Here is a 125,703-nt window from a genome sequence, read left to right on the forward strand (position 1 = left end):
ATTTAAGTCAAATTTTATGTGTGTAGCGTTGTTGGGAATGTTCCCTTATTTCTTTCTGACGTCTGCAAGGTCTATAGTGAGATCCCTGGTTTTGTTCCTGACGTTGATAATTGATGTCTTCTCTCTTAATTTTTTTTGTCAGTCATGCTACCAGTTGTTCATTATATTGATCTTTTCAAAGAACCAGCCCTTAGTTTTTACCTTATTATAGCCTGCTAAAGGTGGAAGTCTAGGACCCAGCTAGCCTTTGCTGAGGTGGATGTGGGGGAAGCCACACTTTTGTCTGGGGTGTTTGGCTAGAGCATACCCATTATTGTCTAAACTCATCTTGTCTTTCTAGGTTCCTCCTTCCTGGTTCTTTGGCTAAAAACAAAAGACAGCAGTCTTTTGCTGGGGTCCAAGTCTGGATCAAGGAACTCATGATCATGACATTCCTTTGGTCCCTAGATTCTAAGCCTCTCTGCCTTCTTCTTTCAACCCTTCAAAGTTGTTTTATATTTGTTTATACGTAAAGTCAGGGTTTGTGGTTGTACTAGCAGGAGAAACAGGGAAAATTGTATCTACTCCATCTTACTCCCTGGAAGTCTTTTTTTTTTTTTAGTAGATTTTTGAGGAAGCCGTGTCAGTGGTTAACGATGTCAGGTACCTGTTGATTGTAATGAGTGTAGAAGGTTGATCATGTACCTTGACTGTCAGGCCATTGTTGAATAACTTTTGAATTAAAGGTGTACCATTATCAGATTACAAATGTTCCAGAAAGCTGAACTCATGATGAATTTCAAGGGCCAAGCTTCCTTCGTGAGTTTTCTTGACTGCTAGAGTGATTGAGTATTGTGAATCTACTCATGTATTTTTTTTTCCTTGGTGAATGGGACCCTGAATTTTGGAGGGCTTGCAGAGGAGAGATAACATGGAAATCAGGGCTATAAAGACTTCCGGTGTCTGACTAGTCCATTGTGGCAGACAGACCCTAAGGAGGACCCGAGGCTGTCCACCTCCTGGCATCCAGGAACTTCAGGAGATCGAGACTAGTCTCTAGGAGGCAAGGGCAGCTGCTAGCTGACATCTAGAAAGAAGCAGGGGATGCAGAGCTAAAGCCACAAAGAAATGAAGCCTGCAACAACCCAAGAGAGCCTGGAAGCAGATTCTTCCCTCCTTGAGCCTCCAGATGAGGATGTATCCTGACAGACACTGTGAGGGCAGCCTTGTGAGATGCTGAGCAGAGAATCCCAGTTAAGCCATGCCTCAACTTCTGACCTTTAAAAACTGCAAGAGTAAATGTGTGGTGTTTCAAGCTACCAAATTTGTGGTAATCTGTTAAATAGCAATAGGTAACAAATAGACCAACCAAGAATACATCATCTACAGAGTGAAAGCTTTGGACATCAGAAGGCAGAGGCACTCATAATAATAAACTCTGACCCAACTACTCCTGGCAAATGGCATGAAAATTTATGTACGCATGATGTGAACACATATTGGAAAACTTGGTGGTGTGCTATGATAGACTGCCTGGTCTCTGTCTTGGTAGCCTCATCTGAAAGTGGAGATAATTTTAATGTCTACTTCATAGGGTGGCTGTAAGAATTAAACATGATAATGCAGGTAAAGCAAATTAGTGAAGACCTGGCACAGTTCATGGCGTGTGGCCCAATGAATGTAGCTTTTGCCATCTTAATGTTTCAATGAGGTCACATTGCTGTCAACATCCTCAAATTGTAAAGGTGACTGGTTTGCAGACACTCCCCCCAACTAATCAATCTTTCAACAGTTTCCCCAGGATCAAAGCATCGTTTTGCTGTCCTGTTTACATTCTCACAAAACAACGTTTTTCATTTTCCTACAACTACCATCACCCAGCTGAAACTAACCAGGTCTTCCAAATCTCTCCCATAATCAACCCTGGGCTTTTCTGCAGAAAGAACAACTTCTCTAGTTAATGAGGACTTCAGTGAAGGGTTCATTAAGTTTTTATCCTCCAACAAAAGAATACTGTCCCCATGAAAAAGGCTCTTGAATTTCATTTTTTGCTCCCTGGATCAAGAGGGGAGAGTGAAGTTCTGAGACGTGGTTTGAGGCCCTTTGGGGGCGTGGGCATTTCGGAGCCCCAGTCCCTTCCACTCGGAAATGTTGGGGATTTAAGTCAGAGCGGGGCGTGCCTATAAATTTCATCCCAAGAACGGGTTGAAATCACACTGTTTAAAGAAACCAGCCTAACCACCTGAAAGGGTGGGAGTAAAAGGAAGCAGGGCCGGGACTAGCCCTGGTGCGGAAGACCCCTCTCGGCCCCGGCCCCTCCCGGGCCCGCAGTGGCCGCCGAGTGCCACATCAGCACCCGCGCTCCACTTCCAGGTTCTTCCCAAGGATGCAGCGAGCGAGCCCGGGGGGCGGGGGGCGGGGCTTGAGGCCCGCGGGAGTGGCGGGCTGACCCGCCAATAGGCGGCAAGCGAGGAGCCCCGGAGACCAATCAGCTGGAGCTTCTGCTAGCGGCGGCCGCCTAGACTCATGCCCCGCGGGGGAATCAGATGAGACACATCTGGACAGCTGCGCTGGGGAACTGTGCTGCCCCTTCTCGGGCCGACGTCAGCTGAGCACGTCTCCCACGTTCTCTCCTTGCAGGCACTTATTATTATTCATTTTCCCAATGAAGCAACCTAGAATCCAAGTTTAAAACTTTTCTCCTCTAATGCGAGAGGGGGCCAGATCCCATCCTACTTGTTAAACGTTCTTGGGGCTCTGGGATCCAAAGGACAGAAACAGCAACAACGAAAGCCCAGCCGCTGTCTCATTTAAAACTGGCAAAGTGGAAAAGTAGTATTGAGTAAGACCGATTTGGGTAAGTTTTGGATACGTATTGGATATCCTGTTTATCGCTCTATGATCTCTATCTTGCCTCTTTTTCCTATTCTCACTAGCCCTCTCTTTATCAGGGAGAGAATACCGCTTGCTGCCACAAACTGAACAGACTTCGTTTCCTTTACTTCTTTGGTAACACTTTAGTTTTGGGGTCATCTGTATGCTATTTTTAAAAATTTCCTGGGAACCGAAATTTAACTGCTTTCCTATTAAAAGCCTCTTTTAACTTCAAAGTTGAACTATGGATAACTTTATTTTTCTGTTTTCTTTCAGTGAGAACAGTGTATACATTTGTAGAGCCGGTATTTTTATCCATCCCCAACACTCTATTTTGGTAGAGGATTGAAAAGTTATCTGGGTTATTCACAACTAACGAAACTTTTACTTTCTATAATAAGATGTTTAATATTAAATTATTTAAATCCTGAATTGTTATAGGTAGTTACTGTTTCAGTTACATGTGAATGAAGCTCAGTGTCTTTTCTGTATTCTCCTGCTCATAGTGGTAGGCACAAATTCTTCCTTGATCATTAAAAAACACATTAAACATGTTTGTTTAGAGATGCTGTACATCCACTATGTACACCAATAATGTTATATATTAATCACACTATGTACCACTATGTACATCAATAATGTATATCCACTATGTACATCAATAATGTTATATTATGACCACTATGTACAGACCACTATGTACATCCCTATGTACATCAGTAAATAACATCACTGTTCTGTATTAATCCCATAATTACATCAAAATAATATTCACAGTGGTTGTTAGATCGTTGTGCTTCCACATAATTCTGATATTTATTTCAGGATTTATAAATGGAAATGTTGGCAAATATTGAGCTAGGTGAATGGCCTGAGGCTCATTCCATCTTAGACATCTATAATTGTCTCTGTTTAAACAATGTTTTAGATTTGAGGCTTTATCAGATATTATTTACTATTGTGGCCAGAATTAATCTTTAATTTCTGACTTAGAAAGCAGTAGGTGCCTTAATTGAAAGTGTGTTTTTGATTCAGAAAAGCATTGCACACTGTGAGTGGAAGAGTTGAAGTGGTTTTCAGGGCTGGAGGTTTAGAAGAAACAGTGTTGCAGGGATCAGTATAAAGAGCCAGCTGGTCTGGTTCAATTCAAAACCCTCCTGTTTAATCTTGAGCAAGTTACTCAGCCCATCTTACCTCAGTTCAATCCTCTGTATATGGAGATAATACTACCTATCACCGGCTCCCTTTTCAGCTTCCCCTGCTGCACTTGTTTTCCCAGCCACCATTCTGACCTCTACACTACCACCTAGGGTTTACTGAGTGCAGACCAGTTGTTAATGGGGCCTTGTGTATAGCTGTAAGGGAGAGAGAGTCTGGAGAGGAAAGTGAGGTAGAATTTATCAAGCACCTTAGAAAGATCTAGAAAGTTCTGGGAAAGAGAACTTACAGGATGGTTTTATAGAAGGGTTGGCATTTCTGGGAAAGATTTTGACAAACAGCTTTGGTTGAGGGGAAAGGGATCCTAAAACAGAAGGTGGCAGGCATTCTAGGAGGAAGGGAAAGCATGGACAAAAGCATTGAGGCTAGAAAGTGTGACTCTATCATCAGGACCCTGGGTTGTGATAGGGATAATTCATGAGAAGTCAGTAGATGGAAAGATGAAAAGTGGGGGAAGGGGGAGGTAGGAGAGAGTGGTGGGGAGATCCTGTGGGGAAGGAGAGGCTTGGGAGGTAAGATTGGTAGGAAGTGGCAAGCTGAACTGGCAGCAGTTGCATAGTTGGAGGTGTCTCTGGAATGATCCATCTCTGGAGTCCAGTTTCTACCCCTTGCCCAGCATACCCTCCCCATCTGTTCCACTGCTTCAGTGACCTCCAACCCACCCCCTTCAGGGCCTTGAAGGACTGCCCAGTGAGTCTGGGTCCCACTCTTGGAATCACTCTTGTGGTGGCTGTCTTGAAGCTCTGCTGAAGTGGTTTGGCATCCTGGACTATTAGGCTGCATTTCAGATGCAGGCTACACTCTAAAGTCTTTGACATGGTTGTGATTGTTGCACTCGTCCCCAACTCCCTACACACACAGTGTGTGCTGGAAAGCCCTTTTTCATGTTGCTAAGAGAGTCGAACATTCACATGGTAATATTTATAACCTTAATATTTATAACCTTATGATGTACAATTGTTGAAGAAGATAAGACCTGTAGTATTCACCTCAGTGGAGAGTCAGTTTGGAGATCTCTGCTGTCTCTTCCTTGAGAAGTACTGAGCTGTGTCAGAGGGAACCCAGGTCTGGTCCTGATGCTGCTGTGGACCACCTGTGTGACCTTGGGCAAGACTGAGCCATTATGGCCGTCTCTGTGCCATCAACTGTTAAAAGATCTCTAAGGCCCCTCTTCCCTTGGATGATTCTTTTATTCTTCTTGCACCCCCTAGAGCCCAAGCCTTAACCACTAGTCTGTGCTGCCTTGGATATAATACATCAAAGCAGCTTTTTTTGTTTATAACAACAGTAGTCAGGAAGTCCATGGAAGGAGGATCACTGGAGGTGGGGGGACCATTTGGAGGAGTGGAGTTGGTACAGTTTCCCAGGAGTGGCCAGAATATCAACATGAGTCTTGTGTACGGATGTGTTGCATGTGCAGACCGGTCATGTTTTGTTGTTGTTCAGTTGCTAAGTTGTGTCCAACTCTGCTACCCCATGAACTACAGCAGATGCCATTCAGCCATCTCATCTGGAGATGTTTTACTTGTTTTTTAGATGGAGCTCATTACAAATAATCATCTGTATTTTCTTTTTTTTTATTTAAAAATTTATTTTATTTTATTTTATTTTTAACTTTACAGTATTGTATTGGTTTTGCCATATATCAATATGAATCCGCCACAGGTATACACATGTTCCCCATCCTGAACCCTCCTCCCTCCTCCCTCCCCGTACCATCCCTCTGGGTCGTCCCAGTGCACCAGCCCCAAGCATCCAGTATCATGCATCAAACCTGGACTGGCGACTCAGTTGAAACATGTATAATATCATATATGTCTTTTCATCTTGATTGAACAGAACTACTATAGACCTTGGGCTTACGGTAGACTTTCAGTAATACCAGGTGACTCATTGTTGCCTTTAAAAAGCTGAAACAGAGTATACAAGCATCAAAAGTAATGATTTCCCCTTTATTTACTGCCTTCTTCCCTTTCTACTAGTTTTTCCAGATGTAATTTTGTTAGTAGTTTGGTCTGTATCCTTCCAGTCCTTCTCCAAGAGTCTACTCATGGGTGTAGATCTAAACATGAATATAATTTAAAAATATAAATAGAACCACAGTAGTTTTATTTGAAAATACAGAGAAACAATGAAATGTCCGAAGGCTTGTGGAAGAATGGGGCAGATGCCAGGTACACTTTCTATTCCTGTTACTTGTGAATCCTTGTTTGTTTGTTTGTTTTTCTTATTTCTAGAGACACTGTGGTTTTGGGATAAGAACTTCACGTGGTGAAGGTCAACGTAGGACTATTTGAGGGGTCCTGTTATTAGTCATACCCAGTCTGGATTTGAATTTTGGGAATTCGATCTTAAATTTTTTAATATAGTGAATCAACTTTAAAATATTTCTTGAAAAACAGTTTAGTTTTCTTTTTATCTTATTAACTTAATGTAGTCACTCTTTTCAGTCTAGCACACTGACAGAGTACACAGACTTTGGAGTCAGACTGAAGGTTTCAACTTGATACCTACTTCTTACTAGTGTAAGTCACTTTGTCATGGAGGTTTTATTACCTATAAAATGGGGATATCAAAGCCACTAAATGAGGAAATCAGTAGAAAACATTTAGCATGATGTCTGCGTCATACTAAAGCCTATACATGTAAGCAGTTCATTTTTTACTGTGGTAAAAAGCATAACATAAAATTTGGCTTTGTAACCATTTCTAAGTGTATAGTTCAGTGACGTCAAGTACATTCACATTTTTGTGCAGTCATCACCACTGTGAATCTCCAGAACTTTTTCATCAAAATGAAACTCTGTCCTCATTAAACCTTAACTCTCTATTACCTTCCCCTGTCCTCTCAGCCTCTGGCAGCAACCATTCTACATTCTTTCTCATGCATCTGACTACTCTAGGTATCTCATATAAGTGAAACTATAGAATATTTGTCTTTTTATGACTGGATTATTTCACTTAGCATATGTCTTCAAAGTTCACCCAGATTATAGTGTTATAATTTGATTTCTTTTTAAAGCTTAATAATTTTTCTTTGTACATATATATCACATTTTGTTTATCCAAAACAAATGTTGATGGACATTTGGGTTATTTCCATCTGCAAAGTTAATTTTTTGTGTCAATTTGTCCAGGCTACAGTATCCAGACACTTAGTCAAACATTATTCTAGATATTTAGTGAAGGTATTTTTAGGTTTGAGGCTTTAACCCCATGAGGGCTTCCCTTGTGGCTCAGTGGTAAAGAATCCGCCTGCCAATGCAGAAGCCACAGGAGATGTGGGTTCAATCCCTGAGTGGGGAAGATCCCCCAGAGAAGGAAATGGCAACCCATTCCAGTATTGCTTCAAAATCTCATGGACAGAGAAGCCTGATGGGCTATAATTCATGGGGTCCCAAAAGAGTAGGACATGACATAGCAACTAAATAGCAACTACTTGCATAAAATTCAAATGACATCCCTCATTTCCAGGTAGCCCTGTATTAAATTACTATCCTCACACTTTAAATGAACAAAGTATAAAGTTCTGAATTTCACTTTGATATGTCTAGGTATAGACTTAAAAAAAAATTAACAGCTTGTTTTCTTTTGATGTGTCCTTTATATTTGAAGACTCAAATATAAAGTCTTCCTTTAGATCAGAGAGTTGTTCTCCAGTTATTTGAATCTCGCTTCCTCTCTCTATAAGCCAGAAATAATTCAGACTAATGATTGTCAACAGCTGTTACAGGAAGAGGGGAAAAACCAGCATAGAGAGAGGCATGTAGTAAGAAGCACATTTAGGACAGATTTAGGGACATTGTGTATTAAATAAATAATGAAAATTTAATAACATTAAAAAATAATGCAGAGGGAAAAATTGTGAAAAATGGTCGTACCAAAATCATGTGGTAGCTGAACCTTGAGGACAAAGGCCTGAGGAAGAGGGAGTAATAAGGAGGAGAGAGAAGGTTTTGTTGAGAAAGAATGGGGGGTACTGGGGTCAGGGACCTAGAAGCTCTTACCTTTAAGCCAGCAGGAAGGAGAACTGACAGCCCAGCGTCTCCGTCTCTGGTGTCGCTTCTCCTCCTCCTGCTCTGCCCTCAGTTTGTGTACACCGAGGGCATGAAGACAGACTGTGGGAGAGCAGGGTAATCTGGTTTTTTCCTTGTTGCTTGTGTGACTTTTCCTCTGTTGTTTCCACTGCGGGGAGCAGAAGAATGAATCAATGAGGATGAATGAGATCATCCTCCTGGGGCAAGTGGGAAAACCCCATACAGACACTAAGCCTCCTTTTCCTCATCAGAAAAGCAGGCCTTTCTCCCTCTACTTCTAAGAGAGGATTCATGAAGTCCTGTATGTAATGGGGCTTCGTGAACTGTATTGTGTTTTATGGAGGAGAGAGGTTATGTGACCGTGATCATACTTTAAAGCTCTTTCTTCACAGAAAGATGCACAAACAACTAATGGCTAAGTGAGTGACAGTTTATTAGGTGTCAGCTCTTCTCAGGGTTCTTCTCGTTGTACCGTCATGGATGCCTTATGGTGTAGAGGCTATTATTATTTTAGAGATGAGATAACTGAGGCCCAGAGAGGTTAAGTAACTCTTCCAAGGTCACACAGTGATGAAATCAGGATTTAAGCACAGGATAACCTCCTTGCAGTGTCTGAATGCTTTATGCCATGTGTAATATTATCCTCAGGAGTGAAGCACCTGTTGTGGTTGCCACTTTTTGATATTCACCATGGCCTGAAAGGTAATCTGGCTCTGCCTTTATCCACCCATCTCCACCTTGTCCCCTCCTTTCCCAATGCTAATGAAATGTAGTCAGACTTTGGATAAAAAAGTAGGTTCAGGTAGAGGCCACATGATGATTTGAGGTGTGAGATACTTGTTTGTTCTTTCATCTACAAGCTCAGGCTTGGACTGGTGCTTCTCTCATGTTCTCCAGTAGCAATAACTTTGCCATTAGTTTTGAAATGAGTGAGATGGCCAATACCAAGTCCCAGAGAAGATCTGTGAGCAACTCTGCTCAAATAGGGCTTCCCTGGTAGCTCAGATGGTAAAGAATCTGCCTGCAATTTAGGAGACGAAGGTTCGATCCTTGAATTGGGAAGATCCCTTGGAGAAGGGAATGGCAACCCACTCCAGTATTTTTGCCTGGAGAATTCCATGGACAGAGGAGTCTGGCAGGCTACAGTCTGTGGGGTCTCAAAGAGTTGGACATGACTGAGTGACTAACACACACACTGCTCGAATAATGCAACCTACTTCTCCTCTGATAAACTTGGCCTCATGATGTCCAGATTGTATTTACACCTTATACAAGCCTTTTAGGCTGTTTGTTTCCTTCCCTGGAAATGGGGCTGGTGTGAGTCAGGATGGTACAGGGGATATTCCAATTGCTCTTGAGATTAGAAAATAAAAGATTGATAGTGTGATTGTTGATATTTTTGATGAGAATTCATTGGTGGAGAGCATGACAGTTACTCAGTGAGTTGAGAAGAAACACATCTTCTGGGAAAAAGCTTTGGCTTTGGCCTGGGTGCTTACCATCCAGAGGCTGCCTGTGTGGAGAGAGTCATGAGTCTTTCCCCATCTCACTGTTGTTTTCCAATTTCCAAATGGAGCACTACTGTTGCAGTGAATGAGAAGGCAGCGGCTCCAAAATTTCTCATGTGGCCATGGAGAGACATGGGTTATACAAAGTATGCTTATATAGCTGGAAGAGGTATTGGAGGGTCAACATCATTTCAGACTGGACTTCCAGTATTCTCCTTGCCTTTTAAACCCATTACCTATTTTAATGATTTCCAACTTTTAGAAGAGGATTTTATTGTCTTTTGTTAATGAACTGGCATGGTAATGAAAACAATTCTCAATTTTTTTGGTGTGTGTGTGCCTGCTGATGCTCAGTCATGTCCAACTCTTTGTGACCCCATGGACTATAGCCCACCAGGCTCCTCTGTCTATGGAATTTTCCAGGCAAGGATGTTGGAATGGGTTGCCATTTCCTACTCCAGGGGATCTCCCCAACCCAAGGATCGAACCTATGTCTCTTGCATTGCATCTTCTGCATTTGCAGGCAGATTCTTTATCACTGAGCTACTTGGGAATCCCTTTAGTGGCCAAAAAAAAATATATATATATATAGTATATTCAGTAGTCTGAGGATGTGAAGTAGGAATGTGTCTTTTATCAATCTTTCTAGGAGATTCTTGGGTCAGTGGCTCAAGATCCTCATTTTGAAAAACTCAGGTTAAAGTGGTATCTTTTCTGTGTAATAATATTGGTGTTGAGTGCTAAGTTGACTGAATTTGAAAGAATTTCTGGTTTTGCCCAAGATAGAGTAACAGGGCCAGATTTATTCTTATCCTGAAATAATAAAAAATATCAGATAAAATATATGAAGTAATATATGGGTTTTGAAACACTGGTCATCAGGCAATGGGAGGGCAGTGATATCCAGGAAATTACAAAGACATGAACACTCCAACTGCTCCAGCTGATCCCTGGGAGACAGTCCAGGCTGAGCCCCAGGTGGAACTCATACTCCTTGAGTTGAGGAGGTGGTGCTGAGAGCCCAGGAAACCAAGGTGTCCAGAGTTCACAGGACTGAGTTCCAGAACCAAGAGACCTGCACAGAGAGGGGTCACTGGAAACATGCGGGAAGGCCCCTCACGTGTTCGTAAGAGTAAGTGAGTCAACTACAGGAGTCTGGAGGGTGGCGGGAGGGGTGCAAAGATGAGGGAGAGGGTGGAGAGCAGTTCCCTGCAGTCACAGAAGTCTGGGAATATTGCTTGTTCCCTCCAACCAGATTAGAAGACTTATAATTCACGAGTATTGGACAGAACAGTCAGGAAGGTCTGGCCTCAGTAATGGGGAATACTTAGCCTTAAACTGATCACTGCTCCCGACATGCCTAACAGATCATCAAAAAGTGATACCTGAGAGGATCAGACTGCTCCCAGGTCACCTACTCATCCCAGAACAGACCTCAAGAATATTTAGAAATATGAAAAAATATCCAGTGCCCCAAAAGACAAAATTCACAATGTCTGGCACCCCAAAATAGTAAAGCAGTTGTGTTTAAAATGAAACACACTGTCCTTGACTGACCTAGAAGTGTATTTCCACACACATTTTTGTACCATTATGCAGTCAAACAGTTAAGTCCATCAGTGTAACATTTTGTACATAACATGCCCTACTCTGCTAAACCATGGTCTGCGTTAATATTTATCTTGGCTTCTGAGATAACAGTTCCTCTTTCATGTCCATTATTGTTTTTTTAAATATGTTTCCTGTGTTTGGTAACTCCAACTCCTGGCTTATGGGAAGGTAAGCTCAGTCAGTACATCATGTATCTGCCCCAAGCATTGGAGCTGGGAGCAATGGATGGTGAAATGGGGCTAATTCTCTAAGGCTGATGGGTGACTTGGAATCAAATGCCATAGAGAGCAGTAAGGGCCAAACCAGGGAGTCCAAGATCTGCTGACAGGTATAAGGGGTGAGTTCAGCCAGGGTGAATTTCAGCCTCTGAAATTCAACAGCAGTGTACCAGTGTTGTGTTAGGACTGAAGCTGAAGAGTCAGACCTTGACTTTGCTACTTGCAGTTTGAGGTTGGGTTAGTGAGATTACTCTGGGGTCATGCATGAGCTTAATGCTCTACAGGTCCATAACTGACCTCCAGACTTTGAGCCTGGGCTGTCTCTTCTCCTCTGAGATTAGGTAATTTTTAATTTGGTCACCAAGCACCAAGTGTGTTTTGCTGATTCATTGCTGCCTAGAAGTTCGGTCTGACACCCTGTCTTCTGGGTATCTCTTCTTTAATGCTTTGCTACTTGAAGAAACAAGTGTTCTTTAGTTTGGCTGGTGCCAAGCACCTTGCCATCCTTTCCCATTCTGCCTGAGCAGATAGGTGACTTTTCTACTTATAAGTCTCTTGGATGGTGGAAAAGTGTATGTTTCTTAAAACGTTGTGTCCCAGATCAATTTGTAAAAAAGTAAGAAAGCTCTTACTTGAAGATAATGACAAGACATTACTACTATCATCTGATGAAAATGTTCCTTTCTTTGAAGGATTGGGGCTAAAGGGTCAGTCTTAGAAAAAATTGGAAGTCAGTTTGTCTTTTAAAGCAGAGGTCTTAAGATCACGTTTTCACCTGAAAAGGAGGCCGATCAGAAGTCTTCCAAAACCTTACTTTTATTCCCAGTGTTGGCTGGACTCTGGGTTGGGTTACTGCAGCAGGAATACAGGGATGCATACTAGTCAGTATTCTCATGATCTCTATGATGGTTCTTGTGGAAGAAACAGTTTACTTGCAGTATTTAATGATAATAATAACAGCAGCTGCAGCGTTAGATGGTGGATGGAAAAAGTCTATCACTTTCATTTCCTTTCAATCAGCATTGATCGGAGGAGGATCCGTTTCTCTCTGGTGTTTTCCAGTGAGAGAGACGAGGAGAGCGTGGGTGAGGCTTTCTGTCTTCACTTGATGAGCTTAGGACCATTTCCTGTCTTCCTGCACATGTCTGGGACCTTCAGCCTGTTTGCAAGATGTACTCAAGGACAAAGATTGTGGTTTCTGGAGAGAAATGCACAGAAGAACTTGATACAGTCTCACAGTTGTTAATTGTGGTAGGTGTAACTGGTTTTGTTTTTTGGCATATTGTTATTGTTGTTGTTCAGACTCTTTGTGACTCCACCGACTGCAACACACCAGGCTCCTCTGTCCTCCACTATGTCCTGGAGTTTGCTGTCCACTGAGTTTTGGTTCATGTCCATTGAGTTGGTGATGCTATCTTACCATCTCATCCTCTGTGGTCCCCCTTCTCCTGCCTTAAGTCTTGCCCAGCATCATAGTCTTTTCCAACGAGTCAATTCTTCACATCAGGTGGGCCACATATTGGAGCTTCAGCTTCAGCATCAGACCTTCCAATGAATATTCAGGGTTGATTTTCTTTAGATTTTACTGGTTTGATCTCCTTGCAGTCAATGGGACTCCCAAGAGTCTTCTCCAGCACTGCAATTTGAAAGCATCAATTCTTCGGTGCTCAGCCTTCTTTATGGACCAACATCCATTCATGACTAAAGAAAAATCATTAATTTGACTGTAAGGACCTTTGTCAGCAAAGTGATGTCTCTGCTTTTTAATATGATGTCTAGGTTTGTTATAACTTTCCTTCCAAGGGGCAAGTGCCTTTTAATTGCATGGCTGCAGTCACCATCAGTGATGATTTTGGAGACCAAGAAAAGAAAATCTGCCAGTGCTTTCACTTTCCCCCCTTCTATTTGCCATGAAGTGATGGGACCAGATGCCATGATCTTAGTTTTTTTCTTTCAGATCACACAACTGTATTTTCTATTTGTCTTGTGTATAGATAGGGCCATCTGATTGGTTTAAACCAGTTAAGCCTTCTCTACCACCTCTCTTTTGCCTCTATGGTGAACATAGAGTCCATGCGTTGAAGATGGCCTCCAACAGGAATGTGATCTGAATTTCTAAAGCCTTGCTTGAAGGAAAGATGCCCAGGAAAGCCACACAATTGGAAGTGCTCTGTTGTTCTTAATTTGCATAATATGTAACCTTTCACATTAGAAGCTACTTAGTTTTTCTAATGTTGAGTTTGAAGCCAGCTTTTTCACTCTCCTCTTTCACTCTCATCAAGGGGCTCTTTAATTCCTCTTCACTTTCTGCCATTAGGCTGATATCATCTGCATCTTTGAGATTGTTGATATTTCTCCCAGCAATCCTGATTCCAGCTTGTGATTTATCCAGCTCAGCATTTCACATGATGTACTCTGGGTTTAAGTTAAACATGCAGGGTGACAATATACAGCCTCAACATACTCCTTTCCCAGTTTTGAACCTGTCTGTTGTTCCATGTCTAGATCCAACTGTTGCTTCTTGACCTGCATATAGTATTCTCCAGGAGACAGGAAAGGAGGTCTTTTACTCCTATCTCTTGAAGAATTTTCTTCAGTTTGTTGTTGTCCACACAGTCAAAGGCTTTGGTGTAGTCAGTGAAGCAGAAGTAGATGTTTTTCTGGAATTCCCTTGCTTTTTGCATGATCCAGTGAATGTTGGCAGTTTGATATCTAATTCCTCTGCCTCTTTGAAACCCTGCTTGTATATCTGGAAGCTCTCAGTTCAGATACTGCTGAAGCTTGGCTTGAAGGATTTTGAGCATAACCTTGATAGCATGTGAAATGAGCACAATTGTATGGTATTTGAGCTTTCTTTGGCATTGCCCTTCTTTGGGGTTGGAATAAAACTGACATTTTACAGTCCTGTGGCCATTTCTGAGTTTTCCAAATTTGTTGACATATTGAGTGCAGCACTTTAACAGCATCCTTTTAGGATTTGAAATAACTCAGCTGGAATTCAGTCACCTCTACTAGCTTTCTTAGTAACAGTTCTTCCTAAGGCCCTCTTGACTTCACAGTCCAGGATATCCGGCCCTAGGTGAGTGACTACACCATCATGGTTATCCAGGTCATAAAGACATTTTTTTGTACAATTCTTCTGTGTATTCTTGCCACCTCTTCTTAATCTCTTCAGCTTCTGTTAGATCCTTACTCTTTCTGCTTTTGGCTTATTTTTATTTATTTCTGCTTGAATGATAATGAGTAAGAAAGGGTAGAGTGAGTGGGTCAAAGTACTGTGCCCTGATAAGCAGTTACATTCTGATTGCCTCTCAGATGGGAGTTTATTTTTCCCTGAGATGAGAATCTGCTTGATAATGGGAAACCCTTGAAGCAGGCAGGAGCCTTTGAGTTGCTTCAGTCTCAGTCCTGCTTCCATCTCCCACTTTTGTCTCTGCCCTCTACTCTCATGCTCTTCTGCCAAAACCCATAATTGTCCTTCTGTTGGCAGCTTTCTCCAGGACCTCATTTACCCAGAAACTGCACAGGATTCAGTAGAGGCTAAGTTGGGATTCTTCCCCTCCTGTTTTCTGTGTATATTATTTTGGGGATTGGAAATCAAATTTTCATGCCACTTTAGAAGTCCTTCTTCAAGATTTAAAAAAAATAAATTTATTTATTTTTAATTGAAGGATAGTTGCTTCACAACATTGTGTTGGCCTCTGCTGTATATCAAGATGAATCAGCCATAGGTATACATATGTCTGCTTCCTCTTGAACCTCCCTCGCACCTCCGACCCCTTTCCACCCCTCTAGGTTATTACAAAGCCCCAGTTTGAGTTCCCTGAGTCATACAGCAAATTCCCATCAGATAGCTATTTCACATATGGTAGTGTACATGCTTCCATGTTACTCTGTCCATTCCTCTCACCTTCCCCTTCCTCTCTACCCTCCACCTGTGTTCATAAGTCTCTTCTCTATGTCTGCATCTCCATTGCTGCCCTGCAAATAGGTTCTTTGCTACCATCTTTCTAGATTCCATATATATGCTTTAATATATAATATTTGTTTTTCTCTTTATGACTTACTTCCCTCTGTATAATAGGCTTTAGGTTCATCCACCTCATTAGAACTGACTCAGATATGTCCCATGTCCTAACTATTGTATATAGATCTGCATTGAACACTGGAGTACATGTGCCTTTTTCAATTTTGGTTTTCTCAGGGTATATGCCTAGGGCTTATATGCCTAGGGCTTCCCAGGTGGCTCAGTGGTAAAGAATCTGCCTGCAATGCAGGATCTGCTGGAGACACAGGTTGGATCCCTTGGTTGGAAAGATCCCCTGGAGGAGGAAATGGCAACCCACTCCAGTATTCTAATAATGGAATTATTGGATCATATGGTAGTTCTACTCCCAGTTTTTTGAGGAATCTCCATACTGTCTTCCATAGTAGCTGTAATCAATTTACATTCCCACCAATAGTGCAAGAGGGTTTCCTTTTCTCTGCACTCCCTCCAGCATTTATTGTCTGTGGATTTTTTGATGATAGTCATTCTGACCAGTAGGAGGTGATATCTCATTGTAGTTTTGATTTGCATTTCTCTAATAATAAGTGATGTTGAGCATCTTTTCATATGTTTTTTAGCCATCTGTATGTCTTCTTTGGGGAAATGTCTGTTTAGGTTTTTTTGCCCACTTTCTGATTGGGTTATTTGTTTTTCTGGTATTGAGTTTTATGAGATGCTTGCATATTTTAGAAACTAACCCTTTGTCAGTTGTTTCATTTACTATTATTTTCTCCCATTATGAGGGTTGTCTTTCCACCTGATTATAGTTTCCTTTGCTGTGCAAAAGTGTTTAAGTTTAATTAGATCCCACTTGTTTATCTTTGTTTTTATTTCCATTACTCTGGGAGGTGGGTCATAGAGAATCTTGCTGTGATTTATGTCATACAATGTTCTGTCTGTTTTCCTCTAAGAGTTTTATAGTTTCTGGTCCTGCATTTAGGTCTTTAATCCATTTTGAGTTTATTGGTGTTAGGAAGTATTCTAGTTTCATTCTTTTATACATAGCTTTCCAATTCTCCCAGCACCATTTATTGAAATGACTCTTTTCCCCATTCAAATTCTTGCCTCCTTTGTCAAAGATAAGGTGCCTTTAGGTGTGTGGGTTCATCTCTGGGCTTTTTATATTGTTTCATTGGTCTATATTTCTGATTTTGTGCCAGTACCATACTGTCTTGATGACTGTAGCTTTGTAGTATAGTCTGAAGTCAGGGAGGTTGCATTCCTCCAGCTGCATTCTTTTTTCTCAAGATTGCTTTGCTATTTGGGGTCTTTTGTGTTTCTATACCAATTGTGAAAATTTTTGTTCTAGTTCTTTGAAAAATGCCATTGGTAACTTGATAGGGATTACATTGAATCTGTAGATTACAGTTGGTAGTAGAGTTATTTTTACAGTATTGACTCTTCCAATCTAGGAGCATAGAATATCTCCCCATCTGTTTATGTCATCCTTGATTTCTTTCATCAGTGTCTTACAGTTTTCTGTATACAGTTCTTTTGTCTCCTTAGATAGGTTTATTCCTTGGTATTTTATTCTTTTTGTTGCAATGGTAAATGGGATTGATTACTTAATTTCTCTTTCTAGTGTATAGTAATGCAAATGATTTTTAGGTATGGATTTTATATCCTGCAACTTTACTAAATTCACTGATTAGCTCTAGTACTTTATAATTTCTTGGTAATGTCTTTAGGGTTTTCTATGTATAGTATCATGTCATCTGCAAACAGTGAGGATTTTACTTCTTCTTTTCTAATCTGGATTCCTTTTTTATTTCTTTTTCTTCTCTGATTCCCATAGCTAGGACTTCCTAGCTATGTGTGTTCCTAGCTATAAACAGTGTTGAATAATAGTGGTGAGAGTGGGCACTCTTGTCTAGTTTTGATCTCAGAAGGAATGCTTTCAGTTTTTCACTGTTGAGAATAATGTTTGCTGTGGGTTTGTTGTCTGTCACCTTTATTATGTACAGGTTCCTTCTATGCCCATTTTTTGAAGAGCTTTTATCACAAATGGGTGCTGAATTATGGCAAAAGCTTTTTCTGCATCTCTTGAGATTATCACATAGTTTTCATCTTTTAATTTGTTAATATAGAGTATCACATTGATTGATTTGTGTATATTGAAAAATCCTTGCATCCCTGGGGATAAACCTGACTTGATCATGGTGCATTATCTTTTTAATGTATTGTTGAATTTTCTTTGCTAGAATTTTGTTGAGAATTTTTACATCTGTGTTCATCAGTGATGCTGCTGCTGCTGCTGCTAAGTCGCTTCAGTCGTATCCGACTCTGTGCGACCCCAGAGACAGCAGCCCACCAGGCTCCCCCATCCCTGGGATTCTCCAGGCAAGAACACTGGAGTGGGTTGCCATTTCCTTCTCCAATGCATGGAAGTGAAAAGTGAAAGGGAAGTCACACAGTCGTGTCTGACTCTTTGCGACCCCATGGACTGCAGCCTTCCAGGCTCCTCCATCCATGGGATTTTCCAGGTATGAGTACTGGAGTGGGGTGCCATTGCCTTCTCCGTCATCGGTGATATTGGCCTGCAATTTTCTTTTTTTGTGATGTCATTGTTTGGTTTTGGTATCAGGGTGATGGTGGCTTTGTAGAATGAATTTGGAAGTGTTACTTCCTCTGGAATTTTTGGAAACAATTTCAGAAGGATAGGGATTAGTTCTCTAAATGTTTGATAGAATTCACCTATGAAGCCGTCTGGCCCTGGGCTTTGTGTTTTGGGGAGATTCTTGATAGCAGTTTTGATTTCAGTGCTTGCAATTGGTTTGTTCATAGTTTCTATTTTTTTCTGGTTCAGTCTCAGAAGGTTAAACTTTTCTAAGAATCTGTCCATTTCTTCCAGGTTGTGCATTTTATTGGCATATAGTTGCTCATAATAGTCTCTTATGATCCTTTGTATTTCTGTGTTGTCTGTTGTAACCTTTCTTTTTTCATGCCTAATTTTGTTGATTTAATTCTTCTCCCTTTTGTTCTTGATAAGTCTGGCTAATGGTTTGTCAATTTTGTTTATATTCTCAAAGAACCAGCTTTTAGTTTTATTAATCTTTACTATTGATTCCTTTATTTCTTTTTCATTTCTTTCTGCTCTGATCTTTGAGCTATCTTTCCTTATACCAGTTTGGGGTTATTTTTGTTCTTCTTTTTCCAGTTATTTTAAGTGTAAAGTTAGGTTATCTATTTGTTGTTTTTATTGTTTCTTGAGGTAGGAATGTATTGCTCTAAACTTCCCTCTTAGAACTGCTTTTGTTGCATCCTATAGGTTTTGGGTCATCACATTTTTGTTGTCAGTTCTAGGAATTTGTTGACTTCCCTTTTTATTTCTTCAGTAATCTGTTTGTTATTTAGAAATGTATTGTTTAATCACTTGTAATTCATATCTAGTCTCATAGTGTTATGGTTAGAAAAGATACTTGATATGATTTCAATTTTTCTTAAATTTACTGAGGCTTGATTTGTGACCCAAGATGTGGTCTATCCTGAAAAATGTCCCGTGTACACTTGAGAAGAAAGTGTATTCTTCTGCATCTGGTTGGAATGTCCTGAAGATATCAATTAGGTCCATATGATCTAATGAGTTATTTAAGGCTTGTGTTTCCTTATTAATTTTCTGTTTTGATGATCTGTCTTTTGGTGTAAGTAAGTTCCCTACTATAATTGTGTTACTATCAATTTCCCTTTTTATGCCTGTTACTGTTTGCCTTATGTATTGATGTGCTCCTATGTTGGTTGCATAAATATTGACAACTGTTATGTAATCTTCTTGGATTGATCCCTTGATCATTATGTAGTGTCTTTCTTTATCTCTTATAATATTCTTTATTTTAAGGTCTATTTTGTCTGATATGAAAATTGTCACTCTGATTTTCTTTTGATTTCCATTTGTATGGAATATATTTCTATCCTCTCACTTTCTGTCTGTATGTGTCTCTAGGTCTGAATTCAATATTTTTTTTTAATATAAATTAAGAGGACCGAATTGTTTACCTGTCTTGAAAGATATTTTTGAAAAGTTAAAAACAGAGAAAGGTCAACTGGGTGGATGTTTGGATTTTGAGGTATCCTGACACTGGGATGAAATTAGTTCTTCTGAAAAGAAAAGATTGGGGTTGTTGTGTTAAACACCTGCTCCTGTACTTAGAGCACAGTGGTTCTATGTTTCATGGAAAACAGTGTTGACTCTCACACTGAGCACAGTGAAACCTCTGAATTTTCCTTTTGGTACACATCCTTCACTGATACTGCTGAATCATAAAACACATGGCCAGACTTGGGGATGGAGTATTGTTAATGAGGGAACTTAGGCCTGAAAAGTACAATTTCAGGAAAATCTGCAATAATATAATTTCTACTTCATTTTTTGTCACATAATCCCTTTATTTTTCCAAGTTCTAGTTAACAAATAATATTGAGAAGTATCTTCTTCTTTATCATACTCAAACTGAAACACATCCTTTTCTCTTTTTCCTGTGGGTATGATTTGAGAAGCAATTTATCACTGGCAATTCTGAGTCTATGTCCAATAAGAAAGCAAGAATAAAGGTGAATGAATATTTTTTGGTGTTTTAAGTCATTGGAGAAATGATTAGCAAGTTAGTTTACATCACTGAGCATCTTACTCTTACAGAAAGAGCCATTAGACTAGTATTGGAGAAAGCAGTGGTATCCTTTGCAGAAAGACTCTGGTTTAATTGAGGTTTCTCCACTGGCCTTCTGTTAGGCTCACCTCCACCTCTAGTCCATCTCATCATTAACCACGTTTCTGAAATTAATGTATTAGAGGGGCTGTTTGGTCACAGGATGAGTGAATATTGATTGAGGGTGGTGATGGTGGATGGAAAAGGGAGGGCCTTCTGGTTATTCCAAGTGAGAGCCTGAACAACATGAAGAGGGAGAGTTAGCAAAAACACAGAAAGAGAAAAAAGAAACAACTGACCCAACCTAAAACATTTGTCAGAAATCTTCTTGAAGACTAATTTACTTTCCTTAGCCATATGGTTGGGCTTCCCAGGTGGCTCAGTAGTAAAGAATTCACCTGCAACGTAGTTCAATCCCTGGGTCAGGAAGATCTCCCTGGAGAAGGAAATGGCAACCCACTCCAGAATTCTTGCCTGGGAAATCCCATGGACAGAGGAGCCCATCAGGCTACAGTTCTTGGGGTCACAAAAGAGTCGGACGTGACTTAGCAACTAAACAACAACAACAGCCATATGGTTGAGTCATATTTTTTGTAACTAATTCTTATAAAATCTAACCATTTCCAATGGCTGATGGACAAAGAAGTCTCTTCCAACTTGTTAGGGTAAAGAGATCTCTTCTTTAACCAAAATTATAGGAAATCTTCTGCCTCCAGGCACTCAAATCTCTTACTGGGCCCACCCTGAAAAATTGCTCTTTTCAGATCAGTCCAGTTGATTAGGTTAATTGTGGCCCAATCTTAAATAAATAAATACCAATTACTGGCGGAGAAAGCTTTTTTAAAAATTGAAGTATAGTTGATTTACAATGTTGTGTTAGTTTCTAGTGTACAGCAAAATGATTCAGTTATGTGTATATATGTATATATATATATACATACACATTTTTGTCTGTGTGTGTATATATATATATACATATGTATGTATATGTATACATATATATGTGTATATATATATACACACACACCTATACAGTAGGCCCTTGTTTGTTTTATATTAATATATAATACTTTGTATCTGCTAATCCCAAATTCCTAATTTATCTCTCCCTTCCCTTTCCCTTGTGGTAACCATAAGTTTGTTTTCTATGTCTGTGAGTCTATTTCTGTTTTGTAAAGAAGTTCGTTTGTGTCATATTTTAGATTCTACAATAAGTAATAGCGTATGGTACTTGTCTTCCTCTTTCTGACATATCATTTAGTATGATAGTCTTATGGCTGAGTAGTAGTATTCCCCCTGGGGCTTCCCTGGTGGTTCAGGTGGTCAAGAATCTTCTTGCAACGCAGGAGACCCAGGTTTGATCCCTGGGTTGGGAATATCCCTGGGTTGCAAAGAGTTGGATATGACTGAATGACTAATGCTACACTAGTATTCCATGGTGTGTATATATAATACATCTTTATCCTTTCATTTGTTGATGGACATTTAGGTTGTTTCCATATCTTAGCTATTATAAGTGATGCTTCTATGAACACTGGGCTGCATGTGTCCTTTTGAATTATAGTTTTCTCTGGATATTGCCCATGAGTGGGATTGCAGGATCATATGGTAACTTGTTTTTAGATTTTTAAGTAACCTCCATACTATTATCCATAGTGGCTGCACCAATTTACATTCTCATCAACAATGTAGGAGAGTTCCCTTTTCTCCACATCCTCTCTAGCATTTGTTATTTTATAGACTTTTAAATGATGGATAGTCTGACCAGTGTGAGGTGGTACTTCATTGTAGTTTTGATTGGTATTTCTCTGATAATTGAGTATCTAATAGTTGAGTATGGTTTCCTGTGCCTATTGGCCATTGTATGTCTTCTTTGGAGAAATGTCTATTTAGTCTCCGGATAAGAAAACTTTTGCATCTCTAGGGAAACAGCCATGTTTGTGAGTACAATTCATACCAGCATGGAGTGACGCTTCATAGGGACATGGAGCGTTCCAGACACTGCCTAGGTTGAATGATGCCCAGAGCATCTCTTTCCACTGTAGTTTCCATGGAGGTTGCTGAACAACCAGAAGAGGAATGCTTTATCTTCAGAGCCAGCTTCATGGTTATGCAATGTGTACAGTTGTACAGGGTCCAGTTTTAGATGAGAGAGCTTCATTCTTGGTTTAATGCTCTACTGTCACTGTTGTGAACATCCCAACAATTTATGAACAAGGGACCCCACATTTTCATTTTGTTTTTGGCCGTACAAATCTATTAGCTGTTTCTGCCTCATTCTTCTAGGGTCACTCAGGTGTCACAAGAGGGAGAAAATAAAATCAAGAACCTGTTTGATCACCTTCCTCCAAGTTTATGTATCCAGATAAACACCTAATGAAACTGCTACCCATTCTTTGATCTTAATTGATGGCATATTTAACCTCCTTTAAGAGGAGATTCTCAGAGATCTCTTTTCCCTTTCTAAAAGCATTTCCATACTGACTTCCTGCTGCTGCTGCTAAGTCGCTTCAGTCGTGTCCGACTCTGTGCGACCCCATAGACGGCGGCCCACCAGGCTCCCCCATCCCTGGGATTCTCCAGGCAAGAACACTGGAGTGGGTTGCCATTTCCTTCTCCAATGCATGAAAGGGAAGAGTGAAAGTGAAGTCGCTCAGTCGTGTCCGACTCTTAGCGACCCCATGGTCTGCAGCCTACCAGGCTCCTCCGTCTATGGGATTTTCCAGGCAAGAGTACTGGAGTGGGGTGCCATTGACTTCTCCATCCCTACTGACTTAGAACCTCTAATTAAAAGAATGATTCAGGTCTGGGCAACATGTGGTACTTCCATACTTGGAAAAGAAGGATTTTCTACATCTCCTTGGTTTACTTTGTTTTACGGTAGATAGCACAACCTCAATTTCATGGGTGCATTTTACACATAAATGTGTAAAATTTATTTTTTAAGCAAGATTTAAGAAATATTCTTATTGGCAGCTGGGTCCAAATACCGAAACCAGCAGCAATGATTGTGAATGTTCTTCCTGAGTTTTCTTAATCTTCATAGGCTGTACACAGGTGAGGGGTGTACCCTGCAGCTTTTTATCTATTTCCCTTGGGTGGGAATGGGTGTGAGTAGCCTGGCTTGGTGGACTGGCCCAGGAGAGAAAAGCAGGGTCATGGGAGGGCCTTATCCCTGTGGAAGCCTCCACTTTTTCTGTGCTTACACACTGGCCACCTAAGTTGGACGATGAGAAGTTTCATAGAAATGATTAGTCAGGAGGCAGACTTGGTGAGAGTGGGCATAAAGGCTGTAAGTCCTTCTCAGGACCTGGAGAAGCACCTGCTGACGGTGGCTGGGGAGTGCTTCCCTGATTGCCAAGGACAGGGTCTTCTGCTAAGCAGAGAGTGTGCATAGTGGAGTGATACTCAGTCTTGCTTATCTGATGACATTAATTAAGGGGTGTTATGGGCCAGGGTTCTGTAGGTTGAGTGGAGATGGAGGCCACTGGCAATGCGTGCCATGCCCAGGGAGAAATATGTGAGTGGGAGGAAGAAAAAAGGATTTCTCTGGAGCTGTTCCAAGGTTGATGCTAGTGAAAGATGCTTGTCTCTCTCAAGCATTAAAGCAGCATCTGCCAGGATTGTCAGCTACTGAACAACACACCTTCAACACTCATGAGCCGTGGGGAGTGTGGGTACAGGTAAAAGAGTCGTAAGTTTTAATGTGTTTCCTTACTAGTTGCTTTTGGTGTGCAACTGGACGTGTGTATGTGTGTAAAACTGACAGAAACTTGTCGGGTTATGGTCTATTGATTTTTTTATTCAATTTGGCAAATTTTCAGCATTAACTAAGACATGAAGGCTTTGTTTTAAGGCTTTAAAACAAGGCTTTGTTTTGTTTCTTAATCCTTAACCCTTCTGCCTCAAGTCCAAGGTGCTACTCAGACCAAGAATGATGAATGACTATGAAGGGAGAATTGGTTTGACACAGTCAAAAATTAGTTCACCATTTCTATAGTAATCTTTAGTGTAAAAGAGCAAGAACTTTTCATTCACATTGACATCTAACACTTATGTACCAAATTATTATATGCCAAGCACAGTTCTAGAGCCAGAGATTAAGAAGAAAAGAAAAATAGAAAAAATAATCCTACATCCATGAAGCTTTTGTTCGAGTAAGGGGCAACACAATCAATGAAATAGCCAGGGAAGTCCGTAGTAGTTTAGATGGGAATTATTATGGGAAAGTAAAGCAAGAAAAGGGGATGGGGTTTGAGGCACTTAGTAGTTTTCAATAGGATGATCACGAAAGACTCCTTGAGAAAGTTTTTGAGCAAAGACTTAGAGGAGATAAGGGGAAGAGCATTTCAAGAAGGAGAAGCAGCAAGTGCAAAGGCTGTAAGGTGGAGGCAAGCCTGGTGTGCAAGGAGAGACAGGGAGGCCAGTGTGGCTCGTGGAGGGGAGGATGAGAAGAGGCTGGAGGAGTGACATCACTTGGGGCTATGAAGAGAAGGGGACGACAGAGGATGAGATGGCTGGATGGCATCACCGACTCGATGGACATGGGTTTGGGTGGACTCAGGGAGTTGGTGATGGACACGGAGGCCACAGGTGCTGTGGTTCATGGGGTCGCAAAGAGTCGGACACGACTGAGCAACTGAACTGAACTGAATTGATGAAGTTTCTTGTGAAAACTTGGGCCCAACTTATACTTCAATAGAGTAACACTGGCTCCTATGTTGAGAAAAATGTGAAGGGCAGAGGTGGGAGCAGAGTCCAGTTAGCCCATTGTAATAACCCAGACCTATATGAAAGTGCTTACAGGGGTGCAGTAAAGAGTGGACAGCCCCGGGGAATATTTTGGAGATAGAGCCAGCAGAATTTTCTAGTGGGTTAGATGTAAGAAGTGAAAGAAAGGAGTTAAGGATGACTCTACATCATCCTTAACTGTGGTGGGGGCGAGTAACCAGAAAGATGAAGTTGTCATTGAGTGGGGAAAACTAGAGCAGGTCTGGTCCGAGAGGGATGTTAGGAGATCTGTTTTGGATGGTTTGGGATTTGAGGTGTATGTCAGACATCTGAGCTTCCCTGGTGGCTCAGATGGTAAAAGGATCTGCTTGCAATGTGGGAGACCTGGGTTCAATCCTTGGGTCATGAAGATCCCCTGCATAAGGAAATGGCAACCCACTCCAGTACTCTTGCCTGGAAAATTCCATGGATGGAGGAACCTCTTAGGGCTACAGTCCATGGGTTTGCAAAGAGTTGGACAAGTGACTCACTTTTTTTTTTTTTTGAAGTGAGCAACTTCACTTTTTCACTTCAGATATTTAAGTGGAGATGCTGAGTGGGAAGCTGGATATGGGAGTCTAGAGTTAAGCAGTGAAGGCTGAGCTAAAGATAGAAATCTAGGAGTGGTGATATAGTATTCATGCTGTGAAGCAGAATGAGATCCCCCAGTACTGAGGGCAGGTAGAAAAGAGTTCTAAAAACTGAGCCTGAGGACTTGCTAATTTTAAGGACCTGTGAGATACGAGAAAGCAGAAAAGAAGGAGGAACCAGTGAGGAGGAAAAACAGGGGAAGAGTATTTTGCAGCAAAAGGCCCTGATCTACTCTTTGAATTTCTGCTAGTGGCTCAAGTAAGCTGAGGACAGAATTGGCTATTGAATGCAGCAATTTGGGATCTTTGGTGACTTTGACAAGAGAGCTAGAATCAGGTAAGATCAGTAAAGAAGAGACAGGTTGAAGTAGGGAGAAATGAAGTTAGAGACAATTAAATTGCTACCAGTCTTCCTCACTCCCAATCCAGAAGAAACAAGCCCCTCAACTTCCCATTTTTATGATTTTCTTTATTTTATTTTGCCAACTCTGTTAATCTTTGTAAGCAACCTTCAGTTCTTTTGGAATGGGCTGACAAGCCAGCAAGATGGGATGCTCCCACAGGAGGGAGCCTCTACTCGGGTACAGAGCTTCTTGTTACTTCCCTTCATGTCTGGTGGTAGAAATGTGGCCACTTGTCTGGTCCTGAGGGTGGTGGTGGGGGTGGAGCGGTGGGGGCAGGCACAGCTATGCACACTGCATGATACAGGCCCTTTGAGGAGGATGCATTCAGGTCATGATTTTTGAGGGGGGGCAGGTTGCTTTCATTGCTTCTTGGTGAGGCCACAGGAATAACTGTTTTAGCATCTGTCTTGTTATAGTTGCAGAGAAGGGCAAGATTTGGGATAAACTAGAGGGATTTCGTAGCAGCAGCGGAGGGATTTCAGAGGAGAGCACAAGAGTGAAGGACATGATGTTGAAAGGAGAAAAAAAAATCTACATATTGGTGGCTTGTCAGCTGTGGCTCTTGTCCTTTAGGGATATGAAGATTCGTCTCATCCTGCAGAGGCTGACCTACATTTCAAAAGTGACTGTGAAATTTGGCATGTTTGAGAGAAACTCCTTTCCTGGCTAGGGCCACAGGATGACTCATCTGGCTTGGATATAGTTGGCTTTTGTTGAGGTACCAGGAGAGCTCCCGTGCAGGGTACTAGACTCAATTCCCAGTAAACAAGAGTATCTCCTGATTCCTCCACTTCCTTCCTGTTGCTTCAGTGAGGCTTCATGACTTTTGGCTCAGGAAATCATGAGTGATTTGGGAGCACAGAATATGATTTTTGGTTTTCCTTTAGGACCATGTTAGGATGCTAGTAGATGCCACACACAGGACAAACTGGTGGAGCCCCCTCTTAGCTGCCCCTGCTGGGTTCTGGAAAGTTATGCTGTCTGCTCTGTTGTTTATGTGCTGTTGTACCTTGGGCTTCCCTGGTGGCTCAGACGGTAAAGAATCCACCTGCAATGTGGGTGACCTTGGTTTGGTTGGGAAGATTGCCTGGAGGGGGGCATGGCAACCCACTCCAGTATTCCTGCCTGAAGAATCCCCACAGACAGAGGAGCCTGGAGGGCTACAGTGCATAGGGTCATGAAGCGTTGCACATGACTGAATGACTAAGCAAATACCTTGGGAATCTGGCTTCCCTGGTGGCTCAGATGGTAAAGAATCTACCTACAATGCAGGAGACCCGGTTTCAACCCCTGGGTCAGGAAGATCCCCTGGGTCAGGAGAAGGGCACAATAGCATACTCCACTATTCTTGCCTGGAGAATCCTGTGTACAGAAGAGCCTGGTGGGCTACAGTCCATGTGATTGCAAAGAGTTGGACATGACTGAGTAACTAAGCATGGCTACTTATCTTGGGCATCTACCTGCAGTGCCTTTTTGAAAAATAGATTTTATTTTTTAGAGAAGTTTTAGGTTTACAGCAAAATTGAACAGAAAGTACAGTGGGTTCCCATACATCTTCTCCCTCAAAACATGCACAGCCCTCTCCACTATTGACGTCTCACTCTAGAGAGGTACATTCTGACAAACCTACATTAACACATTATTATTACTCAAAGTCCCTGTTCTGGCACTTGTGGGGAGTGACCAGAGCCTCCTTGCCACATTTGGCTCCTGCACCCTGGCTCCAGGATACCTCCAAGCCAGTTTATATAAAGAGTATTTCTGATCAGCCTAGTAATGAGGGAGGAGGTGTTTGTTGTCGATTATTTATTGTTTCTGGTTCAGTTGGAGTTCATTAGAAGCCATGCTTTCCTAACACCTCTAGTCCTCTCTCAGGCAGTGCTGTGTTTCTCTGGTTAGATACCTGCCCAGCAATGTCAAATCCTGGGTTCAGATCTGCCTGCAAGAAGACCAAGGCAGGGAGTTCCCTAGTGGTAGGACTGGTGGTTAGGTTGCCTAGTGGTTAGGACTCTGTGCTTTCACTGCGGTGGCCTGGGTTCATCCCTAATCTGGAAATTGAGATTCCGCAAGCAGAGCAAGAAAAAAAGAGGAAAAGGCAAACAGTGCCTGGTGAGTAAGTATGGGGCATAGGGTAATGATCTGTGTGTGCGCTCAGTTGCTCAGTCATGTCCAACTCTTTGTGTCCCCATGGACTGTAGTCCACCAGGCTTCTCTGTCCCTGGAATTTTCCAGGCAAGAATACTGGAGTGGGTAGCGATTCCCTTCTCTAGGGATCTTCCTGACCCAGGGATTGAACACATGTCTCCTGCATTGGCAGGCGGATTTGTTACCACTGAGCCACCAGCTTCCTGATAATCAAGCCCTCTTCTCCCTCACTTCCTGGTTGGTCCATGATGTTATAATGATAGTTTTCATGAGAAATTCCATGAAAGTTTCTGATTCCTAAAACTAATTTCTCTATGCTGGAGGCGAGGGGATGAGTGCCAGGCAGTGGTTGTAGGCTGCCCTGGACCCTGACCTGCTTCTCAGGATGAGGAAAATTGGGCTATTTGGGGATGACATGTCATTCATCTTGATTTGTTTGCTTTTCAGGAGTGTGCCTTTGCTGAGAACATGGGGCTTACTCTTGTGTGGTATTGTTGTTTGGTTCTTTTTAATAGTGTAATACCCTAGTGTGCCATCTTCCAAAGTTTCCAAATTTTCTGGCATATTGAGTGCAACACTTTCATAGCATCATCTTTTTGGATTTGAAATAGCTCAGCTGGAATTCCATCATAACCACTAGCTTTGTTCCTAGTGATGCTTCCTAAGGCCCGCTTGACTTCACATTCCAGGATGTCTGGTTCTAGGTGAGTGATTACACCATCGTGGTTATCTGGGTCATGAAGATCTTTTTTATATAGTTGTTCTGTGTATTGTTGCCACCTCTTCTTAATATCTTCTGCTTCTGTTAGATCCATACCATTTCTGTCTTTCAGTTTGCTCATCTTTACATGAAATGTTTCCTTGGTATCTCTAATTTTCTTGAAGTGATCTGTAGTCTTTCCCATTTTATTCTTTTCTTCTATTTCTTTGCATTGAGCACTGAGGAAGGCTTTCTTATCTCTCCTTGCTGTTCTTTGGAACTTTGCATTCAGATAGGTATAGCTTTCCTTTTCTCCTTTGCCTTTAGCTTCTTCTCTTTTCTCAGCTATTTGTAAGGCCTCCTCAAACAACCATTTTGCCTTTTTGGATTTCTTTTCCTGGGTATGGTCTTGATCACTGCTTCCTGTACAATGTCACAGACCTCCCTCTCTAGTTCTTTAGGCACTCTGTCAACCAGATCTAATCCCATCAAAGTCCACCCATCTTGTTGAAAACAGGTGTGGTAAGGATTAGCTTTAGCTTCCTAAACCAAGATAATCACCATGCTGTGATCACTCACCTAGAGCCAGACATCCTAGAATGTGAAGTCAAGTGGGCCTTAGAAAGCATCACTACGAACAAAGCTAGTGGAGGTGATGGAATTCCAGTGGAGCTATTTCAAATCCTAAAAGATGATGCTGTGAAAGTGCTGCACTCAATATGCCAGCAAATTTGGAAAACTCAGCAGTGGCCACAGGACTGGAAAAGGTCAGTTTTCATTCCAATCCCAAAGAAAGGCAATGCCAAAGAATGCTCAAACTACCGCACAATTACACTCATCTCACATGCTAGTAAAGTAATGCTCAAAATTCTCCAGGCCAGGCTTCAGCAATACATGAACCATGAACTTCCAGATGTACAAGCTGGATTTAGAAAAGGCAGAAGAACCAGAGATCAAATTGCCAACATCTCCTGGATCATCAAAAAAGCAAGAGAGTTCCAGAAGAACATCTATTTCTGTTTTATTGACTATGCCAAAGCCCTTGACTGTGTGGATCACAATAAACTGTGGAAAATTCTGAAAGAGGTGGGCATGCCAGACCACCTGATCTGCCTCTTGAGAAACCTATATGCAGGTCAAGAAGCAACAATTAGAACTGGACATGGAACAACAGACTGGTTCCCAATAGGAAAAGGAGTACATCAAGGCTGTATATTGTCACCCTGCTTATTTAACTTCTATGCAGAGTACATCATGAGAAACGTTGGGCTGGAAGAAGCACAAGCTGGAATCAAGATTGCTGGGAGAAATATCAATAACCTCAGATATGCAGATGACACCACTCGTATGGCAGAAAGTGAAGAGGAACTAAAAAGACTCATGATGAAAGTGAAAGAGGAGAGTGAAAAAGTTGGCTTAAAGCTCAACATTCAGAAAACTAAGATCATGGAATCTGGTGCCATCACTTCATGGGAAATAGATGGGGAAACAGTGGCTGATTTTATTTTTGGGGGCTCCAAAATCACTGCAGATGGTTACTGCAGCCATGAAATTAAAAGATGCTTACTCCTTGGAAGGAAAGTTATGACCAACCTAGACAGCATATTAAAAAGCAGAGACATTACTTTGCCAACAAAGGCCCATCTTGTCAAGGCTATGGTTTTTCCAGTAGTCATGTATGGATGTGAGAGTTGAACTATAAAGAAAGCTGAGCGCCGAAGAATTGATGCTTCTGAACTGTGGTATTGGAGAAGACTCTTGAGAGTCCCTTGGACTGCATGGAGATCATACCAGTCCATCCTAAAGGAGATCAGTCCTGGGTGTTCATTGGAAAGTCTGATGTTGAAGCTGAAACTCCAATACTTTGGCCACCTGATGCAAAAAGCTGACTCATTGGAGAACACCCTGATGCTGGGAAGGATTGAAGGCAGGAGGAGAAGGGGACAACAGAGGATGAGATGGTTGGTTGGTCTGACAGACTCCATGGAGATGAGTTTGCATAAACTCCAGGAGTTGGTAAGGTACAGGGCGGCCTAATGTGCTGTGGTCCATGGGATAGCAAAGAGTCGGACACAACTGAGCAACTGAAGTGAACTGAACCTGAGGCTAACATAAGGGCTAGTCCCAGCTTTGCTAAATCTTCTGCACAGCTTAGAACAGGAGTTCCTGGTCCATGGCCCTGGTAGGAAACAGGCGGCATAGCAGGAGGTGAGTGGTGGGTGAGTGAGTGAAGCTTCATCGGTATGCACAGTCATTCGCCATTGCTTGCATTACTGCCTGAGCTCTGCTTCCTGCCAGATTGTTGGCAGATTCGATTCTCATGTGTGTTAGTTGCTCAGTTTTGTCTGACTCTTTGTGACCCAATGGACTGTAGCCCCCCACCCCACCCACCCCACCCAGGCTCCTATGTCCCTGGAATTCTCCAGACAAGAGTACTGGAGTGTGTTGCTCCCTTCTCCGGGGGATCTTCCTCACCCAGGGATTGAACCCAGGTCTCCTGCATTGCAGGCATATTCTTTACCATCTGAGCCATGTAAGATAGAATTTCCTAGATTCTCAGAGGAGAACAATATATGTAATGTGTTTGAATCAGCCCCAAACCATTCCCAGCCCACTGTGGTTCGTGGGAAAATTGTCTTCCATCAAACCAGTCCCTGGTGCCAAAAAGGTTAGGGACTGCTGGCTTAGAATATTACCTCTTATGAAATGTGTGAGGGCATCACCATGTCCTCTGTAGAGGTTGTCTGCTCCTATCACTGTAACCATACCCTGACAGCTGGTCTGTTGGGATGCTGATGTTGCAAGAGCACTCTAGTCCTCTTTTAAGACTATGTGGTACCAGGTATTGCTTCTTATATTCAAACAGGGCTCTAAGCATGCTCAACAGTCCATCCATCATTTATTTACTTAACAACCCATTCAATAAATGCTGGGCAATGAGGATGTAAAGATAAGAGACACAGTTCTTGCTTTTCAGAAGCTCACAGTGTAGTGAGGGAGATCCTAGATATGTAATGATGGCATTCAGAAAAAACTCTGTGAGAGTGTCTTGAACACAGAATAGGGTTCCACACACTTGCAGAGTGAATTAGGGAGATTCCTTGGTTGAGATGAGATTACTGATGAGTTTTTTTTTTTGTTCTCTTTCTTCCTCCTCTTTTTCTTGAACTGAGTCATGCAGGATGTGTATTATTGGTTGAAGGAAGGAAGGGTTCCAGGCAGCAGAAAAACTCTATAGAGCTAAGGAGGCATGTTAGGGAGTTTGGAATATTTGGAGAACTTTAAATGCCATCATGTTGTTTGGTTATAGCAGAGTCCTAATGAACAGCTGCAATGGGATAAGAATTCCTCTGAAACATGTCTGTAGGAAATATTTCCAGAGATCAAATTGCCAACATCCATTGGATCATAGAAAAAGCAAGAGAATTCCAGAAAAACATCTGCTTCATTGACTATGCTAAAACCTTTGACTATGTGGATCAAAACAAACTGGAAAATTCTTCAAGAGATGGGAATACAAAACCACCTTACCTGCCTCCTGAGAAACTGGTATGCAGGTCAAGAAGCAACAGTTAGAACCGGACATGGAACAACGAACTAGTTCCAAATTGGGAAAGCAGTAGGTCAAGGCTGGATATTGGATGTGAGTTTGAGCAAGCTCTGGGAGATGGTGAAGGACAGGGAAGCCTGACATGCTGCAGTCCATGGTGTCACAAAGAGTCGAACACAACTGAGAGACTGAACAACAACAACAATTAACGGCTGCAATGGGATAAGAATTCCTCTGAAATATGTCTGGAGGATGAAGGAGACACTCCCACGTTAGCCTGCAATGGTTAGACTATACTTTTGAAATGAGAGAGTATGTGAGATTCAAAATAATACCTTACAGGAGCCCTGGGCTGTCTTACCTGCGGGGAGAAAGTGTAGATAGCAGTGGGGCCTGTTTAGACTTGTTAGGTATGGCTTGTGTGAGTAACGCAGCACAGCTGGGTAAGGGAGACTGGTTCTGAATCTTGCTTCTTTTGCTCAAAAGAGAATGTGATGTGGGCAGAGATAGTGTCCTCATTTATAGACTGTTCTCAACCTACCTCTCCAGGGTTGATATGAGAATTAAATCACACAATTTATTGATAGGTGAAAGTAAATACCCAGCAAAGGTTAGTTTCTCTTCCCTGTCTTTTTCTCTCTTGCTTTTCTCCATCTTTCTACCCTTCCCAACCTCCTTTTTTCATGAATTAACTTTGTACTAAGAAAGTAGTACATGTAAGCATCCTGCAAGTATCTATATTAATAGTCCATTATAGCAGCCACTAGTCACATGTGTTTAGAGAATGCTTGGCTAATTCCAACTGAGATATGTGGTGAGTTGAAAACTTAATGCAAAAAAGGGAATGTTAACTAATCTCATTAATAATTTTTTCTATAGATCATATGTTTAAATGATAACATTTTATATATGTTTGGTTAAATAAAAATGTTATCAAAATTAATTTCACCAGTTTCTTCTTACTTTTAAAAAATGCAGCTACTGGCAATTTAAAATTACATTTTATTCTTAGGGGATAGCATTTTGTGGGCTTTTGGGACTCCCTGGTGAAAAGACAAACTGACTTCGCAGTGCTTATGCCTAGTGGGGAGTAGAAAACTGCCACTGACAGCTAAAGCAACAACAGAAAGTGAAAAATAAAAAAGTAACAAATGTAAAAGTACATATTGTAAGAAGTATGTAAAGAGAAGTTTCTCTGGGAGGAAAACAGCAGGATCTAATTTAAATTGACCGGAGGCCTCTCTGAGGGAGAGGTGTTTGAGCTGGGCCTCCAGGAAAGCATTTGCCCGTGGCATTTCCAGGCAAAGGTGGGAACACAGCATTCCAGCTGGAAGAAACAGACTGCCAGTCAATATTTACTGAGTCTACCAAACCCGCAGCATGTGGTTGGCAATGGGGAAAAGCTGTGGGGCTGCCAGACACAGGGAGGCTCCATGACTCCTTTGCGCTTGTGGTCTAGAGAGGAGACAGAAGAGACAGGTACGTCAGGGTTCAGGGCTGGGACATGTACTGGCTCTGGAAGTGTCTTTCCTCCTCTGTCTGTCCCAGCCTCAGACCATCACTGACCCGCAGCCACAGCTTTGCAGGTCCCCAGAGCCTGTCAGTTCTTCCTTTGGCAGGGAACACTCACTTCTGCTCTTTTACCCCCGTTCCACTGCCCTGTTCTGAGTCAGACTCATCTTGGAAATTAGCGTCTGCAATAGCCTCTTAACCAGTTTCCTCGCCTCCAGCCTCTTGCTCCCTTTAATATCTTCTGTGCATTCCTACCAAATTAATCACCCTGAAATAACATTTAGACTGCAATTTCCCTGCTTCAAAGCTTTTACTAGCTTCCAGATACTGGCAGAGGAGCAGCATGCCTGGAGCTGTGGGCACCTCTGTCTCTCTTTTCACACTTTATCTTTCCTTGTCTGCATAATGACAGCGCTCAGAGAAGCAGGGCCTGCAGCAGGATGCGCAGCTGGCCTCAAGTAAGCTTTGAAGCCTCACTTCTAGCCAGTTTACATAATTCCTGCTCCTGCCCCACCTCGCCCTCTGGGCCAGGCATGCTGGAGTCCTCTTTGTCCTTCACACACTGAGTTTCATTGTCTCCATGTAAGGGCAGGTGCATATCAGTAAGAGCATGGATTTCAGAGTCAGTGAGATGAGGTTCAAATCCCAGCTCTGCCATTTAACTTGCTGTGAGGACACCTCCAATAAGCTTTGTCTTTTCTAAGCCTTAGTTTCCTCTTACTAATACCAGGAACCTAACTGTAATTTGTACCCCTAAGGGATGGGAGGGTAAGATTTTGCAGGTGCCTAGTCCGTGAGAAGTGAGTGAAGTCTCTCAGTCGTGTCCGACTCTTTGCGACCCCATGGACTGTAGCCTACCAGGCTCCTCTGTCCATGAGATTTCCCAGGCAAGAGTCCTGGAGAGGTTTGCCATTTCCTTCTCCAGAGGATCTTCCCAACCCAGGGATCGAACCCAGGTCTCCCGCATTGTAGGCAGACACTTTACTGTCTGAGCCACCAGGGAAGATCTGGGAAGTCCTTAATCCATGCATATTGTTTAAATGAGTGGTAAGCCATGGATGTGCTGATTAACAGTGGTATCTCCTTTTCTTTCTGTATCCCTAGTGCCAGTTAGCAGCCTCTTTTTAAATGGTGATGGGCTGTAGTCTGACTTCTATGCAGCTGTGATGTGGGCTGGAAACACTGGATGGGGACATTGAACAGTGGTGTCAAGAAGCTGGATAGACTTCAAGAGACCATCCAGTGTGGAACCCCTGAGGCCCTCTCGTGTGTCCAAGTAGATCCAAAGGAGTTGGTTGAAAAGCATACACACACACACACACACACACACACTTTGGGAGTATTATCTAGATGAGGAATCACTGAACAAGAGACTTCATTTTCCTTTTCATTTATCTTTTTGAAAGATGTAGTATGTAGCAGATTGTCAGCAAGAGAGGAATACAGGATCTTTTCCAGAATTAGTGCAACATAAAAATTTATAAAGTGAGAGTACATGAAAGCTAATAAAAAAAGTTAAGTTTTCAACAACTCCTTTATGGAGCTACTGTATAAATGAGGCACAGGGGCACTTTTGATTAAGAAATAGCCACGGTGTAATTCAGAAAAGCATAGGATGTTTAAATAGACATTTGGATATACTCAGAAGTCACAGCCAAGTCAACTGAGATCTCTTACTCAGAGAAACATGCTAATGGATTTCATTCTTAGGGAGAGAGAAATATTCTTTCTTTTTTTCCTTCTTATTTTCATGTGGCACTTCACTGACAGTTTCTTTACTAGCTTCATGAGTATTACTTGAGAAATCTCCACACTGAGCTGTTGCAATGTTCTTTACTCCATGGAAATACCTTCATAAGTTACTGGGTAAAACACAGGATACCCAGCAAAATTTGAATTTCATGTAATACATGCAATACATGGGATATATTTATGCCAAAAATTGCTCATCTGGAATTCTAATTTCACTGGTATCCTATATTTTGTTGTTGTTGATAAATATGGCAAGTAGGCCTACCCAAGGGCTGAAGGGTAGGTACTGAAAACCTGGCTGACAAACTTGTAAAGCTGTCAACACTGGTGACTGATACTTTCATGGGACCTTTCAGATTTCTGTCTAAGGAAGGCTCGTGTATGGTTTTCTCAGGGACCTTACTGTTCACAGACACATGAGCCAGCTCACACCCAGGCAGCCCAAGCAGCAGCTCCTCATTCCTCTATATTTCCTTTGTTAATTCTCATTTACCTTGAGGTTTTTTTCATGCACTTGCATACCTGACCTTCTATGAGATGGGGGCAGAAGCATGGAGGATTTTTTCCCCTGAAATAATAGCTTTAAGTGTAAAGTTGGGGGACAGGGAGGAGGCAGGAAGGCAGGAGACTTCAACTCACTCTGACCCCTTATTTTCCTGTACAGGAGTCAGAGCATTTCCCATGGAACATAGCGAGCTGCAAAACTCAGCTTCTTCTTGTCTGAACTTGAATTTGAAGTATAAATTCAATTTCTGTCTTTTTTCCCTCACAGCATTTTTCTTTCCCTCTATAAAGTAGACAGAGAGGGTGCAGTCTAAATTAGACTGGAAGTTCAAGATCAAGGGAAGAGTCACTACCAAGGCCAGGCCCTTCCGGGGAAGACTCTCTTCTGAGTCTTGTCAGGACCTCAGATGCCTCAGGCAGCCTTGATTTCCCGTATGCTGTGCTGCCTTCAAGACCTTGTGACAAAAAAATAACAAAAGCAAAACAAGTCTTGCATTTTTTTTGGCTTGGCTTTTTTGTTTCTTTTTAGCTTTCCCAATTTTTTAAGTAGAATGTGTGAAGACACAAAAATAGAGACAGTAGTATAATATGTCAACTAGCAACAATTTAGTAATTGTTGAATTACAGCCAATTTTGTTTTATCTGTTTCCTTATTCATTTCTCATTTCTTCCAGATAATTTTGGTATTAGAATTCTTCAGAGAAAAAGAACCAAAAGGATGTGTGTGCGTGTTTGACTACATGGAGAAAGGGAAAGAGATTGATTGATTTTAAGGAATTGATTCTTGAGATTGTGGAACTGGCAAATCTGAAATCTGTAGCATACGCCAACAGGCTAAAGAACCAGGGAAGAGTTGATGTTGCAGTTTCTGTTGCGAAGGAAATCTGGAAGCGGAATTGCTTCTTCCTTGGAGAACCTCAGTCTTTTCTCTTGAGGCTCTTAACTGACTGAGTACATCCCCTCCCTGCCCCCTGCTCCCCTGCCTTACCCCCCTGTCCTGTGGAGGATAATCTGCTTTTCTCCATGTCTTCTGATTTAAATGTTGATCATATCTGAAAAATACATTGACAGCAATGTAGACTGGTGTTTGACAAAAAACCGAGTAGCATGGGCTTAGCCAATTTGACATACAAAATTAACCATCACAGTTTGGAAACTATAATCATCTAAACTAACAAGTCATCACATTATTTGGTCCATAATATTTTCATATATATCTTTTAAAAATAAAAATTAAGAAAAACCCCTAAATATAATCACTATTATCACCCCTATAAAATTAAAAGTTGAACTATACCTTTGTGTGAATTAACATCTATATAAAGTTTATACATTGCTATTATAGATAGGACTCAGAAGTCTCTGTTAGTATACAAGTTCTCTCTTTGATTCTGTTGGTTTTTCTTGCAGTTTATTTGTTGAAGAAGCTAGTTTGTCCTGTAGAACTTTGCATCATTTGGTTTTACTGGTTGCATATGATGTCACTTAATAAGCTCCTCTGCCCCTGTATTTGCTGTAAGTTAAGAATTTCATAGCAAGGCTGGATCACACCTAGGTTCACTTTTTTTTGCAAGAATACTTCAGGCACATTTTGTTGGACTGTCTTTCTTGGATGTCGATCATCTTTGTTTATCACTGCCTGAATTTATTAGTTCATCCTGGCTTGTAAAATTCTAAAGTCTATAATTTCCTCTGCATTTATTAGCTAAAATATTTATATAAAGAGAAATTTCCTCTCATGAACTATTTGGGTAGAGTTCAGTTCAGTCGCTCAGTTGTGTCTGACTATTTGTGACCCCATGGACTGCAGTACTCCAGGCTTCCCTGTCCATCACCAACTCCTGGAGCTTACTCAAACTCATGTCTATTGAGTTGGTGATGCCATCCAACCATCTCATCCTTTGTCATCCCCTTCTGCTCCCACCTTCAATCTTTCCCAGCATCAGGGTCTTTACAAATGAGTCAGTTCTTCGCATCAGGTGGCCAAAGTATTGGAGTTTCAGCTTCAGCATCAGTCCTTCCAATGAATATTCAGGACTGATTTCCTTTAGGATGGACTGGTTGGATCTCTTTGCTGTACAAGGGACTCTCAAGAGTCTTCTCCAACACCACAGTTCAAAAGCATCAATTCTTCGGCGTTCAGCTTTCTTTATATTTCTTTATATGCAGATGACACCACACTTATAGCAGAAAGCGAAGAAGAACTAAAGAACCTCTTGATGAAAGTGAAAGAGGAGAGTGAAAAAGTTGGCTTAAAACTCAGCATTCAGAAAACTAAGGTCATGGCATCTGGTCCCATCACTTCATGGCAAATAGATAGGGAAACAATGGAAAAAGTGACAGACTTATTTTTTGGGCTTCAAAATCACTGCAGATGGTGACTGCAGCCATGAAATTAAAAGACACTTGCTCCTTGGTAGAAAAGTTATGACCAACCTAGACAGCATATTAAAAAGCAGAGACATTACTTTGCCAGCAAAGTTCTGTCTAGTCAAAGCTACAGTTTTTCCAGTAGTCATGTATGGATGTGAGAGTTGAATTTGGGTACAATTCTTCCTAATTCTTTATCCTAGTGTTTCTCAAGTTGCTGTCAATAGACTGCTATGAGTCTGCTGATATGTTCTTGGAGGGTGAGGAAGGGGGTCTGCAAACTTTTTATTATGATAATCTGACTGCGCAATTACTGAGAAATATGTAAGCATATTCTACATTACCTGGATGAGTGTCTTATTAGAGTTCGGCCAGTGACCTCAGTGCTGAAGCTGACATTTTTGTATTTTGGATCATGATGCAGGGCATGTAGTGCTGATTAAATTATTAAGGGTTGATGAATAAAGAAGATGGTCTTAAAATGCCAGGCAACCTTACAGTGGATTTTAGTTTGAATAGAGATATGAGTCAGTTTGGGGGAACACAATAATATACATCGTCTGGACCAAAAATAATATATGCTGTAGCTGCGAAAGGCCACTTATTTTGAAAGAATTAATTGTCTATTTGATTTGCATTAGTTTGATTTGTGTTGGTTTTGTAGTGTTTGCTTATATTTAATTTATAAATCGGTTTTATTTTCACAGTTGTCCAAATATATATATTTTACTATTAACATTTAAGAAACAATTTGTCAACATGCTGGCTTGAAAGGAATTTATTTCCTTTTAAAATGTCTGTACATTACAGACAGTTTGAGAAACAGTGCTTTATCCCATTCTGGCTTTCCTAGGGCTATTAGGTAATCCCACCTCCAGTATAATCTGTTTTATTAAGGAGTGACCTCTTGCTGTGGATATTGGGAGATAACAATGTGTATCTAGACAACAATACCCTGAAATGCTCAAAGAAAAATGGCCATACTGGGAAGAAGGTATTTTAACATTGTATTTTTTTTTTTTTTCTAACATCATCTTCAACCACAGAATGGAAGCAGCTGCCTCCTTATGTATCTTTCACTGGGGCCTGTGGAATCTGGTAAATGGAGAACCTTAGACCAGACTATGTATTACCAGAACAACTGTTTGAAAAGATAAGAAGCAAAACCAAAGCCCATCTGAAGCAGTCTTATCCAACTTCATTGTGCTGATGAGTTATCTGAGAATATTGTTGCAAGAGATGCTGCTGGCCCATACCTCATATACTGAAAACTATTTTTTCTGTTGTAATCATTTTACTTGATTTTTTCTTGGATAACACATATAAAGCTATGAGTACCATTTTTAATACAAAGTCAGCACTTAATAAATGTTAATGACTCTTGTTACGGTGGTTAGAATTAGCTTTTGAGGCTCAGAGAAGGATGGGATAGAGGAGGGGGTTTTAGAAGTGAACAGACTTCAATCAAGATCCAGGTTTTGTTGTTTACAAGCTATTTGTCCTGGACAAGTTAGTTAGCCTTTCAAGTCACTGACTTGTCAAATGTCTTTAAAATGGAGGAAAATAATGCCTCATGGAATTGGGAGGATTCTATAGAGCTCCTAGATTGGTGGGTGCTCAAAAAATATTATTTCTCCTTTGTCCCCTTTGGATATAGGCTTGGCATTGAATCTTGGTTCTGTTGCAACATTATTGTGACTGAAGTTGTAATCCTTATGAAATTTATCTCTTTTATCATTGTCTTTAAAATGAGAATGATAATTAAGAAGATTCAATTAACTGGTATATGTAAAATGTATTATGTGTTGGCACATGACAGGACCCGTGGTCAGCCCCTCTTTCCCTTCCCTTCCTTCATTTAGTGTAGCAGTCAGCAAGGCTGATGGAGCTCAGATACCAGGCATAAGAGACGGGCTTAGTGGGTTCACCTCTAGATAATGAGAATCATCTGGAGAGTTAACAAAAACCATCTGGAGAGTTTAAAACTGTACAACAGGAGAGTTGTGAGTCTGAGTTTTATTCAGGGTCTTGCTGAGGCTGTATCCTGGAAAACAACCTCTTAGTAGCGCTGAGAAAGTACTCCAAAAAAATAGGGGCTGAGCCAGGAGATGTATATATATAAGCAGACTTGAAGTAGAAACTCTTGGAATTGAGGTCCAGGCATTAGTTATTTTTTATGAGCTCTTCAGATAATTCTGTGGTGCAGCCAGGATTGAGAAGTACATAACACTAGGCCCTTGAGTTTTCTTCAGTGATGGAAACTGAGAGTCTAAGGAGGCTCCTTCTGCTGCCAAAATCTTGGCTGTCTGTGCACGGATGCCGAGCAGAAATACAGAGTCATGAAGGAGAAAGAAAGTGTGGTTTTATTCCTTTGCCTGGCAAAGAGGAAACACAGGCTAGCGCCTCAACTGTGTCCCCCGTCCCCCGGGAAATAGGCAGAGGTGTTATAGCTGGGTGTCTTCTTCATAAGTATGTGGTAAGGATCAAGGCAGTGACTGTCTTTCATTCTTCTGGAAAGTTCCGTAACAGCTACAACACTGGGTTTGGTCATCCTCAAGGTTATCTGCCTGTGACTTTCTTTCTGAAGACTGTTACAAGGGTGTGTGAGGGAAAGAATGCAGATGCAGGATGCCTCGGGTCAGAGAGTGATTAAGGAATTAACTTTGTGAAGGACAAGTCTAGTTACATGGACCAAAGATCAGAAACAGTCAAACTAAAAACTGGGATTGCTTAACTCTTACAGGCTTTTTCTGGAGATTTCTACAGCCATTTATTCATTCCTTCATTTCCCTTGCTTGGTAGCAGAAAAACCCAGTTTCCATTTCTGTTGTCTCCCCACTGTCTGTTGGAGATTTTTTAAGTTTTTATTTTTATGACTGTCAGAGGCGCTCCATCTGACTGATATACCTAAAAGGGTATGCGAAAGTCGCTCAGCTGTGTCTGACTCTGCGACCCCATGGACTACACAGTCCATGGAATTCTCCAAGTCAGAATACTGGAGTGGGTAGCCTTTCCCTTCTCCAGGGGATCTTCCCAACCCAGGGATCAAACCCAGGTCTCCTGCATTATGGGCAGATTCTTTACCAGCTGAGCCACTAGGGAAGCCCAAGAATACTGGCGTGGGTAGCCTATCCCTTCTCCAGCAGATCTTCCTGACCCAGGAATTGAACCAGGGTGCCCTGCATTGCAGGTGGTTTCTTTACCAACTGAGTTATCAGGGAAGCCCTAAAATGGCCAAGTTCTAATCTCTGGAAACAGAGCGAGTTGCTCTACATGAATCAGGAAGGGAAAAACTGGACCTCTATCCATTTTAGGTTTTCAGGTGGTATTTTTAACAAAAAGATTAACAGGAGGGAAAAATAACAGTCTTTAAAAACAAAAACAAAAAACAATGCATGTAGCAGATATCACGTGAAAGAAAATTCATTGAAAAATAACTCGAAGTGGCAGTTTAGAATTCTGGATATAGAGCATCTTCAACAAAAAACAATAAATTTGTAGAGAAATGGTAAGACAGAGGAAAGCAGTTTAGGTTTTCAAGGGGTGCAATGTGGGAAGATAAACATATGGGAGGAAACTAATGGCAACTTGTTTGCAGTTTCATCTTCCCACCTTCAGGCTGATAAGAATCTGTCTCCAGTTAAAGAAAAACTTACATCCTGCCTCTAGACAGAAAGGAGGCAGGTAGAGAGAGCTTTTCCTCCACTTGCTACTGCCTTCAGCTCAAAATTGTTTTTATGTCCAAGAGGCATATTTTGGGATGACTTATTCTGATTTCCTTTAGTTCCCAATTTGAAACTTTATTTTTAGAAAGTGTCACATATTAAAAGTCGAGTTGGGTTAGAAGTTGTGAAGTAAGAGATCAGCAAATGGGGAGAAGAATATAGACAGGAACAAGCAGAAAAGAATGGATTTAAGAACATTGTTTCATATTTTATTGAATCAGTCTCTTAGTTTGATAATAGGTCCCTTCAGTTCAACAGTTGTGTCCCATTTCAGAAGGTGGTGTTGTAGGTAGTTTCCATCTAAATTAAGTTTGCTGCTGCTGCTGAATCACTCCAGTTGTGTCCGACTCTGTGCGACCCCATAGACGGCAGCCTACCAGGCTCCCCCATCCCTGGGGTACTCCAGGCAAGAACACTGGAGTGGGTTGCCATTTCCTTCTCCAATGCATGAAAGTGAAAAGTGAAAGTGAAGTTGCTCAGTCGTGTTTGACTCCCATTAGTTTCCATCTAAATTAAGCGACTGTGTGATGCGAGCAATCAGGGATTTAGTAAGAGGCATTTCTATAGAAACTAAAGGAAAAGGATGTTTAATGGTTGGAGTTGACTATAAAACCGGTTTCTGAATCCAGATGACCATCAGCTGAACAGATTTCAAGATACTGAGCTCAAAGTATGTTTTGCAGTTTGAATGTCTCTGAGGATGTCATCGGTGTGTTCCAGTGAACCTTCTGAGTGACCTATACAGCAGCAGGCAGGAAGGACAAGGTTGTCCATACCTGAACTGTGGTGGGTGATATTTCTGTTTATATCAAGTTGTTCAGCTTCAGTGGTTTTGGGGAAAGGGCAGTTTTATTTCTTAGTGATTACAAGTCAGAAGGGTGGGAAAAACACTCGAAATGCTAGTTTGGAGAGTTGTGACCAGATAGTGTTGGAAATGAAAGAATTTGGGATTCACTCTAGTTCACATGCAAATAACAAAACCTCAGTGACAGTGAACAGGGCTAGGATCTAATGTTCCACAAAGGTGTGTTATAGTTTTCCATTGAAACAACATTTTTCTCTCTCTAGTCACCTCCATTTTTACCAAAGAGAGTCAAAATGAAACTAATTTGTTTGCCAAATAAGTCTAATTTCATTAAACTTGATCTGATTATTTATATAAATGCAGCAAGAATAGAGGTCGATCATGTAAGCTCTTTTAAGTCTGCTTTGCTAGAACTTTTGATAGAGTTTGGAAGCCAAGCCAAGGACTCACTTCTAAGTCCTATAGATTTAGGTGAATTCTTCTCTTCTTGAGATCTAAAATGCCATGAGGTTCTGTATCTGCTAGGAAATGATTTTCCATTCTCATTGGTTAGGCTGGGAACCCTATAAATAAGATACCTGGTAATTTTTTGAAGGGAGGCTTTGTTGGATCCATAAAGCCAACCTTAGTTTCTTAATATTGTCTGGTTATGTCTGAGTCTATGTACGTCATTCTCAAATACTACATTCCAATCAAAGTCTTGGTAATATAATCAATATTGCCCACAGTGTTCTTTTATAAAGAAAGCAGATTCTCACAGAACTTATGCAAATAACTATAGTGCCATGATAATCACTATGGTGTGATCACTCACCTAGAGCCAGACATCCTGGAATGTGAAGTCAAGTGGGCCTTAGGAAGCATCACTATGAACAAAGCTAGTGGAGGTGATAGAATTCCAGTTGAGCTATTTCAAATCCTGAAAGGTGATGCTGTGAAAGTGCTGCACTCAATAGGCCAGCAAATTTGGAAAACTCAGCAGTGGCCACAGGACTGGAAAAGGTCAGTTTTCATTTCAATGCCAAAGAAAGGCAATGCCAAAGAATGCTCAAATTACTGCACAATTGCTCTCATCTCACACGCTAGTAAAATAATGCTTAAATTCTCTAAGCTAGGCTTCATCAGTACGTGAACCATGAACTTCCAGATGTTCAAGCTGGATTTAGAAAAGGCAGAGGAACCAGAGATCAAATTGCCAACATCTGTTGGATCATGGAAAAAGCAGGAGAATTCCAGAAAAACATCTATTTCTGCTTTATTGACTATGCCAAAGCCTTTGACTGTGTGGATCACAATAAACTGTGGAAAATTCTGAAAGAGATGGGAATACCAGACCACCTGACCTGCCTCTTGAGTAACCTGTATGCAGGTCAGGAAGCAACAGTTAGAACTGGACATGGAACAACAGACTGGTTCCCAATAGGAAAAGGTGTACGTCAAGGCTATATATTGTCACCCTGCTTATTTAACTTCTATGCAGAGTACATCAGGAGAAACTTTGGGCTGTAAGAAGCACAAGCTGGAATCAAGATTGCTGGGAGAAATATCAATAACCTCAGTTATTCCGATGTAACCACCCTTATGGCAGAATGTGAAGAAGAACCAAAGAGCCTCCTGATGAAAGTGAAAGTGGAGAGTGAAAAAGTTGGCTTAAAGCTCAACATTCAGAAAACTAAGACCATAGCATCCGGTCCCATCACTTCATGGCAAATAGATGGGGAAACAGTGGCTGACTTTGTTTTTCTGGGCTCCAAAATCACTGCAGATGGTGATTGCAGCCATGAAATTAAAAGATGCTTACTCCTTGGAAGGAAAGTTATGACCAACCTGGAAAGCATATTGAAAAGCAGAGACATTACTTTGTCAGCAAAGGTCCATCTAGTCAAGGCTATGGTTCTTCCAGTAGTCATGTATGGATGTGAGAATTGGACTAAAGGAAGCTGAGCACCGAAGAATTGATGTTTGGAACTGTGGTGTTGGAGGAGACTCTTGAGAGTCCCTTGGACTGCCAGGAGATCCAACCAGTCCATCCTAAAGGAGATCAGTCCTGGGTGTTCATTCATAGAACTGATGCTGAAACTGAAACTCCAATACTTTGGCCACCTGATACGAAGAGCTGACTCATTGGAGAAGACCCTGATGCTGGGAAAGATTGAGGGCAGGAGGAGAAGGGGACGACAGAGGATGAGATGGTTGGATGGCATCACCGACTCAATGGACATGGGTTTGGGTGGACTCCAGGAGTTGGTGATGGACAGGGAGGCCTGGCGTGCTGCAGTTCATGGGGTCGCAAAGAGTCGGACACGACTGAGCGATTGAACAGAACTGATAGTGCCATGAAAATAAGAATACTCAATAATAAGTTTCTGAATTCTTGAGGGATCAGATAGAGAGAAAATTCTGTTTACAAAGATATAATTTACCAAATTGCCATAAATTATGAGTAGCTTGATAGAAAAGAGAAAAAGTTTTCCTTAAATTTGGAAAAGCAAAACATTAATGAGCTGGTAATGTTTCAAAGGAAAAACTCATAAAAAATTATAATTATCCTTATCAGTTCATTTAGTCCTATGTAATTAATTCTTGTTCTTCTTGATCATGGGTTAACAGTTTTATAAATCAATCAGTTTTTCTATTACAGTTCTAGAAATTAAGCTTTCAGCGCAGCATCAGAATAAAACAATAACTTTCTGTGAATTCCAAAAGACGTATGCATGGCCATGGTTAAAAGTCTGATGAGAATACATTATAATTTAACTGACAAGGAAAATTGGCTATCTGTGACATACAACATTTTAAGATGATAGCTGGAATTATGACTATTAACATCATACTAGGACATGTCAGTTTTTTATGATTTCTGGACGACTTAAAATACTAACACACCCATACAAATAGAACCTAGAGATGATTTAGCATCATTTCTTAGAAGTAGAAGTGAAGATGCTCAGTTGTGTCCAACTCTTTGCGACCCCACAGACTGTAGCCTTCCAGGCTCCTTCATTCATGGGATTTTTCAGACAAGAATACTGGAGTGGGTTACTATTTCCTTTTCCATGGTATCTTTCTGACCCAGGGATTGAACCCGGGTCTCTTGCATTACAGGCTGACTCTACCCTGTCTGAGTCACCAGGGAATCCTTCTTATTCCCATGTAATTTAACATATCAAATAAGCCTAATTAATTTAACTTTTCTCTTTTTAGAGAACAAATCCTTTGAGATTTTCCAGAATACCCCTGGAAAATCTCAAAGTTAGTTCCAAATCAAAAAGATTTCATTTAGAATTTGGTTTTGAAAAGTTTGTAAAAAATGTTGAAAGCTTGAAACACTTGATTTACAAGGATCACAGATCACTGTGAAATAATATATTATCCATTTATCCACAGTGACAATAAAAAGATTTAAAGGTGAATACAGAAAGTTACATGTCCTGAGGGAAAAAAAAGCAAAACTTAGCTCTCTTAATATTAAGACCCTTTTTCTTAATTAATTGAACACCTGGTAAAGACAACGTGAAGCACAGGTAATATTTTGATGACATAAAATCTTGGTTTTACAGACATAGAGAATAGACTTATGTACATGGGGAGAGGGTAAGAGAGGGTGAGATGTTTAGAAAGAGTAATGTGGAAACTTATATTACCATATGTAAAATAGATAGGCAACGGGAGTATCGCTCAGGAAACTCAAACAGGGACTAGTTTGACTGTGTCAACCTAGAGGGGTGGAATGGGGAGGGAGATGGGAGGGAAGTCCAAAAGGGAGAGGATATATGTGTACCTATGGGTGATTCATGTTGAGGTTTGACAGAAAACAACAAAATTCTGTACAGCAATTATCCTTCAATAAAAAATAAATTTAAAAAAATCTTGGTTTTATAGGAAGATTTCTTAAAAGGTTAAAAAAAATCCAGAATCCAGAATCTTTTATAATCTCTTACCAAGAGCAGATCAGTAGTCTGAAAAGACTTAGTTCTTTTAACAGAGAAAGGAAAATAAATTTTATTTTCTTTTTTTTAAATTATAAATTTATTTATTTTAATTGAAGGCTGATCACTTTACAGTATTGTGTTGGTTTTGCCATACATCAACATGAATCCGCCACGGGTGTACACGTGTACCCCATCCTGAATCCCCCTCCCACCTCCCTCCCCATACCATCCCTCTGGTTCATCCCAGTGCACCAGCCCCAAACATCCTGTATCATGCACTGAACCTGGACTGGCGATTTGTTTCATATATGATATATACATGTTTCAATGCCATTCTCCCAAATCATCCCACCCTCACCCTCTCCAACAGAGGGTTGGAGTCCAACAGACTATTCTATACATCTGTGTCTCTTTTGCTGTCTCGCTTACAGGGTTATCATTACCATCTTTCTAAATTCCATATATATATGCGTTAGTATACTGTATTGGTGTTTTTCTTTCTGGCTTATTTCACTCTGTATAATAGGCTCCAGTTTCATCCACCTCATTAGAACTGATTCAAATGTATTCTTTTTAATGGCTGAGTAATACTCCATTGTGTAAATGTACCACAGCTTTCTTATCCATTCATCCGCTGATGGACATCTAGGTTGCTTCCATGTCCTGGCTATTATAAACAGTGTTGCGATGAACATTGGGGTACACGTGTCTCTTTCAATTCTAGTTTCCTTGGTGTAAAATAAATTTTAGTTTTACATATGCTCACTTTTGATATTAAAGCTTATTTTAAAATCCCTTGTTTAAAAAAAAAAAGTTTTGTGGTAAATTTATTCAATTTGAGCCATCTTGACTATACAAGATTTTGTCTATATTCCAAACTTTCTAAATCTGTTTAGTTTTGTCCTTTTTTTTCCTCCTTTATTATTCTGAAACAACCTTTCATTTCAATTCAATTCAGTCACTCAGTCATGTCTGACTCTTTGCGACCCCATGACTTGCAGCACACCAACAACCCTAACCCTAACCCTAACCTCTAAACCAGGAGAAAATTACTCCGCATTTCCCATAACAGAAAAGCATCTTCATACCTCATATCTTTTCTTACCAAAATTGTATCTTACTTTCCTTATATACTTTACATACAGAGTTTTTTTCTTACTATATTAGTAATTTTAATTACATATATTGTTAAAAATTTTAATCCCTAGTAACCCTAGTTTTCAGTGAGAATTAAGAAGCAGACAACTGTGAAGTGTCACATACCAACATTTTTTTATGGATTGGCAAATTATGAATTAAACATTTCATAATTTCTAGATACATACGACTTTTATTCATGGTACAAATTTTAACACGGCAAGAAAAACATGTTATTAATAGACCCAAATGTCTTTTGTCCCTCTGTCATAAGAAGCCAAAAGTGAACTTCTGTTTAGCAATAATGTTTCAGTATTGTATCTTCTGGAAATAATCTAGATAGTTAATGACTACCTATCACTTAACATAGAATAAGGCTTATTTCACCAAGAAGATTTTGGAAGCCGTTTTTAAGTAAAATATAATCATTGTTGAGAAGTTAATTTATAAACTCTTATCCCACCTATTTTTAGTTAATTAACTTATTCTTAATAATCATAGAAGCAAAGCACTTAAAAAATTAAATACATAGCTTCTTTTTCTTGTTTTGCTGTTGTGCTTGATGTACATAAAGCAATTTGTTGTATATTTCTCTTAGATTTGATTTGTAATTTTATAATCTTAAATGTCTAGTAGAGGTAACATATGCTTGTTTGACTATTAAGTCCAGGTAGAAAAAATTGTATATATGTGTTAAATTTAAAGTTGAAATTCCTGACGAAATGCTTGTTTTATTAAATTTTAAAACTTAAACTAGCTTTTATTTACTAAAGATTAACCCAATCGAACTTGAAAAACATTTTGGTTCATTTCTATATTTCTGAGCATTTTAGGAACATTTTAATTTATACACATCCTTATTAAGCTCTTTCAGATGTTATTTTTGGCAATACTATCCAAAGGTACAAAAATACCACATATACATAACACATGCCCAGACATATATAAATATACACACAGATGCAAACAAACATCTTATTCCTTTCATTTAAAAATTTTAGCCCTTTATGGAATAAAAGTTATGGAATATAAAACTGACCACTTTATAAAAGAAAGTTCAATTCAAATTGCATTTCTGGCAGATGGAACAAGGTAAGGTTATTTGCTTAGATGGCTAAAGATTTTTACCAATATTTGTGGAGAAAATTTTTAAGGTTTTAAAATTTGCTCTTGACAGATAGCCTCATAGAGGCTGTGGACTAGATTTTGAACAAGGGACCTTTCATAGCTGTTTGTTTAAAAAAAAGTCTCTCTTCTTTTTTCCATCCAGTCTCAGGTAGTGGTAGGTAGTGTTCTAGTTAACTCTTCTGATGTTTATATTTTAGAGATGTGGTAAAATTTACATCACCAGAAACTAAGTCACTAGAAATTTTTTTTAAAGAAGAAAAATCAGGAGCATATTTATTTATTATGAGAAATTTAAAGCAATTATTATTTAAGACATTTCTTAAGTGTAGTATAGGCTGTGAATTTTATTTATTTATGTTTTGTGGTGGGCCCCCATATACAGAAAGACTAGGAGCTGAGGAGGTCTGGTTACAGAGTAAAGAACAATAAAACAACCTTGTTATGTGTTCTTGGGGCCTAGTTTCTAATGAGAAATCTCTCAAATATCTTTTTAAAGATAAAAGCTCAAATCTTTAAAGGTATACCTATTTTAATGTGACTGTAACTAAATGAATAAGCCTTTTCATGACTTGAAACCAATGTGCCTTTTATGGCTTAACCACGGACACAAGTTCAGTTCAGTTCAGTCGCTCAGTCATGTCCGACTCTTTGCGACCCCATGAACCACAGCACGCCAGGCCTCCCTGTCCATCACCAACTCCCGGAGTTCACTCAGACTCATGTCCATCGAGTCAGTGATGCCACCCAGCCATCTCATCCTCTTTCATCCCCTTCTTCCCCTGCCCCCAATCCCTCCCAGCATCAGAGTCTTTTCCAATGAGTCAACTCTTCACATGAGGTGGCTAAAATATTGGAGTTTCAGCTTTAGCATCATTCTTTCTAAAGAAATCCCAGGGCTGATCTCCTTCAGAATGGACTGGTTGGATCTCCTGGCAGTCCAAGGGACTCTCAAGAGTCTTCTCCAACACATTCTTCGGTGCTCAGCCTTCTTCACAGTCCAATTCTCACATCCATACATGACCACAGGAAAAACCATAGTCTGACTAGATGGACCTTTGTTGGCAAAGTAATGCCTCTGCTTTTGAATAAGCTCTCTAGGTTGGTCATAACTTTCCTTCCAAGGAGTAAACGTCTTTTAATTTCATGGCTGCAGTCACCATCTGCAGTGATTTTGGAGCCCGCAAAAATAAAGTCTGACAGTGTTTCCACTGTTTCCCCATCTATTTCCCATGAAGTAGTGGGACCGGATGCCATGATCTTTGTTTTCTGAATGTTGAGCTTTAAGCCAACTTTTCCATCTCCACTTTCACTTTAATCAAGAGGCTTTTTAGTTCCTGTTCACTTTCTTCCATAAGGGTGGTGTCATCTGCATATCTGAGGTTATTGATATTTCTTCTGGCAATCTTGATTCCAGCTTGTGTTTCTTCTAGTCCAGTTTTAGAGTCATCCCCAAAGATTCTACATAAGATGCAGTTCCCCTTGAAATGCAAAGTTTCCCTCAAAGATTGTCTAAGAAAGTAAAGACCTTTGTTGTTACATGGCGTGAAGAAGCTCTGGTTTCTTACAGAGTGAGATACCTTAAATCACAGACCCACTAATCTGTGTAGTACCTAAGGGATTATGCTGAAAAATTTCCCAGTGCAAATAATACAAATAAGGGAGAGATGACAAAGGTCCTTTATGGCTTCCTTATGAAACACCACAAAAGACAGAGACAATTCTGGAAACTAAAGACTGTTTCTGAGAGGCTGTGTGTGTGTGTGTGTGTGTGTGTGTGTATGTGTGCGTGCACGTGTGCGCTCAGTTGCTCAGTCATGTCTGACTCGTTGCAACCTCATGGACTGTAGCCCACTGGACTCCTCTGTCCATGGCATTCTCCAGGCAAGAATACTGGAGTTGGTAGCCTATTTCTCTCCAGGAGTGCCGGAGTCCAGCTCCACCAGCCAGGGAATCAGCCTGAAGGGGTGAGTGGTGTCGGCGGATGTAGCCTCTGACTCATAGTATGGAACTACATGTTTATTTTAAGCTTCAGGTTTTCTTTTATACTTTGACAAAAGCATTAGGTCATAGGTTTGACATTTTTAGTTTTCCCCACCCAGATTTATTGTCTCCAGAAATCATTGTTGTCCTACAGAGTTCCTGCTTCAGCGATTCTCTCAGAATTGGCTTTACTATTTATTATCTACTTTCTCTTATGTGTCCTATACTTAACTTGTGATTACATTGTAATTCATGCCACATTCCTCAGTTTATTTCTTATCTTTCTAAATCCTATTTGCCCCTAGCATCTTAAGATCATTATTTCCTAAAAAGGCTTCTAGCTATTCTTAATTATTCCTAAACACTAAACTCAGCAAACTTCTTTTGCCATAAACATTCCCCACACAAACAGGTCTCAGATAACAATCCTTCCCATGGCCTCAAGCTGTGGCCTATGTGCTCATCCTGGGACATTCTTTGTAAAGATCCTTGAACAAATGTCAATGGTTATTTTATAGATTATTTCCTGGGCACAACTGTAGAAGGCTTTGTGCTTTCTCATGCTTCTCTCAAGCACCTTAACATTCTTTCCAGCCAACTCAACCAAAGAAAGGAAAGAACAAGTCAGAATCACAAGGTCTAACTCCTTCATCCCGGGACTGTGCCTGTGAGATGAGGAGAAGGGGTTGGGGCCATGCCTCCATTTTGTCAGTAATGCCTAACATGGCTCCTGACACAGGAGATCTTCCTGACTGAGGGGTTGAACCCTCATCTCCTGTGTCTCCTCCACTGGCAGGCAGACTCTTTACCACCATGTCACCTGGGAAGCCCCAGAGGCTGTTGGTACCTGGAAAACCAAATCCACAGAGTCACAGTTTAAATAACTAAAATTTACAAATAATTCTTTGGAAAAACATTTGGAGAGGAAGGGATAAGGGAAAATTTTACCTTCCTTTCTTGCTCAGGAATTGCAGAGAGACCTGAGAGAGCTGACTTGGGTAGGAATTCTTACCTTTCCCTGGCTTTTTGTTCCAGGATCCCATCTGCAGGATCTGGAGAGAGTGGGACATCCCAACCTGTTTCATGTGAGTCGTCAGGAAGTAGGGTAGACAAAATTTTACTCATCTTAGGTTTTCAGCTCGGACTCTGTAACAAAAAGATCAACAAGAGGAAAACAGTTTATTAACTCCTGCAGTGCATAGCACATGGGAGAAACCTCAGTGAAAAGTCACTTTTCACTTTTCTAAGTGGCTTAGAACTACAGTTTCTACAGCATCTTCAACAAAGAGCAATAACTGTGGAGAGAAATGACAGGACAAAGAAAGCAAGCTTAGGCTTCTGAGGGCAGCAAACTGGGAAGAAAAATATATGGCAGGGAACTAGTGGCTAATATTCATTTGCAGATTCCTCTGGGGCCATCTCTGGGCTGGTAAGACTATCTCCAGTGAAAGAAGAATGTGTATTCTGCCTTTAGGTAAAAAAAGAGACGTAGAGCTTTCCCTGCATTCTTTTTTTTAATTTATTTATTATTTATTTTTTGGAGGCTAATTACTTTACAGTATTGTATTGGTTTTGCCATACATTGACATAGATCTGCCACAGGTGTACATGTGTTCCCCATACTGAACTCCCCTCCCACCTCCCTCCCCATCTGGGTATCCCAGTGCACCAGCCCCGAGCACCCCCTTTTTTTTTTTAATATAAGTTTATTTATTTTAATTGGAGGTTAATTACTTTACAATATTGTATTGGTTTTGCCATACATCAACATGAATTTGCTACAGGTGTACACGTGTTTCCCATCCTGAACTCCCCTTCCCACCTCCCTCCCCATACCATCCCTCTGGGTCATCCCAGTGGTGCACCAGCCCCAAGCATCCTGTATCCTGCATTGAACCTGGACTGGCAACTTTTTTCATATATGATATTATACATGTTTCAATGCCATCCTCCCAAATCATCCCACCCTCTCCCTCTCCCACAGAGTCCAACAGACTGTTCTATACATCTGTGTCTCTTTTGCTGTCTCGCATACAGGGTTATTGTTACCATCTTTCTAAATTCCATATATATGTGTTAGTATACTGTATTGGTGTTTTTCCTTCTGGCTTACTTCACTCTGTATAATAGGCTCCAGGTTCATCCACCTCATTAGAACTGATTCAGATGTATTCTTTTTAATGGCTGAGTAATACTCCATTGTGTATATGTACCACAGCTTTCTTATCCATTCGTCTGCTGATGGACATCTAGGTTGCTTCCATGTCCTGGCTATTATAAACAGTGTTGCGATGAACATTGAGGTACACGTGTCTCTTTCAGTTCTGGTTTCCTCAGTGTGTATGCCCAGCAGTGGGATTGCTGGGTCATAAGGCAGTTCTATTTCCAGTGTTTTAAGGAATCTCCACACTGTTCTCCATAGAGGCTGTACTAGTTTGCATTCCCACCAACAGTGTAAGAGGGTTCCCTTTTCTCCACACCCTTTCCAGTACTTATTGGTTGTAGACTTTTGGATCGCAGCCATTCTAACTGGCGTGAAATGGTACCTCTTAGTGGTTTTGATTTGCATTTTTCTGATAATTAGTGATGTTGAGCATCTTTTCGTGTGTTTGTTAGCCATCTGTGTGTCTTCTTTGGAGAAAGGTCTATTTAGTTCTTTGGCCCATTTTTTTATTGGGTCATTTATTTTTCTCGAATTGAGCTGTAGGAGTTGCTTGTATATTTTTTAGACTAGTTGTTTGTCTGTTGCTTCTTTTGCTATTATTTTCTCCCATTCTGAAGGCTGTTTTTTCACCTTGCTTATAGTTTCCTTTGTTGTGCAGAAGCTTTTAAGTTTAATTAGGCCCCACTTGTTTATTTTTGCTTTTATTTCCAATATTCTGGGACGTGGGTCATAGAGGATCCTGCTGTGATGTATGTCCGAGAGTGTTTTGCGTATGTCTTCCTCTAGGAGTTTTATATTTTCTGGTCTTATGTTTAGATCTTTAATCCATTTTTAGTTTATTTTTGTGCATGGTGTTAGAAAGTGTTCTAGTTTCATTTTTTTACAGGTCGTTGACCAGTTTTCCCAGCACCACTTGTTAAAGAGATTGTCTTTAATCCATTGTATATTCTTGCCTCCTTTGTCAAAGATAAGGTGTCCATATGTGTGTGGATTTATCTCTGGGCTTTCTATTTTGTTCCATTGATCTATATTTCTGTCTTTGTGCCAGTACCATACTGTCTTGATGACTGTGGCTTTGTAGTAGAGCCTGAAGTCAGGCAGGTTGATTCCTCCAGTTCCATTCTTCTTTCTCAAGATTGCTTTGGCTATTCGAGGTTTTTTGTCTGTGAAGAATACCATTGGTAGCTTGATAGGGATTGCATTGAATCTATAAATTGCTTTGGGTAGTATACTCATTTTCACTATATTGATTCTTCGAATCCATGAACATGGTATATTTCTCCATCTATTAGTGTCCTCTGATTTCTTTCACCAGTGTTTTATAGTTTTCTATATATAGGTCTTTAGTTTCTTTAGGTGGATATATTCTTAAGTATTTTATTCTTTCCGTTGCAATGGTGAATGGAATTGTTTCCTTAATTTCTCTTTCTATTTTCTCATTCTTAGTGTATAGGAATGCAAGGGATTTCTGTGTGTTGATTTTATATCCTGCAACTTTACTATATTCATTGATTAGTTCTAGTAATTTTCTAGTGGAGTCTAGGGTTTTCTTTGTAGAGGATCATGTCATCTGCAAACAGTGAGAGTTTTACTTCTTCTTTTCCAATTTGGATTCCTTTTATTTCTTTTTCTGCTCTGATTGCTGTGGCCAAAACTTCCAAAACTATGCTGAATAGTAGTGGTGAGAGTGGGCACCCTTGTCTTGTTCCTGACTTTAGGGGAAATGCTTTCAATTTTTCACCATTGAGGATAATGTTTGCTGTGGGTTTGTCATATATAGCTTTTATTATGTTGAGGTATGTTCCTTCTATTCCTGCTTTCTGGAGAGTTTTTATCATAAATGGATGTTGAATTTTGTCAAAGGCTTTCTCTGCATCTATTGAGATAATCATATGGTTTTTGTTTTTCAATTTGTTAATGTGGTGTATTACATTGATTGATTTGTGGATATTGAAGAATCCTTGCATCCCTGGGATAAAGCCCACTTGGTCATGGTGTATGATCTTTTTAATGTGTTGTTGGATTCTGTTTGCTAGAATTTTGTTAAGGATTTTTGCATCTATGTTCATCAGTGATATTGGCCTGTATTTTTCTTTTTTGCGTGGCATATTTTTTAGATTTTGGTATTAGGGTGATCAGTTTGGAAGGTTACCTTCCTCTGTGGTGTTCTGGAAGAGTTTGAGTAGGATAGGTGTTAGCTCTTCTCTAAATTTTTGGTAGAGTTCAGCTGTGAAGCCATCTGATCCTGGGCTTTTGTTTGCTGGAGGATTTCTGATTACAGTTTCATTTTCCGTGCTTGTGATGGGTCTGTTAAGATTTTCCATTTCTTCCTGGTTTAGTATTGGAAAGTTGTACTTTTCTAAGAATTTGTCCATTTCTTTCAAGTTGTCCATTTTATTGGCATATAATTGCTGATAGTAGTCTCTTATAATCCTTTGTATTTATGTGTTGTCTTTTGTGATTGCTCCATTTTCATTTCTAATTTTGTTGATTTGATTTTTCTCCCTTTGTTTCTTGATGAGTCTGGCTAATGGTTTGTCAATTTTATTTAACTTCTCAAAGAACCAGCTTTTGGCTTTGTTGATTTTTGCTATGGTCTCATTTCTTTTGAATTTATTTCTGCCCTAATTTTTAAGATTTCTTTCCTTCTACTGACCTTGGGATTCTTCATTTCTTCCTTTTCTAGTTGCTGTAGGCGTAGAGTTAGGTTAGTTATTTGACCTTTTTCTTGTTTCTTGAGATAAGCCTGTATTGCTATAAACCTTCCCCTTAGCATTGCTCTTACAATGTCCCATAGATTTTGGGTTGTTGTGTTTCATTTTCATCTGTTTCTACGCATATTTTGATTTCTTTTTTGATTTCTTCTATGATTTGTTGGTTATTCAGCAGCATGTTGTTCAGCCTCCATATGTTGGAATTTTTAATAGTTTTTCTCCTGTAATTGACATCTAATCTTACTGCATTGTGGTCAGAAAAGATACTTGGTATGATTTAAAAATTTTTTTTTTTAATTTACCAGTGCTAGATTTATGGCCCAGGATGTGATCTATCCTGGAAAAGGTTCCATGTGCACTTGAGAAAAAGGTGAAATTCATTGTTTGGATGTGAAATTACCTATAGATATCAATTAGGTCTAACTGGTCTATTGTATCATTTAAAGTTTGTGTTTCCTTGTTAATTTTCTGTTTAGTTGATCTATCCATAGGTATTAGTGGGGTATTAAAAAGTCTCCCACTATTATTGTGTTATTATTAATTTCCCCCTTTATGCTTGTTAGCATTAGTCTTACATATTGCAGTGCTCCCATGTTGGAGCATATATATTTATAATTGTTATATCTTCTTCTTGGATTGATCCTTTGATCATTATGTAGTGTCCTTCTTTGTCTCTTTTCACAGCCTTTGTTTTAAAGTCTACTTTATCTTTTTTGTTGTTGTTGTTGTTTTTTTGTGCAACTTAAATTTTTTTATTAAAATTTTTTTATTGAAGTATATATTTGATTTTGTGTTTCATATGTATAGCAAAGTGATTCATTATACATACACATATATCTATTTTTTCAGATTATTTTCCTTTATAGGTTTTACAAAGCATTGAGTGTAAGTTTCTTGTGCTATACAGTAAGTTCTTGTTGGTTATCTATTTTATACATAGTGAAAATGTTAGTCCCTCAGTCAGACTCTTTGCATATCTGACTCTTTGTGGCCCCATGCACTGAAGCCTGCCAGGCTCCTCTGTCCATGAAATTCTCTAGGCAAGAATACTGGAGTGGACAGCCGTTCCCTTCTCCAGAGGATCTTACCCAGGGATCGAATCTGGGTTTCCCACATTGCAGGCAGATTCTTTACCAGCTAAGCCACCAGGGAAGCCCTCTACATAGTAGTATGAGTATATTTTGATTACTATAGCTTTATAGTAGAGTCTGAAGTCTGGGAGGGTTATTCCTCCAGCTTTGTGCTTTTTTTCCTCAAGATTGCTTTGGTAATTCTGGGTCTTTTGTGGTTCCATGTAAATTTTAGGATTATTTGTTCTAGTTCTGTGAAAAATGTCATGGGTATTTTGATAGGGATTGCATTAAATTTGAAGATTGCTGGATATCTTTCCATTTCTTTTGTGTGTGTGTATGTGTGTGTTTATTTTTTTTATTTTTTTAAATTTAATTTTATTTTTAAACTTTACATAATTGTATTAGTTTTCTACTTAGTAGACCAGTCTACTAAGTCTACTTTATGAGTATTGCTACTCATGCTTTCTTTTGGTCTCTATTTTCGTGGAATATCTTTTTCCAGCCCTTCACTTTCAGTCTGTATGTGTCCCTTGTTTTGAGGTGGGTCTCTTGTAGACAACATATATAGGGGTCTTGTTTTTTTTATCCATTCAGCCAGTCTTTGTCTTTTGGTTGGGGCATTCAACCCATTTACATTTAAGGTAATTATTGATAAGTATGATCCCATTGCCATTTACTTTATTGCTTTGGGTTTGAGTTTATACACCCTTTCTGTGTTTCCTGTCTAGAGAAGATCCTTTGGCATTTGTTGGAGAGCTGGTTTGGTGGTGCTGAATTCTCTCAGCTTTTGCTTGTCTGTAAAGCTTTTGCTTTCTCCTTCATATTTGAATGAGATCCTTGCTGGGTACAGTAATCTGGGCTGTAGGTTATTTTCTTTAATCACTTTAAGTTATGTCTTGCCATTCCCTTCTGGCCTGAAGAGTTTCTATTGAAAGATCAGCTGTTATCCTTATGGGAATCCCCTTGTGTGTTATTTGTTGTTTTTCCCTTGCTGCTATTAATATTTGTTTTTTGTGTTTGATCTTTGTTAATTTGATTAATATGTGTCTTGGGGTGTTTCGCCTTGGGTTTATCCTGTTTGGGACTCTCTGGGTTTCTTGGACTAGGGTGATTATTTCCTTCCCCATTTTAGGGAAGTTTTCAACTATTATCTCCTCAAGTATTTTCTCATGGCCTTTCTTTTTGTCTTCTTCTGGGACTCCTATGATTCAAATGTCGGGGCATTTAACATTGTCCCAGAGGTCTATGCAGTTGTCCTCATTTCTTCTAATTCTTTTTTTCTTTTTTCCTCTCTGTTTCATTTATTTCTACCATTCTATCTTCTACCTCACTAATCCTGTCTTCTGCCTCTGTTATTCTACTGTTGGTTCCCTCCAGAGTTTTTGATCTCATTTATTGCATTATTCATTATATATTGACTCTTTTTTTTTTTTTCCTTCTAGGTCCTTGTTAAACATTTCTTGCATCTTCTCGATCTTTGTCTCCAGGCTATTTATCTGTAACTCCATTTTGTTTTCAAGATTTTGGATCATTTTCAGTATCATTATTTGGAATTCTTTATCAGGTAGATTCCCTATCTCTTCCTCTTTGGTTTGGTGGGCATTTATCCTGTTCCTTTACCTGCTGGGTATTTCTCTGCCTTTTCACCTTGTTTATATTACTGTGGTTGGGGCGGCCTTTCCGTATTCTGGCAGTTTGTGGAATTCTCTTTATTGTTGAGTTTCCTCGCTGTGGGTGTGGTTGGATGGGTGGCTTGTCAAGGTTTCCTGGTTAGGGAAGCTTGTGTCAGTGTTCTGGTGGGTGGAGCTGGATTTCTTCTCTCTGGAGTGCACTGAAGTGTCCAGTAATGAGTTTTGAGATGTCAATGGGTTTGGTGTGACTTTGGGCAGCCTGTATATTGAAGTTCAGGCCTATGTTCCTGTGTCTTTCTCTGGAACTTGTTGGTCCTTGTGTGGTGCTTGGCTCAGTGTAGGTATGGAGGCGTTTGATGAGCTGATTAATGTTCCCTGGAGTCAGGAGTTCTCTGGTGTTCTCAGGATTTGAACTTAAGCCTCCTGGCTCTGGTTTTCAGTCGTATTCTTACAGTAGCCTCAAGACTTCTCCATCTATACAGCACCAATGATAAAACATCTAAGTCAATGATGTAAAGTTTATTCACAGTGAGGGACACCCAGAGGGGTACACAGAGTTACATGGAGAAGAGAAGAGGGAGGAGGGAGATAGAGGTGACCAGGAGGAGAAGAGGGGGAATCGAAAGAGGAGAGAGCAAGCTAACCAGTAATCACTTCCCTATGTGCTTTCCACAGTCTGTAGCCCTCAGATATGTTTATGGAGTTACACAGAAAAGAGAATAGGGAGGAAGGAGAGAGAGGTGGCCAGGAGGATAAAAGGGAGAATCAAAAGGAGAGAGACTGATCTAGTCAGTAATCAGTTCCCTAAGTGTTCTCCACAGCCTGGAACACACAAAGAGATTGACAGGGTTGGGTAGAGAAGAGAAGAGGGAGGGAGGAGATAGCAGCGACCTGATGAAGAAAAAGGAAAGTCCAAAGGGGGAGAGAGCAATCCAACCAGTAATCTTGCTCCCAAGTAAAAATGGGTACTGAAGATTGGGTTCTTAAAGGTACAAAATTGATAATAAATACCAAAAAACAAAGATTAAAAATCTAAAGTAGAGGTTAGATTCTGAAAAATACAATATTAAAGAAAAAAACAAAGTCACAAAAATTATAAAATATATATATATATGAAGTTTGCTTTAAAAAATAGGGTCTTTTTTTTTGCAAAGTAATAGGTTATAAAAATGAAAATTAAAGGTTAATATAGGACTTAAATTTTTTTTAATTTAAAAAATGATAATAGTAAAAATATATCTAGGACTTTCTCTGGTGTTGTTGTGGACAGTGTGAGGTCAGTTCATTTTCAAATAGTTCTTTGATCTGGCTTACACTTCACAAGATCTATAGTCCCATTCCTATGTAGTCGGTGCTAACTGTAGAGTTTTAATGTGTTGCACCTGTCACTTCCAAAGTGGTTCCCTCTGTTTATTTTAGCTTCTGTTTGCTGGCCTCTTCAGTGTCTAATTTCTACCCTGACACAAGGGGGTGGTGGTGGTCAGTTTTTTTATGCTCACTTGTTCAGTCGTGCTGTGGGGAGGGAGGAACACTGTAAACAAATATCACTGGCGTGTGTGGGGCGTGCTCACACTGTCTTGGCCACACTGGGTTTGCCCCCACTTATGGAGTGTGTGCTTTCCCTGTTTACACTGCTCAGGCTCTAGGTTTCTCTGACGGGACTGTCTGAGGCCGGCCCTGGGTTGTATGCACTTCTCATGTCCAAGCCGCTCAGGTTCAGGTACTCAAATACTCCACAAAGGCGCAGACTCAGTTGGGCCTGCATTTTGTGTCCTTCCCAGGTCTGAGCAGCTCAGGTGACCAGGTGCTTGGCGAGTATAGTCGCTGCGACTTATCGTCTCCCCCGTCCCTGCTGCTCGGTTTTCTGGGTGTACAACCAGCGCACCTTCTCAGGTGTGCCGTGTGTCTCTTCTGGGGAGCTTCTCTCTGGCTGTGACCCTCCTGGCAGATGTCGACCATCCAGAATCCCAAGAAGACTTGGTTAGCAATGAAGCCTGCTTGCAGTTTGGTAGATGATGCCTCTCTGGGGCTGCAATTGCCCCCTCCTCCTGGCTCTGGCTGCCCTCGCCTGCCTGTCTCCAGCGGGGGATGGGCCGGTCCGCAGTCAGCTAGCTCTGCTCAGTCCTTTGTTCTGTGAGTGGGCCTGGCAGTGTTTTAGGTTAGGGCTTTTCGCAGGATAGCTATCCCACAGTATGGTTTGCTATCTCAAGTTAGTTTCCTCCGATTGCCCTCAGGGCATTCAGGCCCGGTCCTTACCCTAAGCAATGCAGCCCACATCTCCCTGTCCAGTCCCCACTTGCTAGTGGCAGATGCAGATGTCTGCACTGCTTCTCCGCTGGGAGTTGCCTTAGGCATGTAATCTGTGGGTTTTAATTATTTATATATTTTTCCTCCCGGTTATGTTGCCCTCTGAGGTTCCAAGGCTTGCTACAGATTCGCCGGTGACAGTGTTTCCTGGTGTTTGGAAACTTCTCTCTTTTTTAAGACTCCCTTCCCGGGATGGATCTCCATCCCTCCCTCTTTGGTCTCTCTTTTTGTCTTTTATATTTTTTTCCCTACCTCCTTTCAAAGACAATGGGCTGCCTTTCTGGGTGCCTGATGTTCTCTGCCAGCATTCAGAAGTTGTTTCGTGAAATTTGCTCAGTGTTCAAATGTTCTTTTGATGTATTTGTTGGGGAGAAAGTGATCTCCCTCTCCTTTTCCTCCACCATCTTAGGACCACCTCCTCCCTGCATTCTTAATAGCCTTCAGCTCAAAAATAATTTTTATGTCAAAGAGCCATTCTTTGGGGTGATGTATTCTGTTTTTCTTCACATGGTAAAAGGGATTTTGAAGGTTTGATTAAGTAAAGGATCTGGGATAAGGAGATTATACTCTGGATTATCCCGGTCAGCCCAATGTAACCATAAGGGTCCTTACAAGAGGGAGGCAGGATAATCAGAGAAATAAAAAGGACACGTAGCAACAGAAGAATGTGGAGCAGCTTCAGAGAGAGAGACTGAGATTTGAGTGCGACTCATTTCTGATTTCTGAGTTCCAGAGCTGAAAGATATTGAATATTTTGCTGAAATTTATGGTGATTTGTTAGAGCAGCAACAAGAAACTAAAACAAGGGTATTTGGTGTTGTATTAACAGAAAGAACACTGTCCACTAGTACTTGGGAGATTTGGCTTCCTTTTCTGCCCTCTACCACTTACTAACTACAGACATTCAGGCAAGTGGCAAATGTCTCTAAGCTTAGCTGTCTCTTCTGTGTAATGGAATCAATAAGACCATACGTATTTGAGGGTAGTACTGGGCCGATGGTCTCGTCCACTGCATAGATGTTTCCCCTGCCTTGGCCTCGCCCCTTCGACTCAGCTCAGCCCAGCTCAAAACTTCCAAGCACAACCAATGTCCCCATCCTCCCCTCAGGATCAGTTCAGTTCAGTTCAGTTGCTCAGTCCTGTCCAACTCTTTGTGACCCTATGGACTGCAGCACACCAGGCCTCTCTGTCCATCACCAACTCCCAGAGTTTACTCAAACTCATGTCCAGTGAGTCGGTGATGCCATCCAACCATCTCATCCTCTGTCGTCCACTTCTTTTCCTGCCTTCAATCTTTCCCAGCATCAGGGTCTTTTCAAATGAGTCAGTTCTTTGCATCAGGTGGCCAAAGTATTGGAGATTCAGCTTCAGCATAAGTCCTTCCAATGAATATTCAGGACTGATTTCCTTTAGGATTGACTGGTTGGGTCACCTTGCAGTCCAAGGGACTTCCAAGAGTCTTCTTCAATACCACAGTTCAAAAGCATCAATTCTTCAGTGCTCAGCTTTCTTTATAGTCCAACTCTCACATCCATACATGACTACTGGAAAAACCATAGCTTTGACTAGATGGACCTTTGTTGGCAAAGTAATGTCCCTGCTTTTTAATATGCTGTCTAGGTTGGTTATAGCTTTTCTTCCAAGGAGCAAGCGTTTTTTAATTTCATGGCTACAGTCACCATCTGCAATGATTTTGGAGCCCCCCAAAATAAAATATGTCACTGTTCCCACTGTTTCCCCATCTATTTGCCATGAAGTGATGGGACAAGACGCCATGATCTTAGTTTTCTGAATGTTGAGTTTTTAAGCCAACTTTTTCCCTCTCCTCTTCAACTTGCATCAAGAGGCTCTTTAGTTCTTCTTTGTTTTCTGCTAGGATACCCTGAGCTAGTTTATCAATAGCTGAAATTGTCTTGTTTCTTTCTATATTTTCCAGAGACACTCATCCAAATCAGGAACCATTATTTCCTAGATGGCTTCTGTGAAAAAATTAATCAGAATAAATATGAGACCTAAATTTCCTGAATCCAGGAGACTAAGAGACCAAAGAATTATTATGCAAACTTTTCCTTCTCTATGCCAGCAAAATCGTACAGTGTTCAGATATCACCATGCTAGCTTCAGCTTCTGCAATTTATTTGTTTTCTCATAAACTGAATTTGAACATGACTTCCCCTACTTTGTCACCACACACACTATTTAAGGGTGGACACAGAGCATTAGCCTTGTAGATGATCTTTTTCAAAATGGGGAGATGTTCTAGATAGACTTTTATATGATGGCATCTAGACCAAATATTGGAGAAGGCGATGGCACCCCACTCCAGTACTCTTGCCTGGAAAATCCCATGGATGGAGGAGCCTGGTAGGCTGCAGTCCATGAGGTCATGAAGAGTTGGACACGACTGAGCGACTTCACTTTCACTTTTCACTTTCATGCATTGGAGAAGGAAATGGCAACCCACTCCAGTGTTCTTGCCTGGAGAATCCCAGGGACGGGGGAGCCTGGTGGGCTGCCGTCTATGGGGTCGCACAGAGTCGGACACGACTGAAGCGACTTAGCAGCAGAGCAAATATGTTTGCAGTGATGACATGAAAGGATAGGTCCTTGGACCTCGTGTATGTCATATTTAATGCCAAATCCTTTGTCTTCAATAGTAATATTAAACAGTACACTTCAAAAATGTTTATATGAAAGGTCATGGGAATTTTGCAAGTCTTATCTTTCAAAATGAAGTTTTGTTCTGTTAGTTGCAATAACATGTACTTTATCTTTCTGAAAAAGGTGCACATAATCTTGTTTGAACATATTTTGATACAGTAGTTAACAGCTAAACTTGTTATATTTGTCTTTTTCTGAAGAGAAAGAAAAAAAAAACCCCACCTATTTTTATGTTAAGGGGTTTGAACCAAGGGTCTTCTAAACCAGTGTTTTTTTACTTGGGAAGGGGATATGAGTTAGCCCCTCAGGGGACATTTATCAATATCTGTAGGTATCTTTGATTTTCACAGTTAGGGGGAAACTGCTGTCAGAATCTAGTAGGTAGAGGCCAGGGAAGTTGCTGAACATTCTGGAAAGCACAAGAGAACCAATAAACAAATAATTTGGCGTGGACTGTTAATACTGCCACTGTTGGGAAATTCTGCCCTAGACCAGACCAGTGTTTCTAGTTTTTATTGTGTATGTAAGTCACATGGAGATCTGGCTAAAATGAGGATTCTGATTTAACCTTATGTCCCCAGTGGATAGAACTGGGTTACAGGATGTTCTCTGTAGACAGGCATCTAGATATCCTTATGAATAGAGCTCTTGACAATAGCAACTCCTTCTTTAGAAGGTATGATGAAAATGACTGTGTCGACACTGTTGATTCAGGTGTAGTCACTGTATTTTGACTGTACATTGCTTAATAAGTGAGTTTGGGCCATGGGTTGCCTGTGTCTCTGCTCTGAACAAGAGTAACATAACTTTCTTTTATGGGCAGGGAGTAGGTAGTAAAATACTGAGTTTGCAAGTAAGGTTTGTGTGAAAGCAGTTTATCAAGACTGATGTATATTCTGCATCTTCCTTGAGACCTCTAAGGGATTCAAGTTGACTATGAGGCAGGGCTAACAGAGCATGAGATTTGAATGTCAGCAGAATGAGGTATTGAAGGAAGTTGGAGGAGTTGTCTGGACATCTTTAAATAGAAATTAGATTCTTGTATTGTGGAAGATTTTAAGGGGTCTGATGCGTATCTCTGTCACATCCTTTTTTCTTTCCCCCCCCCTACTCGAAACATTTGGTTACTTCTTATTGTCCATGGAATAAAATTCAAACTTCTTAACTTGGCATTTAAGGTTCTCTATTTTCTAGTTCTAAAGACCATCTTACTTTGCCATTTCTTTGCTGATAAAGGTCCATATAGTCAAAGCTATGGTTTTGCCAATAGTCATGTATGGATGTGAGAGTTGGACCATAGAGAAGGCTGAGCGCCGAAGAATTGGTGCTTTTGAACTGTGGTGTTGGAAAAGACTTTTGAGAGTCCCTTGGACTGAAAGATCAAAGGAGTCAATCCTGAAGGAAATCAGTCCTGAATATTCATTGGAAGGACTGATGCTGAAGCTGAAGCTCCAATACTTTGACCACAAGAGCTGACTCATTAGATGCGAAGAGCTGACTCGTTAGAAAAGACCCTGATGCTGGGAAAGGTTGAAGGCGGGAGGAGAAGGGGATGACTGAGGATGAGGATGAGATGGTTGGATGGCATCTCCGACTCAATGGATATGAGTTTGAGCAAGCTCCGGGAGATGGTGAAGGACAGGGAAGCCTGGCATGCTGCAGTTCACAGGGTAGCAAAGAGTTGGACATGACTGAGTGACTGAACAACAACAACAAAGACTGTCTTAGGTTTGTTTTTTTTTTAATCTGAAAAGTAGCAACATAGGTATAGAAGGGGAAACTTATTTAATTTGATACAGAATATTTACACAAAACCTACAGTTCACATCATACTTAATGGTGAAAGATTGGATGCTTTCTCCCTAAGACTGGTATCAAGGGAAGTTTTTCCCCTTTTACCAGCAATATTAAACATTATACTAGAAGTTCTAGCTAATTCAATAATATAAAAAAAGGAAATACAAAATGCACAGGTTGGGAAATACAAAGTGTACATGTTGGGAAGAAATAAATAAAACTGTTAAGCAGATGATATGATTGTCTATGTAGAAAATCCAAGAGAATCAACAATAACCAAAAATTCCTGAAACTAGCAAGTGATTATGATTGCAAGATATAAGGTTAATATATGGAAGTCAACTGCTCTCCTATATATCAGCAATGAACAATTGGACTTTGAAACATTCTCTGACATAAATCACAGCAAGATCCTCTATGACTCACATCTCAGAGTAATGGAAATTAATAAATAAATTGTACCTAATTAAACTTAAAAACTTTTGTATGACAAAGGAAACTGTAAGCAAGGTGAAAAGACAGCCCTCAGAATGGGAGAAAATAATAGCAAATGAAACAACAGATATAGAATTAATCTCCAAAATAAAGCAAGCAGCTTATGCAGCTCAATACCAGAAAATTGAACAATCCAATCAAATTGGGTTGATTGAACAACCTAGTCGAAAAGTGGGCAAAAGATCTAAACAGACATTCCTACAAAGAAGACATTCAGTTCAGTTCAGTTCAGTCACTCAGTCGTGTCTGACTCTTTGCGACCCCATGGACTGCAGCACGCCAGGCCTCCCTGTCCTTCACCAACTCCCGGAGTTCACTCAAACTCACATCCATGGAGTTGGTGATGCCATCCAGCCATGTCATCCTCTGTCATCCCCTTCTCCTGCTGCCAATCCCTCCCAGCATCAGAGTCTTTTCCAATGAGTCAACTCTTCACATGAGGTGGCCAAAGTACTGGAGTTACAGCTTTAGCATCATTCCTTCCAAAGAACAGCCAGGACTGACCTTAGGATGGACTGGTTGGAACTCCTTGCAGTCCAAGGGACTCTCAAGAGTCTTCTCCAACACCACAGTTCAAAAGCATCAATTATTTGGCACTCAGCCTTCTTCACAGTCCAACTCTCACATCCATACATGACCACAGGAAAAACCATAGCCTTGACTAGACGGACCTTTGTTGGCAAAGTAATGTCTCTGCTTTTGAAAATGCTATCGAGGTTGGTCATAACTTTCCTTCCAAGGAGTAAGTGTCTTTTAATTTCATGGCTGCAGTCACCATCTGCAGTGATTTTGGAGGCCCCCCAAAATAAAGTCTGACAGTTTCCACTGTTTCCCCATCTATTTCCCATGAAGTGATAGGACCAGATACCATGAAATTCATTTTCTGAATGTTGAGCTTCAAGCCAACTTTTTCACTCTCCACTTTCACCTTCATCAAGAGGCTTTTGAGTTCCTCTTCACTTTCTGCCATAAGAGTGGTCTCATCTGCATATCTGAGGTTATTGATATTTCTCCCGGCAATCTTGATACCAGCTTGTGTTTTTTCCAGTCCAGTGTTTCTCATGATGTACTCTGGATATAAGTTAAATAAACAGGGTGACAATATACAGCCTTGACGAACTCCTTTTCCTATTTGGAACCAGTCTGTTCCATGTCCAGTTCTAACTGTTGCTTCCTGACCTGCATACAAATTTCCCAAGAGGCAGGTCAGGTGGTCTGGTATTCCCATCTCTTTCAGAATTTTCCACAGTTTATTGTGATCCACACAGTCAAAGGCTTTGGCATAGTCAATAAAGCAGAAATAGATGTTTTTCTGGCACTCTCTTGCTTTTTCGATGATCCAGCAGATGTTGGCAATTTGATCTGTGGTTCCTCTGCCTTTTCTAAAACCAGCTTGAACATCAGGAAGTTCACAGTTCACATATTGCTGAAGCCTGGCCTGGAGAATTTTGAGCATTACTTTACTAGCGTGTGAGATGACTGCAATTGTGTGGTAGTTTGAGCATTCTTTGGTATTGCCTTTCTTTGGGATTGGAATGAAAACTGACCTTTTCCAGTCCTGTGGCCACTGTTGAGTTTTCCAATTTTGCTGGCATATTGAGTACAGCACTTTCACAGCATCATCTTTCAGGATTTGAAATAGCTCAACTGGAATTCCATCACCTCCACTAGCTTTGTTCATAGTGATGCTTTCTAAGGCCCACTTGACTTCACATTCCAGGATGTCTGGCTCTAGGTCAGTGATCACACCATCGTGATTATCTGGGTCGTGAAGATCTTTTTTGTACAGTTCTTCTGTGTATTCTTGCCATCTCTTCTTAATATCTTCTGCTTCTGTTAGGTCCATACCATTTCTGTCCTTTATCGAGCCCCAACCAGTAACGCTGAAGAAGCTGAAGTTGAACGGTTCTATGAAGACCTACAAGACCTTTTAGAACTAACACCCAAAAAAGATGTCCTTTTCATTATAGGTGACTGGAATGCAAAAGTAGGAAGTCAAGAAACACCTGGAGTAACAGGCAAATTTGGCCTTGGAATATGGAATGAAGCAGGGCAAAGACTAATAAAGTTTTGCCAAGAAAATGCACTGGTCATAACAAACACCCTCTTCCAACAACACAACAGAAGACTCTATACATGGTCATCACCAGATGGTCAACACCGAAATCAAACTGATTATATTCTTTGCAGTCAAAGTTGGAGAAGCTCTATACAGTCAGCAAAAACAAGACCAGGAGCTGACTGTGGCTCAGACCATGAACTCCTTATTGCCAAATTCAGACTTAAATTGAAGAAAGTAGGGAAAACCACTGGACCATTCAGGTATGACCTAAATCAAATCCCTTATGATTATACAGTGGAAGTGAGAAATAGATTTAAGGGCCTGAATCTGATAGATAGAGTGCCTGATGAACTATGGAATGAGATTCATGACATTGTACAGGAGACAGGAATCAAGACCATCCCCATGGAAAAGAAATGCAAAAAAGCAAAATGGCTGTCTGGGGAGGCCTTGCAAATAGCTGTGAAAAGAAGAGAGGTGAAAAGCAAAGGAGAAAAGGAAAGATATAAACATCTGAATGCAGAGTTCCAAAGAATAGCAAGAAGAGATAATAAAGCCTTCTTCAGCGATCAATGCAAAGAAATAGAGGAAAACAACAGAATGGGAAAGACTAGAGATCTCTTCAAGAAAATCAGAGATACCAAAGGAACATTTCATGCAAAGATGGGCTCGATAAAGGACTGGTCAGAATGGCCACCATCAAAGTCTACAAACAATAAATGCTGGAAGGCATGAGAAAAGGGAACCCTCTTACACTGTTGGTTGAACTGCAAACTGGTACAGCGACTATGGAGAACAGTGTGGAGATTCCTTAAAAAACTGGGAATATAGTAGACCCAGCAATCCCAATGCTGGGCATACACCCCAAGGAAACCAAAATTGAAAGAGACATATGTACCCCAATGCTCATTTCACACTATTTACAATACCTAGGACGTGGAATCAACCTAGATGTCCATCGACAGGTGAATCGTTAGGGATGTTGTGGTACATATACACAACGGAATATTACTCAGCTATAAAAAGGAATGCATTTGAGTAATTTCTAATGAGGTGGATGAACCTGGAGCCTATTATACAGAGTGAAGTAAGTCAGAAAGAGAATGACACATACTATATATTAAAACATATATATGGAATTTAGAAAGACAGTACCAATGATCTTATATGCAGGGCAGCAAAAGAGACACAGATGTAAAGAACAGACTTTTGGACTCGGTGGATGAAGGTGAGGGTGGGATGATTTGAGAGAATACCACTGAAACATGTATATTATCATATGTAAAATAGATGATCAGTGCAAGTTTGATGCATGAACCAGGGCACCCAAAGCCAGTGTTCTGGGACAACCCAGAGGGATAGGGTAAGGAGGGAGGTGAGAGGGGTGTTCAGGATCGGGGGGACACATATATACGTGTGGCCAATTCATGTTGATGTATGGCAAAAACCATCACAATATTGTAAAGTAACTATTCTTCAATTACAATGATTAATTAAAAGAAATGCTTGACACTATTTACCTTAGCACCAAAAAAAGAAAAGAAATACAAGTTTAAGAAAATATGTACAAGATTTATATGAGGAAAACTATAAACCTCTAGTGAAAGAAATTAAAAATCTACATAAATGGAAAGATATTCCATGTTTATGGGTGAAATGAACCAATGTTGTCAGTTCTTAGATTCAGTGTTGTATTGATCTATGTATGCAATACCACTTAAAATCCCAGCAAATTTTTGTGGATATTGACAAACTAAATTTAAACATTGTATAGAAAGGCAAAAGACCCAAAATAACCAACACAATCTTGAAGAACAAAATCAGAGGACTGACTCTACCTGATTTCAAGAAATAGTTTAAAGCTACACTTATCAAGACAGTGTAGTACTGGTGAAAGAAAAGACACATAGATGAGACACAATAGACTGCCCATAAATAGACTCACATACATATAGTCAAGTGATCTTTGAGATTCTGTGCATAGAAAGAATAATCTTTGTGGTGCTGGAACAACTGTATACCCACCCACATTCAAAAAAAACCAAAGATCTATAAATAATCCTTATATTTTTTCACAAAAATTAATTCAAAATGGATCATAGACCTAAATGTAAAAAAAAACTGTAAAACTTCTAGAATATAACATAGAAAATCAAGGTGACCTTGGGTATGATGAGTTTTTAGCTACAACATCAAGTGCACAATCCATGAAAGAAAAACATGTGTGTTACACTATAACTTAAAACTTCCAATTTGTGAATGATACTTTTAAAAGAATGAAAAAAAAAAAAGCCACAAACTGGGAGGAAATACTTGCAATTCAAGTGTCTGATAAAGGAGAGAAATCCAGATATACAAAGAACTCTTAAAAGTCAGCAGTAAGAAAACAAATAAAAAGTAAGTAAAAGATCTGAGCAGACACTTCATTAAAGAAAATATACAGATGACAAATTATGTCTTTATTGATATGGAAATGAAAACAACAATAAGGTACTATTGCACACCTATTAGAATGGCTGAAATCCAGAACACTGACAACATCAAATGCTAGAATGGATAGATATGGAGCAATTCTTTGTTATTTGTTCCTGGGGATGTAAAATGATACAGGTATTTTAAAAGACAATTTGGAAGCTTCTTGCAAAACAAATCATACTCATACCACATGATTCAGGATTGTGCTTCTGGATATTTACTCAAATGAGTTGGAAGCTGATGTCCATACAAAAACCTGCACATAAATGTTTAAATGTGTATAGCAACTGTATAATATAAACATCCTAAACTGGAAGCATCAAGATGTCCTTCAATAGGGGAATGGGTTAAAAAACAAAAACAAGAAACAGTGAAACAGTCATACAATGGAATATTGTTGTTTTTGTTCAGTCAATAAACCATGTCCGACTCTTTGCAACCCCATGAGCTGCAGCACGCCAGGCTTCCCTGTCTTTCACCATCTCCCGGAGTTCACTCAAACTCATGTCCATTGAATTGATGCCATCCGACCATCTCATCTTCTGTCATCCCCTTCTCCTCCCTCCTTCAATCTTCCCCAGCATCAGGGTCTTTTCCAGTGAGTCAGCTCTTCACATCAAATGGCCGAAGTATTGGAGTTTCAGCTTCAGCATCAGTCCTTCTAATGAATATTCAGGGTTGATGTCCTTTGGAATTGACTGGTTTGATCTCTTTGCTGTCCAAGGGACTCTCAAGAGTCTTCTCCAGCACCACAGTTTGAAAGCATCATTTCTTTGGTGCTCAGCTTCCTTTATGGACCAACTCTCACATCCATACATGACTACTGAAAAAAACCATAGCTTTGACTATATAGACCTTTGTTGGCAAAGTGACGTCTCTGCTTTTTAATATGCTGTCTAGGTTTGTCATAGCTTTTCTTCCATGGAGCAGATGTTTTTTAACCTCATGACTGCAGTCACCATCTACAGTGATTTTGGAACCCAAGAAAATAAAGTCTGTCACTGTTTCCATTGTTTTCCTATCTATTTGCCATGAGGTGGTGGGACTAGATGCCATGATCTTAGTTTGTTGCAAGTTGAGTTTTAAGCCAGCTTTTTCACTCTCCTCTTTTACTTTCATTAAGAGGCTCTTTAGTTCCTCTTTGCTTTCTGCCGTTAGGGTGGTGTATCATCTGCATGTCTCAGGTTGTTGATATTTCTCCCTGACATCTTGATTCCAGCTTGTGATTCATTCAGTTTGGCATTTTGCATGATGTACGCTACATAGAAGTTAAATATAGACAGGGTGACAGTATACAGCCTTGACATACTCCTTTCCCAATTTTGAACCAGTCCATTTTCCATGTCTGGTTCTAAATGTTGCTTCTTGACCTACAGGAATATTATTCAGCACTAAAAAGAAATGAACTATCAAGACACAAAAAGACATAGAGGAAATTTAAATGCCTGTTGCTAAGAGAAAGGGTTCAGTCTGAAAAGGCTACATGTTGTATGATTCCAGTTATATAATATTATAGAAAAGACAAAAACTATTGAAATAGTAAAAAGACTAGTTGTTGCCAGGGGCTCAGGGGCAGGAGGGAAGGGATGAATAGGTGGAGCAAAGGAAGTTTTGAGGGATATTCTGTATGTTACTGTACTGGTGGATATATGACATGATGCATTTGTCAAACTCAAGACCTGTAAACACAAAGAGTGAACCCTAATGTAAATTATGCACTTCAGTTAATAAAAATGTATCATGATTGGTTCCTCAGTTGTAACAAAGGTAACACATTAATGCATCATGTTATTAATTGGGAAACTGTGAGGGTTGGGGAGAGAAAATATGGAACTCTGTATTTTTGCTTAATTTTTATAAGCCTAAAGTGTTTCTAAAAAATAAAATCTATTAATTAAAAAAAATAATGAAAGTGCACAATAAGGCATTCTCTAGTCTTATGACCATGCAAAACCGACATTTTGTATTATTTGTTTCAAGTTTTTCTTTCTTTTAAATAAAAGAGAATATTACAGATTAAGCACCCCCTGGTATCCCGCAGTTCTAGTCTCCTTCACTCTCCCCAAAGGAAACCACTATTAATAGTGCCTATCCTTCTAAACGTAAGACCAGAAACTATAAAACTCCTAGAGGAGAACACAGGCAAAACACCCTCCGACATACATCACAGCAGGATCCTCTATGACCCACCTCCCAGAATATTGGAAATAAAAGCAAAAATAAACAAATGGGACCTAATAGCAAATGAAGCAACTGACAAACAACTAATCTCAAAAATACACAAGCAACTCCTACAGCTCAATTCCAGAAAAATAAATGACCCAATCAAAAAATGGGCCAAAGAACTAAATAGACATTTCTCCAAAGAAGACATACAGATGGCTAACAAACACATGAAAAGATGCTCAACATCACTCATTATCAGATCAGATCAGATCAGATCAGTCGCTCAGTAGTGTCCGACTCTTTGTGACCCCATGAACCACAGCACGCCAGGCCTCCCTGTCCATCACCAACTCCCGGAGTTCACTCAGACTCACGTCCATCGAGTCAGTGATGCCATCCAGCCATCTCATCCTCTGTCGTCCCCTTCTCCTCCTGCCCCAAATCCCTCCCGGCATCAGAGTCTTTTCCAATGCGTCAACTCTTCTCATGAGGTGGCCAAAGTACTGGAGATTCAGCTTTAGCATCATTCCTTCCAAAGAAATCCCAGGGCTGATCTCCTTCAGAATGGACTGGTTGGATCTCCTTGTAGTCCAAGGGACTCTCAAGAGTCTTCTCCAACACCACAGTTCAAAAGCATCAATTCTTCGGTGCTCAGCCTTCTTCACAGTCCAACTCTCACATCCATACATGACCACAGGAAAAACCATAGCCTTGACTAGACAAACCTTTGTTGGCAAAGTAATGTCTCTGCTTTTGAAAATGCTATCTAGGTTGGTCATAACTTTCCTTCCAATGAGTAAGCGTCTTTTAATTTCATGGCTGCAGTCACCATCTGTAGTGATTTTGGAGTCCAGAAAAATAAAGTCTGACACTGTTTCCACTGTTTCCCCATCTATTTCCCATGAAGTGGTGGGACCGGATGCCATGATCTTCGTTTTCTGAATGTTGAGCTTTAAGCCAACTTTTTCACTCTCCACTTTCACTTTCATCAAGAGGCTTTTTAGTTCCTCTTCACTTTTTGCCGTAAGAGTGGTGTCATCTGCATATCTGAGGTTATTGATATTTCTCCCGGCAATCTTGATTCCAGCTTGTGTTTTTTCCAGTCCAGTGTTTCTCATGATGTACTCTGGATATAAGTTAAATAAACAGGGTGACAATATACAGCCTTGACGAACTCCTTTTCCTATTTGGAACCAGTCTGTTGTTCCATGTCCAGTTCTAACTGTTGCTTCCTGACCTGCATATAAATTTCTCAAGAGGCAGATCAGGTGGTCTGGTATTCCCATCTCATTCAGAATTTTCCACAGTTTATTGTGATCCACACAGTCAAAGGATTTGGCATAGTCAATAAAGCAGAAATAGGTGTTTTTCTGGAACTCTCTTGCTTTTCCCATGATCCAGTGGATGTTGGCAATTTGATCTGTGGTTCCTCTGCCTTTTCTAAAACCAGCTTGAACATCAGGAATTTCACAGTTCACATATTGCTGAAGCCTGGCCTGGAGAATTTTGAGCATTACTTTACTAGCGTGTGAGATGAGTGCAATTGTGCGGTAGTTTGAACATTCTTTGGCATTGCCTTTCTTTGGGATTGGAATGAAAACTGACCTTTTCCAGTCCTGTGGCCACTGCTGAGTTTTCCAAATTTGCTGGCATATTGAGTGCAGCACTTTCACAGCATCATCTTTCAGGATTTGGAATAGCTCAACTGGAATTCCATCACCTCCACTAGCTTTGTTCGTAGAGAAGTGCAAATCAAAACCACTATGGGGTACCATTTCACGCCAGTCAGAATGGCTGTGATCCAAAAGTCTACAACCAATAAGTGCTGGAGAGGGTTTGGAGAAAAGGGAACCCTCTTATTACACTGTTGGTGGGAATGCAAACTAGTACAGCCTCTATGGAGAACAGTGTGGAGATTCCTTAAAAAACTGGAAATAGAATTGCCTTATGACCCAGCAATCCCACTGCTGGGCATACACACCGAGGAAACCAGAATTGAAAGAGACACATGTACCCTAATGTTCATCGCAGCCCTGTTTATAATAGCCAGGACATGGAAGCAACCTAGATGTCCATCAGCAGATGAATGGATAAGAAAGCTGTGGTACATATACACAATGGAGTATTACTCAGCAATTAAAAAGAATACATTTGAATCAGTTCTAATGAGGTAGATGAAACTAGAACCTATTATACAGAGTGAAGTAAGCCAGAAAGAAAAACACCAATACAGTATACTAATGCATATATATGGAATTTAGAAAGATGGTAACAGTAACCCTGTGTACGAGACAGCAAAAGAGACACTGATGTATAGAACAGTCTTTTGGACTCTGTGGGAGAGGGAGAGGGTGGGATGACTTGGGAGAACGGCATTGAAATATGTATAATAGCATATATGAAACGAGTCACCAGTCCAGGTTCGATGCACGATACTGGATGCTTGGGGCTAGTGCACTGGGACGACCCAGAGGGATGGTATGGGGAGGGAGGAGGGAGGAGGGTTCAGGATGGGGAACACATGTATACCTGTGGTGGATTCATTTCGATATATGGCAAAATCAATACAGTATTGTAAAGTTAAAAATAAAATAAAATTTAAAAAATAGTGACTATTCTTGCCTTTATATTTTTATATTCATATATGTGAGTGAGCAATGAATGGTTTGTAAGAACAATATGTAAGTTGCATCAAACCATAATTGTGTTTTGCAACTTGCAATTTTCATTCAACTTAATGCTTTAAAAATCCATTCATGTTGCTAAATATAGATCTAGTGCATTTTATCTTTAAAGAGGTCTTTTTTAACTCTAGTATTCTACATATATGTTGCTTCATGTTATTTTTCCATTTCTCTGTTGATGGATATTCAGGTTATTTCTAATTTCATGTTACTACTACCAATGAAGCAATAATTTTTTTTTTATATTCAAGGGAACATGTCTAGTCTATGAATTTTTAGGGTACATAGTACATATGGAAGTGCCGGACTGTGGCCAGCAATCTCATTTACACTTCTGGCAGTGTATAAGCATTCCAGTTTCCTCACACTCTCCTCAACACTTGATGTAATAGATCGTTTTTAATTTTGACAAAGTAATAGGTGAAAATATAGCTCTACTTTAAATTTAGTTTTCTTTGATTTCTAGTGATATTGAACATCTTTTCATATGATTATCAGTCACTAAGGTTTTGCCTTGTGTTGAATTGTTTGTTCTTATTCTTGCCCATGGTAGAAGCATATAGGGGAACAGAATTTTTTTTTTCTTTTTAACTGACTCCTGGTTAAAAATTACATTCTGGCTGCTCAGCCTTTGTCAGTTACATTAATTGCCAAAGTCTTCTTGGTCATGTATTTTTTAACTGTATTTATGGTACATTGTGGTAAAGGTACTGTAGACCAAGGGTTGGATATAAAGCCCAGTACTGTTACTTATCACCTATGTGATTGTGGACATCTTAGTTCTAACTTTGCCTCAAGTTCTTTGTGTATAAAATCAGAGTGACAAGAGTATCCACTGGTGTCTACTTCAGAGGTTTCTTCTGAAGTTTAAATAAGTTAAAATGCAAAGCACTTACTTGAATGGAGACTGGTATACAGAAAGCAAACAAAATGTTAGCTATTATATGAAACATAGTTTTTAAGGTTATTGTTGCTGTACAAAATAGATTTAAATATTTTTGGCTTTTATACATGATAGATTTCATTTCCATATTGCATAAAATATTCATGGAAATGTAGTATTCGGGAATGGGATAGATCCTAACAAAGTTGTCCAGATTAAGTTTCTTTCAGATTCACTGCTTTGTCTCTTCAACATGGGCCTTATTATCTAAAATAGTTGCTAAGGTTCTATCCATCAAAATCATGTTCCAGATTGCCAGGAGAGAAGTAAGTGCAGAAGTGTTCATTCTCCCTTTTCAATTAGCTTTATTGAAGTATAATTTACATATAATAAAATTTAGCCATAAATTTTAAGTGTGTAATTTTATGATTTTTGACAAAGTATTTTAGACAGTTTTCATTGACATGAGTTGTGAAGCAGCATGAAGCCTGGGTAGGTGCCCAATATGCTACTAGAGATCAGTGGAGAAATAACTCCAGAAAGAATGAAGGGATGGAGCCAAAGCAGAAACAACACCCAGTTGTGGACGTAACTGGTGAAGAAGCAAGGTCCTGTGCTTTAAAGAGCAATATCACATAGGAACCTGGAATGTTAGGTTCATGAATCAAGGCAAATTGGAAGTGGTCAAACAGGAGATGGCAAGAGTGAACATCGACATTCTAGGAATCAGTGAACTAAGATGGACTGAAATGGGTGAATTTAAGTCAGAGGACCATTATATCTACTACTGTGGGCAGGAATCCCTTAGAAGAAATGGAGTAGCCATCATAATCAACAAAAGAGTCTGAAATGCAGTACTTGGATGCAATCTCAAAAACGACAGAATGATCTCTGTTCATTTCCAATGCAAATCATTCAATATCATGGTAATCCAAGTCTATCCCTCAACGAGTAACGCTGAAGAAACTGAAGTTGAACGGTTCTATGAAGACCGACAAGACCTTTTAGAACTAACAACCAAAAAAGATGTCCTTTTCATTATAGGGGACTGGAATGCAAAAGTAGGAAGTCAAGAAACACCTGGAGTTACAGACAAAATTGGCCTTGGAGTACAGAATGAAGCAGGGCAAAGGCTAATAGAGTTTTGCCAAGAGAATGCACTGGTCATAGCAAACACCCTCTTCCAACAACACAAGAGAAGACGCTACACATGGACATCACCAGATGGTCAACACCAAAATCAGATTGATTATATTCTTTGCAGCCAAAGATGGAGAAGCTCTATACAGTCAGCAAAACAAGACCAGGAGCTGACTGTGGCTCAGATCATGAACTCCTTATTGCCAAATTCAGACTTAAATTGAAGAAAACAGGGCAAACCACTAGACCATTCAGGTATGACCTAAATCAAATCCCTTACGATTATACAGTGGAAGTGAGAAATAGATTTAAGGGCCTAGATCTTATAGACAGAGTGCCTGATGAACTATGGAAGGAGGTTCATGATATTGTACAGGAGACAGGGATCAAGACCATTCCCAAGAAAAACAAATGCAAAAAAGCAAAATGGCTATCTGAGGGGGCCTTACAAATAGCTGTAAGAAGAGAAGTGAAAAGCAAGGGAGAAAAGGAAAGATATACCCATTTGAATGCATAGTTCAAAAGAATAGCAAGGAGAGATAAGAAAGCCTTCCTTAGCGATCAGTGCAAAGAAATTGAGGAAAACAACAGAATGGGAAAGACTAGAGATCTCTTCAAGAAAATTAGAAGTAGCAAGGCAACATTTCATGGAAAGATGGGTTCAATAAAGGACAGAAATGGTATGGACCTAACAGAAGCAGAAGATATTAAGAAGAGGTGGCAAGAATAACAGAAGGACTGTACAAAAGGATCTTCATGACCCAGATAATCATGATGGTGTGATCACTCACCTAGAGCCAGACATCCTGGAATGTGAAGTCAAGTGGGCCTTAGGAAGCATCACTATGAACAAAGCTAGTGGAGGTGATGGAATTCCAGTTGAGCTATTTCAGATCCTAAAAGATATTGCTGTGAAAGTGCTGCACTCAATATGTCAGCAAATTTGGAAAGCTCAGCAATGGCCACAGGACTGGAAAAGGTCAGTTTTCATTCCAATCTCAAAGAAAGGCAATACCAAAGAATGCTCAAACTACCACACAATTTCACTCATCTCACATGCTAGTAAGGTAATGCTCAAAATTCTCCAAGCCAGGCTTCAACAACACACGAACCGTGAACTTCCAGATGTTCAAGCTGGATTTAGAAAAGGCAGAGAAACCAGAGATCAAATTGCCAACATCTGCTGGATCATCGAAAAAGCAAGAGAGTGCCAGAAAAACATCTATTTCTGCTTTATTGACTATGCCAAAGCCGTTGACTATGTGGATCACAATAAACTGTGGAAAATTCTGAAAGAGATGGGAATACCAGACCACCTGACCTGCCTCTTGGGAAATTTGTATGCAGGTCAAGAAGCAATAGTTAGAACTAGACATGCAACAACAAGCTGGTTTCAAATAGGAAAAGGAGTACATCAAGGCTGTATATTGTCACCCTGCTTATTTAACTTATATGCAGAGTACATCATGAGAAACACTGAGCTGGAAGAAGCACAAGCTGGAATCAAGATTGCTGGGAGAAATATCAATAACCTCAGATATGCAGATGACATCACCCTTATGGCAGAAAGTGAAGAACTTTAGAGCCTCTTGATGAAAGTGAAAGAAGAGAGTGAAAAAGTTGGCTTAAAGCTCAACATTCAGAAAATGAAGATCATGGCATCTGGCCCCATCACTTTATGCCAAACAATAGGGAAAGACTGGAAACGGTGGCTGACTTTGTTTTCCTGGGCTACAAAATCACTGCAGATGGTGATTGCAGCCATGAAATTAAAAGATGCTTACTCCTTGGAAGGAAAGTTATGACCAACCTAGACAGCATATTAAAAAGCAGAGACATTACTTTGTCAACAAAGGTCCATCTAGTCAAGGCTATGTTTTTTCCAGTAGTCATCTATGGATGTGAGTTGGACTGTGAAGAAGGCTGAACACCGAAGAATTGATGCTTTCCAACTGTGGTGTTGGAGAAGCCTCTTGAGAGTCCTTTGGACTGCAAGAGGATCCAACAAGTCCATCCTAAAGGAAATCAGTCCTGGGTGTTAATTGGAAGGAATGATATTGAAGCTGAAACTCCAATACTTTGGCCACCTGATGTGAAGAGCTGACTCATTTGAAAGACCCTGATGCTGGGAAAGATTGAGGGTGGGAGGAGAAGGGGATGACAGAGGATGAGATGGTTGGATGACATCACTGACTCAATGGACATGAGTTTGGGTAAACTTTGGGAGTAGGTGATGGACAGAGAGGCCTGGCATGCTGCAGTTCATGGGGTTACAAAGAATCAGACACGATTGAGTGACTGAACTGAACTGAATGAAGCCTGGAAATACAGATGACTGCTTTAGATTCTTACCACATCACTAATACTCATCTCAGTGTCTAGACCTTTGTCAAATGATGTTGCACACTACTCAGCCTGATTTCCTTTTTTGTTGGCATCCTTGTGCATTCTGACTTTGACTATCCTAGTGGATAAATAAATATTGTGGCTACATTAAAAGCTTCACCTCCTTCACTGGTGCTGATAATTCAGTTATTAATAATCCTAGAGGGACGATTCCTCTCCCTTCTATGTTTAACCTATGCAAATGTACTTGATGAAGACTTTCTGATGGGACTATTCAAAACCTTTTCTAGTCTTTGCCCTGATCTAGGGGGACAGAATGGGATTTGGAATCAGATATATAAAGAACTTGAAATCCTGGCTCTGGTCTTTAATAACTCTGTGCCATAGTGTTGGTTAGTAAATCTCTTGGAGTATCAGTTTCCTCATACCTGTGGTGGAAAGAAGGGGACGACAGAGGTTGAGATGGTTGGATGGCATCACTGACTCAATGGACATGAGTTTGAGTAAACTCTCGGAGTTGGTGAGGGACAGGGAGGCCCGGCGTGCTGCAGTCCATGGGTCGCAAAGAGTTGGACACGACTGAGCAACTAACTGAACTGAACTGTGGTGGAAAGAATATTTCCTTCAGTTTTCTCAAAGAGAGAATAAGCAGATACATGAAAAGTTATTCGCACTTTATAGTACCTGCTAGCTTCCTACCCCAGAGAAGGCAATGGCACCCCAGTCCAGTGTTCTTGCCTGGAGAATCCCAGGGATGGGGGAGCCTGGTGGGCTGCCATCTATGGGGTCACACAGAGTCGGACACGACTGAAGTGACTTAGCAGCAGCAGCAGCTTCCTACCCATATCAGGTGCAACACTACTAACAGAAACAATCTAGGCTTCTATATTTGAAGAGTTGGCTACAGGCACATAATGTAACATGGCATTTATTCTTACTTTCTATTTGTCAGTTTTGTTTTTCAAGATGTCTTTGGATTTCCTTATCCTGTCACATAGTTTCAAGTTGAGTGTTCTGTTTGTGATTCTGGATGTTTGAAGAAGAATGATCCATGTGACATGGATGGTTTTAGCTATCTGAACATTGAGAAGGATATGGGAATTAGAACCAGGGGTATAGAAAAGATAAAAGTAAAATGATGTCTTAATAATGCATGATAAAATAGAGTAAAATAAATAGAATGGCAGCACTCTGGAATGGTTATTGTCACCTGACAGAGCCAGTTTAGCGTCTGGTCTCAAGAGCAGGTGTTGAGCCACACACCATTGCCTAATACGAAGTGTGATGTAAGCAAACACATCAGGACTTAGGTACTTATGGAAGACAAATACCTCTGGGGTATGGTGATGGGGAAGCCACATTTAAATCTGAGTGTCTTTGTGCCACCTTGCTTGTCCCCCACATACTCTAAGCCTTTGTTCCTCAAAACTCAAGAGTACCTAAAGATCAAGTGGTGAGTACTTCTTAAAAATGCAGACTTCTGGGCTTCCTCCTGCTGATTGATTTAGTAGATGTGAAGTGAGCCCAGTCTGCCTTTAATTAGGCACCCTGACTCTTTCTGATCCTGTTTGCCACCCAGGCCAGTGTTTCAGGGAGGTGGGGTCCCAGGCAGGAGCTCGTCATTCATTGGCTATTTATTGAGTGCTAACTAGGTGTGAAGCATTCTAGGGGACATGGCACTTGTTCACCAAGAGTTTACACTGAAGGAGGAAATAAGACTTGAATGCAGATAGGTAGCAGTTGCTGGCTCTCCAGGTTAGAGTCAGACTGTTGCTTCTTTCTTGTCCACATTTTACTTTGTGCAAGCCTCATATTGGTTTAGAATAATTTAATCTAACTTATTTATTCACCTATCTCTCAGTTTGTGTATTCTGTGAGGGCAAGTGACCTTCACTGTTGACCTACTTAAATGTTTTCCCATCATCTTTTCTTATTTTGAACTGTGGTGTTGGAGAAGACTTCTGAGAGTCCCTTGGACTACAAGGAGATCAAACCAGTCCATCCTAAAGGAAATAAGTCCTGCATACTCATTTGAAGGACTGATGTTGAAACTGAAACTCCAATACTTTGGCCACCTGATGCGAACTGACTCATTTAAAAAGACCCTGATGCTGGGAAAGATTGAAGGCAGGAGGAGAAGGGGATGACGGAGGATGAGATGGTTGGATGTCATCACCGACATGAATTTGGGTAAACTTTGGGAGTTGGTGATGGACAGGGAGGCCTGGTGTGCTGCAGTCCATGAGTCACAAAGAGTTGGACACAACTGAGTGACTGAACTGGACTGAACTGAACTTTCTTATTCCTATAACTTTGATTTGGCTGTGACTCCCAACTTAAGCACCTGTGCCAGTCTCTTGCTTGATGCCCTGTAAGAAGATGGTTTGTCTTTATCAGACTTAAAATCAGGCTTTATTACATTACTGCTGCCATGGTCTTTCCTTTTGTTGCTTGTCCATCTTGATAGCCTGGAAGACAGAGGCCAAAGATCAGACATGTTCTCCTGGCTCTGGTTTTCACAGCAGGTGGGACAGGACTGTGGTCATGTGGGTGGGGTGTCAAGGTGAGTCTCATTGGGAAATATTCTGTGGCACAATGTTTGAACTGGAGGTAGGGTGTTTAAAAGGATGTGGTCCTTAGACACACAATGCAGGCATTGTGACATATTCGGAAGATTTATCTGCTCAGGTTCAAGGTGGCACATTGATTTAATGTGAGCACATTGGTTTAGTCTCCAAGGAGGAAAACGGGACAATTTTAGATTTAGGCCAGTCAGTATCTGCTTTTCCTTCTTGAGACTGGGACCATTGTAAATTCTATTCTGGGAGAAGAGAATTGCATGGGAGTTGACACTGAGGAAAGTGTGAAGGTAAGGATAATTTAACTAAGAATGTCTTTTTTTTTTTTTAATTTTATTTTATTTTTAAACTTTACATAATTGTATTAGTTTTGCCAAATATCAAAATGAATCCATCACAGGTATACATGTGCTCCCCATCCTGAACCCTCCTTCCTCCTCCCTCCCCATACCATCCCTCTGGGTCGTCCCAGTGCACTAGCCCCAAGCATCCAGTATCGTGCATTGAACCTGGACTTGCATCTTGTTTCATACATGATATTTTACATGTTTCAATGCCATTCTCCCAAATCTTCCCACCCTCTCCCTCTCCCACAGAGTCCATAAGACTGTTCCATACATCAACAGTTGAAATTTGGGAGAGAAAGAACTGATATGGAATGATGGAGAATCAAAAAAAAAATTAAAGCTACATATGCTTATATACACATTGCTTTGAAAATGAAGGCAAATGATAAAGTGAGCTCAAGAAATAGCTCAAATGGGTTTATTGTATTGGATTTATAAATGTCTTGATATGAGTCACTAAATAAGATTTAGTACTATTTTATTTTGGTCATGGCTCAAGATGAATTTTTACTTGAAGTTTGGTGGTGGCTGAAGATGAATTTTTAGTTTAAATTTTTCTCCATGGTTTTCATTTATATCTGGTTCAGAATCCAATGAGTAAATTTCAGAACCTGTTTCTCGCAACTATTTTCAGTTCTCTCCCCTTTCCGTACACAGGCCTGGTCATTGTTTAAGTGGCTTTGGTTAATGGGAATGAACACCTAACACCTGATTTTGCACTTGAGATTTGCTCAGTATTACCCCCAAATGCTAGAGTTTTAAAATATTTCCCTTTTGGGTGGTGAGTGAGTGTTCGTGTATGGCAGGTGTTGGTCAGTAAAATACAGCTAATAGGGGTTTCAGGCATTGTTTCTTGTCTTAGCTTAGGGGGTGATGTTTGGTGTCATTAGGAGCAGAGGGTTTTTTCTGGATGGGGAAGTGTATAAATTTTTAGGATGACTGGAAGCTAGAAACCAGTGATTGAATCATGAAGCTCACCACTTTAGGGCCGCCTGAACCTTTATAAGTGGTGCGATCAAGCAGGGAGGATGCTGATGAAGGACCTTCTGGTTTGCTAGCCTGGTGGTTTCCCCGGGGCTTCTGCTGGCTGTCTGGCGGGAGTGCTCTGCTTTGTGGAGGAGGGCCCCATGTTCTCCTTCCAAAGGCAACATGTCAGCTTTTGGATTGAGATCTAATTAAACTCTGGATTACTAGGTTTTTACCAGCAATTGCACTTGCAGGCAATAGGAAACCAGGGAACAAAAGACAGATATACAGGTGGTGGTGTTCTAGAAGTTGACTTGAGTGATGTTTGAGGTTCTGAGTGAGTTTTCTCTCTCCACAATGGAAGTGAAATTAAGTGAGTGCCATTTTTGTTTTTAGGAGCAACTGGGTCTGTTGAGTCCCTTAGCCAGGCAAATATAGCAAGACTGCTTTGACTTCATTTTGTTTGGGTCTTTTAAACAGAAAGATTGGAACTATTAGAATGTTTCAGATTAAAAGGCTAACGATACAGAAGTTCTATAACTGACATAGGAAAAGGAGTCATTTCTTATCCCACTCTGATCATCTCAAAATCTTTCAACTATTCCCATTGCCTCCCAATCACATCCCAGGGACTGTTCTGAGATATACTGGTTTGTTCAGCCTTCGGGGGTACAAGAATCTGTTAGCTGGTCATGGAGGTAGACTTGGCTTAGAGTTTTACAATTCAGATATTTTCATGCCATTTCTAAAATACGCAATATATTTTATGTGTGTATTCAAAGTATTTATTAGGAAAACCTGAATATTTAAAAGCAACCACAATTTTGGTAACTCTTGTTTGGAACTTCCTTCTTTTTTATCCCCCATATACCAAGAACCTAAAAAAAGAGAAAAAATGGATGACCCAGGCTCATAACCACTGAGAGGCCTCAATTACCTGCTTTACAGGCTCTCACAATATAGTGATGAGCATACAGGCTAATGGAGAAGGCACATTTCCAGTAACTAATCACACAAAGAATTCATTAAAATAAGAACTGAGTACTCTGAGAAGGTGTAAGAGTGATTCTTTTCTGTCTGTCCATGAGGGAGGATTTTCCAAGTAGATAAAATTCAAGAGGCTAGGGGAAGTCAACCAAGTTTGGGGCAGGAGAGGATTGACAAAGGAAGTAGAGGCAGTAAGTATCAATAACCAATTAGTTTTCAGGGACACAGGTGGACTCTAGGATGACTTTCATATTTTTGGGCTTGAGTAAGTGGATGAGTGGTGATAACTGGAGAAAATATTATTTTCTGGTAGTGGGTGGTATAAATAAGATGATTAGTTCAATGGAGGTGTTGAATAAATATGTGATCCTGTGTTATAAGAAGGGCTTATTTACTCTTGTTAACTTAGAGCTTCATAGGTCCAGTGGGGAATGGAAGAGTAGATTGGTTCCTGCTTTCAATCTACTTGCAGCTTATACTTTAATTGCAGTCAAGGAGTTAAATAACCACAGAAAATTCTAGTAACCCTCTAAGACAGCAGCAGGAGCAATGTTACAGGCCATACATGAATGATTGCTAGGTGAATGGTATAGGTGCTTCTTGCTTTGCTGCAGTTGGTATCCAAGTAGAATTTCTCATCTGGTTTTACTTTTGTTTCTCTTTCATAGTTTGAGATGGGTTGAGAATAGCAGGAGCTTGTTTAATAATACTGTGGTTTGTTTGCTTTGAAATATCTCATTTTATCAGTTAGAAAGTTTGTCTTACTTAAGAAAAGAGGGGGGCTTCCCAGGTGGTAAAGAATTTGCCTCCAGTGCAGGAGATGCAAGAGATGAGAGTTCAATCCTTTGGTCAGAAAGATCCCGGGGAAGGAAATGACAACCCACTCCAGTATTTTTGCCTGGAGGATTCCATGGACAGAGGAGCCTGGCAGGCTACTGTAGAGCAGGTTGCAAAAAGTTGAATACCACTGAGCACATGAGCCCCATGATCACAACAGAAGAGGAATCTGAGGCCCTGAAGGGGTAAATAACTTTCCCAAAGACATGGAGTGGGTAAATGGTAAAGTTGGGATTCAGATCTAGTTTTCTAGGTCTTCAGATCTTCCTCAGTTTTTAAAAAAATCCTATTTATTTATTTTAACTAAATATATCCCCTATCTCCTAATTTTAGAGATGTATATTATTTCTAATTTGGTACTTCTATTTCCAGTTAGATGTTTAGGATTAATTCCTAGAAGTGCAATCCCTGTACCAAGGAACGTAAAAATCTTTAAGATTCCTTTAGAATATATCAGATTCTTTTCCAGAAAAGTTAAAAAAAATTTACAGTGTAGGTGTACTTTTCAATCCCATGTAGACGTATTTTTTAGTCTCTTGTGGCACTCTACTCCAGTACTCTTGCCTGGAAAATCCCATGGATGGAGAAGCATGGTGGGCTGCAGTCCATGGGGTCGCTAAGAGTCGGGCACGACTGAGCAACTTCACTTTCACTTTTCACTTTCATGCATTGGAGAAGGAAATAGCAACCCACTCCAGTGTATGGATGATTCAGGGGCTGCTGGAATGTCCGTCTGGGATCTCAGCTGGAGATTTAAGAGACTTTTAGTGTTTTAGTCAGCTTCATAGTTCATCTTTGAAACTTCACGGTTCTGTCAGGAGGATGTGGAAGTAACTCAAAGGAATCTGTCCCAAACCAAGGGGTCCAGCACTCAGCCCTACTGGGCTGGGGAGAATCCTGAAATCCCCCTCTCATGAGTTCTTCTGCACTGATCTACTGTCCAATCCACAGGGATGATTCTGAGTTCTCTCTTTGTTATTCTGTAGAAGGTACATTAGCTTTGAACAAAGGACTACTCACGTAAACTCAAAAAATTCAAGACTGAATTTCTGTAAGACTGAATTCAAGACATATTTGGTCAAAACCAAAAAAAAAGAGTATTTCTGTTTTTTGTTGCTTGATCATGTAGCAATTCAATTCAAGCCTGGTTTTCTATAGCACTGACCAAAAAAGGAGGATATTTCTGTTTTTTATTGCTCGATCATATAGCAGTTATGTTTACAGAATTTAAATTTGATTTGGCTTGGTATCCCTCTCAATCTGCTGGATTAGGCTGTTAAATGTCAACTTTTAATGACTTAACTCAATAAAGAGTTGTTTCCTGCAAAAATCTAATGCAATCTGGTTGACTATCTTCTATGTTGTAGTTATACCATGCCTAGGTTGCCAAAGCAGGGGAAAAACAAGTTAAAGGAGTCACATAAGCTCTTAACTGACTTAACATGAAAGTGACAAATGCCACAATCTGCTGGACAGAACTAGAAACATGGTTCTGATTAAAATGGAGAGGAGGCTAGGAAAAGTGCGTGGAAGAATACACAGATATTTGATGAGCACTAGTGGTCTCTTCCACACACTTGATGTTTGATACTCTGAAATTACCTACTTAAAATTTTTTGTAGGCAATTTCATATCACTTTGAGTTTTAAACATAAAGATAGAACTTTCCTATTACTATCTTTCAAATATGATTAAAGTGTTTTGGCTGAGTACACACTATCACTTTTAAGAGATCTTTTGAGCTCCTTGTTAAAAACAGTGGCAAGTCCCTTCTCCCAGGTTCTCAGGCCAAAACATCCATCCCAGACTTCTCTCTTTTTCTCTTTCACTCTACACCCAGATCAGATCAGTCGCTCAGTCGTGTCCAATTCTTTGCGACCCCATGAATCGCAGCACGCCAGGCCTCCCTATCCATCACCAACTCCCGGAGTTCACTGAGACTCACATTCATCAAAGTTTTTTTTAATAATTGTGAGATTTGGATAAGTAATTTCACTTCTCTACACCTGTATCCCAATTGAAAATATGATTTAACCCCTGATTCGTTGGTATATTGTGAAAATTAGGTTAGAGATCACATGTAAACCAGTAGACACAGTGCCTAGAATAAGGTTAATTGTTCAACGAATGTCTGTCTTTCTACTTGATGGTATTGTTGATCCTGTAATTGGTCTATGTCTGTCGACAGTTATACTGGATCCTCTGACCCAGCAGTATATATCTACCATCATCAGAAGATAGTACATGGGAATAAGTGATGTTTTGGCCAAGTTTTGGAAAGGAAACACCTTCATCTTCTCTATGTTCTTATTTTGGTAGTTATGGGGAACTTCAAAGGCCATGCTCTCCCTGGATCCTTCTTCTTTATCTTGGGGATTTGGTGGACTATAAAGTACATTCTGAAATATGCCTTCAAAAAGCAGAAACGGACTTCTTACCTTGATTCCAAAGCATTATTCCATCGAGCTGAAATGTTGGAAGGAATTGTAATAGTTGGAATGACTTTAACGGGTGAGTGACCCTTTTCTGTGTTCTGTTTGCTTTTTGGGGTATTTTCACATGCAAAGAGATAATTCAATATCAAAACAAAAAATTGCTAAAATAAATATTTCATTAAAAATACCTGAATACCTATTCTAATTGTAATTTCTACCTAGTATAATTTATTAGAACTTATACTTCATGTTATACAAAGGGCTATTCCTTATGAGTTAGTCATAGCAATTAACTTGCCTGTCCAGTCAAGGTGAATTTTCTTTTTAGATTTAGTTGGAGCCTTTAAGATAATTTTATGTCAGTTATTCTGAGGCCTGAAAGAGTTAACTCTATCCAAAACCATTTTTCAAAATGTCACAAAGGTAATCAAGTGATTATGGGAAAGTGTCAATAATAAATTATTGCTGATAGGCTATCCACAGGGTTCAGGTTGAAGAAAACCTTATCTTCTGTGTTCATCCTTTTTGTGTGGTTACTAAATTAGAGACAGAGGTTGGGCCAGATGATTGTAAGGCCTTTCCATTGGTTCTATGATTCTGTAAAAACATTGTGTTTTTAGAGCTCCACTTCAGCCTCTCCTTTATTGAAGGCAGAACTTCCTAATTTTCCTTCAGATTTCTTCATACTTTGTTCATGATGAGAGGTCTTTGTGATGGTCATCCAACTGTGGATCAACTATTTTTCAAAGAGAGGAATTTCCTTGCCAAATTCTATAGATAAATAAATGAAGCAGCATCTTCAAGAAAGTTTTTCAGAATTTGTGTAACTGGCTAGACTGTATGCTATATCTGTGTGTGCTTTCTCAGTTATCCGTAACTGGGGAGAAGCTGAACTCTAGCATTTTAATCCTGAACCAAGCACAACTCACTACCCAAAGATGTACTATGTAAGAAGAATTAATCAGATGCTATAGGATTAATCTCACAAATCTAAATCTAAAATTACTCAGGATTTATCTAGTCATTAGATTAAAGTAGGAACTAAGGCCATCAGGGGAACTAATCAGGGAACTCTGTGGAACTAAGACCATTAGCTTTGAAGATCTGAAATAGCTGTTTGATGAAACTCACTATCTTTGACTAAGAATGATTATCCAAACCAATCTTTGAAGCTTCAAAACCAGCCTAAAGAACCAGTGCTCAGTTGTTAGGTAACAGCCCAGATAGAAGAATCAGTGCCATAAAAAGATAATATATTGGGATAAGAAGTAGCCTGTTCTTCTTCATCTTCCTTTTTCAGTAAAATTGTGGAAACATGGCTTAAAGTGTGATATATCCCTCTGCAGGCATCCTTGGAGAACAGTTTTATCCTGGAGGACCACACCTGACCTTATATGACTACAAAGAGGGTCAATGGGTCCAACTCCTGAGCTGGCAGCATTTTACCATGTACTTCTTCTTTGGGCTGCTGGGTGTAACCAATATCTTATCTTCTACCGTCGTTTCACTTCCTGCCTCCTTTAGCAAGTTAATGTTATCAAATGCCTTATTTGTGGAGGGTAAGTATGAGTATTTTCATATACCTTTCATTATTCTTGGACATTTGTCTAGCCCTTTACAATAATATTTCTTTTGTGTCCTGGTATAGCCTTGGCCCACAAGGTCATCTGTTTAGTTTGGGCCATGGTGAGCTATTGAGATGTCCTAGACAGGATGCCAAAGATTTTCCTTCCCTACTGACTCATTTGGGCTTTCCTGGTGGCTCAGTTCGTAAAGAATCTGCCTGCAATGCAAGAGACCTGGGTTTGATCCCTGGGTCAGGAAGATCCCCTGGAGAAGGAAATGGCTACCACTCCTGTATCCTTGCCTGGAGAATTCAATGGACAGAGGAGGCTGGTGGGCTACAATCCATGGGGTGACAAAGAGTTGGACATGACTGAATACTAATACACACACACACTGACTCATTTAGTACAACACATGAAAAAATTCAATGTGTTTTATTCATAGTTCACATTTTCTTAAAGAAACACCTACTCCAGTATTCTTGCCTGGAGAATTCCATGGACAGAGGAGCCTACTGGGCTCCAGCCATGGGGCTTGCAGAACTTGTCTGTTACGATTAAGCAACGAATCAACAATAATGACAGCCATTGTTTATCTCTGATTTATCCAAGAGATGATCATTATTTCCATTTTTGACATATAAAATTGAGCTGAGAATAGTGAAGCATAAATATCCTCAAACGAGGAGACCACCACTCACAGTAGAGTAGCTTCCAAATCTAATATTGATATAGTGAAACTCCACCATTACATGATAAACAGGGTCCAAAAAATCCGGTCGCATAAAAATGAAGTCCTAACATTCTTTGTTCCATTAGCCTCCCTGTTACTCTGTACAGAAACACTGAAAACAAGTATTTAATGATTTGTTTTCATTTATTTTATATATAAGGGATAGATTGTTTGTAGAACTAGAAAAATCTCCCCATTATCAAGAGACAGTCTTTCCTAATGTCCACTTTGCCTCCCACATCCAAAGGTAAGAGCTTTGGTTGGGCACCAGCCATGATGCCAGGATTCTCTTTATCTGAGGGTGTTACCATATTTTCAGTGAACATCTTTTCCCTCTCATCTAAATGAAAAGGATGAAACTGAAGCCAGCATCTCTGTCCATGGGATTAAAAAATATAGTTAGTTACTACTTCTTGGGAGCTTCCAGAGAATCTTATAACACCCATCAAATTCCACTCTTATGACTTGTGTGTATATTTACTGCCTTCAGTGGACTGAATTTCTTAAGGTGAAGGTTTGTCTCATTCATCTGTCTGTTCACCTCAACACCTGTTTCACTGTTCCCTTCATGCTTATTATTCTTATTTTTGCATAAAACATGGCTTTGAAATATAGTTATAGAAAATGTCATGATATAGTGGAGAAGAGAATAAAAGCTGGGGAAGGGGAAAGGAAATTTCAAAGATTCCATCCTAAAGAGGTAGTGATGACTCCAAAAATGCTGTGTGCTCAGTCATGTCCGACTCTTTTGCCACCCCATTAACTGTAGCCCACCAGGCTCCTTTGTCCATGAGATTTTCCAGGCAAGAATACTGAAGTAGGCTGCCATTTCCCACTCCAGGTGATCTTCCAGACCCAAGGATGGAATCCACATTTCCTGCACCTCCTGCATTGGCAGGTAGATTCTTTACCACTGTGCCACCTAGGAAGTCCCCCCAAATGCTAGAGGTTTCCAATATTGTAGGAAGCAGTGAGCATCTGATATTTTGGACAAATAAATGTGTGTGTTTATGAAAGTTGTGTATTGAGGGAAACAGTAGATAGTTTCACTGAAAAAGGCAAACAATTTTTTCTGCCTCTGACAGCTTTTGTTTTCTACAATCACATTCATGGCCGGGAAATGTTGGACATCTTTGTGCACAAGCTTCTGGTCTTGGTCGTGTTTTCGACAGGCGTGATTGCCTTCATGGAGCTCTTTGCACAGACCAGTATAACTGTGGAACTTCTGCGGACAAGCCTTTTCCTGCTTCAGGGAAGCTGGTTCTGGCAGGTGAGTTGGGGCCTCCAGTCAACGTGCCTGGTGTCTCACTGATGGCCTTCTCTCTTTGATTGTAGGTGTTGTGCTCTGAAACCCAGAGACTGCCTTCTGATATTCTGCTGGCAGTGAGAATGTGAGCCTTTGACAGGTGATGCTTAATTGAGGGGCTCAGTGACCCTGGTGGGAATAGTGACAGAGCAGCAGGAAAGGAGGTGGGAGGTGTCCACCTTCTTCACACACCTGAATATCCATTTTGTAGGAACTCTGAGCTGGTGCTTAGCTGGAAGCAGTTCCTGATGTTAAAGTCACTTAAAGCCTAATGAGTAATAAGCTTGAGAAACATGGAAGGCAGGAAAGGGAGGGAATTATGTGTTGAGGAATAAGTATGTGCTGGCTGCTGGACGCGACTTTTACATACACATTATTTCATTCTCATTTTGTCCTTGTGTTTCATTTTGTCCTCATGACAACTTGGAAGTTAGATATTATCATTCCCAATTGACTGATAAAGAAGGCTCAGAGAGAGCAAGTTACTTTCCCAGGATCACTCAGTAATGGAGCTAGGTTCTAAATGTGGGTCTGTTTGACTCCAAATCCCAGGCATTTTCCATTTTACTGTTGACTCCCTAATCTTGGAGTGTTGTTGAAAACATAGTGAACATCTACAATACAGCAGGGGTCCCCAACTTCCGGGATCTAATGTCTGATCTGAGGAGGAGCTGATATAATATGAAAAAACATGAAGTACACAAAAAATATAATGCACTTGAATTGAACTGAAACTCTCACTTCCTCCACCCTAGTTCATGGAAAAATTGTCTTCCACGAATTTAGTCCCTGTTGCCAAAAAGATTGGGGACTACTATTTTATAGAGACTGATAAGTCATAATCCAATATACATATATAGATATAATGAAAGTCTGGGATGAAAGGTGAATGTGGTTTAATGACAGAAGATTTCTTAAAGGAGATTTTTAGTCACTAAAGTTCAAGGATATGGGATGATGAGGTTCTTCCAGGGATTTGCATTTCAGTGAAGAGTGATAACAATGCCCTTGTGGGCAAGGGGCAGAGAAATATCATGGTCGAAATGGTAGCTAGGAAAGATGTGATATTTAAGCTTGTGGGAGAGTAGAAAGAGCTAGATTCAAGGCGAGTAAAGAGCTAGATTCAAGGGTTATTTTGAAGGAAAAATCATATAGAAAAAGTAAAAAATTATTTATCATGTGATAAAATTTATAATCAGTAAATTTAACCAGCTGGTATACAGAAGTTGCATTGTGAGATTATTTATCATCTGTTGGGAAGCTAAATAGAATGGCATGTAAAACATAATTATGCATTCTGTATCTCTTGATGGGAATACTTTACTGTATATTGTGCATGTATTGCTGATCAAAACTAAAAATAAATTTAAAAAAATTCAACAGTGGTAACTTCTGACCAAGATGACAAGTGGGTTTATGCTTCAGCAAATCTCCTCTGATTCAAACATATAACAATGATACATAAACTATCAAAAATACCTATGAAATTAAAAAGATATTAAAAAAGAGAAAACTAAATGAAAGTAAGAGGGTAAAAAATATGTAGTTGCAATTAAACAACCCAAAGTAGGGCAAGCCACCGGCGGGCCAGACAGAATAGGAATGCATAGTTGGAGAAGATGTGGACTGCAGGCCTATGGACTCCAGGTCTGGGGTAGATATGATGGCTGGTTGTTTGGCTCCAGGGAAACTAAAAGGAAATTAAAAATTCCTCTCAATGTGGGGTAAAGGCAGGCTCTTGGAACTCTTTTTAATTGTATGTTTATGTATTCTCTGTTTCTAATTGCTTCTCATTCAGTTGATCTTTCACTTTCTGATAGAGATCTGTTAAAATTTTATATTAGTTATGGATTTGTCAATTTCTCCTTATTTTCAGTTTTTTCTTTAATGTCATAAGGTTGTCTTCTCTTTCTCTCTAGTTTTTTGAGTTGAATATTCACTTATATTTAATTTTCTTATTTTCACATATAATACATCTAAGACTGCATGTGTCCGCAGTTGCTTCAGTCCTGTCTGATTCTTTGCGACCCTATGGACTATAACCTGCCAGGCTCTTCAGTCCATGGGATTCTCCAGGCAAGAGTACTGGGTTGCCATGCCCTCCTCCAAGGGATCTTCCCAACCCAGGGATTGAGCCCAGGTCTTGCACAACAGGTGGATTCTTTATTGCTGAGCTGCCTGGGAAGCCCCATACCTTTCTATAGAATTCCTTTTCTATATATTACTTTAGCTACCTCCTGTGAGATTTCACTCTTGGGAAATTTTGAATGTTGCATTTTCTGTGTGCTTTCCTCTTTAATTTATGAGTTATTTAGGAGCATACTTTTCAGTTTCCCCAAAATATTCTTTCTTTTTTATTGTTTATTTGCAATTCTATTGCTTTGTATGTGTTCCCTTTAAAATGTGTTGAGACTGCCTTTGGAATGTAGCCCAATGTCACTGGCAGTAAATGTTCCATGTATTTGAAAAAATAGTATATTCCATCTTTGTTGGGTTGACGATTCTCCATATATTTACTAAATCAAGTTTTTAAAGAGCTAAATATGCAAATAAAGAAGTTAGAAAGTAAGGAGAAAGGGGGAAACCCAGAGTTGAAAAAAGGAATAATAAAGATAAGCTCAGAATGAATGAAACTATTTAGTGCTTCTTTAATCATTAATGTTTGATTAAATATCTGAGGGAGGAAGCTGTGAGCTTTCATAACTGACCATGCTGCTGCTGCTGCTGCTAAGTCGCTTCAGTCGTGTCTGACTCTGTGTGACCCCATAGACAGCAGCCCACCAGGCTCCCCCGTCCCTGGGATTCTCCAGGCCATAGGTTGGCTTAATATCGTTCTTTCTGGCAGAGGAATAATATTTTCATATTTCCCCAGGAGCTTTTCTAAGGAAGAGATTTGAGGTTAGAATCTTTGGGCATAAATCCAAGATCATTTAAAAACTTTCCATCTGTCATTATGCCTAGATTAGTTTGGGACTTAAAGGAAAATGAACATTTGATACCAATGCAAACACACACACTGGCGGGAAAGGCAGGTTTAACAACAATACGTCTCCTCCCCTGCCCTCTCCCTGTTAGTTTCCTCTGAAACAAAAATGTTTCAGGGGCTTAGGTGAATTTATTTTGCTTCCATGTTTTGTTGCTATGAATGTTTATGCCCCAAACTCTATCTCAGGTAATACTATTACACTGTGATTTGCTTTTCAGCATATTTTTTCTCTTACTACTTCTCCATATGTGATTAATAAACAATATATAGACAGATTAGAGAAAAGGTACACCTGGGTTCTTGGAACCATAAATATGGAGAGGTGAACAGAATGAGGAAAATACCCACAGTGGCCATTATTTAAAATAGCTCATATATAAATGATTAAGTAATAGACAAACCTGAAGGGAGTTCCCCTCCCCACCTATCAAAATGGTTTCTTGAACCACATTACAGCCAAATATATTTTTCTCAAAAGCCTAATCAAAGGCAATTTAGAAAAGGTTAAAAAAAATCTCTCAGGCACATTTATTTATTCCATGAATCATGTTTTCTGAGTCTGTTTGTGAATGAGTATTTCTAAAGCTCACTTTTGCACTTTGTCATTCCCAGTGTGAGGACCACAGTGCAGAGAGAATCAAGGAAAGAGGACAACACACCTGGGAGGGATTTTATTTTGGAAACTCAAAAAACAGTTGTGACTGTGGCATGAAGGGAGAAGTCTGTGAGTCCAGGTCAGGCGGACCCAGATCTGAATTCTGAATCTACCATATTAATCACATGACCATAGACTAACTGTTCTGTGTGCTTAAGATTCCTCAACTAAAAAATAGTAATGATATCTTATGAGACTGTTGCTTGAATGAAATGTTCCAACCTGAAAATGCCTCTGCCTTGAGGAGATACTATTAATTCCATAGGAAGAGGGTTGAGAAATCTTCTAGGAGAAGGTGAACTTTAGTTGGGGTTTGAAAGATAAGTGAGAGTCACCAGTGTGTCCAGGTTTGAGTTTAGGACAGGTGATACTCTTCTGCTTATTTCAGCCTTAGCCCCTGTATTAGTGTACAAGGGCTGCAATAACAAATTCCAACAAGCAGGAAGACTTCACTGTTCTGGGAGATAGAACTAAAAATCAAGTTGTCAGCAGGTTGGTTCTTTCTTGGGGGCCCCAAGGGAGAATTTGTCAGTTGCCAGCAATCCTTGACTTTCCTTGGCCTGTTGGTAGCATAATTCCAATCTCTGCCTCCAGAGTCACACCTGTGTATTTCTGTGTACCTGTGTCTTTACATGGACCTCTTATAAGGGCACTCATCACTGGAAAGTGAAAGTCGCTCAGTTGTGTCCAACTCTTTGTGACCCCATGGACTATACAGTTCATGAAATTCTCTAGGCCAGAATCCTGGAGTGGGCAGCCTTCTTCCCAACCCAGGGATCGAACCTAGGTCTCCCACATTGTAGGTGAATTCTTTACCAGCTGAGCCACAAGGGAAGCCCAAGAATACTGGAGTGGGTAGCCTATCCCTTCTCCAGCAGATCTTCCCGACCCAGGAATCAAGCCAGGGTCTCCTGCATTGCAGGCAGATTCTTTACCAACTGAGCTATCACCCACTCACCACTGGATTTATGGTCAATTCTGATCCAATATGACCTCATCTGGATGTTATCTACAAAGACCTTATTTCCAAATGAGGTTACATTCACAGGTATCAGGGGTTGGGACTTCAACACGCCCTTTTAGAAGGAATGATTTAACCCACAACAACTGTTATGTCTTCCCTCTGGGAGCTGGAGTTGATCACTCCCCAGGCTGGGATAGGTGAGTAATGTGAATGGAATTGAAGGAACACAAGTGAGACTGATGGGTGGGAACTGGAGAGCTAGTCCTTAAACTAACTAGGTCATTAAACTCAACCTCTCAAAAGGCCTTTGGTTGACACAGATTTCTCTGTCAACCTCCATGTATTGATGTGAGAGGAAAACATGAGAAGCAGTTCTGACACCCTGGTTGAAATGGCTGGGCCCCTTAAACTGAGAATTGACTACATGGTTTGAGTTTCCTTATTGTCATTTCCAAACAGTGAGCACAGAGGAGCTAGAAAGTCTCTTTTTCTTCCAGGGCCTTCAGGGACCTGGGCTCTGATCACTTTGGTTTCCACTGTGAGCTTTCCTTGAAGTATTATAAAGGGGTATTACAAAACACAGATATGTCCAAACAGCAGGCAAAGCAGCTGGGTGGCATTCTCCTCCTGGAGTTTATGGGTACTGTAAGCTCAGATTTCTAATTTGATGATTGATCTCTCTTTTGTTAATTACTCAACCCTTTAGAATGGAGCCCTGCCCTTATGCAGAGTCCTGAGCTCTTGCAATGATGCAAGTGCCTTTGTGACTGTTTGGAGACCCAGAGGCAGGTTTGCACCTTACTTAGATTTCTTATCTATAAAATAGACACAACAAAAGGAGTCTGTCAGCTTTGATATTTTAGAAAAATTTATGAATGTGACATTGGTTAATAAATAAAGTACATAGCACCAGTGTAAAAATGAAGGCCTCTGGACTGCTCCACTTGGTCAGGCAGCTACCAACCTGAATGATGAATCAATGGAGAATACATGTTGCTGTTCATGCTTTGAAATACAGGTCTGGTGTGGCCAGATATTTCTATTTTTAGAAGTAAGCTGAGACTATGGACTTCTGCGTGAAGTTCCCTAATTTTTCAAGCATTGTGAATTAATTCAACTTATTTTTTAAAATGTGCAGGGCAGGCAAAGCACATCTGTGATATAGATGTGGCTCAGGATCTGCCAGTCTATAATCTGTGTTTTAAGGGAGAGACAGTACCATGTCTTCATGGGACCAACTATGTCTCAGTACCGATTGTTCAAACTGTATCAAACTGCTGAGATGACTCACTCAGACCCTGGTGTCCAAGCCACTGTCCTTCCAAGCCACTGTGTCCAAGCCACATTGCCCCATGGAGAAAGGCTAAATGATGAAAGAGCATGTTGGGTAGAAGAAGGAGCACACAGAGTTCTGGAGGCAGGCCCTCCTGGCTTGGAACCCTGTTAGTCAATCAGCTGTTTTGTAATACTGGGGACATGACCAAAGTCTCTGAGTTGCAGTTCTACCCTCTGTGATATGGGGATGATGACACCCTCTTCTTGGGGTGGTTGTGAGGATGAGAATTAGGGTGAAGTTTATGTGCCTGAGTGAGGTTACAGTGCCTGACACATGGTGGTACATCTTCCAGGAAGTACCAGTGGCAGTTCTCCTTCCAACTAAAGGGAATCCTTTATTTTTTAAATATTTATCTATTTGGCTGTGCTGAGTCTTAGTTGCAGCACACAGGATCTTTGATCTTTGTTGGGCATTCAGGATCCTGAGTTTCAGCATGCAAACTCTTAGTTGTGACACATGAGATCTAGTTCTGTGACCAGGGATAGAACCCAGACCCCCCGAATTGGGAGCACAGAATCTTAGCTGCTGGATCACCAGGGAATTCCCTAAAGGGAAACCTTTCAAATGGGAAATAGGAACATGTGATTAAGGCATAACTCTTACTTTTCCCTGATTTATTCATATTACTGGAAATTTCCAACAGAAATGGTTTCACTCAATATTATAAACTAAAATGCTTTTTTTTCCCCCAGTAAGATTACATTTATTAGATTTATGATCAGAAGCAAATTACTAAACCACCCAATTTTCCAGTCTTGTTAATGAGGATAACATTACATTAACTTGGGATAATAATATATTATTGAAGGGCCATAGTAGAGAAATCTCCTAAGCACAGTAACTGACACATAGTTAGCTAATATATGGTAGACTTTTGTACAATTATCCATGTAATTATCTTGATTTTGTATTTCATTTAGATCTCAAACCTGACATCTGTTCCTCTGTCTATCTACGTATCATTTATTTATCTTACTTTTCTTATTGGAGTAAAATTCACATAACAGAATTAAATTCCTCCCTCCCTCTCTTCCTTCCTTGCTTTTTCAGTTTTATTAAAGAATAATTGACATACAACACTGTATGAGTTTATGATGTACAGCACAATGATGTCATTTACTTAATGAAATGATTACCAAAATAAGTTTAGTGACTATCCATTATCTCATGTAGAAACAAAATTAAAGACATTGAAAAAAATTGTTTCCTGTGATAAGAAATCTCAGGATTTACTCTCTTAACTTCCATAACATACAGCAGTGTTAATTATATTGATCACATTGTACATTATATCACTTATTTATCTTATAACTGGAAGTTTATACCCATTGGCTGCCTTCATCCAATTCCCTTTCCCCCACTTCCCACCTCTGGTAACCACAAATCTGATCTCTTTTTCTGTAAGTTTGTTTCTGAAGTATAACTGACCTAGAGCACTATGTTAGTTCCTCATGCCCAACATAGTGATTTGATATTTCTATACATTTCAACATGATCCCTCGGATCTAATATCCATGTAGTATCTGGATCTATTATCTGCCACTATACAAAGATATTACATAATTATTGACTATATTTCCAACAGTATACATTTCATACTTGGAACTCATTTGTTCTGTGATTGGAAATTTGTACCTCTTAATCTCCCTCACCAGTTCTCTCATCCCCGGAACCTTCTCCCCTCTAGCAACATTTTATGCTTTTTAAAGTGTATAATTCAGCAACATTTAGTACAGTCACAGTGTTGTGCAACTCTCACCTCTGTTTAGTTCTAAAATATTTTCATCACCCTGAAAGTAAACCCCAGATCCATTAACCAGTCATTCCCTTTTCTTTTCCTTCCAGTCCCGGTTACCACTAATTTGCTTTGTTTCTCTATGGTTTACCTATCCTGGTTATTTCATACAAACAGAACTATACAATATATTACCTTTTGTGCCTATCTTCTTTCTCTAACATAATGTTTTCAAGGTTCATCCATGTTGCATTATAAGTTAATGTCATTTTTATGGCTGAATAATATTCTGTGGTATGGAAATACCACATTTTGCTTGTTCATTATCAGTTGATGGACAATTGGAATGTTTTCAACTGTGGCCCTTGTGAATGATGCTGCTTTGAACATTTGTGTAGATGTTTGGATACCTGTTTTCAGTTATTTTGGGTAAATACAGTATCTAAAATGATATTCTACTTTAACTTTTTGAGAAACTGTCAAATTGTTTTCCACATGGCTGTATCATTTTTATGGGCTTCCCGGGTGGTACGGTGGAAAAGAATCTGCCTGTCAATGCAGGAGATGCAAGAGACATGGGTTTGGTCCCTGGATTGGAAAGATCTTCTAGAGTAAGAAATGGCAACCTGTTCCAGTATTCTTGCCTGGAAAATCCCATGGAGAGAGGAGCCTGGAGGGCTACAGTCCATGGGGTCACAAAGAGTCAGACAAGACTGGGCACGCATATATGTATCATTTTACATTCTCAATAGCAACGTGTAAGGATTCCAATTTCTCCATATCCTTACCGACACTTGTTACTTACTATTATTAATACCATTCTAGGGGGTGTGAAGTGATATTTCATAGTGGTTTTGATTTGCATTTCTCTAATAACTAATGATGTTTATAATTTTTTTCTTGAGCTTATTGAGGATTTAAACACCTTTGGGGAAATGAGTCTTCAAGTCCTTTGCCCATTAAAATTTTGTTTGGCTTTTTTTTTTTTTGGCTTTTTGTTGAGATTTAGGAGTTCTTAATATATTCTAGATATCAATTCCTTATCAGATATATGATTTGCAAAATTTCCTCCTATGCTAAGGGTTGTCTTTTCATTTTCCTGATACTGTCCTTTGATGTGCATAAGTTTTAAATTTTGGTGTGTTTTGGTGTCATGTCTAAGAAATCAGTACCAAATCCCAGGACATGAAGCTTTTTCCTTGTGTTTTCTTCTAAGAGTTATGATTTTAGTTCTCATATTTAGGTTTTTGATTCATTTTGAGTTTATTTTTATATATGGTGTAATGATGGTTTATTTGCTAAGTTGTGTCTGACTCTTACGACCCCTGGCTATACTCCATTTATTTAGATCTTCTTTGATCTCTTTCAACAATGTTTTGTAGTTTGCAAGGTACAAATCTTGAGCCTCCTTGCTTAAATTTATTCCCAAGTACTTTATTCTTTTCAATGCTATTATTAGTGGAATTGTTTTCCTAACAATTTTTCTGGATTGTTCATTGCATCTTTTGTGTGTTGATTTTGTATCCTGCAAGTGTGCTAAATTTATTTATTAGCTCTAATAGGTTTTTTTTGTGGATTCTTTATAATTATATGTATATAAGATCATGTCATTTGTGAATATAGATAGTTTTACTTCTTCCTTTATAATGTGGATGTGCTTTATCAATTTTTCTTGACTAATTGCACTGGCTAGAATTTCTAGTACAGTGTTAAGTAGAATTGGTAAAATAAGAAACCCTTGTCTTGTTCCTGATCTTAGGAGATAAGCTTTCAGTATGAATATAATGTTACCCATGGGCTTTGTTTATTTTATTTTTTTATTATTTTTTTAAATTTAAATTTATTTATTTTAATTAGAGGCTAATTACTTTACAATATTGTATTGGTTTTGCCACACATCAACATGAATCCGCCACGGGTGTACACATGTTACCAATCCTGAACCCCACTCCCACCTCCCTCCCCATACCATCCCTCTGGGTCATATCTTTGACAAAGGAGGCAAGAATATACAATGGAGAAAAGACAATCTCTTTGACAAGTGGTACTGGGAAAAGTGGTCAACCACTTGTAAAAGAATGAAACTAGAACACTTTCTAACACCAAACACAAAAATAAACTCAAAATGGATTAAAGGCTTTGTTTATTTTAAAACCTGTTTTTCAAAACTCTGACTTTGAAATAATTTAGTGAAGCTGAGCAACTTGGAATCCTAATATATTCTCTGAAAGTCCACCAATATCCAGAGATGATTACTATTCATATCTTGAAAATTGATCTATAAATATCCTTAACATTTTCCCAAAAGAATTAACTAGTAGATATTGTCCATTTTAGTAAAACAGGTAGAGTTTCTTATCTGTAGCATCTCAGATAATGGGAGTTATGTTACCATTAATCTTGAAATGAAACATTTTGAACTGCACCATCTTTGGGAATATGGCTGGTACTTCTTAATGTGTGCTCTTGTTTTAAATTACAGATTGGGTTTATCCTTTATCCTCCCAGTGGAGGTCCTGCATGGGATTTAATGGATCATGACAACGTTATGTTTCTCTCCATATGCTTTTGTTGGCATTATGCAACAGCCATTAGCATCGTTGGAGCAATTTATGTCTTTGTCACCTGGTAAGTTAGTGCTTTTTGTTCGTGGAAGTTCTATTTTTTGGGATATGATCATTAATATTCAACAATACTGAAAAAAAAAAGATTCAACAGTACTGAAATTTAAGTTCAAAGAGGTATTTCACTCCTTAGCATTCCACAAAACAGAGTAATATAGCAGAAAATTGTCTATAAGCACAGACATTTCCAATAAAAAGAATAAATTTGGTTTAAAGTTGGAATAGCTAAAAAGTGTCTCTGCTGTGCTCCTAACCTATGCATCACCCTTCAACACACTCTTCTGTGCCTCCATGTCTTTGCATATGCTGTTTTCTTTTCCACATGGTCCTCCCCATACTTGCAGTGAGCCCCCTCCATTTCCCCATGCATACCCCAGTTATGGAATTTCCCAAGCTTGTGGTCATTCTTGACAAACATGTATGTCTCCCATTAAGTTTGAATATCTGATTAATTTGACATTTACTGCAATACTTCTAACAGTAAGATTCAGTTAAATGATCCATGTTTTTACAAGGACTTTGATACAATGTTTCATGATGGATGAGGAGCAATATACAGATTGCTAAGAACCCATATTCTAGCTTTACTGCTTGTCAGCTATATTAGGGTAGATTATTTAATCACCTTAAATATCAGTTTTGTTGTTTAAAAAATGGAGACCTAAATGAAAATCATGTATTTAAACTGCCTACAACATAATAAGAACTCAATGAAGATTCTTCTTTTTCTTGTCTTTGTTTTTTTTTTTTTCCTGGTTCCTATGGTAGATTTCTTTTTAAATTGAAGTTCAGTTGACATGGGGCTTCTCTGGTAGCTCAGCTGGGAAAGAATCCTCCTTCAATGCAGGAGACCCTGGTTCAATTCCTAGGTCAGGAAGATCCCTGGAGAAGGCATAGACTACCCCCTCCAGTATTTCTTGGGGATTCCCTGGTGGCTTAGGTGGTAAAGAATCTGCCTGCAATGTGGGAGACTTGGGTTCGACCCCTGGATTGGGAGGATCCCCTGGAGGAGGGCATGGCAACCCACTCCAGTATTCTTCCCTGGAGAATCCCCATAGACAGAGAAGCCTGATGGGCTACAGTCCATGGGGTTCCAAAGAGTTGAACACGACTGAGCAACTAAATACAGCACAATTGACCCACAACATTATACAAGTTTCAGGTGTTCAACATAATGATTCAACTTTTATATACATTGCAAAATGACCACCACAATAAGTCTAGTTATACTATTCACTTTCATGCATTGGAGAAGGAAATGGCAACCCACTCCAGTGTTCTTGCCTGGAGAATCCCAGGGACGGGGGAGCCTGGTGGGCTGCCGTCTATGGGGTCACACAGAGTCAGACATGACTGAAGCAACTTAACAGCAGCAGCAGCATACCATTTGTCACCATACAAATTTACAAACACTTTTTTTCTTGTGATGAGAACTTTTAAGATTTACTTTCTTAGCAACTTTCAAATCTACAATACAATATTATTGATTATAGTCACCATGCTATATATAACATTCCCATGATTTATTTCTTTTATTTTCATGTTTTAACTTTTCATTTCATATCGGAGTACAGTTGGTTAACAAGGCTGTGTTATTCTCAGGTGTACAACAAGGTAATTCCATTCTACATATACATGTATCTATTCTTTTTCAAATTCTTTTCCCCATTAGGTTGTTATAGGAAACTGAGCAGAGTTCCCTGTGCTATATAGTAGGACTTTGTTGGTTATCCATTTTAAACATAATAGTGTGTACATGTCAACCCCAAACTCTCTAAATATCCCCCATTCCTCCCCCCATAACTGTAAGTTCCTTCTCTAAGTCTGTTGTGAGTCTATGTCTGTTTTGTAAATTAGTTCATTTATGTCCTTTCTTTTTAGATTCCATGTATAAGCAATATTATATGATATTGCTTTCTCTGACTTACTTCACTCAGTATGACAATCTCTAGGTTCATTCATGATGCTGCACAAGGCATTATTTCATTCTTTTGCATGGTTTAGTAATATTCCTTTATATATACTTACCACAAATTTTTTAATCCATTCTTCTGTCTATGGACATTTAGGTTGCTTCCTAAATGTCTTGGTTGTTGTAAATAGTGCCGCAATGAACATTGAGGTATATGTATCCTTTTGGACCGTGTTTTTCTCTGGGTATATGCCCAGGAGTGGGATTGTAGAATCATATGGTAGCTCTATTTTTAGCTTCTTAAGGAACCTTCATACTGTTCTCCATAGTGGCTGCACCAATTCATATTCCCACTGACAGTCTGGGAGGGTTCCCTTCTCTCAACACCCTCTCCCGCATTTATTGTTTGGGGATTTTTTTGATGATGGCCATTCTGACTGGTGTGAGGTGACAGGATCATTTCAAGAAGCAGAAAAATCTATTGACAGAATTCAACACCTATTTATGATTAAAAAACTCTTCAGAAAGTGTACATAGAGAGTACATTCCTCAACATAATTTGGGTACATCAGTTCAGTTCAGTTCAATCGCTCAGTTGTGTCCACCTCTTTGCGACCCCATGAATCACAGCACGCCAGGCCTCCCTGTCCATCACCAACTCCTGGAGTTCACTCAAACTCATGTCCGTTGAGTCAGTGATGCCATCCAGCCATCTCATCCTCTGTCGTCCCCTTCTCCTCCTGCCCCCAATCCCTCCCAGCATCAGGGTCTTTTCCAATGAATCAAGTCTTCGCATGAGGTGGCCAAAGTACTGGAGATTCAGCTTTAGCGTCAGTCCTTCCAATGAACACCCATGACTGATCTTCCTTAGGATGGACTGGTTGGATCTCCTTGCAGTCCAAGGGACTCTCAGGAGTCTTCTCCAACACCACAGTTCAAAAGCAACAATTCTTCAGTGCTCAGCTTTCTTCACAGTCCAACTCTCACATCCATACATGACCACTGGAAAAACCATAGCCTTGACTAGATGGACATTTGTTGGCAAAGTAATGTCTCTGCTTTTTAATATGCTGTCTAGGTTGGTCATAACTTTCCTTCCAAGGAGTAAGCGTCTTTTAATTTCATGGCTGCAATCACCATCTGCAGTGATTTTGGAGCCCAAGAAAATAAAGTCTGACACTGTTTCCACTATTTCCCCATCTATTTGCCATGAAGTGATGGGACCGGATGCCATGATCTTCGTTTGCTGAATGTTGAGCTTTAGGCCAACTTTTTCACTCTCCTCTTTCACTTTCATCAAGAGGGTCTTTAGTTCCTCTTCACTTTCAACCATAAGGGTGGTGTCATCTGCATATCTGAGGTTATTGATATTTCTCCTGGCAATCTTGATTCCAGCTTGTGCTTCATCCAGCCCAGCGTTTCTCATGATGTCCTGTGCATACAAGTTAAATAAGCAGGGTGACAATATACAGCCTTGACATATTCCTTTTCCTATTTGGAACCAGTCTGTTGTTCCATGTCCAATTCTAACTATTGCTTCCTGACCTGCATATAGGTTTCTCAAGAGGCAGGTCAGGTGGTCTGGTATTCCCATCTCTTTCAGAATTTTCCACAGTTTATTGTGATCCACACAGTCAAAGGCTTTGGCATAGTCAATAAAGCAGAAATAGATGTTTTTCTGGAACTCTCTTGCTTTTTTTGATGATCCAGCAGATGTTGGCAATTTGATCTCTGGTTCCTCTGCCTTTTCTAAAACCAGCTTGAACATCTGAAACTTCACAGTTCACATATTGCTGAAGCCTGGCTTGGAGAATTTTGAGCATTACTTTACTAGCATGTGAGATAAATACAATTGTGTGGTAGTTTGAGCATTCTTTAGCATTGCCTTTCTTTGGGATTTGGGTACATACTTCAACATAATTTGAGTACATACCTTAAAGGTCATGTATGACAAACCTACAGCTAACATTATACTCAACAGTGAAAGGGTAAAGGCATTTCCTTTAAGATCAGGAACAAGAGAAGGATGTCCATTTTTGCCACTTCTATTCAACATAGTTTTGGAAGTCCTAGCTATGGCAATCAGAGAACAAAAACAAACAGAATCCGAATTGGAAAAAGATGATGTGAAACTGTCATTGTTTGCAGATGACATGATGCTATATACAAAAAATCCTAAAGATGCTATACATAGAAAATCCTAAAGAAAACTACTGGAGCTCATCAATGAATTTGGTCGTTGCAGGTCACAAAATTAGTACACATAAATCTGTTGCATTTCTATACACTAACAATGAAAGATCAGAAAGAGAAATTCAAGAAACAACCCCATTTACCATCTCATTAAGAAGAATAAAATACTTAGGAATAAACCTACTGAAGGAGACACAAGACCTATACTTTGAAAACTATAAGACTTATTTATTTCATAACTGGGAAGTTTGTGCCTCCTGATACTCTGCATCTATTTATGCCCACCTCTCCACATTCTGGCAACCACCAGTCTGTTCCCTGTATCTATGTGTTTTGTTTGTTCATTTGTTTTTCCCATCTCACAGATAACTAAAATCATATGGAATTTTTCTTCCTCTATGCCTTATTTCACTTAACATAATACCCTTAAGGTCCAGTCCATTCTTTTTTATGGCTGAGTAATATTCTATTACATAAAGCATAAAATATTATAAACTTATCTTAGTTGAGCTAATTTTTGTGTATGATGTAAGACAGTGGTCCAGTTTTACTCTTTTGCATGTGGCTATCCAGTTTTCCCAGCACTATTTTTGAAGAGACTGGCCTTTCCCTACTTTGTATTTGTGCCTTCTTTATTGTAAATTGATTGCCCATATTATGTGTGGGTCTATTTCTAGGCTATCTGTTCTGTGACATCGATCTTTTTATGCCAATATCGTACTGTTTTGATTTTACAACTTCATAGTATAGGCTGAAATCAGAAAGCATGATTCCTCCAGCCTTGTTCTCCTTTGCAAGAGTGCTTAGGCTATTCAGGATCTTTTGTGATTCCATACATATTTTAGGACTGTTTGTTCTATGTCTATGAAAAATACCTTTGGTAATTTGGTAGGGATTGCATTGAATCTATAGATCGTTTGGGGTAATATGGACATTTTAATGATATTCTTCCAATCCGTAAGTATGGAATATCTTTCCGCTTATTTGTGTCTTCTTCAATTACTTTCATCAGTGTCTTATAGTTTTCAGTACGTAGATCTTTCATCTCCTTAGTTAAATTTGTTTGCATGTATTTTATATTTTATTCTTTTTGATGCCATTTTAAATGGGATTTTTTTCTTAACTTTTCTTTCTGATAGTTCATTGTTGGTATATAAAAACATGAGTTTGCATATTAATTTTTTACCCTACAACTTTACTGAATTTATCGGTTCTGTTTTTTTTGGTGGAGTATTTAGGGTTTTACATTATATATATATATAATGTGTGTGTATATATATATATATATATAGTAGTTTAGTCTCTAAGTTGTGTCCAACTCTTGCAACCCCATGGACTGTAGCCTGTCAGGCTCCTCTGTCCATGGGGATTCTCTAGGCAAGAATAAATGGAGTGGGTTGCCATTTCCTTCTCCAGGGGATCCTCCTGCCCAGGAATTGAACTCAGGTCTCCTGCATTGCAGGCAGATTCTTTACCAACTGAGCTATAAGGGAAGTCATATATATATATATATATATATATAGTATCATGTCATCTGCAAATAGTAACAGTTTTACTTCTTCCCTTTCAATTTATATGCTTTTCTTCCCCTTGCCTAAATGCTCTGAGTTACAATGCTATTTTGACTAAAAGTGGCGAGAGTAAGCATCATTGTCTTGGTCCTGATTTAAAGGAAAAAACCTTCATGATTTCATCACAGAGTATGATGTTACCTGTGAGCATGTCATATATGGCCTTTATTAGGTTAAGTATTTTCTCTTTATACCCACTTGTAGAGAGGTTTTCTAAATCATAAATGCATCTATTCATATGATTTTAATTATTTTTTGTTAATGTGATGTATCATATTATTGATTTGTGGATGTTGAACCATCCTTGCATCCTTGGAATAAATCCCACTTGATCAGGGTACATGATCCTTTTAATGCATTCTTAAATTCAGTCTGCTAATCTTTTGTTGAAGATTTTAGCACCTATGTTCATCAGTGATATTAGCCTATAATTTTATTTTCCTATGTGATATCTGTCTGATTTTGGCATCAGGGTAATGTTGGCCTTGTGAAATGAGTTTGGGAGCATTCTCTTCTCTTACATTTTTTGAAAGTTTGAGAAGGATAGGTATTTAAATCTTTTTTTAATATTTGTACTGTTTACCAGTGAAACCACCTGGTCTTGGACTTTTCTTCATTGAGAGTTTTTTGTTTGAGATTACCATTTCAGTCTTTTTCGTAGTAATTGACCTATTCAGATATTTTATTTCATGATGGTTCAATCTTGGAAGATGTATGTTCCTAGGAATTTATTCATTCAGTTCAGTTCAGTTGCTCAGTTGTGTCCAACTCTTTGGGACCCCATGAATCGCAACATGCCAGGCCTCCCTGTCCATCACCAACTCCCGGAGTTCACTCAGACTCACGTCCATCGAGTCAGTGATGCCATCCAGCCATCTCATCCTCTGTCATCCCCTTCTCCTCCTGCCCCCAATCCCTCCCAGCATCAGAGTCTTTTCCAATGAGTCAGCTCTTCGCATGAGGTGGCCAAAGTACTGGAGTTTCAGCTTTAGCATCATTCCTTCCAAAGAAATCCCAGGGCTGATCTCCTTCAGAATGGACTGGTTGGATCTCCTTGCAGTCCAAGGGACTCTCAAGAGTTTTCTCCAACACCACAGTTCAAAAGCATCAATTCTTCGGCACTCAGCCTTCTTCACAGTCCAACTCTCACATCCATACATGACCACAGGAAAAACCATAGCCTTGACTAGACGGACCTTTGTTGGCAAAGTAATGTCTCTGCTTTTGAATATGCTATCTAGGTTGGTCATAACTTTCCTTCCAAGGAATAAGCGTCTTTTAATTTCATGGCTGCAGTCACCATTCATTACTTCCAGGTTATTCAATCTGTTGGTGTTTAACAGTTCATAATACTTTCTTAATCCTTTGTACCTTTTTTTTGGTATCAGTTGCAATTTCTCCTCTTATATTTCTGATTTTACTTATTTAAGCCTTCTCTTTTTTTCTTAGGGAGTAAGGCTAAAAGTTTGCCAATTTTATCTTTTCAAAGAACCAGCAGTTTGTTTCATTGATCTTTTCTATTGCTTTTTTAGTCTCTATTTCATTTACTTCTGCTCTGATCTTTATTATTTCCTTCCTCATAATAACTTTGGGCTTTCTTTGTTCATTTTTTCTAGTTCCCTTAGATGTAAAATTTAGGCTGTTTATTTGAATTTTTTCTTATTTCTTGAGGTAGACCTGTGTTGCTATAAATAAATTTCATCTTAGAACTGCTTTTGCTGTCTAGGTTTTGGTATGTTGTATTTCCACTTACACTTATCTCTGGGTAATTTTTAATTTCTCCTTTGATTTCTAACACTGGTGCTAGCAAGTTAGAAAAAGAGTGCAAAAATGGTGGCTGCTAGTGCTGGCACTAGCAAAGTAGAGGCCGAAGAAAGCAAAAATGGAACCTGCCAGTGCTTCCATCCCTGGAGAGAATCCTAACAGATTTCTTCCTTGCTAGTAGATGCTCTAAGGTTAGGAAATGAATTCCATTCATGTATGGTCTAGACACTTTTCAAACTGTGGCTTTTATGTTGTATGGCCAAGTGGGTGAGGCTGCATGCAAGCCCTTTCACAATGGAATCTCTATTCCTTACACCCCTTTGGTTCTTCTCGACATCAGCCCTGTTGGTCTTTCAAAGCCAGATGTTTTGGGGCTCATCTCACCAATGCAAGTCCCAAGCGTTTGGGTGCCTGATATAGGGCACAAATTCTTGCTCCTCAGGAAGAAGCTCTGTATCTGTGAGATCTCTTTGATTGTGAGTCTTCACACTGGGGATGGGGTCTTTGACGGGACCATGTCTCTTGCCTCTTTTACCCATCTCATTGTGAACCTTGTCCTGTGTTGTAGAGGAGCTTTTTCGATGGTTTTCAGGTTTTTTTTTTTTTTTTTAATAGGGAATTGTTCTTTATGTAGTGTCCATGGGAGGAGGTGAATTCAAGACCTTCCTAGGCTGCTATCTTGAACCACCTCCCCCACTCACTCTTGTTCTTTTTATTATTCCTCTAGTTCTTGTTCTCCTTCTTCTGTATCAAAAAGTGTATAAGGTATAGACCCTATGGGGAGAGAGAGACAGTTTAAATATAGTACGATAAATGGAAATAGTGTAAGAATAAAGCACTATTGGAACACAGAGGAGGCCTCCTCACAATTGAGAATTAAACTGAAGCTTGAAGGATTGTTGGAATGAAAGAAGCGAGTATGGTTCATTATTATTTCTATTAGCATGGTAGGTAATGCCAAACCACAGTTGGCCTAGCTGATTCCAACTATTAATCATGCAGGCTCCAATCCTTCAGACTTTAGCATTGATTGAAGATTGTTCTATATCTATGGTCATCGTATAGACATGAGCTGTGTATGATTATTGAGCACTTGACATGTGCCTGTGCTGTACTTAGTCGCTCAGTCCTGTCCAACTCTTTGCAACCCCATGGATTGTAGTCCACCAGGCTCCTCTGTCCATGGGGAATCTCCAGGGGATCTTCCCAACCAGGGATCGAACCCAGGTCTCTTGCATTGCAGGTGGACATGTGCCTACTGCCACATTAATTTTAATTAATTTAAATATTCATATATGCATAGTGATACCATATTGGACAGTACACATCTAGCTTGTTCTCTAAATCCCTAAATTACAGTAGCTGATTCTAGACCAGAGGGGTCTCAGACTCTGCCTGAACTAGCTTTCTAGTCCTTTCTCTAGACATTTACCCAGGTTATCTCTCCTGCTCTGTGCTTCTTTGAGCTTCACTGCTAAAGAGCTTTGGTGTTGTGTCTCTGGGTGAGGAAATCTTTTCCTGGTCTAGCTTCCATTATGTCTCTTGTATATTTTGGGTCAGCCTACCTTGATCTGTAGTTACCCCCTACTTGAGGTCTAAGTTTCCTTTATGGCTAACATGGTAAATAATCCACCTGCAGTGCAGGAGACATGGGGTTCGATCCCTGGGTTGGGAAGATCCCCTGGAGGAGGGCATGGCAACCCACTCCAGTATTCTTGCTGGGAGAATCCCCATGGACAGAGGAGACTGGCGGGCTACAGTCCATAGCGTCACAAAGAGTCAGACACAACTGAGCAACTAAGCACAGCATAGTACAGAGGTCTAAGTGCCATGGGTGCTGGCAAATTCTACCTTCTCCCTGAGTGATTTCTATTAGTCCTTTTCAGTTCCCTCAAAGCATGTGTATGTGCTGGTGGTTAAGACTCACTCTGTCATTGAGTGAAACTTGACTTCTTCCTCTGTTGTTTTAGGCTGACTTCTGGGCCTCATCTCCTTAGGGGCTGTGCAGCCTCCAAGAATAAAGCCAGCATTCAAGCAATCTCTCTACCCCATGTCAGCTCCCATCCAGAGCCAAAAGAAGACTATTGTCTCTTCCTGTTTCAAAAACCTTCAGACCACTAATGAATCTCTTATCCACCTATAGTTTTCTAGAAACCAGAAGCTCCATGTTTACTGTTTCAGTTGCCTCTCCTTACCCAGAACCTTTGACTTATTGACCACATAGTTACCTCTACCTGGCATATCCTAATTAAATGCCCATCTCTCCTGTGAAAACTTCTGTGATTGTTTTAGTCTTTGCTTATCTCCCTTCAAGAGTTTTGCAGTACTTTAGTCTCTAATACACATTTTAACAGTTGTGATCTATCTTGTGATATTTACTATTAGCTCACGTTAGTCTTATCTGCTAACTAGATTGTTCACCTGCAGGAAAAGACCTTTTTTCATATCTCTCACAGCTTTTGTCATACTGTCAAAATTATATAGGTACTCAATAGACACTTATTTCTGTTTTAACAGATCTGTTTCAGAACTACTCAAATGGTGTTCAGTTGTTTGGAAATCATGTTTTATGTGCTTTTAAGTTTCACTCTCATATTGCTCTTGAAATATTAGGCCAAGAACTTGTGTTCTAATGTATTTTTATATAACATTAAGCAGTAGCTTAAAGAATATCATGAAGAATATATACTAACTTTCAGTGAGGTCATATGTAGTTCCTGTAGTCATGAAGAGTTTTGAAAATCTGTTCATCATGGTTTGACTGTGAACTGGATTGTAACTCAGTCACAGCTGATGGGTTTTGAGGACATTCTATCAGAATTTATTTGACAGAGCACAAAGATCACCATGGAAACAAAACTGGGTTATGAAACTCCTACCTCCCAAATCTCTGAAAAATGAAGGCGTGCTTTTCAGCCTTCCAGAATAATGATTTAAGGATTGCCTCATCTAGTCCCATGCCTGCTGTTGTCCTTATGACAGCTCATAGGACAGACCTATCTTTATGAAATCTTTGTTGTATTTCATATATAATACCACTGTGGTACAGAACTATTTCAAAAGCCCCTCTGGATGGATGGAGAAATATTACCCATTTTCAGGTTGGTCTTCAAGGAGACGACTCTTGTGAGCCATATTGAAGAACAAAATAGAAATGACAAAATTCATATCAGATTGTACCTTTGCCTTTTGAAAGTTTGATTTCCAGATCGACTCTGGAAGTATATACCCAGAGTCTCAGCTCTGCTCTTATATTAACTGAAGAGAACATGTGGGAGCAAAAGCCCAGACATACCCTGACCTTAATTTTCTGCACTTGCATGATTCTAGGAACTAAAAATTATTTGCATTTCCTTTTATTACTCTATCCCCCAATCTGATACCACCCTAATGGCAGAAAGTGAAGAGGAACTAAAGAACCTTTTGATAAAGGTTAAAGAGGAGACCCAAAAAGCTGGCTTAAAACTTAACATTCAAAAGCCTAAGGTCATGGCATCTGGTCCCATCACTTCATGGCAAATACATGGGGAAAAAATGGAAAAAGTGGAAGATTTTACTTTCTTGGGTTCCAAAATCACTGTGGATGGTGACATGAGATTAAAAAATGAGATTAAAAGCCATGAGATTAAAAGATGCTTGCTCCTTGGAAGAAAAGCTATGACCAACCTAGACAGCATATTAAAAAGCAGAGACATTACTTTGCCAACAAAGGTCTGTAGAGTCAAAGCTATGGTTTTTGCAGTAGTCATGTATGGATGTGAGAGTTGGTCCATAAAGGAAGCTGAATGCTGAAGAATTGATGCTTTCGAACTGTGGTGCTGGAGAAGACTCTTGAGAGTCCCTTGGACAGCAAGGAGATCAAACCAATCAATCCTAAAGGAAATCAGTCCTGAATATTCATTGGAAGGACTGATGTTGAAGCTGAACCTCCAATACATTGGCCACTTGATATGAAGAGCTAACTCATTGGAAAAGACCCTGATGCTGGGAAAGATTAAGTGCAGGAGGAGAAGGGGGTGACAGAGAATGAGATGGTTGGATGGCATCACCAACTCAATGGATATGAGTTTGAGCAAACTCCCTGATATAGTGAAGGACAGGGGAGCCTGGCATGCTGTAGTCCATGGAGTTGCAAAGAGTTGGATACGACTTATGACTGAACAACAGCAGCAACAGATACAGCTCAGAGAGCAGATGTGGGGAACAGCAGGAGTCCTTAGATTCTGTGTTAACAATTAGTTGGTAATAAGTAGACAGTTATTTATTTTCTAGGAGTCATCAGGAATAAATCTAGTGAATGAAGTAACTAATTAATTCCTTTCATTTAATGCATATTCAGGTTTTGCAATATGGAGGTGACTGTGTGGGATTCAAAATGACACACTGTGCCAGTTGTCACCTTAGTTAGAAGTATTAGCCTTTCATGATAATAGTGCATTGAAGAGTTGAGGACATTGGGAGCAAGGTCAATAGTTAACTAATTATCAAGCCAAGTGATTTTGAGTAGTTTTTCTTGGCTCTTGATAAGTCAATAGATGTTACTGATACAGCTCCTTTGTGTGTTGGAGGAATTAATGGTGAGTTGCAAGTGACTGAAGAATTACCTCTGGTGGCCACCTGGTGCCAAGAGCCAACTCATTAGAGAAGACCTTGATGCTGGGAAAGGTTGCGGGCAGGAGGAGAAGTGGGTGATAGAGGACGAGATGGCTGGATGGCATCATCGACTTAATGGACTGAGTTTGAGAAAACTCTGGAGAGAGTGAAGGACAGGGAAGCATGGCGTGCTGTAGTGCATGATGTCCCAAAGAGTCTGACACGACTGAGTGACTGAACAACAACAGCAAGATGAGTAATATAAACTCCTGGAAGACTGTTCCACAAGCCCATTAAATCATTAAATATGTGGTGAGGCACTGTGTACCAGACATCGTTCTAGACACTGACAAGAGTCAGGGCAGTAAATAAGATGAAGTCTCTGTTCTTAGGAAGTTCATACTCCAGTGAGATCCAGAGCACAAGTAAAAACTAGGTATATTGTGAGGGGTGGGCCAGACCTTCAGTGGGAGAAGAAAGGCAGGAAACAAGTGTATAGATACAGATAGGCTAGTGACATTTTTTCAAAAAATGAGAATGATTTTATTTATCAGTTTGTTTCCATATTGTATATTTCTGAAAGTTAGCTATGTTTTATTGACATAGTCACAGCGAGATGTCTTCACAAATAATCCTGTACAGGAAAAGCTTTACCTAGTTTTTATTATATCAGAGAACAAAAGAGCCTGCTGAGTTTCTGCCACCAAGAAGTTTCATATCTTCCAATGCCAAAATGATAATTTCCCAACCACACCTACAGATTCTCTTAATCTATGCAAATAGTTAGAAGAATAGAGGTCACTTCTTTCAACTTCTGAATGCATCCAGGCCCATCACATGCAATAGAGCAGCTTGGGGCCAGCACAGAAGCAGCTCTCTGAAGACTGCTGCAGTCTTCAGAGAGCTGTAAGGGCTGCAGTAAGGGCTGCAGTACAGCCCAGGCTTGACATGGGGCTCGACGTGGGGAAGGAGATGCCTTTGTGTGCTTCCTTCTTAGAGAGGGCTTCTTTAACACACACCTGAGCTCTTTTGTCTGGGCTTACTTCAGAGATTCTCTTGCTTGTTTTAGAAATTATTAAAGTTATAAATTTTGAATATGATGCAAACAATCATTACATATTAGAGCTTTATTGTGTCTGTTTGCTCCTATGCAGCTTTAATCCACAAAATGTTCACAGGTAGCTCCAAAGACAAATAAAAGTGATTTTTCTTTTTGGGGGTACCTCTTCCATTTGCACAGATAATTTGGAGTTTGTTGTATTATAGATACAGATAATTTGGGGGTTTAATTTTAAACAGCATAATACAAGATGATTTTCATTCTGTCTTCAGGTTGGTTAAATCTCGATTTACGAGGTTCTGCCCCTCAGAAGTTGGACTCCTGAAAAATGCTGAACGAGAACCAGAATCAGAAGAAGAGATGTGACTTTGATGGGCATCCAGTCTTTCTGGATGAAAATTTTCTTCTATTATTATTAGTCACAGATTTGCCTTTTCACGTTTTGTTTGGAAAACAATCGGTTGAGAATGATTCTTGGTGTCACGGTGTTGGGGGCTTGGAGTGGCTCTCCTCAGGTTAGCTAAAGTGTGATGCCCACATTCTGAAAAACATTTGTTTTATTTGCCTTATAGATATATATGCTCAAGGTTCCTGGGCTTACTATCATTTGTAACTCATTATAGATGGAATTTCAATTGTTTTATCTTCTTGCTACCTTGAGAAATAAATGAATGCATGGACCTTGATTCAAACACCTTAGATATTTGTTTTTGTCATTCAACTGTATCCCACCCTTATGTTATGATTCCTTTTCGTGAGACATCTCTTTTTGTAGCACCTGTGTTCTCCCCTGGAAAAAGCAAGCTGGAAGTCATCCTGTGGTGCACTCTCTTAAAGAGAAAAGGGCTGATCCACGGTTACAGAAGGGCACATGGTGAAAAAGCCATGGAAATCTAGGAAAGGAGAGTTAGGATGTTATCCACAGCAGGGAAAAAATCATCACATGCCTTTGTATGGCCACCACGCCATCCACTCTGCTGAAATAACTGAAGGGTTAAAACAAGGAGAAGCCTTTTATGGAATACAAGGGTAAACAGTCAGTGCCCCTCCCTCGTCAGTAGACTAAGTAGCCCCCAGTGGAGAGTCAGAAATCCTTTCCCATTCTAGCTTTACCATTCACCAGCCTGTAGGGTTTTAACAGTTACCATAACTCTCTGAAGTTAGGGAATTGAATTGCATGAGTCAGTTTCCAGCTGGCATATTTTATGAATCTAGAGGCTCTCAGACAAAATCAAAGCTAATTTAGTACGTATTAGAAAGGCCAGTCTGTGCTGTGACAGAAAAGATAAGGAGCACCGCAGGAGTCTGTGACGGTTAACTTGAATATGAAGGAAAAGAGGCAGTCTAGCAGATAGCTGGAGGTGACACATGGGCAATTACAACCCAAAGCTCCCTGGCATTCCAGAAGCACTGACAAATCTTGAAAGTCACCTCAGTCTGGTCTTATCATATGACACTAAGGAGGGAGGTGAGTGGATTCTTTAGGTCAAAGAACTAGATATATTTATTTTTTTCATGTAAGGGCTGAAAAGAGCTGGGGACTTCTTTGGTGGTCCAGTGGCTAAGATGTCATGCTCCCAATGCACAGGGCTTGGGTTCGATTCCTGGTCAGGGAACTAGATCCCACGTGTCACAACTAGGAGTTCACATGCTGCAACTAAAGATCCTGTGTGCCACAGTGGTCCTGAATACTGCAAATAAGAGCGAAACAAAGAGAGGAAGGAAGGAAGAAAAGGATAATAATAAAAAGCCGATGTGATTGCCTAAAGGTTTATTTTGACCAATGCAGTAGACCCTAGTACCTCTCTGACATGCGAAATGCTCACACACTGTGGTCCCAGATTATCATGGCATTCTGCCCCACGTGTGTCTTATATCTTGGATTTCTTCCCCTTGCCCAGCAAGTTTCTATGATTTTGGCAACTTTTTATTTCAGAAGAGTAAGCTGTCAACTGCAGTTGCATGAAAATGGCATCCCTGGTACCTAGCCTGGAGCAGGAACTCTAGGATGATTAGCATGAGTGAGATTAAGGCTGGAATTTTGAAAACTAAGTGTAAATATACTACGAGTCTTTACGAAAGAGCAGAAATATCCATTCCTGCAGTTTCTGCACAGAGAGAACACAAGTGAGTTCTCAGAGGAAGAACTTCTAGTTCAGGTCTAAGTTCATAGTTTGGAGCTATCTGCCTCTAGTCCCTGCAATGAGCAATAAATTAAACACCATTATTATAATTTTATGGAACCTTCACCAAAGAAGGGATAAAGGAAGAGCATCCTCCATTACTTTTGTTTGTATTTTATCTTGACTCTTCCAAAAAACCAGCCTCAATGCCTGAGCTTTTGCCAAACCTCTTCATAGGTATCCCATGCTTGACATGCCATAACCAACGGAAAGAGACTCTAAATAACTCAGTGCAATATCAACATGGCTGTGGATGTGGTAATACCTCCTCAGCTATTTTTGTGACTTGTAACTGCCTTTTCTTATGGAACTGCAGCCTTGCATGGCAGCAACTGCCAGCTCATTGGTGAAGCAGGAGATCAGGTTATGACCATCTTGGTGTCCTCCTCATCATGTAACTCAGGGCTCATTAGTTAAGGTTGTAGTGATCATATCTCGGATGTGGATTAAGAAGGTGATGCAAGAGTCATGGGGGACTGCAGGAGCAGCCAAAATAAAAGCTGAGAAATGACAAGCTCTCCCAGTACAAGGAGTCAACAGATTTAAAAGCATGAAAAAGAAGTTCATATACAGGGAGAATAAATCCAGAAATTCTATATTGTATCTAATGTGATTTCCAGATTGAGAAGATTGAGAGAATAGAGGACATAAATGAAATAATAAAAAAAAAAAACTTCTCCTAAATAAATGGCAATAAAGGGAGATGTTTGCTTTAAGTTTGGAGAGGTGCTTCAAGAGATGTACAGAGAATAGTGATTGGATTCCTGTACCAAACCAATAAAAATGAAAAAAGATAAGCCATTCTTATAACTTTAAGTTCATTTTATAAATATTATTATTCTATTTTTAAGTCTAGAAAATTTTAACACTCAGTTTTAAGAAGACTTTAATGTTTGGGGCACAATGTTAAACTTACTTAGATTTCCCTTTACACTTCTTCACTGTTTTTATGAATTAAATACTTTCATATTTTTCAGCACTTCAATTAACCAACAAATATCCTCAAGTTGTTATTACTACAAATCTAATTTATTAAGCTTATTAATGTGGTGAAACTTGTTTTCTTAAATATTCCAATTCTGTATAAACTTAATGAGATTGTAACTGAAACTCAAAAGTGTAAATGTGTTGGTCAGTTGCACACTTATGAATTGCACTTAGACTAATCTGCATGGATAAAATTATTTATAAAATTATAAATACCTAAAATGCTGCACATTCATAGTTCCTTAGGGCACAAATACCAACATTATGATTCCTATCAATTCTGTACTTAGCTCGACTCTTTACATGTTAAAATAGACTTACTGTTAAGGAGATGATTTGTTTATGACAAATGATACCAGGAACATCTAGTCTGCTTGTTGAGATAAAGGATCCAGATACTGAATGAGATGTGGTTCTTTTTATTAAAGATATTTTTTTGGATGTGGACCATTTTTTAAGTATTTATTGAATTTGGTACAATTTGCTTCTCTTTTATGTTTTGGGTTTTTGGCTGTAAGGCATGTGAGCTCTTAGCTCCCCAACTAAGGATTGATCAAACCTGATCAATCCTGCCCTGAAGAGGGCAGTATTCTTGACAGTGACCCTAATGACACATGCTGATTCCTGTTATTTACAATCCTACATCAAGCTCTTCACACAGGCTGTCTCCAAGACTTGCACAGCACTGGGAAGGCACTTGCCCAATTGGAGTCATACTTAAAATTACCTGTCTTTTCTGCCTATTCATGAAAACCTGCAACCCCTGCCCAGATTGTCATGTCATTTGACAGGATTTCATTATTCTTTAGCTCTTAAGATATTAACTGTATTTCTTTCTAAGTGTAAAAATTTCTGAACTTGATGTAATCCTGCACTTTTTAACCCATATGTTTCCTATCTGATGAGACCACTTTTATTTTTTTAACAGATGTTAAGGTTGATATTCTAATGAATTCTAGGTCACCCTCTTTTAATGATAATTCAGCAGCTCTAAGCTTGGATGTCAGTATTTCTTAGCTTTTAATACTTTAAAAGCAAGGACAACCCTTCTCTGTTCAGTGCTTGTATAAATTTGGGGAGGAATTGGTATGATTAATGCAAAAGGTTAAAATAGAGGAATCTCTTACCTGGTTCCTCTCATGAACTTGAGTTGTTCTGCCTGTTTTCAAATGTCCAAAAGGGAGAATTAAAGATTTTTAATAAGAAACTATGGGATGGAGCCCAATATAATCCCCACCTAATAATTTGTGTGTGAAGCCAAAATACATATAGACTCTAAAACACGGAAATAAGCTCAGCCAAGTAACCAAGGGGCTTAGCAATTTATGTTGGAACAATTCTCTCATCTGCTCAGAAACTGACTCAGGTTCCCTTGGCGCCTCAGGTCAATTTTAAATAGCCTAAAATTGCACCTAAATTAAATAAAATCAGCTTGAATCTATTTCAGTATGTAGTTATAGAACTTCATATTATCCAACACAACCCCTGTAGTAGTGATCCCCAACTTTTTTTGGAACCAGGGTCTGGTTTTGTGGAACAGTTTTTCCATGGACCTGAGGGAATGAGAGTTGGTTTGGGATGACTCAAGTCATTACATTTATTGTGCACTTTATTTCTGTTATTATTATGCTGTGATATATAATGAAATAATTATGCCGCTCACCATAAATGAAAAATCAGGGGGAGCCCTGAGCTTGTTTCCCTTAGCTCAGGTGGTAATGTGAGTGATGGGGAGTGGCTGTAAATACAGATGAAGCCTTGCTGCGCTGCCTGGTTCCTAACGTACCATAGACTGATAACAGGGGTTGCTGCTAAGTCGCTTCAGTCGTGTCCAACTCTGTGCGACCCCATAGACGGCAGCCCACCAGGCTCCCTCGTCCTTGGGATTCTCCAGGCAAGAACACTGGAGTGGGTTGCCATTTCCTTCTCCAAACAGGGGTTGAGGGCCCCTAAAACTTGTTTGTTTTAATTTCCATGTCTATGTTGTATTAACTGCTGCCTCTTCCCTCTTCCTCTTTGCAGCTTAACTTCTGGAGATTCTTTAAGGTCCAGTTCAGAGCTTTTCTTTTCTGCTGCTTCATACCACCCTTTTATGTTTATAAATTCCTACAGTATGGAGCCCGGAGCAGTACAAGATCGTAGGCTGTTCAGTCCTCTAATTATCTCTGCACTGAAATGCTTTCCTTTTACTATGTTGTACTTCCCTAAAGGCAGCCACACTCTTTTTTGTTGTTTTTTTGTCCCTATTGTAGCACCTAAGGAATGTTTCTCAATGGGTAGCATTGAAAGGTGAGCTAGAGGAGTAGGAAGGAGAAAGAAAAATCAAATGAAAATATGGTTTAAAGGAAACAGGCCCCCAAAGTTTGTCTATAGGTGAAGATTCTGAGACCAGATCTAGTGATTTGTCTGACTGTGCTGTCAATTAGTGGCTAAGCCCATGATGGGATTTAAATCTCCTGACCCTGGGACAGAGGGCTCTGTCCACTGAAGAGGCTTCATGACTGCACAGTGAATGGCTCAGGTCCTTCCTCAAGGGACCTGCTTCATTCATAAGACCTGTTGTCCCCCAGCCCTGCTTTCCACACAAATGTCCATTCATGGGAAAAGACTTGGGCTTCTTTTCTAATATGACTGGTGATTTGATTCTGGTCAGAATTATCTTAGTGTGGGTTGCTATTACAGAGCACCATAAACTGGGTAGTAACTTAAACAACAAGTGTTTATTTCTCACAATTCTGGAGTCTGGGAAGTCCAAGATCGTGGTACCAGAAGATCTGGTGTCTGGAAATGGCCCACTTCCTGGTGGGAGGCAGAGCCTCTCTCTCCAGTTTCTTTCTTAAATGGGCATTAATCTCATCATGAGGGCTCCACCCTGATGACCTAATTGCCTCCCAAAGGCCTCACCACCAAATACCATCACACTGGGATTAGAGTTTCAACACATGAATTTTGAGGGTACACAAACATTCAGTCCATAGCAAAAATCTAGGAGAGGAATCACCAATACAAGGATGACCAGAACACTCTATTCTTCCCAGCTGATAACCTTCCCTACTCCTAACCCCTTGGAGAAATGTGTCTCCATTTACTTCTTATCTGATGTGTCCCCATTGTGGATGAATGGGGAGTACTTAGCAGCAGAAAAAAATAGCAATGATGCTACCCTCTAGTGACAAAGCATGGAAACAACTCATAAGCCCAAATACCATTTTTCACATCTGAAAAGAGGTCTTCCTTTACCAAAGTAACAAATGAGACCACAAGCATTGTTAGAAGAGTTTGAGTTATTTAAAAATATCTTAGATTTTAATTTATTAGTACTCTAACCCATTGTGATGGGTTGAATTGTATCTCCCCAACTTCATATGTTGAAGTCCTAACCTCCACACCTCAGAATGTGACCTTATTTGGAAATACAGTTGTTGATATAATTAATTTAGTTAAGATGAGGTCATACTGGAGTAGGGTAACCCCCAACCCCAATAGACTGATGTCCATATAGAAAGGAATTTGGACAAAGATACACAGGGAGAATACCATGTGAACAGGAAGGCACAGACCGAGGTGATGTATCCATAGTCAAGGACTGCCAAAGATGCCAGCAAACCACCAGAAACAAGGAGAGAGGGTTGGAACAGATTCTTTCCCAGCACATTCAGAGGGAGGGAGCATGACCCCACCAAAAAGTTGATCTTGGACTTCTAAGCTACCTGACCTATGAGACAATAAATTTCTGTTAAGCCACTCTATTTGTGGTACTTTGTTACAGCAGCCATAGAAAACTAATACATGTTAATGTTAGAATACTGGACTCTAACATTACTTTTAAGTTTAATGTTTTAGACTTCAAAATAAGACATGCGTTTGAGCTGGGAAATGGCATGCTGAAGGTTATACGGCAATCCCAGACGTGAAAGTATGATCTACGTTTTATTACCAGCCATAAAATACGTTGTCCTTATTGGGAAAACTGCTGACAAGTTGGCTTGGTTATACATTTATGCTTTTTTTAATGGCCTCATTCAGGTTGGCAGGTTTCTTTAGTCTTTTTGTTCAACATTCCTCTGGTATGTGGAGTTTACACTTGTAGAGTAAATCATTTATCAGCAAGTAACTTCTGCATTATTATCTTTTGTATTCTCTAATTTTTTATATGCCTGTTGTCTAACTAGATCACAAACCCCTTGAATACCATGCACTATTATTAAGCTATCTGGGGATTACAGTCCCTATCCTGAAAATCCATGGTGTTTGTTGCAAAATACTTCTGTATTAGCCAAAGTTCTCCAGAAGCAGAACCAATAAGATATATATGTATATAATTAAATAAATTTCTATTGAAATATAGTTATTTACAATGTTGTGTTAGTATCAGGTATACAGCAAAGTGATTCAGTATACATATATAAATAGATATATTCTTTTTTCACATTGTCTTTAATAATAGTTTATTACAAGATATTGAGTATATATTCATGTGCTACATAGTAGGTCCTTGTCAGTTGTCTATTTTATATATAATAGTGTATATATTTTAATCCCAGGCTCCTAATTTATCCATATATATGTGCTTATGTGTGCACGTGTGCATATATATATAATTTATATATTTTAAAAGACTGACTCATTATGAAGGTTGTCAAGCCCAAAATCTGCAGGTTGAGTTCCTAAGATCTTAAGAATGCAAGCTGGAAAGGCCACCTCGAAAGAGATGATGATGCAGTTTGAGTTCAAAGGTGGTCTGATGGCAGAATTCCCTCTTCAGTGGAAGTCACTGTTTTTCATTGAGGTCTTCAACTACTTGGATGAAGGTAATCCACTTTACTCAAAGTTTACAGCCGAAAGCATTAATGTCATCTAAAAATACCTTCACAGAAACATCTAGAATAACGTTTGACCAACAAGAGGGTGCCAAGACCTAGCTTTGTTTACACATAAAACGAAACTTTATAGTCACCAGGGAATTCTGTCTCCTTGTATTCATGCCTTTTTGTGGCTCCCTCCAACAGTGAATCTGGACAGGCCTCATGATTTTCTCTGACCAACAGAATGTGGTAAGAGCATATGTGGTAAATTATGGTCTTACACTTTACCAGGCCTTGCAATTTACCTTGTTGATGTCTTAGAACCCAGCCTGAATGTGAAGAAGACAAGGCTATTCTGTTGGGAAGTCTTCAAGGAGGAGGCCCTGGATCGAACAGACCACGAGGTAGAGACAATCCCAGGCAGTTGGCCTCCCTGGTTATTTCAGCCGAGATCCCAGACACATGAGAAAGGTCAACCTGGATCCTTGAAGGTGCTGTGAAACTTCCAGATGACTCAGCTACATGATCATGTGGAGCAAAGCCATCGTTGCTGAGTCCTGCCCAAATTACCTGATTATAAGCAAGTAAATGATAAAGACCCTGATGCTGGGAAAGATTGAGGGTAGGAGGAGAAGGTGACAACAGAGGATGAGATGGCTGGATGGCATCATCGACTCGATGGACATGGGTTTGGGTGGATTCTGGGAGTTGGTGATGGACAGGGAGGCCTGGCGTGCTGTGGTTCAAGGGGTCACAAAAAGTCAGACACGACTGAGAGACTGGACTGAACTCAACTGAACTGAAATGTTGGTTGTGTTTTAAATCGCTAAGCTTTGGAACGTCCAGTTACACAACAATGGAAACTGATGTTTGTGTCAATGATTTCTGTAAAATAATTATACTAATGGCAAGATTTAGGATCTAGAACATTGTTAAGGTATAAATTATAGTATCATTTGACACAGGACATTAAAAATATTAACTCATCTTGTCTCAACTAAGCTTAACACTTTAAACTATTCATACTATTACTTTTGAGGACTAGCATTTACATGGGACTAGTGTTATCTGGCTGAAGCTCTTGTCTAGTTGCTATAAATTTTGGATTTGCCTTTCACCTGCATCAGAGTTTCTAGAAGGAAAAGAATAAAATTATTCCCACACTATTTTCCCACATTGTTTCTTAACCTAACCCATAACGGACCGTTTCTCTCTGCTTTGAATCTTGACCACGTACCTGCATCAGCTCACATGTAGGGGATGAAAAAGAGAAGAAATAAAAGAGGAGAAAACAGGAAAGAAATTTAAAAGGAACAGGTCAGAATAAATGGAGAAATTGAGGTTCTGTGGAGCAAGACGAAGAAGTGAATTTAAAACTAAAAAGAGTTCAAGGGTGACTTTTCTTGCATCTTCTGGGGCATGAAGAGGTTAGCTCAGAGTTACATTAATCAGAGTACAGCATCTTCCACATACATTTCAGTTTCATAAGCAACAAACTTCTACTAGTCGTAAGCGAAGTACTTCCCTCTATGAAGCGATCAGTCCTTGAGATCCTGTCTGAGACACCTTGCTCTGGGGAGCCTAGGAGGCACCTAATGAGTAAAGACAGAGCAAGGAAAGACAGGAAAGCACAAAGTAAACAAGGGGAATGACTGGGTAACTTTCTCTTGGCCCAGAAAAGTTTTTTTATACCTTTTTTTCCTGTCTTCCATTGACCACCAGTTAGAAACAGAGGATGGTAGGGTTGAGTAGATATACAAGTTCAAGGTTTCTCTGTTAGCAATAGCTCAGACTTCAGTAATTAAGGGGTAGCTAATGCCACTGGGAGATTTTACAATTTAGAGGCTCAGCTCTAAATTATAACAGGTGGGGAAGTTGAGATTGGCCTTTGTCATCAGTGCCATGGGAGGTAAGGTTAACAGGTTTCTATGTACTTAACTCTTCATTGAGGTCACAGTCCAGATGGTAAGGAAATAAAAGGGATTTCAGAACTGCTTGCCACTTCTGGGTATCAACTCATTAAAAATCTAGTTGAATAAATGAATAAGATAAAACAGAATGGTAGTTTTACATGTGACAAAAATATAGGCTCCATTTGCTAGTTTACCACAACTTGATTCCCGCTTTGGGAGAATCTCCCTAAATGGTGATTATCAAACATCTGTGAGCATCAAGTTGGAGGACAAGTCAAAACACAGATTGCTTGGCCTCAACCAGAGTTTCAGATTCAGTAGATTTCCTATTTTATTTAATGGATTATAATATGTTATAAATATCATTCATTTTGATGCTCAAATTATCCCCAATTTGGTAATAGGGAGTCTCTTCATGCTGGAGTTTGTATCCATTTAATATGTATCCATCATTCCTTGCACACCTTTTTTCTTTCTGGTCTAAGATATTCTAGGCTCATCTTGGACTTTTCATGCCCCAGTCTTGTAATTAGCCATTTTCCTAAGGAGCTGTATTCCTTTTAGTGGAAAACTGTGTTTAGAAATCAGGACCTGGGCTTTAGGTGTGCTTATTGCTAATGGGATATAACTGCTTCTAGGCCCCATGAGTGGCTGGAGCTAGAGGATATATGTATGTAAATGTGTGATATATATCATAAATGTGCAATATATGCATTTTTTTGTATAACAGACTTTACTTTTATGTTTAATTCTGTTATTTATATATAAATATATTTATTAAATATATATTGAAACATATTATTAAAAAATATATTAAAAACCATCAATTTGTATTGACATACAATCCAATTCAAACTTGGTGCTATAGTTCTGTTTAAGACACAATGGAAATTATTTAGTTCAAGTATTAGAAATAAGTAATATCATCCT

The 125,703-nt window shown here is 39.8% G+C and overlaps 1 protein-coding gene across 2 annotated transcripts; it reads left to right on the plus strand.

Moving 5' to 3' along the window:
• Nucleotides 1-2,542: 2,542 nt before the first annotated feature.
• Nucleotides 2,543-115,584, plus strand: TMEM45A (transmembrane protein 45A). 2 transcript variants are annotated; one of them, NM_001075405.1, is given in 6 exon segments: nucleotides 2,543-2,836; nucleotides 87,773-87,964; nucleotides 89,235-89,447; nucleotides 91,272-91,456; nucleotides 101,651-101,796; nucleotides 115,158-115,577. In NM_001075405.1, coding segments are annotated over 5 exon segments (828 nt in total). In that variant the 5' UTR covers nucleotides 2,543-2,836; nucleotides 87,773-87,774; the 3' UTR covers nucleotides 115,252-115,577.
• Nucleotides 115,585-125,703: the final 10,119 nt, after the last annotated feature.

This window comes from Bos taurus, chromosome 1 (genome assembly GCF_002263795.3).
Source record: "Bos taurus isolate L1 Dominette 01449 registration number 42190680 breed Hereford chromosome 1, ARS-UCD2.0, whole genome shotgun sequence".
Classification (NCBI taxonomy): Eukaryota; Metazoa; Chordata; class Mammalia; order Artiodactyla; family Bovidae; genus Bos; species Bos taurus.

What these genes read in the sequence shown, in the direction of transcription:
- TMEM45A (XM_015470833.2), top strand. Translation starts at nt 33,728, where the DNA reads ATGACTCCTTTGCGCTTGTGGTCTAGAGAGGAGACAGAAGAGACAG. An exon ending in AGTTGGAATGACTTTAACGG is followed by an intron (nt 87,965 to 89,234) that starts GTGAGTGACCCT and finishes ATCCCTCTGCAG; the next exon opens with GCATCCTTGGAGAACAGTTT. An exon ending in AGGGAAGCTGGTTCTGGCAG is followed by an intron (nt 91,457 to 101,650) that starts GTGAGTTGGGGC and finishes TTTAAATTACAG; the next exon opens with ATTGGGTTTATCCTTTATCC.